At 43.3% G+C, this 144,179-nt stretch overlaps 1 protein-coding gene and 2 pseudogenes across 4 annotated transcripts; 2 read left to right on the top strand and 1 right to left on the bottom strand.

Moving 5' to 3' along the window:
- The first annotated feature begins 66,235 nt into the window (after positions 1-66,235).
- On the top strand, positions 66,236-66,935 carry LOC102121601 (small ribosomal subunit protein uS13-like; annotated as a pseudogene).
- An 11,018-nt stretch (positions 66,936-77,953) lies between these two features.
- On the bottom strand, positions 77,954-143,900 carry GPCPD1 (glycerophosphocholine phosphodiesterase 1). 4 transcript variants are annotated; one of them, XM_005568399.5, is made up of 20 exons: positions 143,641-143,825; positions 137,541-137,617; positions 133,728-133,824; positions 127,712-127,796; positions 120,847-120,922; positions 118,936-118,977; positions 114,789-114,912; positions 113,208-113,439; positions 110,277-110,439; positions 109,857-109,989; positions 108,365-108,419; positions 104,483-104,575; positions 100,306-100,383; positions 99,562-99,601; positions 97,876-97,937; positions 94,287-94,352; positions 92,763-92,899; positions 91,516-91,651; positions 90,800-90,960; positions 77,954-81,330 (listed from the first exon to the last, which is right to left on the bottom strand). In XM_005568399.5, exons 2-20 carry the CDS (start codon positions 137,587-137,589, stop codon positions 81,141-81,143), a joined length of 2,019 nt encoding a protein of 672 aa, XP_005568456.1. In that variant the 5' UTR covers positions 137,590-137,617; positions 143,641-143,825; the 3' UTR covers positions 77,954-81,140. The 4 variants fall into 4 exon arrangements, with proteins under 4 accessions (XP_005568456.1, XP_045218473.2, XP_073860920.1 ...); XM_045362538.3 differs by lacking the exon at positions 137,541-137,617 and having other exon boundaries at positions 143,641-143,900; XM_074004819.1 differs by lacking the exon at positions 120,847-120,922.
- On the top strand, positions 82,157-82,973 carry LOC102128915 (eukaryotic translation initiation factor 4E pseudogene; annotated as a pseudogene).
- Positions 143,901-144,179: the final 279 nt, after the last annotated feature.

Genomic DNA, 144,179 nt, shown 5'->3' with positions numbered 1-144,179 from the left:
ACCAGCATGGGCAACATAAGGAGACATCCTATCTACAAAATTAAAAAAAAAAAAATTAGCCAGGTGTGGTGGCACACGCCTGTGGTCCTAGCCACTTGGGGAGCTGAGGTAGAAGAATCTCTTGAGTCCTAGAGGCTGAGGCTAGAAGAACTGTGATCATGCCACTGCACTCCAGTCTGGGAGAAAGAGTGAGACCACAACTCAAAAAAAATTTTTTTTTCTCAAAATAACTCAAGTTTCCCAGGCTTGTTAGAAAGTGACATTCTTTACATACCATGGGTCAGGAACTTTGTAAAGGAATTGCATAGACAAGGTAATAGGCCAATCTTTCCAGTGGATTTTTATCAGTTCTGTAGAGTCAACCTCCATTCCTCAAAGCTTTCTGGTCATATCTGGATATATACCATTCCAATTAAAGCCTTGGAAAAATAACTAGTATCTCTAATTGTGTCCTGTTACACAAGAAAATAGATTCTTATTGAACTTATGCAAATAACCACATTGCCATAAATTAATAATACTCACAAATAGTTTCCAAATTCTGAAGAAATCAGCTAGAGGGAAAGAAATATGCTTTAAATATTGCTCAAAAGAGTATACTTTACTTAATTTGTTGTGTGCTAAATATAGTTCAAAAGAAAAAAGTTGACTGGGTGCAGTGGTTCACATCTGTAATCCTAGCACTTTGGGAGGCCGAGGCACGTGGATCACCTGAGTTCAGGAGTTCAAAACCAGCATGGCCAACATGGTGAAACCCCATCTCTACTAAAAAATACAAAAATTAGCTGGGAGTGGTGGCATGCTCTTGTAATCCCAGCTACTTTGGCAGCTGAGGCTAGAGAATCATTTGAACCTAGGAGGTGGAGATTGCAGTGAACTGAGATTGCACCACCACACTCCAGCCTGGGCAACACAGCAAGACTCTGTCTCAAAAAAAAAAAAAAGTTTTCTTGACTGGAAAACAAAAGAATCAGCAATGTTTCAAACACAAAAGTAAAAAAAAATATTTCAGTCCTCTATTAGTCCAGTCCCATGTAATTAACTCTTGTTCTGCTTGATATTGAGTTAGCAATCTTCATGAATGCATCAGCTTTTTTTGTTTGTTTGTTTTGATACAGGGTCTTACTGTTGCCCTGGCTGCAGTGCAGTGGCACGAACACAGCTCACTGCAGCCTTGAACTCTCAGGCTCAATAGATCCTTTCACCTCAGTCCCCCAAGTAGCTGGGACCACAGACATATGCCACCGTGCCTGACTAATTTTTGTATTTTTTATTAGAGACAGGATTTCACCATGTTACCTAGGCTGGTCTCGAACTCCTGTGACTCAAGCAATCCACCAATCTTGGTCTCCCAATGTGCTGGAATTATAAATGTTAGCCACTGCTCCCAGCCTTGGCTTTTTAATTACAGCCTTGGAAGTTTTTTCTAATCCAATGGTATGCTCTCTAAAGTTATTGGAAACCTGTATTTGTTTTTTTTAATTTTACTTTAAGTTCTAGGATACATGTACAGAATCTGCAGGTTTGTTACATAGGTATACATGTGCCATGGTGATTTGCTGCACTTATGAACCTGTCATCTAGGTTTTAAGCCTCACATGCTTTACATATTTGTTCTAAAGCTCTCCCTCCCCTTGTCCCCCACCCCCCGACAGGCCCCACCCGGTGTGATGTTCCCCTCCCTGTGTCCATGTGTTCTCACTGTTCAGTTCCCACCTATGAGTGAGAATATGTGGTGTTTGGTTTTCTGTCCTTGTGATAGTTTGCTGAGAATGATGGCTTCCAGCTTCATCCATGTCCCTGCAAAGGACATGAACTCATTCTTTTTTATGACTGCATAGTACTCCATGGTATATATGTGCCACATTTTCCTTATCCAATCTATCATTGATGGGCATTTGGGTTGGTTCCAAGTCTTTGCTATTGTAAATACTGCTGCAATAAACATACGTGTGCATGTGTCTTTCTAGTAGAATGATTTATAATCCTTTGGGTATATATCTACCCAGTAACAGAATTGCTGGATCAAATGGTATTTTTGGTCCTAGATCCTTGAGGAATTGCCAGATTGTCTTCTACAATGGTTGAACTAATTTACACTTCCACCAACAGTGTAAAAGCGTTCCTATTTCTCCACAGCCTCACTGGCATCTGTTGTTTCCTGACTTTTTATTAATTGCCATTCTGACTGGTATGAGATGGTATCTCATTGTGATTTTGATTTGCATTTCTGTAATGACCAGTGATGATAAACTTTTTTCATGTTTGTTGGCCACATAAATGTCTTATTTTGATAAGTGTCTGTTCATATCCTTTGCCCACCTTTTGATAGGGTTTTTTTTTTTTCTTGCAAATTTGTTTAAGTTCTTTGTAGATTCTGGATATTAGACCTTTATCAAATGGGTAGCTTGCAAAAATTTTCTGCCATTCTGTAGGTCACCTGTTCACTCTGATGATAGTTTATTTTGCTGTGCAGAAGCTCTTTAGTTTGATTAGATCCCATTTGTCAATTTTGGCTTTTGTTGCAATTACTTTTGGTGTTTTAGTCTTGCAGTCGTTGCCCATGTCTATGTCCTGAATGGTATTGCCTAGATTATTTTCTAGGGTTTTTTTTGTTTTGTTTTGTTTTGTTTTGTTTTTGAGACGGAGTTTCACTCTTGTTACCCAGGCTGGAGTGCAATAGTGCAATCTCAGCTCACTGCAACCTCCGCCTCCAGGGTTCAAGCAATTCTCATGCCTCAGCCTCCAAGTAGCTGGGACTACAGGTACATGCCACCACGCCCAGCTAATTTTTGTATTTTTAATAGAGATGGGGTTTCACCATGTTGGCCAGGCTGGTCTTGAACTCTTGACTTCAGGTGATCCAGCCACCTCAGCCTCCCAAAGTGCTAGGATTACAGGCGTGAACCACTGCACCTGGCATCTTCTAGGGATTTTATGGTTTGGAGTTTTACATTTAAGTCTTTAATCCATCTTGAGTTAATTTTTGTATAAGGTATAAGGAAGGGGTCCAGTTTCTGTTTTCTGCATATGGCTAGCCAGTTTCCCCAGCACTATTTATTAAATAGGGAATCCTTTCCCCATTGCTTGTTTTTGTCAGGTTTGTCAAAGATCAGATGGTTGTAGATGTGTGGCATTATTTCTGAGGTCTCTGTTCTGTTCCGTTGGTCTGTTTATCTGTTTTAGTACCAGTACCATGCTGTTTTGGTTACTGTAGGCTTGTAGTATAGTTTGAAGTCAGGTAGCGTGATGCCTCCAGCTTTGTTCTTTTTGCTTAGGATTGTCTTGGCTATGTGGGTTCTTTTTTGGTTGCATATGAAGTTTAAAGTAGTTTTTTCAAGCTCTGCAAAGAAAGTCAATGATAGCTCGATGGGAATAGCATTGAATCTATAAATTATTTGGGGCAGTATGGCCATTTTCACTATATTGATTCTTCCTATCCACGAGCGTAGAATGTTTTTCTATTTGTTTGTGTCCTCTCTTATTTCCTTAAGCAGTTGTTTGTAGCTCTCCTTGAAGAGGTCCTTCATATCCTTTGTAAGTTGTATTCCTAGGTATTTTATTTTCTTTGTAGCAATTGTGAATGGGAGTTCACTCATGATTTGTCTCTCTGCTTGTCTATTATTGGTGTGTAGGAATGCTTGTGATTTTTGCACATTGATTTTGTATCTTGAGACTTCGCTGAAGTTGGTTATCAGCTTAAGGAGTTTTTGAGCTGAGACGATGGGGTTTTCTAAATACACAAACATGTCATCTGCAAACAGAGACAATTTAACTTCCTCTCTTCCTATTTGAATACCCATTATTTCTTTCTCTTGCCTGACTGCCCTTGCCAGAACTTCCAATACTATGTTGAATAGGAGTGGTGAGAGAGGGCATCCTTATCTTGTGCCGGTTTTCAAACAGAATGCTTCCAGCTTTTGCCCATTCAGTATGATATTGACTATGGGTTTGCCATAAATAGCTCTTATTATTTTGAGATATGTTCCATCAAAATCCTAGTTTATTGAGTTTTTAGCATGAAGGGATGATGAATTTTATTGAAGGTCTTTTCTTCATCTATTTAGATAATCACGTGGTTTTTTGTCATTGGTTCTATTTATATGATGAATTACGTTTATTGATTTGTGTATGTTGAACCAGTCTTGCATCCCAGGGATGAAGCTGACTTGATCATGGTGGATAGGCTTTTTGATGTGCTGCTGGATTCGGTTTGCCAGTATTTTATTGAGGATTTTTGCATCGATGTTCATCAGGAATATTGGCCTAAAATTTTCTTTTTTTGTTGTGTCTCTGCCAGGTTTTGGTATAAGGATGATGCTGGCCTCATAAAGTGAGCTAGGGAGGAGTCCCTCTTTTTCTATTGTTTGGAATAGTTTCAGAAGTAATAGTACCAGCTCCTCTTTATACCTCTGGTAGAATTCAGCTGTGAATCCATCTGGTCCTGGGCTTTTTTTGGTTGGTAGGCTATTAATTACTGCCTCAATTTCAGAACTTGTTATTAGTCTATTCAGGGATTCGAATTCTTGCTGGTTTAGCATTGGGAGGGTGTATGTGTCCAGGAATTTATCCATGTCTTCTAGATTTTCTAGTTTACTGGCTTAGAGGTGTTTATAGTATTCTCTGATGGTAGTTTGTATTTCTGTGGGGTCAGTGGTGATATCCCCTTTATCAATTTTTATTGTGTCTATTTGATTTTCTCTCTTTTCTTCTTTATTAGTCTAGCTAGTGGTTCATCTATTTTGTTAATCTAAAAAAAACAGCTCCTGGATTCATTGATTTTTTGAAGAGTTTTTCGTGTCTCTCTCCTTCAGTTCTGCTCTGATCTGAGTTATTTCTTGTCTTCTGCTAGCTTTTGAATTTGTTTGCTCTTACTTCTCTAGTTCTTTTAATTGTGATGTTAGGGTGTCAATTCTAGATCTTTCCAGCTTTCTGATGTGGGCATTTAGGGCTATAATTTTCTCTCTTAACACTGCTTTAGCTATGTCCCAGAGATTCTGGTATGTTGTCTCTTCGTTCTCATTGGTTTCAATAACTTCTTTATTTTTGCCTTCATTTTGTTATTTACCCAGTATTCATTCAGCAGCCGTTGTTCAATTTCCATGTAGTTGTGCAGTTTTGAATGTATTTCTTAATCCTGAGTTCTAATTTGATTGCACTGTGGTCTGAGAGACCGTTATGATTTCTGTTCTTTTGCATTTGCTGAGGAGTCTCTTACTTCCAATTATGTGGTTGGTTTTAGAATAAATGCTATGTGGTGCTGAGAAGAATGTATATTCTGTTGATTTGGGGTGGAGAGTTCTGTAGATGTCTATTAGGTCCACTTGGTCCAGAGTTGAGTTCAAGTCCTGAATATCCTTGTCACTTTTCTGTCTTGTTGATCTGTCTAACATATTGGCAGTGGGATGTTAAAGTCTCCCACTATTATTGTGCGGAAGTCTAAGTTTCTTAGTAGGTCTCTGAAAACTTGTTTTATGAATCTGGATGCATATATATTTAGGATAGTTAGCTCTTGTTGCATTGATCCCTTTACCATTATGTAATGCCCTTCTTTGTCTTTTTTGAACTTTGTTGGTTTAAAGTCTGTTTTATCAGAGACTAGGATTGCAACTCCTGCTTTTTTTCTTTTTCTTTCCATTTGCTTGGTAAATATTCTCCATCCCTTTATTTTGAGCTTATGTGTGTCTTTGTATGTGAGACGGGTCTCCTAAATACAGCCCACCAATGGGTCTTGACGCTTTGTCCAATTTGACAGTCTGTGTCTTTTAATTGGGGCATTTAGCCCATTTACATTTAAGGTTAATATTGTTATGTGTGAATTTGATCCTGTCATCATGACACTAGTTGGTTATTTTGCACATTCGTTGATGCAGTTTCTTCATAGTGTCATTGGTCTTTATATTTTGGTATGTTTTTGCAGTGGCTGGCACCAGTTTTTTCTTTCCATATTTAGTGCTTCATTCAGGAGCTCTTGTAAGGCAGGCCTGGTGGTGACAAAATCCCTCAGCATTTGCTTGTCTGGAAAGGGTTTTAGTTCTCCCTTCACTTATAAAGCTTAGTTTGGCTGGATATGAAATTCTGGGTTGAAATTTCTTTTCTTTAAGAATGTTGAATATTGCCTCCCGCCCACTTTCTTCTGGCTTGTAGGGTTTCTGCAGAGAGAACCACTGTTAGTCTGATGGGCTTCCCTTTGTAGGTAACCTGACCTTTCTCTCTGGTTGCCCTTAATATTTTTTCCTTCATTTTAACCTTGGAGAATCTGACGATTATGTGTCTTGGGGTTGCTCTTCTTGAGGAGTGTCTTAGTGGTATTCTTTGTATATCCTGAATTTGAATGCTGGCCTGTCTTGCTAAGTTGGGGAAGTTCTCCTGGATAATATCCTGAAGTGTGTTTTCCAATTTGGTTCCATTCTCCCTGTCACTTTCAGGAACTCCAATCAAGCATAGGTTTGGTCTTTTCACATAGTCCCATATTTCTTGGAGGCTTTGTTTGTTCATTTTAGTTCCTTTTTCTCTAATCTTGTCTTCATGCCTTATTTCAGTAAGTTGATCTTTAATCTCTGATATCCTTTCTTCTGCTTGATTGATTCGGCTATTGATACTTGTGTATGCTTCACAAAGTTCTCGTGCAGTGTTTTTCAGCTCCATCAGTCATTAATGTTTATCTCTAAAGTAGTTATTATAGTTAGCAGTTCCTTTTACCAAGGTTCTTAGCTTCCTTGCATTGGGTTAGAACATGCTCCTTTAGCTCTGAGGAGTTTGTTATTACCCACCTTCTGAAGCCTGCTTCTGTCAATTCGTCAGTCTCATTCTCTGTCCAGTTTTGTGCCTTTGCTGGAGAGGAGTTGCAATCATTGGAAGGATAAGAGGCATTCTGGTTTTTGGAATTTTCAGCATTTTTCTGCTGGTTTTTCCTCATCTTCATAGATTTATTTACCTTTGATCTTTGAGACTGATGACCTTTTGATGGGGTTTTTGTGTGGGGGTCCTTTATGTTGATGTTGATCTTGTAGCTTTCTGTTTGTTAGTTTCTCTTATAGTCAGGACCCTCTGCTGCAGGTCTGCTGGAGTTTGCTAGAGGTCCACTCCAGACCCTGTTTGCCTGGGTATCACCAGTGGAGGCTGCAGAACAGCAAAGACAGCTGCCTGCTTCTTCCTCTGGAGGCTTTGTCCCAGAGGGGAACCAACCTGATACCAGCCGTAGCTCTTCTGTATGAGTTGTCTGTCAACCTCTGTTGGGAGGTCTCTCCAAGTCAGTAGGCACGGGGGTCAGGGACCCACTTGAGGAGGCAGTCTGTCCCCTAGCAGAGCTGGTGTGCTGTACTGGGAAAATCCCTCTTATCAGGTTCAGCTGCTCTCCTCAGAGCCAGCAGGCAGGAACGATTAAATCTGCTGAAGCTGCACCCACAGTCGCCCGTTCCCTCAGGTGCTGTGTCCCAGGGAGATGGGGGTTTTGTCTGTAACTCCTGGCTGGGGCTGTTACCTTTCCTCCTGAGATGACCTACCTAGTGAAGAGGAATCTAGAGAAACAGTCTGGCCACAGCTGCTTTGCTGCACCCAGCCCAGACCTCCCAGCCTCCTTAGCACTGTCAGGGGAAAACAGCCACTAAAGCCTCAGTAATGGCAGATGCCCCTCCCCCCAGCAAGCTCAATTGTCCCAGGTCGACTTCAGACTGCTGTGCTGGAGCGAGAATTTCAAGCAAGTGGTTCTTAGCTTGCTAGGCTCCGTGGGAGTAGGACCCACTGCGCGAGACCAGGGGCTCCCTGGCTTCAGCCCCCTTTTTAGAGCAGTGAGCAGTTCTGTCTTGCTGGGGTTCCAGGTGCCACTGGAATAGGGGAAAAAAAAAACTCCTGCAACTAGCTTAGTGTCTGCCCACACAGCCACTTGGGTTTTCTGCTTGAAACCCAAGGCCCTGGTGGTATAGGCATATGAAGGAATCTCCTGATATGCAGATTATAAAAACCATGGGAAAAGCATAGTAACTTGGCCGGGTAGCACAGTCCCTCATGGCTTCCCTTGGCTAGGGGAGGGAGGTCCCCCAGTTCCTTGCACTTCCTGGGTGAAGTGACACCCCACCCTGCTTCTGCTCGCCCTCTGTGGGTTGGACCCACTGCCTAACCAGTCCCAGTGAGATGAACTGGGTACCTCAGTTGGAAATGCAGAAATCACCTGCCTTCTGCATTGGTCTTTCTGGGAGCTGCAGACTAGAACTGTTCCTATTGGGCCATCTCGGCCCCCTTCAGAAACCTATATTTAAGAATACTTGTCAGTCTTTTCCGTTAATTTCCATATAGAAGGAAATTTTGGTCTATAGCTGATTATGAACCTCTTTTTGAGATGAATCAAAAAGTAAAACAATAATTGTCTGTGGATGGCAAAAGTCTTAGATCAGCCATGGTTAAAGAAAATTTGATTATTTCTGTAACACACAAAAATTTGACATAATTATAATTATTATGGATAACATGCATTAAGACATCAGAATTATATGTATCTCATACAATTTTGTAAGACACATTAATAACACCCATAAAATATAATCCAAGGAAAGGTAAACACTGTTTCATATTTGACAAGGCTTTCTCTAGGATTTTAACATACCAAAGAAACCCAATGTGTCTCTCTTGGACTTTCAGGGACATTAATATCTAAAAGGTTAGTTTAAGGTCAAAAAGACTAAATTTAGAATTTGAAGCTTTGATTTTGAAAAGTTTGTCGAATATCAAAGGTTTAAAACACTTGATATCATAAAATAGGATCACAGTGTAAACTAAGTCATTCACTTAGCCAAAGTGATAATTCACAAATTTACACTTCCCATTGCCCACCCCTCATGCCTTCCACCCTGAGATTTAACAATAGTGATGGTGGCAGGAGGCAGACAGGTTCCTAGGTGGGAAGGGGTGGGTCCCCGGTGAGGCCCAACCTTCAAACCAGGGATGGCCTGAAGCCTGGAGGCCACGCTGCCAGTTCCAGGTGGAGTCCATGACCAGGAGTAAGAACTTCCTTGATGCCTTTCAGCCAGTTGATGGTGACTGGTTTTTTGGACCCACCCATGGAGCAATCAGCATGCAGTTCCTCCCACTCATGGACCAATCAGCATGCACTTCCTCCATTCTGTGCCTATAAAAACCCCTAGACTCAGCTGGACTCAGACACACATTGGGACTACCTTCCTGCAGGTAGGAGCTACCTACTTTGGGTCTCCTCTCTGTTGAGAGCTGTTCTGTTGCTCAATAAAGCTATTCTGCATCCTCACCCTCCAGTTACCTGAGTAACCTCATTCTTCCTGGACGTGGGACAACAACTCAGGACCTGCGAACAGGGGGCACAAAAAGAGCTGTAACACTTTCCTGGCTGGCTTACTGAGCTGCAGATTGTGATATGCTTCCCTGTTCACGAAACTGGGAATGGAGAGTGGGGACCCTTCTGGGGACCCAGACCTCAGGATTCCCAAGCCAGAGCTGTAACCCTATATCCCTCTTGCCCTCCACCAGGGTTGGGTGACTGCCCCATGTGACAGGAAGCAGTGGTGGGGCAGGCCAGCCCAGGAGCTGTGGGCTGGAGTGCGGGTGATGGGACTAAACAAGCTGTAACACAAACGGGCTGAAACACATCGCCTCCCCCTGCCATTTGCCATGCTGCCATGCTGCAGGCAGTGGGAATGAGACAGCTGTAACATGCACCCCAAACCCGTAGAGGATCTGCAGTTGCTGGCATCTCCAGGTTTTCAGGAGCCACCACATTCCCTTCATCCAGATGCTGGCAACTGCAGAAGCCACTTGCATTATGCCAGGTCCAGCCGCAGCCTTGCATGGAGCCAGCACCTGTGCCGGTGCCTGGAGCTGCCTGCCCTGCTGTGGCAGCTGGCATTCCTGGCTGTGCGAAGTGGCCACACCCCACACTTGCTCACTCACACAGCCTTCGCCTTTCTGCATCTGGCTTGCCCCCGGCAGGCATGGGATCTGGGCTGGTAGTGCAAGCTGAGCACAGCCTTCCAGGCTGAATGGGTGGAATGGGTGGAATGAACCCAGTGCGTGTGAGCAATATTGAAGTAGAGGCACTGCTGGCCACGAGGTTTCCAGCTGGTGACGCAACACCCAAAGGATCCCATGACAATAGGATTTCTGAAATCTGCATTGGCTCGTGTACAACTTGAGCACTGTATGAGTCAATTGGGGGAAACAGTTTTTAAACAGGAGCTGCAGGGAATTAGAAAAATCTCAGACAGACTGACAGAAAAGTCTTCAAAGGGAGACAAAACCGGCTTTTCCTACTGATGCAGTGGGACCTACTGTGGATGACTGCTACAGAGTTACTCTAGAATAATTCAGAGGAAAATGTGAGGAGTTCACTCTGGAGCCACAGTGGCCAGTAGAGGGTGGAAAGAAGAGAGAATGGAACGTACCGTCATTGCAATGGCAATGACAATAAGATCTGAGCAAGAAGGACAGTAGGGAGAAGCTGGGAACAAAGACAGGAGGGCTGGGGATGTGCTTAAAGGAGAGTACTTGTTTTATTTTTCCTGGGTTGGAGGGCTTAGGTATATTTTTCTCTTATAAGGTCCACAGTTAGATTTTCTTAAGGCACAGGGGAGCCATTGAGGATTAGGGAGCTGGAGAGTGGTGTGATGAAAGGTATGTTTGCATAGCTTCTATAAGTAAATGTTTCTTTCCACTGGTTTCTGGGACAAGGCACCAGCTCTCCTGATACTGTGGTTCCTGCAGGAGTCCCCTGTGCCTATGTAGGCACCAGCCACTGTGACAGGAGATGCCCTTCCTGCCCACACTGCCTGCCTGCATTTTGAGACTTTCTGCTTCCCCAGGGTGAGTGAGGAAGCTGGCAACAAGCCTCACTCAACAAGAGGAAACCTGAGGCCAGCTGGGCACTTGAGGGAAGGAGACCAGCAGTGGAACACAAGTTGGGGTCCCAGGACCCCTGGGCTTTACCTGACACTTCCACTTTCCAACTGTGGGGTCCATAAGCAAGCCTGTTGCACCTTCTTAGCCTCAAGAGTCACTGACAGCCATGCAACCCTCTCCCTGTCACCAAAGCAATTTGGCCTTCCAGCTGGCCTCCAGATGCGAAGGCAGAGTCTGATGGAGACTTGGTGTCCTGAGAACTCCAGAATGGGCTGTTAGTGCTCTAATTTTTCAGGTAGGTCTATTCCCATAATTTAAAAACAATGCTAACAATAACATCTGTGGAGCATTTCTCCATGCAAGGCACTCCACTAAGCCCTTTAAGTACGCTATTTCAATCCTTATGATACACCTATGGTACAGGAACCATGATCCCAGTTTCGTGGCTGAGGAAGCTGAGAGTAATCAAAGTTAATGGACTTGTCCAAGAGAGTTCCTCAAACTCTAGAATTCAAACCCTCAATTCCTGTGACAGTCATTCTAAAGCGTCACCCACTGCATTTGCATGTCAGCCGCATCCTTTGAAAGTACAGATTCCCTCAGTTTCCCTGCAGACAGACTGAATTGGGTTGTCTAGGGCTGGGGCCGGAGAGAGCCTGCACTTTTAGCTACCTTACCACCACTTTCCACCTCCCCTATACTCCCAGGACAGATCGTATTTTCCTAAGATGGACACATCTCTACATTTGTTCCATGCCACCTGCTCTTCTTGCAATGTGATTAACATTCCTCTTCCTGAAAGGTGGGGTCTAGTTTCCCTCCCCATCAATCTGGATGAAAACTTGTGGCTTCTCCAGGCAGTGAAGTGCGATGGAAGTGATTCTAGGTGACTTCTAAGGTTAGCTCAAGAGGATACAGCTTCTGCCTGGTGTTTCCTCCCTCTTTCCCTCAATTTCTCCCTCCCTCCCTCCCTCCCTCCCATTTCTTATTTTTTAATGTATTATTTTAACTTTTATTGAAGTATTATATATGTGTGTTATATGTAATAGCATTATACACACACACAGAAAAATGTGCAAATGTCATAAGCGTCCATCTTGATAATTTTTCTTTTGTTTTCTTTCTTTCTTTTTTTTTTTTGAGACAGAGTTTTGCTCTTGTTACCCAGGCTGGAGTGCACTGGTGCATTCTTGGCTCATTGCAACCCTGGGTTCAAGTGATTGTCTTGCCTCAGCCTCCCGAGTAACTGGGATTACAGGTGCCTGCCACCATGCCTGGCTAATTTTTTGTATTTTTAGTAGAGGTATAGTTTCTCTATGTTGGCCAGGCTGGTCTCAAACTCCTGACCTCAGGTAATCCACCCACTTTGGCCTCCCAAAGTGCTGGAATTACAGGCATGAGCCACTGCTCCTGGCCCTTGAAAAATTTTCACAACCTCAACTCACTTGTGTAACCAGCACCAAATCAAGAAATATACAAAAAAGCCAGCATTCCAAACTCAACAACAAAAAACCTGATTTGAAAATGAGCAAAGGACTTTTGTAGACGTTTCTCCAAAGAAGATATACAAATGACCAATAAGCATTTGAAAAGATACTCTGCATCACTAACCATTAGGGAAATGCAAATCAAAACTGTAGGAAGATACGACTTCACACTCATTAGGATGGCTACTATTTAAAAAAACACACACACAGAAAATAACAAATCTTGTGAGGATGTGGAGAAATTGGAACCTTTGTGCACTGTTTGTGGGAATGTGAAATGGCATCGCTGTGGAGGAAAGCAGTATGGTGGTTCCTTAAAACATTAAAAATAGAATTACCATATAATCTAGTAATTATACTTCTGGGTATCTACTCAAAAGAATTGAAAGCAGGGTTTCAAAGAGATATTTGTACACTTTTGTTCATAGCAGTAGCTAAAACATGGAAAAATCCAATTATCCATCAGTGGATGAATGGATAAGCAAAATGTGGTGTATCCATACAATGGGATATTACTCACCCTTAGAAATTCTATAATATGCTATGCTAAAACTTGAAGATATTATGCTAAGTGAAATAAGCCAGTCACAAAAAGAAAAATATCATATGATTCCACTTATATGGAATCTACCTACTTAGTCAAAATAAAGACAAAAAATAGAATGCTGGTTGTTAGGGACTGAGGAAAGAAGGGAATGGAGAGTTAATGTGGTTGGCACAGAAGCCCGCCATCAGAAGCTCTGGGTTCTGGGACCTGCTCTGCTCAGAGTGTTTGAGACTTCAAGACCCTTCTGCAATCTGGACCTAGTTCCCTCAGGGGAATGCAGCCTCCCTCTTGGTTATTCCTCCTTGGCGACCCCACAGGGCTGTGTGTTTGACAGGCAGCTGGAAGACCCAGGTGGGCGGTTCAATTGGTCACGGGGACACGCGGCTCAGCCAATCAGAATCTCGCGGCAGTTGATTCCTAGAGATGGAATCCATTAAACTGACAAAGCCCCAGTCCCAGGGTCCCCTGTCTCGGGGAGTCGGGACTTTTAGGTTGCCCTGGGTACTCAGGACTCTAGACTGAGCTGTCTTGGTCACTCAGGGGCAGTTGGTAGAGTATTCATGGTCAGGGACGTGACCCGTGGTCCGCAGGATCAGGCCACCAAGGGATAAAGGGTGCTCCTGTGCTGGGCCCTGGAGGACAGACCGGTGGGGACTCGGGGTCAGCCGCGGAAGGGGAGTCACCACCTGTTGGGTAAGAGGGGACTCATCACAGGGACCAGGGCAGGACGAGTGCCTCCTCCCAGCTCAGGCCGGGTCCCGGGCTGGACCCCTCCCTGTCCTCCAGGGCCGGCCTATTTCAGAGCTGGCTAGGGGCAAGCCTGGGATGGAAAGGGGAAGGAGGAGGAGCTCCGGGCACAGGGATTGGGGGCCATCCTGGGGTCTGAGCTGTGGGGTGAGGAGGGGATTGCCTGTCCCCTGGGGAATGAGGATGTCACCCAGCCGTGGCCGATGCTGGTGGTCATGATCTGAACCTTGACAGGTTACCCCAGGGCTGCCTTCCTGTTCTCCTGGGCTGTCAGGGAGACTCCCTGCTCTGTTTTGTTTTTAAGTGACCAGAGACAGACATGTAACATAGAAAACGCTATCACTTTGATCATTTGTTTCAAATGGAAGAAAAACCGATACAATTGGGTTTCTGGTGGGAAGCGCTTCCCTCCAACTCCAGGAACTCCATTAAGGAGTTAAGAAAGCAGAGTCCTGTCAGCAGACAGAGACATGCTGGGCAGTGGTGACCTGGGAGCCACCTCAGGACATGGAGATCTCCAGCTCTACCCTCCGTAGAGAGAGATTCCTTTCAGAAAAAAATCTCAGGGCAGAGTGGGAGAGTGTAGGGGCCAGTCACAAACAGGCTTGCTGCTAGGACCCCTTAGCCATGGGCAGGATGGGCACAGTGACCAGGAAACTTACAGGCCTACGAAAGAGTGTCAATATCTTTCAAAGTCAAGAGAAAAAAAAGTTGAACTATATGATATTAATGTTTATCATTATACCAGTAATTCAATAAAATCAAACATTTTAATGGAACAAGGACACACAGGCATTAATCCCCAGTGTCCATCAAGGTGGCAATGCAGCCCTAATGGCCTGGCATCCTTGAAAGGGACGTGCGTTTGGTAATGAGATATGCTCAGCAGCGTAGTCAGCTGTGTGGTGCATTCTTGGCGATGCCTCAGCAGCTCTGATGCAGACATCCAGAAGGAGCACAGCCGCTTTATCCAGAGGTGAAGTTTTGCAGCAAGACAGCATTCACAGAGACAGTTCTCAGCAAAGGTCAGTCCCCAAAAAGGGAACTGATTTTATTGTGGTCATTAGGATATTCACTTGTAGAGAACAGGACCTGACAGACAAGGCAAAGAGTAAATACTAAGATTAGACTAGATGTATTTGGCACATTTGGGATGAGAGAGAGGCACAATGGGAAAGTGTTGAGTTGAAAGCAAACTTGGGTTAAATGTGCTCAGTCTTGCCCAGGATCATTCTTGGCCACAGGACAAAGTGATCCTGGGAAATTGGACCCCCCAAGGCAAAAAGAGAAGGCCATCTCCTGCACTTCCTCCAGGGCCGTACCTGATCAGAAGAATCACTTGGGCACTCAGTTAACTGGAGGCGTTTGCTGAGCAGGTACACAACACAAGGATACAAGCAGCCATTGCACACAGACACACCCACATCGGACACGACCTGCTCTCTTCCCCTCCCTGCACCAAGAGGCGCGTGTGGCAGGGGTCCTGGTGGAGCACTTCCAGGAGGAGTGTTCTGGGACCCTCATGTGAAGGGAACTCCATGTCAAGGCACCCCCCTTCCTCAGCCACAATGAGCTCTTGGGAGCTGGGCAATGGTGTGGGAGAGGTTGTGGGGATAGCAAAGCAGGGGAACCAGCCTGGAATTGTCTCGGAGAAAGACCAGGCCACTAAGAGTGCAGATGGAGCCATGAGCCATCCGAGGAGGGAGGAGAGAAGACCCGCTGGTGAAACTGGGGCTCACGTAAACCTGCATCAAGCGCTGTGGCTCTGTTCAATCAGAAATGCTGCCCACACCCAAGTGAGGCACATGTATGCTCAACACCTGAAAAATATCTGTTCTGATTTGGGCCTCAGGAGAAGAGTTAATGTCTCCTTCATCTTTCCCTCTAGCAATCAGCCATGACTGCCTTTGCATTGTCCGTGCTCTCAGCCTACCGCTTCCTCCCCCTGCCATTGCAGTGGCTAACACTGGGGAAGAAGACCAAGACACCGCAGCCTTCCTCCAATCCCTCTCAAATCAGCACGGACAAGGACACAGCTCTCAATCCACAACTGCTGCAGATGGACCCTGGCCACATGGGATGGTCAGACACGCCCGCCCAGCTCTCTGCAGGCAAAGGGGCTCAGAAGAGGTTTGGGGGCCTGAAGGACATCTTGCTCCCATGTCCCTATGGGCGGGCTATTTCATGAGTCAATTTTGCCACATAAAGGACTTAATTTCAGCCATTCCAGGGTGCTACAGGATGCACAGCTTCCCATCAGCCCACCTGAACTCCAGCCATTCCATTTTGATACCAGGAATAAGGTCACTTGCTTTCCTGCCCCTTAGGGGGTCAGAGCCATGGAAGCAAAATGGCACTTCTATTTACCTGTTATGTTATTTTTTTGTAATCCTCATATGTTTGAAGAATGCAATTATATGAAAAAAGTTTAGTAATTACAGACATAACAGCAGAAAGACCTCGGAACCAAGCTTATTCTCATGGCCGATCTGCTCCACCTGGGACTCTGGGCGCTGCAGGCATCCTGTGGTCAAAATCACAGAGGGACCATCAGGGAGGGCCTTCCCATGGGAAGTAGACAGGGTAGGGGTGACTGGTGGTGCAGAAGAAACCTCCTGAGAGGGGGACCCCAACACAGGCAGGGCACAGACAGGGCCTCCACCCATCTCAGTGGATGAAGACTCTGTCCCTCTGTCCCTCCCATCCCTGCATTCTCTCTCTGGTCTCAGAGGCCGTCCTGGCTCTCCAGTTGTCCTCTCTCCCTCCTCCACACTTTCTTGTTACAGTCCTGCTCTTGGATTTCTTTAATAATTTTCCTACCTCCAAGGTCCCCTGATGATCAGTTTCTGCCTGGGGACACCAGGCAACTGGCCATGGTGGGGATGGTGACCTGAGACTCCTGGACCACAATGCAGGTGAGATATGCAACTTACAGAGTGAAAAGGAACAATGTCACTGCTGGGTCATTTTGAAGATGAGGCTTAGGCGATGGATTAAAGGCTTAAATGTTAGACCTAAAACCATAAAAACCCTAGAAGAAAACCTAGGCAATACCATTCAGGCCATAGGCATGGGCAAGGACTTCATGTCTAAAACACCAAAAGCAATGGCAACAAAAGCCAAAATTGACAAATGAGATCTAATTAAACTAAAGAGCTTCTGCACAGCAAAAGAAACTACCATCAGAGTGAACAGGCAACCTACAGAATGGGAGAAAATTTTTACAATGTACCCACCAGACAAAGGGCTAATATCTGAATCTACAAAGAACTCAAACAAATGTACAGGAAAAAATCAACCATATCAAAAAGTGGGCAAAAGATATGAACAGACAATTCTCAAAAGAAGACATTTATGCAGCCTACAGACACATGAAAAAAATGCTCATCATCACTGGCCATCAGAGAAATGCAAATCAAAACCACAATGAGATACCATCTCACGCTAGTAAGAATGGAGATCATTAAAAAGTCAGGAAACAACAGGTGCTGGAGAGGATGTGGAGAAATAGGAACACTTTTACACTGTTGGTGGACTGTGAACTAGTTCAACCATTGTAGAAGACAGTGTGGCGATTCCTCAAGGATTTAGAACTAGAAATACCATTTCACCCAGCGATCCCATTACTGGGTATACACCCAAAGGATTATAAATCATGCTGCTATAAAGACACATGCACACGTATGTTTATTGTGTCTCTATTCACAATAGCCAAGACTTGGAACCAACCCAAATGCCCATCAATGATAGACTGGATTAAGAAAATGTGGCACATATACACCATGAAATACTATGCAGCCATAAAAAAGGGTAAGTTCATGTTCTTTGTAGGGACATGGATGAAGCTGGAAACCATCATTCTCAGAAAACGATCACAAGGGCAGAAAACCAAACACTGCATATTCTCACTCATAGGTGGGAATTGAACAATGAGAATACTTGGACACAGGAAGTCACACACCAGGGCCTGTCGTGGGGTGAGGGGAGGGGGGAGGGATAGCATTAGGAGATATGCCTGATGTAAATGACGAGTTAACAGGTGCAGCACACCAACATGGCGCATGTATACATATGTAACAAACCTGCACGTTGTGCACATGTACCCTAGAACTTAAAGTATAATAATAATAATAAGAAGAAGATGAGGCTTAGGCAACACATATCCCTTAAATCCAGTCTATGAGGGAACCACAAAGTCCTTATCCTTTGCAAATTCTAGCAGAGAGGTTGTCCTAGCTTTGGAGAGAGACCTCAAAACCAAGATCCTGTTTCTTGACACAGCTTATCCTGGTGAAGCTCCCTGGCCAAGCGCAAACTCCCAGGTTGAGCACAAACAGCCTTCACCAATGGTACCATCAGCCCTCAAAGAGGAGGTGACACTAACACTGTAAGTGGGCAGCTTGTCTATGGTCTGCTGCCTGGAGAACTTTGCCTCAATCACTGGTGACCACCTGGGGAATTCCCAGGAACTACTCTTCAAAGGTACACTCGGATGCCCCCTCTGCAAAGCCATTTTGTTCCCTTACTGTACCTCTGAAATAATTTGTTATCCAAGCATTTGCAAATCCACCTGTCTTCTGTGTGTGGCTTTCTATGTGGCATATCTATAGATATTGAGGGTGAAAAACAAGGGTAAGACTATTGCTTTTCCTAGGGAGCTCACAGTTCACTGGATGAGACAGAAGGAAGCCACTGACTCTGAAAGGGAACAGGATGTGGCAAAGGTGGGGCAGAGGGGTAAGCACAGAGGGGATCAAGAGAAGGGAGAGAAAGGCCATTGTCATGAGTGCAGCCTTTCTGGGGAGCAATGTGTGAGCTGAGCTTTGGAGAAGAAATGAGGGTTTAAAGAGTGTGGGAGAAGAACCTTCCAAGATGTATGGGGAGACAAATGCCCCTCCTCCCTGCCGCTCACCCTCCTGCAGCTGTTCCCTTCTTCCCTCTGTCCTAGCTCAGCAGTCACAACAACTCTCCAAATCATGACACTCAAAATGCCACTTCTGAAAAGAACATCATGGCTGGGCGCAGTGGCTCAAACCTGTAATCCCAGTACTTTAGGAGGCCAAGGTGGGTGGATCATCTGAGGTCAGGAGTTCGAGACCAGCTTGACCAACATAGGGAAACCCTGTCTCTACTAGATTAAAAAAAAAATTAGCTGGGCATGGTGGTGCATACCTGTAATCCCAGCTACTTGGGAGGCTGAGGCAGGAGAATCACTTGAACCTGGGGAGAGGAGCTTGCAGTGAGCTGAGATCGCACCAACGCACTCCAGCCTGGGTGACAGAGCAAGGCTCCATCAAAAAAAAAAAAAAAAAAAAAAAAAAAAAGTCCGAGTTCCAGGTAGGTGCCTCTGCTTCTTCTGACTTGATCTACCTCCCCTGCCCTCTTTGTGTCTCTCTCATATAGTTCTTTCCACTCACTCAACCTCCACACTCCCTTGACAGCAGATGAAAAAATTTGCAGCTCTGAATCCCCATCTGCTTGTGTGTGATTTGTATCCTCTGTGAGTCAACAAGGTGAACATATTCCTCATTTGGTTATGGGATTTTTTTTAAAAAACGTCTCACACAGGCTTTGCTCCATGAGAAAGTAAATCCATTCAGCTACAAAGAGAAAGGAAAGGGACAGCCATCCACCATTTGACTCCTGAGTTTCCATCAGCACCCTTCAACACTTATTAGGACTTACATGAAACTATGTGACAACTTTCTATTTCTATCAAACTACAGCCTTTTCCTTGTATCTGAAGAAGTTGGCACCCTCTACACAGAATAGGAGAGCACAGTTCCAATAGTTATTGTATACATCACTGACCGTTCTTACTACTCCTCAAAATTCCTCGCAGGTCCACCAAATGTTCTGTTTCTTGAAGATTAAATTATAAAATTAAATTTCAATGATATGCATATATAATTAATGAACCCAGAGAAAAGATCATAGTGGTGAGCATATAATATAAATGTGTACATATAACAAAAAATATGGAAAGCTACTGTCATACTTGTTTCTCTAATCTCTCATAAGGTTATTTTATTTATTTTTTTTAGACAAGGTTTCACTCTGTCATCCAGACTAGAGTGGAGTGGCCCCGTCATGGCTCACTCCAGCCTGGGCTTCCTGGGCTCAACTGATCCTCCCACCTTAGTCTCCAGAGAAGCTGGGACTCACAGCATACATAAAAATTAATTTCAAAATGGATCAAAGACCTAAATATAACAACTAAACTATAAAACATTTTGAAAAAAAGCACATAAGGATAAATGTTTGTAACTTTGGATCAGAAAAATAATTTTTTAAATATGACACCAAAAGTAAAAGTGGCCAAGCATGGTGGCTCACACCTGTAATCCCAGCACTTTGGGAGGCCAAAGCGGGAGGATCTCTTGATCCCAGGAATTTGAAATGAGTCTGGGCAACATAAAGAGACCCCATCTCTACAAAACAAAATAAAAAAAATTACTTGGGTATGGTGGCATGTGCTTGTAGTTCTACTCTAGCTACTCAGGAGGCCAAGGCAGGAAGGTCACTTAAGCCGAGGAGTTTGAGGCTGAAATAAGCCATGATTGTACCACCATGCTCCAGCCTGGGTGGCAGAGTGAGACCCTGTCTCAAAAAAAAAAAAAAGTACAAGTGACAAAAACAAAATTGGAGTTAATCAAATTAAAAACTTATGACTTCAAAGTCCACCACCAAGAAACTAAAAAGACAACCCATAAGATGGGAGAAAAACTTGGCAACTTGTTTATGTGTTAAGGGACTTGTACCAGAATACATAGGGAACTCTTAACAGCGCAATAAAAGGCAAGTAACCCAGGTGAAAAAATGAGTAAAGGATTTGCACATTTCTCCAAGATGATACACAAATTGCCAATAATCACATAATTAGATGCTCAACCCCATTAGTCACTAGGGAAAGGCAATCAAAAGCAGAATGAGATGCCACTTTATACCCCTTAGAATGGCTATGATAAAATCTACAGACAAGAAGAACAAGTGTTGGCGAGGATCGGGGAGAAATGAAACCCTCATACACTGCTATTGGGAATGGGAAATGGTACAGTCATTTTAGAAAACATGTTGGTGACCAGGTGTGATGGCCCACGCCTGTAATCCCAGCACTTTGGAAAGCCAAGGTGGACGGATTGCCTGAGCTCAGGAGTTTGAGACCAGCCTGGGCAATATGGTGACACCTCATCTTTACAAACAAATAAAAAATTACCTGGGTGCGGTGGCATGCGCCTGTAGTCCTAGCTACTTGAGGGGCTGAGACTGAAGGACTGCTTGAGCCCAGGAGGTCAAGGCTGCAGTGAGTCATGTTCGTGCCACTGCACTCCAGCCTGGGTGGCAGAGCAAGACCTTGTCTTAGAACAACAACAACAAAACAAAATAAACCATAAAATAGGTTGGAAATTCCCCTAAACAATTAAACATAGAGTTATACTTTGACCCAAAAATTAGAGGCCGGGTGTGGTGGCTCATGCCTGTAATCCCAGCACTTTGGGAGACTGAGGCAGGTGGATCACCTGAGGTCAGGAGTTCGAGACAAGCCTGGCCAACATGGTGAAACCGCATCTCTACTAAAAATACAAAAAATTAGCCAGGTGCAGTGGTGTGCACCTGTAATCCCAGCTACTTGGGAGGCTGAGCAGGAGAATCACTTGAACACAGGAGGCGGAGGTTGCAGTGAGCTGAGATCACGCCATTGCACTCCAACCTGGGCAACAAGAGTGAAACTCTGTCTCAAAAAAAAAAAAAAGAAAAATTATACTCTTACATATGTACACAGAAATGAAAACATATGTCTATGTAAACCTTTACACAAGTGTTCATAGCAGCTTTATTCATAATAAACAAAAGTGGAAACAGTCCAAATGTCCACCAGCTGATGAATGGCTCAATGTAATAGATGCATACAAGGGAATAATTTTCAGCAAAAAAAGAATGAAGTTCCAGGCCAGGCAGGGCAGCTCACGCCCATAATACCAACATTTTAACAGGCTGAGGAAAGAGGATGATGTCACCCTGTTGCCGGAGAGGGTGTCCTAAATGTGAGTTGTCCAGCCAGGATGTGGCCTGTATGCTACACCCGCTATTCTTGGCATATTGGGCAAGGGATTGAACAAAATGCCAGAGTGGGCACAGATTTATTGAAGAAAATTCAGAGTGGGATTGGGCTTGAGCAAGCGGCTGCTCAAGAGCCCCCTCAATTACAGTTTTTATTAAAGAAAAAACCCGGCAACACCCCTCGGTGCCCTTCAGAGGCCTCCAGTTGACCACACCTCATAAAGGATTGGCCGGAGACCAATCAGAGGCTGAAGTGGCTTGTTGCCATGGGAGCAAGGATGTGGCCTAGATGCTGCACCTGCTGTTCTTCTGCTCCTTTGAACTGGCTGCACCTGCTGTTCTTCCAACCCTGCGGCACTGGCTGTGCCAGCTGAAACCCTGGTTACCCGAATTCCCTATTCTCCTGCCTCATTTCCCCCTGAGAGATATGATCCCCATAAATCTTTATGGGAGGCAGAAGGGCTGAAGATCAGCTTTCTGTAGCTACTTTCTGCTGGCCATGGGCATTGCCCCTGCCTATTGAGGATCGTGGCTCTCTGTCCCTAGGTAGTTAGGTGGGTATCCATAGGTTGTGGCGAGCCTTGTACGTGGTTGTAAAAGGTGCAGCTGGCTTGATCCAGTCATGACAGGTGGGTATTTTGGCCTGATTTTGGATTTTGTTCCAACATTGGCTGAAACCCTTATACAAGCATCTGTAAGTGAGAGAGCAAAAATCAGTTAACATTTTACACCAGGGAAAATCGTTAGGTATTTACTCATCTTCTGTCTTTTAAATAGGTAGTTCAGGTCTTCTATGGGTTCACAGGTATAGTAGCTGGTGGGAGCCTCTGGTTGCAGGTTCAGGACTTCAGATATTGCAGGCTTAAACCTGGAAAGAGGTATCCAACTATCTAATGCTAGTACTTTGACCGTGGAAGGCATGGCCAACACCAGTGAAAACGGTCCCTTCCATTAGGGTTGTAGTTGTTGAGTGGGTGACTCCTCATTCCATGTTTTAACAAGTACCTTATCTCCTGGCCTGATCTTGGTTTGCTGGTTAGTTCCTGGTGCGGGGAGCCTTTGAGTTCCAAACTCTCGCAAAACCTGCTGAAATCGTCCAAGGTTAACTAGGTATTTTATTAACCCAGCCGTTTCTGGATCAGTAATTAGATCATTAGTTAAAATGACCTCACATATAACATTTTATATGGGCTCATATTAATTTTTGTTCCTGGAGAATAACGGTTTTTAAGAGGGCTATGGGCAGTAAGTTGATCCAAGTTTCTGATGTTTCCTGACATAGCTTAGCTAATGCCCATTTTGAAGTTTGATTAGCCCTTTCTACTTTCCCTGAGGATTAAGGCCTCCATGCTGAGTGTAAATAGTATTTGATTCTGAGAGCCTTAGCAATGCTTTGAGTTGTTTGCGAGGTGGAAGACGAGCGATTATTACTTTGGAGGCTTTGGGGCAACCCAAACCAGGGGATTATTTCCTTCAAGAGAACCTTGATAACCTCATTAGCCTTCGCCGTTCTGGTAGGGTAGGCTTCAACCCAGCCAGTAAAGTTGCTTCATTCTCTCCTTGACTCCAGCTGTCTTTCTGGAATCAGGTGCAGGTTGCTAACCGGGTCTTAGAGTAATTGTCTTCCCAAATCTCACCCTCCTTTGTGATGTATTCCTCCCAGTCTTTTTTTTATTATTATTATTATTATTATTATTATTATTATTATTGGAATCTACTTCTTTGGATGATGCCTGCTGGTGTTCTCAAAGGTTCCTGACTAGTTGTGTCCTTTATAAAATAATCCAATAATATTTTAGCTTCTTCCTGAATTTTGTAGCATATTTTTGAGCTTCTGCTAAACCCATTTTTGAGTTTCATGACATTTTACATGTATGGAATTGTGCCAATAGAAACAAAATGTGGTCATATAGCCTCTCCCAATGCTTCAACCAAATCGGTTTACATCAGACCCTGGCAGCTTCTGCTGTCATTGGATCTCAGTGAGGCCTTTGCACCCATTCCCTCCCTTTGTGATTCATCCACAGACACCTCCCTCCATTGATTTGAGAACCATCTCAGCAATATTCCTGGCCTTATTCTAGTCCTCACTCCATCTCACTGCGTGCTGTTTCCTGTGAAATAAAGAAATGCCCCACACTTTAGAGGGTAAAAACAAAAATTAGAGCTTAGAGAGGGTGGACTTGTCAAGAAGACACAGAGCTGGGAGTGTGGTAAGCCCTTAAAACGGGGGCTCAATGATACCGCTGCCTCCCAGGGATCCCCAATATCTGAGAGTCCCAGTGAACTGGGATGAACTCAGGGCCCAAGAAGGGCTGTCTGACCCTCCCACCTTCAAAACTACACCCAGTGCACATGGCGTGAGGGGCTTCTATGGTGATGGTAATGAAACCTCACCTGCCATCTCTCCCATTACTGCTGTGCCCCATTACTGCTGAGTCCCCTCTCATCCCATTCTATGCTGAGTGTCCAGATGTGATCAATAGAATCAAGGGGAAATGTTCTGAGAGGAAAGGGGTTAGAGTCAGATGATGGGCTTTGAGCTGTGAACTCAGAGCCTTCAAACCTGGGGAACTCAACAGCAGTGCCAAGAAGAATGGGGGACATTGGGGTTTGAGTTTATGTTTGGAAGAATATAAGCATGACTTGGAGACTGCTATGTTCTTGTGTCCCCAGCAAGCAGAGCTAGGAGCCGCTGGAGGGAAGGTTGGTGCTAGAAGTTCATGTGAGAACAGGGCAGACACCTGCATAAATGTGTGTGGTGTAGGGGCGGGGGTTGGGGGGGGGGGTCTCCCAGGCACTGCAGGTGTTTGAATCAAGGCCCAAACACTGTGGCAGGAGTACTCCCAGGGAACTCAATCATTTATTTTACTAGGGCTTTAACATAAAATATCAGTTCTTAAGAAAATCGGCAACAAATGAGTGAAAATCTCATTTAATTGGCTATGAGATGTTGTGCAGGTGGAAATCTGGGTTAAGTGTGAAATCATTATCACCAAATTGTTGCAACAGATTACCAATGCAGCAATCATGCATAGCTGTGAGGGCTCAAGTAACGGAGTGGGTGGCCAGCACCCTGGCAGAGGGAGGCAGCACAGGAAAAGGTCTTTGTGACTCAGGTCATAGAGAGGAAATGGTTTTGTGGGCAGGCAACGAGGAAAGGGGGACAGAGTAGCTGAATCCTGAAATAAAGCCTCTTAGGGATTATTTGACCATTTGTTTCTCCATGTGAATGCATAACTTTGTTTGTAAAAATAGAAAAGCGCCTCTTTCCTGACAACACCCAGTCCCTGAGCCCCACAGATGGCGTTCTGGTTTCTTGCAGGAGTTTCTCATCCCACCTGCCTGCTCCCTTTTAGGACAAACCTACCAGCAAGGAGGTCTTCTAGCTCTTCCTGTGTGTGCTCTCCTTCTGGTCCTGGCTTTGGCCCCAGGGACCTCTGGGTTCTCTCAGCTGCACTTCCATCCAACCTCAGTGCCTAGGACTCTGTGCCTGACCTCCTCCAGGCAGGGCTGCTGCCCCCAGGTGTCCACCTGGTACGGGGCTCCCATGGCAGCCCTCCTCCGATGACCAAGTGTGCTGGGGATGCTAAGGCTGACTTGTTGCTGGCACAGCCAAACCTTCTTTGCTGGCTGTTTCCAAGACTCCCTAAAGGCTCCACGGATTTTCCTTAGAACACAGTCCTGAGCAGTCCCACCCATCCTCTTCCCCTCTCTCCCCCACACTGGGGGTCACACTTGCTTCATGGTCTAGTGGCTTACCCAGTTTTTTCTCGTTCTTTTCATGTATGTCTGTTCCCTCCTAAAACCCTTGCAATTTAGTCTTGGTGTCTGTTTCTCAGAGGAGCTCGGTAACAGACCCCACACTCTCTTCTCCCAGTCCCTGCTGCCCCTGTTGCAAGGTGGGGACCACAGAGCCAGCTTCCCTTGTCCAAACCATAAGCTAGCCCTTAGCAAAGTGGAGCCCCTCACTAAGGGTTGCGTTTCTCCTTGTTCCTGCTAGTCACATCCAGCACATCTGGGCTACCACCCTTGATGGCAACATTAGATTGGGGGTCACTGTGGTCATAACAGGGGTGGACCAGGTGGCAGAGTCTTCAGTCACCATGGTAACCCCAGCATCCAGTGCTAGCAGATGTTTTAGAATAGAGGCTCAGATGCTCACGGATGCAGCCCCACTCCTCCGCCCCTCCCTGCAGCTGCTGGGCAGGCCTCCTGGGCTCATCACTGCCTTCTGGCAGGGCCTCAGTGGCAGCCAGCTCTGGAAGGCATCCTCACTCTGGGTTCAGGAGCTTGCTGAGCTTCTACTTGAAAGTTTGAAGTTAGAATGTCCCTTTTCTGAGTTATATTTTTCTGCTGCAGATTTTGGACATTTCCTGAGGGACACTGAATACATGGGGGTCGATGGAGGGGAGGAAGGAGGGGCTAGAAGGAAGGAAAGGGCTATCACTGGGTGGGCCCTCTGGGACAGGGCAGGGACAGCTCTAGGGGACTTCACAGGGAGGAATGAGGAGTGGGATGCAGTGACATCACAAGGGTCCCATTGTGACCCCTCCACTATCAGCTAAGGCGGGATTGGCTGAGCCTGAACAGAGGCAGACGGGAGTAAATAAGGGGCTGTTGCCAGAGCCTGAGCCCACCAGAGAAAGTCTGTGCAGAGGGCGGGCCTCGGTTCCTGCTGCTCCTTCATCCTGACCCCTTCACACCCTCCTCTAACAAGGACCTTGACCTCCCTTCTCCACTCTCCTGGATCCTGCTCAGTGTGGCGCCGGCCTTCTCTGGGGCCCTGGAGTTCCCACTGACCTTCAGCCCCGCCAGTTGCATCTGCTGTTCCCACTGCAGGTTAGTGGACAGAGTGAAGGTGACTAATGGTGTAGAGGATACTTCGTGAGAGGGGGACCCCAACGCAGGGACAGAGCACTGATGGAGCCTTTACCAAAATGCTGGGAAAGGTCTCCCCACGATCCCATACTCTCTCCCAGGCCTCAAAGGGCCCTCCCCAGTCTCCAGGTGTCAGCTTTCCCACCCCCACCTTCTCTCCTCCTTTTGGTTCTGCTCCTGAATTTCTTTAAAAATTCTCCTGCATCAAGATTCCCCTGCTAGTCAGTTCCTGCCTGGGGTCACCAGGCTGCTTCAAAGTCAGGAAGAACATGGTGGGGATGGTGACCTGAGTTTCCCAGACCACAGTGCAGGTGAGAAGTGTACCCTACAGAGTGAAACGGCACAGTGTCATCACAGGGTCATTTTAAAGTTGGAACTTAGACAACAGATGTCCCTTAAATCCAGTCTATGAGGACACCACAAAGACCATATCCTTTGCAAATTCTAGCAGAGAGGTTGTACTAGATTGGGAGAAAGTCCTAAAGAACAAGATCCTGTGTCTTGACACAGTTTACCCTGGAGATGCTCACTGGCCTAGCACAAACTCCCAGGTCAAGCACAAATAGCCCTCAGAGAGGAGGTGGCACTAACACTCTAGGCGGTGGCTGCTCTATGGTCTGCTGCTGCCTGAAGAGCTTTGCCTCCATCACTGGTGACCACCTGGGGAATTCCTCAGTGTACTCAGGGGAATTCCTGAGTGTACACCTCAAAGGTACACTTGGATGCCCCCTCTGCAAAGCCATTTTGTTCCCTTGCTGTACCTCTGAAATCATCTGTTATCCAAGTATTTGCAAATCCACCTGTCTTCTGTGTGTGGCTTTCTATGTGGCATATCTATAGACATTGAGGATAAACAGCAAGAGTAAGACTCTGTTCCTTTTCCTAGGGAGCTCACAGTTCACTGGATGAGACAGAAGGAAGCCACTGACTCTGAAAGGGAGCAGGATGTGGCAAAGGTGGGGCAGAGGGGTGAGCACAGAGGAGATCAAGAGAAGGGGGAGAAAGACCATTGTCATGAGTGCAGCCTTTCTGGGGAGCAATGTGTGAGCTGAGCTTTGGAGAAGAAATGAGGTTCTAAAGAGTGTGGGAGAAGAGCCTTCCAAGATGTATGGGGAGACCAATGTCCCCTCTTCCCGCTGTTCCCTTCTTCCCTCTGTCCTTGCTCAGCACAGTCACAACAACTCTCCAAATCATGACACTCAAAATGCCACATCTAAAAAGAACATCCCAGTAGGTGCCTCTGCTTCTTCTGACTTGGCCTCCCTTCCCTGCCCTCTTTGGGTCTCATGCAGTTATTTTCCCTCATCCAACCTCCACAGTCCCTCGACAGCAGATGAAAAAATTTGCATTTCCAAATCCCTGTCTGCTTGTGTATGATTTGTATCCTCTGTGAGTCAACAAGGTGAACATATTCCTCAATTGGTTGTGATTTTTTTTTTTTTTTTTTTTTGAGATGGAGTCTTGCTCTGTCACCCAGGCTGGAGTACAACGGCATAGTCTAGGCTCACTGCAACCTCCGCCTCCTGGGTTCAAGCAATTCTCCTGCCTCAGCCTCCTGAGTAGCTGGGACTACTGGTGCATGTCACTACACTCAGCTAATTTTTGTATTTTTAGTAGATACAGGGTTTCACCATGTTGGCCACGCTGGTCTCAAACTCTTGACCACATGATCCACCCACCTCGGCCTCCCAAAGTGCTGGGATTACAGGCGTAAGCCACCGTGCCTAGCCAGTTGTGAAATTTTAAAAAATGTCTGCAACAGACTCTGCCCCTAAGAAAGCAAATTCATGCACCTACGAAGAGAAAGGAAAGGGAGAGTCACCCACCATTTGACTACTGAGTTTCCATCTGCACCCTTAAACATTTACTAGGACTTACATGAAACTCTGTGACAAAATACACCTTTCTTTTTATTTCTATCAAACAAAATACACCTTTCTTCCCTGTATCTGAAGAAGTTGGCACCCTCTGTACAGAATAGGAGATGCACAGTTCCAACAGTTATTGTATACATCACTGACCATATTAATGACTCCACAAAATCAATCATGGGTCCACCATATATTCTGTTACCTGAAGACTAACTTACAAAATTAAACTCCAACAACATGAATATACAACAAATGAACAGAGAGAAAAGATCAAATTGGTGAGCATATAATATAAACATGTACATATTACAAAGAAAAATATAGAAAGCTACTACCATATCTGTTTCTGTAATTTGTCGTAAGGCCATAATACCATTAAAATGTTTTAATTAATTAATTTTTCACCACACTTCTCTTGCTTTGTGGATTCAGGCCATCATGGATACAATGACTTCTTCCTTTCATCATCCACTCCATATTTCTCCTGCCCTCACCAAGAACCTCAATTCGTCTCAGGTCGTTGTGTTTTAGAGTGACCTAAACCTCCATTCCCAAAGGACTAAGTCCTCAATCATCCTGCCGTCTTTTAGTCGGAGTGCATCCCACTCCTCATTCCTCCCTGTGAAGTCCCCTAGAGCTGTCCCTGCCCAATGCCCTGTCCCAGAGGGCCCACCCAGTGATAGCCCTTTCCTTCCTTCTAGCCCCTCCTTCCTCCCCTCCATCGACCCCCATGTATTCAGTGTCCCTCAGGAAATGTCCAAAATCTGCAGCAGAAAGTGCAACTCAGAAAAGGTGACATTCTAACTTCAAACTTTCAAGTAGAAGCTCAGCAAGCTCCTGAACCCAGAGTGAGGATGCCTTCCAGAGCTGGCTGCCACTGAGGCCCTGCCAGAAGGCAGTGATGAGCCCAGGAGGCCTGCGTACCTTCATGATGAGTATGCTCCACTTGGTGCATAGCCTTCATTGTTAGTTACCTTTATCCGTTTCTCCTTAAGGGCAGCCCATTCCATCTTGTAATGGCTCCTGGCACCAGGGCAGTACAGGTCTCCTGATCAGCTTGTGGATTTCAGTGATGTCCATTATTGAAGGGTCTGTTTTCTTGGCATCCACATGAGTCACAAACCGGGGGTTGAAATCTTGTGCAATGTGCACCACAACGTTTGTCCTCATAGAAGCTACAACTTGATCGTCCAGTCATCTCATCACCAGCACCACACCACACTGCCAATTCCACTGTTGATTGCCCACAAGTCAGTGAACTGTAACAAGGTGCCTTCTGGGGGCAGGGGGGTGTTTCTAGGGCAAGTGTTGGCCTGCAACTCCACCCACTGAGCAGAGTTCCCTTTTCCATGCAGTTTTGAGCAATTTCCTTTGGGACCCCACAGCAGCAGCAGCCCAATATCTCCCACTGGCCTTGAACTTAGCTGACCCATCTGTGAACCAAGCCCAGGTATCCTCAAGAACTTCAGTGCCCTGAAGTCCCCAAGAAGCCCAAGGTGCTGGCACAGATCCTGTGTCTGAGACAGCCACAACTACAGGGTGACTAGGTACTATTTCATGTAACTGTGAGATGCCATTAATGTCTAGTTTACTTCTTTCCTGGATGTAACACCTCCATTAGTAATGGATGCTTGCTGGGCACTACCCACTTTGTTAGTGTTCTCCTTTCTGACCCACCCCAGGATAGGGATGTCGGCATGTAACAACATGTGCTGTTACTCTCGCTTATGTACTTGTGCCTCTCCATTGTTCTACTTGGTATTTTCTTACAGAGAATGTCCTTTACAGTTAAACATAGTATTACATACACACTCTACATCTATTCCCACAATACGTTCGGCATTATTAATTATAGTCACTCCAGTGTGTATTGGCACAAAAGGTCCCACCCACAAAGATATATCAGCCAATTGTTCAGAGTTACTTCCAAATTCAGTTAATTTTTCAAAATGGGCATGGACATTTCTTGGCACCTCCATGACTTGTGCCCCTGTGTCCAGAAGAATTGACATGTTTGGCAACCTTGGTTGCCATCAAGTCCCTAACACACCGTGCAGGGCATAAGGCCTCGGGTTTTATTATGGACAGAAGTTCCTCAGCCTCTGCCCTGATGCAGTTTATTCTTGAAGATTTTGAAGTCAGGGTAGAAAGTAGAGTTAGATGCATTAGATACACCCCTGTCCTCACAGCATAGACCTCAGCATGGAGATTCAGGTCTTTCTGGTCATCCTCCAGTTTCTTCACAGTCAGCACCAAAGCTGCTCAGGCATCTTCTCCAGATACTGCTCAGAGCTTTAAGTGTGTTTGCCCTCTCATGGCCTGATAACAAAAGAGAATTTCCCTCATGGGAAGTTCACCAGTATCTCCTCTTTGGGAATCACCTGGCATTATAGCCATGTCCATATGGTCCCATAGTTTGGATCTTTGGTTAGATTTTTCTTCCTCCTTATCCTGAAGGCATTTCCCTTGGTGCCTGGAAAGGGCTCACTCAGTGGGCCTCGGTTGCTCAAACCCTGCATATTCCCCAGAAAAGCCTGTCTTCAGGATTGGACTTTGGTGATTTAGGTCACTCATGTTAGACAAAGACCTGAGACAAACTGAGGTTTTCAGTGAGGACAGGGAAAATGTGGAATGGGTAGTGAAACAAGAAAACCAATGTACCATCATGGCCTGATTCCACAAAATAAAAATAAGCATAGTGAAAAGAATAAAATTTTTTAAATCAATTTTTATATTTAAAAAGTTTTTAAATACATATTTTAAAAGGTGTCATGGCCTCATGATAAATTACAGAAACAAGTATGGTAGTAGCTTTGCATATTTTTCTAATATGTATACATTAATATTACATGCTCACCACTTTTTTCTCTCCATTCATTTGTTGTATATACATGTTGTTGGAGTTTAATCTTATAATGTAGTCTTCAGGTAACAGAATATTTGGTGGACCTGTGATAGATTTTGAGGAGTGACTAATATGGTCAGTGATGTATACAATAACTGTTGGAACTGTGCATCTCCTTATTTGGTGTAGAGGGTGCAAACTTCTTTACATACAAGGAAGAAAGTTCTACTTTGTTTGATAGGAATAAGAGTTGTCACATTGTTTCATGTAAGTTCTGATAAGTGTCGAAGGGTGCAGGTGGAAACTCAGTAGTCAAATGCTGGATGGCTGTCCTATCCTTTCTCTTTGTAGGTGCATGAATTTACATTCTCAGCAGCAGTGTCTGTTTTAGACTTTTTAAATATTCCATAACAAAATATAAGGAATATGTTCACCTTGTTGACTCAAAAAGTATTTGGATCATACACAAGCAGATATAGGATTCAGAGATGCAAGTTTTTCATCAGAACATGATGATGTAAAATTCAAGGGAGTGTGGAGGCTGGATGGGTGGAAAGAACTACATCCAAAACAGAAGGGAGGTCAAGTCAGAAGAGGGCAGAGAAGGGAGGTCAAGTCAGAAGAAGCAGAGGCACCAACTCTGATGTTCTTTTTATAAGTGGCATTTTGAGTGTCATGATTTGGAGAGTCTCTGTGGCTGTTCCAAGCAAGAAGAGAGGGGAGAAGGAAACAGCTACAGGAGGAGGAGCAGCAGGGAAGAGGGGCATTGGCCATTCCATACTGCTGTGGAAGGCTCTTCTCTCGTATGTATGTATGTATGTATGTATGTATGTATGTATGTATGTATATATGTATGTATTTTTTGAGACAAGGTCTCACTCCAGTTGCCCAGTCTGGAGTGCACTGGTGTGATCTCAGCTCACTGCAGCCTTGACCTCCCAGGCTCAGGTGATTCTCCCACCTCAGCCTCCTGAGTAGCTGTAACCACACATACGTGCCACGACTCTTGGCTAATTTATTGTATTTTCAGTACAGACAGGGTTTCACCTTGTTGCCCAGGCTAGTGTCAAACTCCTGTATTCAAGCTGTCCACCTGCCTTGGCCTCCCAAAGTGCTGAAATTACAGGAGTGAGCCACCACACTCAGCTTCCTCATTTCTTCTCCAAAGCTCAGCTCACACATTGCTCCGGAGAAAGGTTGCACTGATGACAATGGTTTGTCTCCCCTCTCTCTTGATCCTGTTTGTGCTCACTCCTCTGCCCCATCTTTGGCCCACTCTGTTTCCTTTCAGAGTCAGTGGCTTCCTTCTGTCTCATCCAGTGAACTGTGAGCTCATTAAGGAACAGAGTCTTACCCTTGTGTTTCACCTTCAATGTCTATAGTTATGCCACATAGAAAGCCACACACAGAAGACAGATGGATTTGCAAGTGCTTGGATAACAAACTGTTACGAGGTAAAAAGTCTTGACTCTGAGTTGTCCAGGCTCATGGGGCATTGAACAAATAATGAATAAAACACTCAAAGCAACAAAAGAGCAAAGCAATGAAAGAAGCAACAAAAGCACAGATTTATTGTGCACAAACAAAGCGATGAAAGAATGAAGCAATGAAAGCACAGATTTACTGAAGCAAAAGTACACTCCACAGAGTGGAAGCAGGCTCAAGTAAAGGGCTCAAGGGTGCTGATTACAATGTTCTTTAGGGTTTGTATTAAGCTATTGATAAAATAATTTAGTAACACCTCTAGGTGCCCTTTAGAGGCCTCCAACTGGTTATACCCTATGAAGGACTTACTCCGGATGAAACAAGAGGCTGAAGTGGAAACTTCTGTCTTGTAACAGGAGGGAGGATGTGACTTCCATGCTGTCTAGTACTGGCTGCACCTGCTGTTTTTTTGCTTATGCCTTAACTGTTGGTTACCCTAATTCCCTATTCTCCTGTCTCAATGATTTCAGAGGTACAGTAAGGAAAAAATGGCTTTGCAGAGTGGGCATCTAAGCATACCTTTGAAGAGTAGTTCCTGGGAATTCCCAAGGTGGGCTCCAGTGATGGAGGCAAAGCTCTCCAGGCAGCAGAAGACCATAAGGCAGCCACCCCCTTAGGGCGTCAGTGCCACTTCCTCTCAATGCCATTGGTACCAATGATGGTGCTGCCATTGTTGAAGGTTGTTCTTACTCCACCTGGAAGTTTATGCTCGGCTAGGGAACTTCACCAGTGTAAAGTATGGCAGGAGACAGGGACTTAATTCTGAGGCCTCTCTCCCAACCTGGTAAAACCTCTCCACTAGAATTTGAAAAAAAAAAAAAAAAAAGGGCGGTATTTGTGGTGCCCTCATAAACAGGATCCCAAAGATTCTCCCCTCCTCATCCATCAGATGCCCTAGGCTGGAAGGTGGCCCCAGGAGAACACCTTCTAGCCCCTGCCTCCTTCCCCATCTACCCCTATCTATTCAGCGCCCCTCAGAAAACATCCCAAGTTTGTGGCAGAAAACAAAAGTGTAAATCAGAAGAGGTGACATTCAACTTCACACCTTCATGTAGAAGCCCAGCAAGCTCTTGAACCCAGAGTCAGGATGCCTTCCAGAGCCAGCTGCTGCCACGACCCTGAGAGAAGGCAGTAAAGGGAGGAGGCCTGCTCAGAAGCTCAAGCATCTGATCCTCCATTCTAGAACACCTGCTAGTGCTGCATAGCTGGGGTTTCTATGATGACTGAAGACAAGACTGACACCTGGTCCACTCCTGCCATGGCCACAGTGGTCCTCAAAGTAATGTTGCCATCCGAGTGGTAGCCCAGATGTGCTGGATGTGACTAGCAGAAACGTGTGCAAAACATAGCCCTTAGCAGGGCCCAGCCTTACTAAGAGGTCATGTATGCTCTAGGCAAGGCCAGGCTGGCTCTATGGTCTGCAACTGTCAACCTCACCACAGGGGCAGCAGGGACTGAGAGAAGAAGGGTTGGAGTCTCTGTTATTCAGCTCCTCTGAGCAGCAGATGCCAAGAGCACACTAAACTGCAAGGGTTTTAGGAAGGAACATAACATTGTGAAAATTATGAAGGACAGGGTGAGCCATCAGACCTTAAAGCAAGTATCAGCCCTAGTGGGAAATAGAAGGGAAGAGGATGGGTGGGACTGCTCAGAACTATATTCTAAGGAAAATCCATGGAGCCTTTAGGGAGTCTTTGAAACAGCCAGCAAAAAAGTTCCGGGCGTGCCAGCAGCAAGTTGGCCTTAGCACCCCCACCACACTTGGTCATCAGAGGAGAGCTGCCAGGGGAGGCCCATACCAGGTGGACACCTGGAAGGAGCAGCCCCACCTGGAGGAGGTCAGGCACACAGAGTCCTAGGTACTGAGGCTGGGCACCATGGATGGAAGTGCAGCTGAGAGAACCCAGAGGTTCCTGGGCTCCCTGGGGCCCAAGCCAGGACCAGCAGGCGAACACACATAAAGAACTAAAAGACCTACTTGCTGGTGGGGTTGTCCTAGAAGGGGGCAGGCGGGTGGGACCAAAACCTCCTGCAAGAAAGCAGAATACCATCTGTGGGGCTCAGAGATTGGTTGGTGTTAGGAAAGAGGCTCTTTTCTATTTATTTTAAAAATCAAAGTTATACATTCGCAGGTAACAAATGGTCAAATAACACCTAAGAGGCTTTACTTCAGAAAACAGCAACTGTCCCCTTCTTTGCCATTTGCTGTCTCATTTGCCGGTGTATCTCCTTCTCCCAGAGTGATGGCCACCTACTCTGTTACCTGACCTTTGTATGATTGCTTCATTGGCAATTTTTTGCAACAATTTGGTAATAATTTGACAGTTAACCTATTCTTCCAGGTGTATAGCATCTCAGACTAAATTAGATTCTCATATGTTGCCGATTTTCTTAAGAATATTCCTTATGTTAAAGCCCTGATAAAATACATGTTTGAGTTCCTTGGGAGTGTCCCTGCCACAGTGTTTGGGCTTTGATTCAAACAGGGAGATCCCACATTTATGCAGGGTCTGCCCTGTTCTCACATGAACTTCTAGCACCATTCTCTCTTCTGGTGACTCCTAGCTATGCTTGATGGGGACATATGAACATCAGGAGCCTCCAAATCATGCTTACATTCTTCGAACATAAACTTAGACCCAAATCCCCCCCATTCCCCTTGGCATTGCTGCCAAGCGCTCAACATTTAAAGTCCCTGGACTCTTTGCTGAACAGCCCCTAGTCTGACTTCAATCCACTCTCTACTCCCAGAGTCTGGCCCCTCCCCTCAGGCCTCAATTTTCTCCTGATTCTATTGATCGCATCTGGACATTTAGCACAGAATAAGATGAAAGGAGACACGGCAGTAATGGGAGAGATGGCAGGTGAGGTTTCTTTACCATCACCATGGACGCCTCAGGCCATGCGCACTGGGTGGGGCTTCAGAGGTGACGAGGTCAGACAGTGCTTCTTAGGCCCTGGGTTCATCTCAGCTCACTGGAACCCTCAGACATTAGGAATCCCTGGGAGGTAGCGGTGTCACTGAGCCCCATTTCAAGGACTTACCACACTCCCCGCTGTGTGTGATATTGACAAGTCCACCCTCTCTGAGCTCCAATTTTTGTTTTCACTCTTTAAAGTGTGGGACATTTCTTTATTCCCGAGTGAACAGCAGGAAATGAGATGGAGTGAGAGCCGAAAGAAGGCAAGGAATATTCCTGAGATTGTTCTCAAAGAGATGGAGATGTCTGTGGATGAATCACAAAGGGAGGAAATGGGTGCAAAGGTCTCACTGAGGTCCAATGACAGCAGAACCTGTCAGAGTCTAAGATCTGGACCAGATTTGGCTGAAGTTTTCGGGGAGCCTATATGACAATATTTTGTTTCTATTGGCACCATGTCATACATGAACAATGTCATACATAAACAATGTCATACATGAACAATGTCATAGCACTCAAAAATGGGTTTAGCCGAAGCCTAAAAATATGCCACAAAATTCAAGAAGAAGCTAAAATATTATCGGATTATTTGTTAAAGACATAATCAGGAAACTTTAGAAAACACCAGCATGCATCATCCCAAGTGGTAGATTCCAGTTCAAAAAAAAAAAGACAGCGAGAGAGAAAGAGGAATACAGCAGAAGCTCAGAGGTGGGTGAGATTTGGGAAGACAGTTACTTTGTAGGACCCTGTGAGCAACCTGCCCCTGAGTCCAAAAAGACAGCTGGAGTTAAAGAGAGAATGAAGCAGAAGTTGCACCCCAGAAAAATAAATATTTGGTGAGAAACGCTTATAATATCATCTCCAGGAAGATCTGGTCATAAAATCCTTCCAGAGAGAGGTCCTCAAACCCAAATTCACTTCTTGAGGCCAACACTGAAATTGGCTGAACACCTGTCTACTGTCTACCCACACCATGTTCCACCTGCAAGGCTTGTCTCTCCTTTAAATGAGATGAGCTAAGAACAGAACCTGTGTTTGAGGATGGGTCTTCATCTTCACTTGACCATAACTTGCCTACAACTTTAGGGTAAATGTAATAGTTTCAATACTTTTGTTCTCTATAATTAAAAACCAAAGCAAAACCCCACACCAATAACTTCATCAAGAGATTCTCACTTGGGCATTGGACCCATTGGCCATATCAAACTCTGATCTGTACACTCTTGGGGGATTAGAATATGCCCAGTTGGTAGAGCACCTGACCAGCTGGGAAAGCACTTGCCCTTCACCTCATTCCACCCTCAAAACAGAGGGTCCAGGAGGACAAGGACTGCCAAGGCTCTGAGAAGTTCTCTCACCCAATGTTACTTCTGACAGCAAATTGTAAGGAGGAGTAGCACTCACCAAGAGGCCTAGGGCCTGCCTTGGATCTTTGCATATAGAACTTAATAGCAGCCCTCAGTGTATTAGTGAAGACACTGATCTTACTAAGGAGAGAAAAGAGGCACAAAGAAGCTGGTCGAACTTGCCCAAGATCACACAGCCAGTCTGTGGCCCAGCTTGCCTTTGAGCTCAGGCACTCGACTCCACATTCTCTGACACCTTCTGGTTCCTCTGACTTCTTCCCATCTGAGGCTCCCTGCTCTGCGCTCAGATGCCCCCTCTGACTCGCTGCTCAGGAACATAGGCTTCCACAGATAGAGGTAAGGATATGAAACCAGCCAGGCCGGCAAGGACTGAATCCAAATCCCAGGTTTCTCTCCAAGTCCAGGCCTTTCCTGGCAGATATGAGCAGCAAGACCAGGGTAGCCACAGAGGTGAGCTTGGCTGGGCGGAAACTCCCTGAACAGCCAAGTGTGCATGGGATTCTTCCAGGGGTCAGCCCAGTCCTGTCCTGTTCCAGTTAGGAGGCACTGGGCATCTGGGCACTCAAAACCTCCCACTGTGAAGAAGACTGAACCAGTAAGGCCACACGCCGGGCACGGGTCCCCATTTTCAGAGGATGGAGTCAGCCTTGTCAGGGCCGCTCATGTGTCCACCTCCTGCAGGCTCCCTCTATGCAAACGGCAATTCCATACCTGGGAATTTGCAAAAGGAGAGATTGAAAGGCCCAGGGCATTTCTGTGGTCCCGACTAACCCTCAAAGATACTCTTGGTCTGTGTGTTCCTCATTTTCAAATTAGAGGCTAAACATGGACAAGGCTGGTAGCAGAGTGTGCAGGTCTCCTGGCCAGCCCTGTATTTACTCCTCTCTCCAGGCAGAGTGGCCAGTGCCACTCGCTCAGGCAGCAGTCACATGAGGTCCATCCTCTGGGAAGGCCCTCCCTGATGATCCCTCTGTGATTCTGACCACAGGATGCCTGCAGCGCCCAGAGTCCCAGGTGGAGCAGATTCGGCCATGAGAAGCTTGGTTCCGAGGTCTTTCTGCTGTTATGTCTGTAATTACTAAACTTTTTTTCATATAATTGCATTTTTCAAACATATGAAGGTTACAAAAAAATTATATAACAGGTAAACAGAAGTGCCATTTTGCTTCCATTTGCTCTGGTCCCCTAAGGGGCAGGAAAGCAAGTGACCTTACTCCTGGTATCAAATTGGCATGGCTGGAGTTCAGGTGGGCTGATGGGAAGCTGTGCATCCTGTAGCACCCTGGAATGGCTGAAATTAAGTCCTTTAGGTGGCAAAATTGGCTCATGGAGCAGAAATAGCCCGCCCATAGGCACGTGGGAGCAAGATGTCCTTCAGGCCCCCAAACCTCTTCTGAGCCTCTTTGCCTGCAGACAGCTGGGCGGGCGTGTCTGACCATCCCATGTGGCCAGGGTCCATCTGCAGCAGTTGTGGATTGAGACCTGTGTCCTTGTCCGTGCTGATTTGAGAGGGATTGGAGGAAGGCTGCGGTGTCTTGGTCTTCTTCCCCAGTGTTAGCCACTGCAATGGCAGGGGGAGGAGGCGGTAGGCTGAGAGCACGGACAATGCAAAGGCAGTCATGGCTGATTGCTAGAGGGAAAGATGAAGGAGACATTAACTCTTCTCCTGAGGCCCAAGTCAGAACAGATATTTTTCAGGTGTTGAGCATGCATGTGCCTCACTTGGGTGTGGGCAGCATTTCTGATTGAACAGAGCCACAGCGCTTGATGCAGGTTTACGTGAGCCCCAGTTTCACCAGCGGGTCTTCTCTCCTCCCTCCTCGGATGTCTCATGGCTCCATCTGTACTCTTAGTGGCCTGGTCTTTCTCTGAGACAATTCCAGGCTGGTTCCCCTGCTTTGCTATCCCCCACAACCTCTCCCACACCATTGCCCAGCTCCCAAGAGCTCATTGTGGCTGAGGAAGGGGGTGCCTTGACATGGAGTTCCCTTCACATGAGGGTCCCAGAACACTCCTCCTGGAAGTGCTCCACCAGGACCCCTGCCACACGTGCCTCTTGGTGCAGGGAGGGGAAGAGAGCAGGTCGTGTCCGATGTGGGTGTGTCTGTGTGCAATGGCTGCTTGTATCCTTGTGTGTTGTGTACCTGCTCAGCAAACACCTCCAGTTAACTGAGTGCCCAAGTGATTCTTCTGATCAGGTACGGCCCTGGAGGAAGTGCAGGAGATGGCCTTCTCTTTTTGCCTTGGGGGGTCCAATTTCCCAGGATCACTTTGACCTGTGGCCAAGAATGATCCTGGGCAAAACAGCACATTTAACCCAAGTTTGATTTCAACTCAACACTTTTCCATTGTGCCTCCCTCTCGTCCCAAATGTGCCAAATACATCTAGTCTCATCTTAGTATTTACTCTTTGCCTTGTCTGTCAGGTCCTGTTCTCTATGAGTGAATATCCTAATGACCATAATATAATCAGTTCCCTTTTTGGGGACTGATGTTTGCTGAGAACTGTCTCTGTGAATGCTGTCTTGCCGCAAAACTTCACCTCTGGATAAAGCGGCTGTGCTCCTTCTGGGTGTCTGCATCGGAGCTGCTGAGGCATCGCCAAGAATGCACCACACAGCTGACTACGCTGCTGAGCATATCTCATTACCAAACGCACGTCCCTTTCAAGGATGCCAGGCCATTAGGGCTGCATTGCCACCTTGATGGACACTGGGGATTAATGCCTGTGTGTCCTAGTTTCATTAAAAAGTTTGAAGTTTTCTGGGTGCGGTGGCTCACGCCTGTAATCCCAGCACTTTGGGAGGCCAAGGTGGGCAGATTACGAGGTCAGGAGATCGAGACCATCTTGACCAACATGGTGAAACCCCATTTCTACTAAAATACAGAAAAGTAGCCAGGCGTGGTGGTGGCGGCTGTCATCCCAGCTACTGGGGAGGCTGAGGCAGAAGAATGGCTTGAACCCAGGAGGAGGAGGTTGCAGTGAGCTGAAATGGTGCCACTGCACTCCAGTCTGGTGACAGAGCAAGACTCCGTCCCCCGCCCCCAAAAAGTTTGAAGTTTGATTTTATGACTTACTGGAATAATGGTTAAGTATATTAATTTCATATAGTTAAATTTTTTTTTCTCCTGACTTTGAAAGAAATTGACACTCTTTCGTGGGCCTCTAAGTTTCCTGGCCCTGGTCACTGTACCCACCCTGCCCATGGCTTAGGGGTCCTAGCAGCAAGCCTGTTTGTGACTGGCCCCTACACTCTCCCACTCTGCCCTGAGATTTTTTCCGAAAGGAATCTCCCTGCACAGAGGGTAGAGCTGGAGATCTCCATGTCCTGGGGTGGCTCCCAGGTCACCACTGCCCAGTATGTCTCTGTCTGCTGACAGGACTCTGCTTTCTTTTTTTTTTTTTTTTTTTTTTTTTTTTTTTTTTTTGAGACGGAGTCTCGCTCTGTCACCCAGGCTGGAGTGCAGTGGCCGGATCTCAGCTCACTGCAAGCTCCGCCTCCCGGGTTCACGCCATTCTCCTGCCTCAGCCTCCCAAGTAGCTGGGACTACAGGCGCCCGCCACCAGGACTCTGCTTTCTTAACTCCTTAATGGAGTTCCTGGAGTTGGAGGGAAGCGCTTCCCATCAGAAACCCAATTGTGTCGGTTTTTCTTCCATTTGAAACAAATGATCAAAGTGATAGCGTTTTCTATGTTACATGTCTGTCTCTGGTCACTTAAAAACAAAACAGAGCAGGGAGTCTCTCTGACAGCCCAGGAGAACAGGAAGGCAGTCCTGGGGTAACCTGTCAAGGTTCAGATCATGACCCCCAGCATCGGCCACGGCTGGGTGACATCCTCATTCCCCAGGGGACAGGTGATCCTTTCCTCACCCCACAGCTCAGACCCCAGGATCGGCCCCAATCCCCGTGTTCTGAGTTCCTCCTACTTCCCCTTTCCATCCTGGTCTATCCCCAGCCAGCTCCGAAGGAGGCCAGCCCTGTGGGACAGGGAGGGGTCCAGCCTGAGACCCGGCCTGAGCCGGGAGGAAGCGCTTGTCCTGCTCTGGCCCCTGTGTCGAGTCCCCTCTTACCCGGCAGGTGGTGACTCCCCATCCGCGGAGGCTCCCCCGCCAACACCGAGTCCGCACCGGTCTGTCCTCCAGGGCCCGGTGCAGGAGCACCTTTTGCCCCTGGGTGGCCTGACCCTGCTGACCACGGGTCACCTCCCTGACCACCAACTGCCCCCTAAGTGACTAAGACAGCCCAGTCTAAATTCCCGACTACACACGGTGACCCAATAGTCCCGACTCCCCAAGACAGGGACCCTGAGACAAAAGCTTCGTCAGTTCCTCCGGGAACCAACTGCCGGGAGATTCTGATTGGCTGAGCCACGTGTCCACGTGACCGACCAAAACCGGCCACCGGGGTCTCCCAACTGCCTGTCAAACGCACAGCCCTGTGGGGTCCCCAGAGAGGAAGAGCCGAGAAGGAGGCTGGGCCGGGGGCCAGGCGGCTTCCTCCATGGACCCTTTAATCTACCTCACTTTTTTATCTTTTTTTTTTTCAGCAGCTTTACTAAGTTATAATTAACACACTATGTAATTCACCCATTTAAAATGTGCACTGGGCCCGGCGCGGTGGCTCACGCCTGTAATCCCAGCACTTTGGGAGGCCGAGGGGGTGGGGTGGGGGGTGTGGGTCACCTGAGGTCATGAGTTCAAGACCAGCCTGGCCAACATGGCGAAACTCTGTCTCTATTAAAGATACAAAAAATATCCAGGTAGTGGTGCGTGCTTGTGATCCCAGGTACTCGGGAGGCTGAGGCAGGAGAATCGCTTGAGCCTAGGAGATAGAAGTTGCCATGAACCAAAATTGCACCACTTCACTCCAGCCTGGGTGACAGTGAGACCCTGTCTCTAAAATAAAATGAAATAAAATAAAGAGAATATACACTGGTTCTTAGTATATTCACAGAATTGTGCAATCATCGGCACCATCTAATATGAGAACATTTTCTATATATATATATGTAGAGAAAGGGGTCTTGCTATGTTGTCCAGTCTGGCCTTGAACTCTTGAGGTGAAACCATCCTCCTCCTTCAGCCTGTGCAATACCTAAGCACAGGTGCAAGCATCCATATTACAGGCATGAGATGCCTCACCTGGCCCAGAACTTAGTTTTTTTTACTGAAAAATATTCCCTTGTATGCATATACGATATTTATCCAGTCATCAGCTGATGGACTTTTGAACTGTTTCCACTTTTGTTTATTATGAATAAAGCTGCTATGAGCATTTTTGTACAAGATTGTGTAGATTTATGTTTTCATTTCTGCTTATACATGTAGGAGTATAATTTCTCGGTCAAAGTATAACTCTGTTTAATTTTTGAGAGGAATTACCAACCTGTTTTCCCTCTTCTTTTTTCAGAGACGGGGTCTCACTCTGTCAACGAGGCTGGAGTGCAGTGGCACAACCACCACTCACTGCAGCATCGACCTCCTGGACTCAAGTGACCCTCCAGTCTCAGCTCCCTAAGTAGCTGAGACTACAGGAACACGCCACCATGCCTGCAGAACTTTTTGTTTGTTTATTTGTTTTGTTTTTATAGAGACAGGGTTTCATCATGTTGCCCAGGCTGCTCTCGAACTCCTGACCTCAGGCAATCTGCCCATCTTGGCCTCCCAATTGCTGGGATTCCAGGCATGAGACACCGCACCTGGCTGCCAACCTGTTTTCTAAAGTGGCTGCACCATTCCACATTCCCACCACCAGTGATGAGGGTTTTTTCCTCCATCCTTGCCAACACCTGTTCTTGTCTGTAGATTTTTATCACATAAGGGTATAAGGTGGCATCTCATTGTGCGTTTGATTTGCCTTTCCCTAATGACTAATGGTATTGAGCATCATGTCATGTGATTATTAGCAATTTGTATATTATCTTTGGAGAAATGTCCGTGCAAATTTTTCACTCATTTTTCACTTGGGTTATTTTCCTTTTGTTGAGTTGTAAGAGTTACCTGTGTATTCTGATACAAGTCCCTTATGAGATAAACAAGTTGCCAGGTTTTTCTCCCATCCTATGGCTTGTCTTTTTACTTTCTGGGTGGTGGTCTTTGAAGTCAAATTTTTTAAATTTTGGTGAAGTCCAATTTTGTTTTTGTCACTTGTACTTTTTTTCTTTTTTTCTTTTTCTTTTTTTTTTTTTTTGAGACAGGGTCTCATTCTGTCACACAGGCTGGAGTGCAGTGGTGCAATCATGGCTTACTGCAGCTTAGAACTCCTCAGCTTAAGTGATCCTCCCTCGTCAGCCTCCAGAGTAGCTGGAGTAGCAGGGACTGAAGGCACACGCCACCACACCTAAATTTTTTATTTTGTTTTGTAGACACAGGGTCCCCTTATGTTGCCCAGACTGGTCCAAACTCCTGGGATCCTCCCGCTTTGGCCTCCCAAATTGCTGGGATTACAGGTGTGACCCACCATGCTCAGCCACTTTTACTTTTGGTGTCATATTTAAGAAATCGTGGCCGGGTGCGGTGGCTCACGCCTGTAATCCTAGCACTTTGGGAGGCCAAGGTGGACACATCACCTGAGGTCGGGAATTGGAGACCAGCCTGACCAACGTGGAGAAACCTCGTCTCGACTAAAAATACAAAATTAGCCAGGCATGGTGGCACATGCCTATAATCCCAGTTACTTGGGAGGCTGAGGCAGGAGAATTGCTTGAACCCGTAAGGCAGAGCTTGTGGTGAGCCGAGATCGTGCCATTGCACTCCAGCCTGGGCAACAAGAGCAAAACTCCATCTAAAAAAAAAAAAAAAATTGCTTCCTAATCCAAAGTCACAAAGACTTATCTACGTTTATCTATGTTTTCTTCAAAAAGCTTTATAGTTAGTTCTTATATTTAAGTTTTTGATGCATTTTGAATTAATTTTTGTGTACAGTGTGAACACTAGTACCAGCTAGTCTGGAGACTAAGGTGGGAGGATCACTTGAGCCCAGGAAGTCCAGTCTAGATTGAGCCATGATTGAGCCACTGTACTCCAGCCTGGATGACACAGTGGGACCCTGTCTCAAGGAAAAAAAAAAAAAAAAAAGCTGGGTCTGATGGCTCATTCTCCTGCGATCCCAGCACTTTGTTAGGCCAAGGCAGGTAGATCACTTAAGGCCAGGAGTCAAGACCAGCCTGGCCAACATGGGGTTTAGTAGAAACCCCGTCTCTACTAAAAATACAAAAATTAACCAGGAATGGTGGCAGGCACTTGTCCCAGCTATGCAGGAGGCTGAGGCAGGAGAATTGCTTGAACCCCAGAGGTGGAGACTGCAGTGAGCAGAGATCACACCACTGCACTCCAGCCTCAGCAAGCATGAGAAACAGAATAAATAAAAAGTTTTAAAATTTTCATATAGGTCCCATTTTGATCTTTTCCCTGGGTTTATTAACTGCGTATGCACGTTGCTGGAGTTCAATCTTATAATTTAATCTTCAACAGAATATTTGGTGGACCCGTGATTGATTTTGTGGAGTCATTAACATGGTCAGTGATGTATACAATAACTGTTGGAACTGTGCGTCTCCTATTCTGCGTAGAGGATGCCAACTTCTTCAGATACAAGGAAGAAAGTTGTATTTTGTTTAATAGAAATAAAAAGTTGTCACATAGTTTCATATAAGTCCTAATAAGTGTTGAAGGGTGCAGATGGAAACTCAGGAGTCAAAAGGTGGATGGCTGTCCCTTTCCTTTCTCTTTGTAGGCACATGAATTTACTTTCTTAGGGGCAGAACCTGTTGGAGACGTTTTTTAAAAATCCCGCAACCAAATGAGGAATATGTTCACCTTGTTGACTCACAGAGGATACAAATCACACACAAGCAGACGGGGATTCAGAGACCAAATGTTTTCATCTGCTGTCGAGGGAGTGTGGAGATTGAGTGAATGGAAAGAACTATATGAGACCAAGAGGGCAGGGAAGGGAGGCCAAGTCAGAAGAAGCAGAGGCACCTACCCAGATGTTCTTTTTAGATGTGGCATTTTGAGCATCATGATTTGGAGAGTTGCTGTGACTGCTGAGCAGGGACAGAAGGAAGAAGGGAACAGCTGCAGGAGGGGGAGCGGCAGGGAAGAGGGGCGTTGGTCTCTCCATACATCTCAGGAGGGCTCTCCTCCCACACGCATTAAAACCTCATTTCTTTACAAAGCTCAGCTCACACATTGCTCCCCAGAAAGGCTGCACCGACGACAGTGGTCTTTCTCCCCCTTCTCTTGATCCCCTCTGTGCTCACCCCTCTGCCCCATCTTTACCACACCCTGTTTCCTTTCAGAATCAGCTTCCTTCTCTCATCCAGTGAACTGTGAGCTCCCTAAGAAAAGGCGCAGTGGCTCACACCAGTAATTCCAGCACTTTGGGAGGCTGAAGCAGCTGGATCACCTGAGGTCAGGAGTTCGAGACCAGCCTGACCAATACGATGAAACCCCGTCTCTACTAAAAATACAAAAATTAGCCAGACATGGTGGCATGAGCCTGTAATCCCAGTTACTTGGGGGGCCGAAACAGGAGAACTGGTTGAACCCTGGAGGCGGAGGTTGCAGTGAGCCGAGATTGCACCATTGCACTCCAGCCTGGGCAACAAGAGCAAAACTCTGTCTCAAAAAAAAAAAAAAAAAAAAAAAAAAAAAAAAAAAAAAAAAGAAAGAAAGAAAGCAAGAAAGCAAACGAGAAAGAAAAGGAATCGAGTCTTGCCCTTGTTTTTCACTCTGTCTATAGATATGCCACATACAGAAAACAGGTGGAATTACAAACGCTTTGTTAACAAATGATTTCAGAGGTACATTAAGGAAACAAAATGGCTTTGCAGAGTGGGCATCTGAGTGTACCTTTGAAGAGTAGTTACTGAGTATTCCTCAGGTGGGCACCAGTGATGGAGGCAACCTCTCCAGGCAGCAGAAGACTACAGAGCAGCCGCCTGCTTAGAGCGTTAGTGCCATCTCCTCTCTGACGGCTGAAGGCTGTTTGTGTTCGACCTGGAAGTTTGTGCTTGGCCTGGGAGCTTCACCAGGGTAAACGGTGGCAGGAGACAAGGTCTTGATTCTGAGACCTCTCTCTCAACCCAGTACAACCTCTCTGCTAGAATTTGAAAAAAATGTGGTATTTGTGGTACCCTCATGGACTGGATTTAAGGGACGTGTGTTGCCTAAGTCCCATCTTCAAAATGACCCAGCAGTGACACTGTTCCTTTTCACTCTTAGGGTACATTTCTCACCTGCATTATGGCCCAGGAATCTCAAGTCACCATCCCTACCATGGTCACCCCAATTTGAAGCAACCTGGCGACCCCAGGCAGGAACTGATCATCAGGGGAGACTGGAGGCAGGCGGATTTTTACAGAAACCCAACAGCAGGACCAAAACAAGGAAAAAGGTGGAAGCAGGAGGGTGGTCAACTGGAGACCCAGGAGAGGATTCCAGGATGGTGGGAAGTCCTCATCCAGCAAGATTGGTGGAGGCCCCATCTGTGCCCTGCCCCTTTCAAGAGGTTTCCTCTGCACCCCCACCCACCCCAACCCTGGCCATTGACCTGCAGGAACAGCAGATATAACTGTGGGGCCCCGAGGCCTGCAGGAACCCAGGGACTCAGGAAAGGCAGATGTTGCGTTGAGCAGGATCCAAGTTAGCCGGGGAGGGATGTGGGAGTCCTTGTTAGAGGAGGATGTGAAGGGATTGGGATGAAGGAGTCCAGGAGGAGCAGCAGGACCCGAGGCCCTCCCTCTGCACACAGCCTTTCTCTGCTGGGCTCAGGCCCTAGCAACAGTGCCTTATTTATTTCCCCCACCCTTGCTCAGGCTTAGCCAGTCCTAGCTCCAATGATGGGGGAGGGGTCATAATGGGACTCTTGTGACATCACTACGTCCCACCCCTCATTCTCTCCTGTGAAATCCTCCTGGAGCTGTCTCTGTCCTATGCCCTGTCCCAGAGAGCCTGCCTGCTACAATCCTTCCTTCCTTCTAGCCCCTGCCTCCCTCACCCCACCCACCCCCAACTATTCAGTGTCCCTCAGTAAACGTCCCAAGTTTGCAGCAGAAAACGAAACCATAGCTCAGAAAAGGTGGCATTTGCATTGCATACCTTCATGCGGAAATCTAAGCAAAGCTCTTGACCCCACCATCAGGATGCCTTCCAGAGCCGGCTGTTTCAAGACGCTGCTAGAGGCGATGAAAAACGCAGGAGGCCTTCCCGGCAGCTGCAGGGAGGGGCAGAGGATTGGGGTCGCCCTCTCAAGCATCTGACCCTTCATTCTAAAACACCTGCTAGCGCTGGAGGCCGGGGTTTCCATGGTACTGAAGACAAGACTCTGCTGTCTGGTCCACCACTGTTATGACCACAGAGGCCCCCCAATCTAATGTTGCCATCAAGATTGGTAGTTCAGGCTGGGTGTGGTGGCTCACATCTGTAATCTCAGCACTTTGGGGGGCCAAGGTGGGAGGACCGCTTGAGCTCAGGAGTTCCAGAACAGCCTGGGCAACATGGCAAAACCCTGTCTCTACTTAAAAAAGAAAAAAAAAAAAATGGGCCAGGCATGGTGGCTCACGCCTGTAATCCCAGCACTTTGGGAGGCCAAGGCGGGTGGATCACCTGAGGTCAGGAGTTTGAGACCAGCCTGACCAACATGGAGAAACACTGTCTCTACTAAAAATACAAAATTAGCCAGACATGGTGGCACATGACTGTAATTCCAACTACTCGAGAGACTGAGATAGGAGAATTGCTTGAACCTGGGAGGCAGAATTTGCAGTGAGCTGAGATCACGCTATTGCACTCCAGTCTGGGCAACAAGAGCGAATCTCCATCTCAAAAAAAAAAAAAAAAAAAGAAAGAAAGAAAAAAGTAACCTAGATGCACTGGATATGACCAGCAGAAACATGGAGAAACACAGTTCTTAGTGGGGTCAGGCCTTCTGAAGCAGCAGCCTGTGGTTTGGACAAGGTCAGGCTGGTTCTGTGGTCACCCACAGTCAACCCCACCACAGGGGCTGCAGGGACCGGGAGAAGAAGGTTTGGAGTCTGTTTGCCAGCTACTCTGAGAAGCAGACACCAAGGCAGGATTAAATTGCAAGGGTTTTAGCAGGGGACATACCTTTGTGAAAAGAGTTACAAAAGACTGGGAGAACCACCAGACCATGAAGCTAGTCTCACTCCCAATGTGAGGGAGAGAGGGGAAGAGGAGAGGTGGGAGCGCTCCGGACCACATTTCTGAGGAAAATCCACAGAGCCTTCGCTGAGTCTTTGAAACAGGCAAAAAAGAAGGTCCGGGCAACCGGCCTGGCCTTAGCATCCCCACCATACTCGGTCATTAGAGGAGAGCTGCCGCAGGAGACCTGGCCTGATGTACTACACAGTGGATACCTGTGAGGAGCCGCACTCCCTCCAGGAGGTCAGCCACAGCGTCCTGGGCACTGAGGTTGGGGACCATGGATGGAAGTATAGCTGAGAGAACCCAGAGGTTCCTGGGCCCCAGGGGCCCAAATCAGGACCAGCAACAGAACACTTACAGAAAGAACTAGAAGACCTCCTTGCTGGTGGGGTTGTCTTAGAAGGGAGCAGGCGGGTGGGACCAGAACCTCCTGCAAGAAACCAGAACATCGTCTGTGGGGCTCAGAGATTGGGTGGTGTCAGGAAAGAGGCTCTTTTCTATTTATTTTTAAAATCGAAGTTATACATTCACAGGGAACAATCAAGTAGTCAAAAAACACCTCAGAGGCTTTATCTCAGGAAACAGCAACTCTGTCCCCCTTTCCTCATTGCCTGCCCACAAAACCATTTTCCTGTCTTTGAGCTGAGTCACAGACCTTCTTCTGTGCTGTCTCCTTCTCCCAGGGTGACGATGACCGCCTCTGTTCCCTGAACCCTTATAGCTATGTAGGATTGCTGCATTGGTAATTTGTTGCAGCAATTTGGTGCAAACTAATTTGACACTTCACTTAGTTTTCCACATGTATAGCATCTTACAGAAGATTACATGAGATTTTAACTCATGGTGCCGATTTTCTCCATAACTGATATTTATGTTAAAACCCTGATAAAATACATGCTGGAGTTCTTTGGCGCTGTCCCCACCACAGTGTTAGGGCCTCTACTGAAACACCTGCGGTGCCTGGGAGACCCCCACATGTATCCAAGGGTCTGCCCTGTTCCCACATGAACTTCTAGCACCAATCCAGTGGCTCCCAGCTCTACTTTTGGGGGACGCATGAACATCAGGAGTCTCCAAATCATGCTTATATTCTTCCCAACATAAACTTGGACCTCATTCCCCCCGATTCCATTTCACACTGCTGTCGAGCTCTTAAGGTTTGAAGCGCCTGCACTCAGAGCTGCAGAGCCCCCGGTTTGACTCCAACCCTTCTCCTCCAAGAGTCTGGCCCTCCCCTCAGGGCTCCATTTCCCTTTGATTCTATTGATCACATCTGCACATTGAGCATGAATAAGATGAGAGGGGACTCGGCAGGATTGGGAGAGGCAGCAGGGGAGGTTTCTTTAACATCACCATGGAAGCCTCAGGCCATGTGCACTGGGTGTGATTTTGGAAGTGGTAGAGCCAGACAGCCATTCTTGGGCCCTGGGTTCAGCCCAGCTCTTTGGGACTCTCAGACATTAGGAATCTCTGGAAGGGAGCCTTGTTGTTGAGACCCATTTTCAAGGGTTTACCACATGCCCAGCTCTGTGTGATCTTGACAAGTCCACCCTCTCTGAGCTCCAGTTTTTTTTAAATCTCTAAAGTGTGGGACATTTCTTTATTCCATAAGGAAGAACAACAGGCAGGTGGGATGGAGTGAGAGATTGGCTGGAGGTGGAAGAAGGCGAGGAATATTGCTGAGATAGTTTTCAAATCAATGGAGGGGATGTCCATGGATGAATCACAAGGGGAGGGAATGGGTGCAAAGGCCTCACTGAGATCCAGTGACAGCAGGAGTTGCCAGGGTCTGATCTGGACCAGATTTGACTGAAGTTTTAGGGGGGACCTATATGACAGCGTTTGTTTCTATTGGCACAACTCAATACATGGACAATGTCATGGGACTCAAAATGAGTTTGGCAGAAGTTCAAAATTATGCCACAAAACTCAAGAAGTAGCTAAAATATCAGATTTTTATTTTTATCTTTTTTTTTTTTTTTTTTGAGACAGAGTCTTGCTTTTTTGCTCAGGCTGAAGTGAAATGGTACAATCTTGGCTCACTGCAACCTCTGCCTCCCAGTTTCAAGCAATTTTCCTGCCTCAGCCTCCCGAGTAGCTGGAATTACAGGCACCCACCACCGCACCTGGCTAATTTTTGTATTTTTAGTAGAGATGCGCTTTCATGATGTTGGCCAGGCTGGTCTCATGCCCAGCCAATATCGATTTTTTTTGTTGTTAAGACCAAGTTTCACTCTGTTGCCCAGGTTGGAGTGCAATGACGCAATCTCAGCTTACTGCAACCTCCGCCTCCCGGGTTCAAGTGATTCTTCTGCCTCAGCTTCCTGAGTAGCTGGGATTTTAGGTGCTCACCACCACATCCAGCTAATATTTTGTATTTTTTTTTTCTAGTAGAGACAGGGTTTCACCGTGCTGGCCAGGCTGGTCTCGAACTCCCGACCTTAGGTGATCCACCCACTTCGGCCTCCCAAAGTGCTGGGATTACAGGCATGAACCACTGCGCCTGGCCTCAAATTTTTAAAAGGACAAAACCAATGAGAAACCTTTTGAAAATATAATTCTAGAAAATAAAGGATGGGAGGAGTAGCAAAGAAGCTCTGAGGAGAGGTGAACCCTGAAGACTCTGTGAGCAACCAGCACCTGAGCCAAAAAAGACAGTATTGATTCTCCAGACCTGAGACAAGGCAGGAGGAAATCTGAGCATAGACGGATAGTTCTCCAGGCCCTGTGCTACTTCTGATCCCTTTCTGCCCCAAATCCTACAAATAGGACTCTAGTATTGAGTATACTTGGGGCCACCAGGGGACTGTGAGGCCTAGGGAGCTAGGGTAGAAATGGCTGCTTCAAAAGATGAGAAACTGTGGGGATAAGGAAAGTGGAAGGATAATGCCTCAGTGTAAAGTCCAAAATCATGTACAAGTCCTTTTCTGCGATGTTAATGTCCACTGGCCGCTCCTTGGTCCTTTGATGATAATTACTTAGTGACTCAACATGACATCAAAAGAAAGGAATGTAAACATCAGTAACCAAAATGAGGCCCACTACCCTAGAGGCAAATATGAGAAAATCAGAAAACAAGCCTTCAAGTGGAAGTGCCTCAGTGAATTTACACTTGTTTGAGCCCAAAGCTTCACATAGAAAACCTCTTATGTCTTAAAGTTATAAGACAGGATAGAATTGGATTGGTATACACTATACCACATGAGGGTCTAAGACCTGGACCAGGTTTCACTGAAGTTTTAGGGGAGCCTTTTATGGTAGCATTTTTTTCTTTTGGCACATTCCATAAATAGAAAATACCAAGTAGCTCAAAAATGGGTTTAACAGGCAGGCATTGTGGCTCACGCTTGTAATCCCAGCACTTTGGGAGGTAAAGGCAGGCAGACCACCTGAGGTCGGGAGTTCAAGATCAGCCTGACCAATATGGAGAAACCCTGTCTCTACTAAAAATACAAAAATTAACCAGGTGTGGTGCCACATGCCTCTAATCCCAGCTACTTGGGAGGCTGAAGCAGGAGAATTACTTGAACCCAGGAGGTGGAGGTTGCAGTGAGCCAAGATTATGCCATTGCACTCCAGACTGGGCAACAGGAGTGAAACTCCATCTCAAATAAATAAGTAAATAAATAAATAAAAGGTAGTTTTATAATCAGCTATAGGACTCTAACATGTGCTCTTAAATACGGGTTTCCAATAACTTTGGAGATTGTGACATTAGAATAGAAGAAAAAAACTTTCAGGACTCTCATGGAGAGCTGAAATGTTCATGAATATGAAGCAGAACAGGAGTTAACTACATGAACTGAACTAATGGAAGACTAAAACAATCCTTTTATGACTTTTTGCTTAAAGAATTGCTAACCCTTTGTTTTGTTTTTCAAAGCCAAAAACAAGTTTTTTGAGCTATTTACAGCTTTTAAAAATTGAGTATAGAATTCTCCTATAAACAAAATTCGGAGCATATTTCTCTCTACTGAATTTCTCCAAAATTTGGAAACCATTTGTAGAGTATTCTTAATTTATAGCAATATAGTTTTTTGCACAAGTGCAATATGAATCTGTTTTCTAACAGGACACAATTGGAAACACTGGTTATTTTACCAAGGCTTTAACTGAAATGGCTTGCTTTGAGATACAGACTCCTTTAAGGAATCAAAGTTGACTTATAGAGACAATAAAATCCCCTTGAGAAAACTGGCCTCATACCTAGTCTATACAGTTCCTGTACGGGGTTCCTGACCTGTGGTAAGTAAAGAATATCAGTTCCTAGCAGGCCCAGGATCCCCAAGTTATATTAAGACCTCAAGAGGAGAGAAATTTACTCAACTCATTCAGATATGGTTGGCAGAAAACCATGGCTGGGCTCAAGGCTTTAAAGTCTTATCTGAGATTCCTCATGGAACAATGTTCCATCAAAGCCAATATAAAAAGGAGCCTATATGGCAAATAATTATTCTTGCTGTGCTTTGTGCAAATAATCAGGCCAAGTATATAATAAGACTAAAGTTTATTTTGCAAACAAATCAGTCCTATCATGGTCTGTTTTTAATAAAAATGAGGACTGGAGAGAGAAAAAGTATGTTTTAAGAACTATGAGGCTGGGTGCAGTGGCTCATGTCTGTAATCCCAGCACTTTGGGAGGCTAAGGCGGGCAGATCACCTGAGGTCGGGAGTTGGAGACTAGCCTGACCAACATGGAGAAACCCCATCTCTACTAAAAATGCAAAAAATTAGCCAGGCATGGTGGCATGTGCCTGTAATCCCGGCTACTTGGAAGGCTGAGACAGGAGAATCGCTTGAACCCGGGAGGCAGAGGTTCCAGTGAGCTGAGATCATGCCTTGTACTCCAGCCTGGGCAACAAGAGTGAAACTCCATCTCAAAACAAAACAAAACAAAACAAAACTATGACTATGGTATACCTGTTATTAGATTCTAGTCTCATCCATTGTTTTTGAGGTTTTTTTCTGCAATTTAGACTGATCCTGCTTATTTCTGTAAACCAACCAGTGATCTCTGGCTACAGCTCAGATGAAATAAGAGGCATGGGTAATGTAAAAATCTGGATCAATGTTCTATTTCTGGGCACATATTAGAATCAGCTAGCAACCCCATGCGCCCGTCTTACCAGGTATGACAATAGCCATGAGCTACCTGGGCATGATGGCAGCCTCAGGAGTTTTTGAAGCTGTCCTCACCCACTTATTTCATTTGGACACCTCTACTTAAAACCCAAGGAGCCATCTATATTTGTGGCCAATCAGTTCACCAATGCTTCCCCACTAACTGGAATGAAACTTGTACCATAGGCTATGTATCCCCAGACATCTTCATAGTCCCTGGCAATCTCTTTCTTCCAGCACCAATCTACAGGCATCCTATCTTGCCCAAGGTGAAGAGGGCTATCCAATTAATTCCACTTTTTGTGGAACATGGTATTATACCCTGTGTGGAAACCAGAATTGCTGGAATCACAAAAGTCTCCTTGATCTATAGCCAACTCTCAAAGGAAATAGCCAACAACATTGAGGCCATGACTAAAATTTTAACAATGGTGTGAGAACAAATTGACTCTTTAGGAGCTGTAGTCCTCCAAAATCTCCAAGGACTAGATATGTTAATGGAAGCACAGGGAGGTATTTGCTTAGCCTTAGATAACAAATGTTGCTTTGGGGTAAATGGATTGGCAAAAGTACAAGACAACATTAGACAACTCCTAAATTGAGCCTCTAATTGATGGGAACAAGCTTCTCAGGGTTAGATTAGGAAGCAACATGGAAATGGTTCTCTGGGTTTTTCCCTTTTTAGGTCCACTTTTACTCTCCTACTTTTGCTCCTTTTTGTCCATGTCTTCTAAATCTAATCACCTGATTTGTCTCCTCTCACTTTTGGGCTGACAAGCTCCAGGTGATCCTCAGTGAGGGATACCATCCTCTCAATGATCAAGAGTCACCCTTCTACAGGAGACCAGTAGACTGCCCAACAGTGGGACACAACAGAGGTGAATTCCCTGTCTCTGTTAGATCTGGCTGGATACCGTTTTCATTAACCTATGGAGCCACCCTGCCCTGACAGCTAGCAAGAGGCCAAAACCCACAGAATAGACACCACCACCCCTCTGTCAGCAGGAAGCAGCTACAGAAGACTGACCTTCATCCATTTTTTCCAGAATTGGGTCTAGAATCTTGAGGGGGGAAATGTTAGAGTAGGTAGTTAGACAGACATGAGCAGGGAAGGAGAGGCCCCCACCACCACCAGGACGGTCAATCATCTGGTGATGGTTAGGTGGTTGTTAAACTGTCTCTCTAAAATACTAATTGGTCACAGCTGGCACAAGGGAACGGCAGTCTCCCACTAGATACAAAACACCTGAAGCTGGTGATTAGCCGCTTTAGCAGCTTCCTGATGAGATTTTAGGACTTGGTGAATGAGCTCAAGCATGCCCACTAAGAGGCAAAATGGCAGTTTAACTAGCATATGACCTTCCTCTAGGAACATTCCGCTGCTAAGTGAAAAACACTTCAAGTGAGCATACATACAACTTCAGTTAACACGCTGTGCATGCAGACCCTCCCAAGTGCTGGTAGGCCACTCTGCGAGGGGACAGCCCACCCCAAGGGAAGAATAAGGGGAAGAGAGACACAACCCTCCCGAATCATGCCAATGTAAAAAAACCCAAGTCAAAGGGCAATCTCTCAAGTTTCCTGCTTGGCCCTTTTCCAAGTGTACTTTACTTCCTTTCATTCCCGCTCTAAAACTTTTTAATAAACTTTCACTCCTGCTCTAAAACTTGCCTTGGTTGCTCACTCCACCTTCTGCCACTCAGATGAATTCCTTCCATCAAGGAGGCAAGAATTGAGTTGCTGGAGACCCATATGGATTCACTGCTGGTAATAGTATCATGAAAGATAGTCATTTTGAAGGAGGAGGAATGAGAGATGTATTCCTATGAATAACCTTACAGTTACCTGTCACTGAGTAAAAAGTGAAGCGTTAATATTAATGCAAGCATCCAAAGTATTTGCAAGGAAGTAGAATAGGAGGAACCTGTTTTCACTGGGATGGGGGTGGGGGGGCAAATGTCTAAATCAGTATGACCACTTTGGAAAACAGTTTGGCCTTATCCAATAAAGTTGAACATGCAACTCTGGCCCTGCAATTCCCCTACTACACAGCACTTTGCACATGTGTCCTGGAAGACAGGTAAATATTGATCAAGGCAGCAAAACTGAAAACAATCCAAATGTACATTAACAGAAGAATGGAGAAATTATATGCGCTACAGTCATTACAGTGGAATACTGCACAGGTTTCGTGCCCCAACATGCAGGAAAGTCACAAACAAGGTGTGGAGATCCAGAAGAACAGTAGGGCATAAAAAGCTTGCAAAACTATTCCATGTAATCTATGCAAATACAAAGAATTGAGGCAGACTACAACGAAGGGCAATTGATTGAAGAACATAAAATTCTGAATAGTGGTTGCCAAGGTGGGTACAGAGAGTTCTGCAAAAATAATCATAGAAGTTCGTTTCTGGAGCCGAGCAATGGCTACACTGGGATGAGTTCTGGAATTAGTTCTTTTTCTGCATAACATATATGTTTATATGTTCTTTCATGTTGACTACTGTATTTCTTTAAAGTTTTTCTCTCCATCACCCAGGCTGGAGTGCAGTGGTGCTATCACAATTCACTGCAGCCTTGACCTTCCAGACCAAGTGATCCTTCCACCTCAACCTCCCAAGTAGCTGGTACCACAGGCATGCATACGCTACTCATTTCAATTTTTTTTTTTGAATCAGAGTCTCACTCTGTTGCCCAGGCTGGAGTGCAATGGTGTGATCTTGGCTCACTGCAACCTCCACCTCCCAGGTTCAAGCGATTCTCCTGCCTCAGCCTCCTGAGTAGCTGAGATTATAGGCACATGCCACCACATCCGGCTAATTTTTGTATTTTTTAGTAGAGACGGGGTTTCACCATATTGGTCATGCTGGTCTTGAACTCCTGACCTCGTGATCTGCCTGCCTCAGCCTCCCAAAGTGCTGGGAATACAGATGTGAGCCACCGCGCCTGGCCACAATTTTTTTTTTGAGACAGAGTCTTGCTATTTTTGCTATTTCACCCAGGCTGTAGTGCAGTGGCACAAACTCAGTTCACTGCAACCTCTGCCTCTCAGGTTCAAGCAATTCTCATGCAACATACTCGGTGAGCGTACTCGGTGGTGAATGTACTCCATAAACCTCGCTTTGCCTTTTCAATTCTTCTTTTCGTATGATTTTTGTACTTCTCTCCAGGTCATTCTTTCATTCTAGGCAACATACTTGGAGGCTGTGGGAGGAGAATCGCTTGAACCTGGGAGGCGGAGGTTGCAGTGAGCCAAGATCGCGCCATCGCACTCCAGCCTGGGCAACAAGAGTGAAACTCTGTCTCAAAAAAAAAAAAAAAAAGGAAAAGAAAAGGAAAGAAAATGGCATCCTGCGGGGCAGGTACAGGGGACAGCCCAGGGAAGGAGGCTGCCATTTCCTGAAATAGAACCTCCTAGAAACTGACTGTTCAATTCATGCAAAATCTGAATAAGAAATCAAAATGATAGAAAGTAACCTCTTTCCTGACCATCACCCAGTGCCTGTCACACAGCGCCAGGGACTGAGAGACCCTCCTCCCCATTGTCCTGCTCCCTTCTAGGACACCCCACCAGCACAAAGTTTTCCATTGACAGGTACCACGTGTGTCTTCCTGGGGTTGATCCTAGTGCTAGAATCAAGGATACAGGAATGTTCTCAGGTCCCTTAGCCATGCTGTCCTCCCAGTGTCCTATACTCCTCAGGTTCAGAGCCCCAGGCCTCAGCACCTCACCTTTCCTTGTTGAAGTCCCCAAGGCCTGACCATTCACCTGGGGACTCTGCTCTCTCTGTTCCTGCTCATCACATCTGGGCTATCAACCTGTGGCCGTGTTACCCAATCTGAGCCTTAGGTTTTTTTCTTGTGCAAACTTAGGACAGGGAATAGAATAGGCTCATGATAGACAGGCGGAGGTGAGATGGTGTGAGAGAAATGCAGGAGCTAGAAGGAGGAAAAGACTCAGCGAAGGGGTTCCTCTGAGACTGAGAGGTAGGCAAAGGCAGGTTGAGAGTCAGTTTCCGGAATCAAGTACCTGAGGGAAGGGCAGCGATAGCACCACTGCACTCCAACCTGGGCAGAAAAAAAAGAAAAGCTAAACATGCAACTACCATGTGACTTAGTACTTACTGTTCTTGGAATTAGCCAACAGAAATGAGAACTTAGTTCACACGAAAGCCTGTGCACAAGTGTTTATAGCCGATTTATGCAGAGTAGCCCCAAACTGGACACAACCCCAATGCCCTTCAGTGTGTGAATGTCCAGAGCAGCCTGGGGACTGCACTGCACGCTCTTACTTGGAATGTGTGTAGCTTTCCAGAGAATGAGTTAAGGTATATGTTGAGGGGCTGGGGGCGAGCAGTGCTGGCACACCAGCAGAACTGAGGAGTTCAGCCTAGAGTTGGGTACATCTTGAGCTGAATCTCTAAGGCCTTCAGTTTCCCAGATCTGCTTCCCTTGGAAGCACTTAGGAAACAGGGCCTCCCTCCACAGGACAGCCTCCTGGGCCTGCAAAGGGGCATGTGTTTCCTCCTTAGACATGGATGTGCCTTGTCATCCCTTCTCCTACACTTAGAGCAACCTGTAAATAATTTGATAGGTGAAATAACCCATTGTCTGGAACACCATTTTTGGTGTAGATTTATGGGTGCCTACGTACCATGTGTATGTATGTAACATGTAACATGTAATCCTGCTCAAAAAGGTTAGAAGTCACCCAGTCAGCTAGCGACTCCAGAATAATCAGACACATGTTCCCCCAAGATACCACAAGATGGCAGCACACGCACACAGCATTTCAAACTCCTGCCCACTGAGATGACAGCAATTAATCTGCTCTCTAGTAACGCCCCTGCCACCCGGGACAGCCCTACACTTAAAAGGTTATGATGCCTGTTTCTATGATAGTGTGTTGCAAACACACACAGCATTTCTGAGGTAGATGAAGAGATCCAAAGGGTAACAGGAAATTATGTAGTTCAGAATTCTTCACCTTTTTAAAAAAAACTTTGTTTGTTTTTATGTATGTATGTATGTATGTATGTAGTTATAATAGAGACAGGGTCTTACTATGTTGCCCAGGCTATTCTTGAATTGCTGGGCTCAAGCGATCCTCCCACTTCAGCCTCCCAAAGGTCCAGGATTACAGGCATGAGCCACTGAGCGTGGCCAGAATTCTTCACCTTTTGGTAAAGAGTGTATATGTTGCACGTGAAGCCAGAAGTCAATGATACTTGATGAAAGGGTTTGTTCAGCGCAGATGACTGACTTGGGTTCATGGCTTGCATGTGTCATAATTGTTGCTGTTTATTTCCTGAAACTTTAGACGACATTGGGCACAATATCAATGCCTTACATGCATGGTCGCATTAAACTTTACTGTAGCCATCTGACATAGTGATTATTATCCTCATTTTACAGATGGGGAAAGAAAGGATTAGAACTTCAGGAATCTTGGCAATGGAACGCACAGTGAGTAGAGGCAGAGAGAACCCGCTTTCCTGGTGGCTCACACTCCTCCGGCACACAAGGCTCCCTCTAGCCCGTGCATGTGTCTCAGCTTTTACTGCTGAAGTCTCAGTTATATGATTATGTATATGCTCAATCCTACATCAATTGAGAATGGCCCTTAGCTTGGAATTAGTGAGAACAGTAATTAGAAATTTATTATCAGAAAAAAGGTCATAAGATTATCAGCCGCAGTCTCTTTGCTGTGCATCTTTCTCATCTAGACAGAACAGCCACAGGGAATCCAGGTCCTCCCCACCACTCCAGGCTCAGCAGTTCACGCTTACCCACCCAGCCCAGGCTCAGCAGTTCACGCTTACCCACCCAGCTCAGGCTCAGCAGTTCACGCTTACCCACCACCCCGGGCTCAGCAGTTCACGCTTACCCACCCAGCTCGGGCTCAGCAGTTCACGCTTACCCGCCAAGCATGGGCACAGCAGTTCACGCTTACCCACCACCCTGGGCTCAGCAGTTCACGCTTACCCACCCAGCCCGGGCTCAACAGTTCATGCTTACCCACCCAGCTCAGTCTCAGCAGTTCACGCTTACCCACCCAGCTCAGGCACAGCAGTTCACGCTTACCCACCCAGCCCGGGCTCAGCAGTTCACGCTTACCCACCCAGCCCGGGCTCAGCAGTTCACGCTTACCCGTCCAGCTCAGGCACAGCAGTTCACGCTTACCCGCCCAGCCCGGGCTCAGCAGTTCACGCTACCCGCCCAGCTCAGGCACAGCAGTTCACGCTTACCCACCCAGCTCAGACACAGCTGTTCATGCTTACCCAGCACCCCAGGCTCAGCAGTTCACGCTTACCCACCCAGCTCAGGCTCAGCAGTTCATGCTTACCCACCACCCCAGGCGCAGCAGTTCACGTTTACCCACCCAGCTCGGGCTCAGCAGTTCACGCTTACCCACCACCCCAGGCTCAGCAGTTCACGCTTACCCACCCAGCTCAGTCTCAGCAGTTCACGCTTACCCGCCCAGCTCAGGCACAGCAGTTCACGTTTACCCACCCAGCTCAGGCACAGCAGTTCATGCTTACCCACCCAGCTCAGGCTCAGCAGTTCACGCTTACCCACCCAGCTCAGGCTCAGCAGTTCACGCTTACCCACCCAGCTCAGTCTCAGCAGTTCACGCTTATCCGCCCAGCCCGGGCTCAGCAGTTCACGCTTACCCACCCAGCTCAGTCTCAGCAGTTCACGCTTACCCGCCCAGCTCAGTCTCAGCAGTTCACGCTTACCCGCCCAGCTCAGGCTCAACAGTTCACGCTTATCCGCCCAGCCCGGGCTCAGCAGTTCACGCTTACCCACCCTGCCCGGGCTCAGCAGTTCACGCTTACCCACCCAGCTCGGGCTCAGCAGTTCACGTTTACCCACCACCCCGGGCTCAGCAGTTCACGCTTACCCACCCAGCTCGGGCTCAGCAGTTCACGCTTACCCACCACCCCGGGCTCAGCAGTTCACGCTTACCCACCCACCCCGGGCTCAGCAGTTCACGCTTACCCACCCAGCTCGGGCTCAGCAGTTCACGCTTACCCGCCCAGCTCAGGCACAGCAGTTCACGCTTACCCGCCCAGCTCAGGCTCAGCAGTTCACGCTTACCCGCCCAGCTCAGGCTCAGCAGTTCACGCTTACCCACCCTGCCCGGGCTCAGCAGTTCACGCTTACCCACCCAGCTCGGGCTCAGCAGTTCACGTTTACCCACCACCCCGGGCTCAGCAGTTCACGCTTACCCACCCAGCTCGGGCTCAGCAGTTCACGCTTACCCACCACCCCGGGCTCAACAGTTCACGCTTACCCACCCAGCCCGGGCTCAGCAGTTCACGCTTACCCACCCAGCTCGGGCTCAGCAGTTCACGCTTACCCGCCAAGCATGGGCACAGCAGTTCACGCTTACCCACCACCCTGGGCTCAGCAGTTCACGCTTACCCGCCAAGCATGGGCACAGCAGTTCACGTTTACCCACCACCCCGGGCTCAGCAGTTCACACTTACCCACCACCCCGGGCTCAGCAGTTCATGCTTACCCCCCAGCTCAGTCTCAGCAGTTCACGCTTACCCACCCAGCTCAGGCACAGCAGTTCACGCTTACCCGCCCAGCTCAGGCTCAGCAGTTCACGCTTACCCGCCCAGCTCAGGCACAGCAGTTCACGCTTACCCGCCCAGCCCGGGCTCAGCCGTTCACACTTACCCACCCAGCCTGGGCTCAGCAGTTCACGCTTACCCGCCCAGCTCAGGCACAGCAGTTCACGCTTACCCGCCCAGCTCAGGCACAGCAGTTCACGCTTACCCGCCCAGCTCAGGCTCAGCAGTTCACGCTTACCCACCCTGCCCGGGCTCAGCAGTTCACGCTTACCCACCCAGCTCGGGCTCAGCAGTTCACGTTTACCCACCACCCCGGGCTCAGCAGTTCACGCTTACCCACCCAGCTCGGGCTCAGCAGTTCACGCTTACCCACCACCCCGGGCTCAACAGTTCACGCTTACCCACCCAGCCCGGGCTCAGCAGTTCACGCTTACCCACCCAGCTCGGGCTCAGCAGTTCACGCTTACCCGCCAAGCATGGGCACAGCAGTTCACGCTTACCCACCACCCTGGGCTCAGCAGTTCACGCTTACCCGCCAAGCATGGGCACAGCAGTTCACGTTTACCCACCACCCCGGGCTCAGCAGTTCACACTTACCCACCACCCCGGGCTCAGCAGTTCATGCTTACCCCCCAGCTCAGTCTCAGCAGTTCACGCTTACCCACCCAGCTCAGGCACAGCAGTTCACGCTTACCCGCCCAGCTCAGGCTCAGCAGTTCACGCTTACCCGCCCAGCTCAGGCACAGCAGTTCACGCTTACCCGCCCAGCCCCAGCCGTTCACACTTACCCACCCAGCCTGGGCTCAGCAGTTCACGCTTACCCGCCCAGCTCAGGCACAGCAGTTCACGCTTACCCGCCCAGCTCAGGCACAGCAGTTCACGCTTACCCGCCCAGCTCAGGCACAGCAGTTCACGCTTACCCGCCCAGCTCAGGCACAGCAGTTCCCGCTTACCCGCCCAGCTCAGGCACAGCAGTTCCCGCTTACCCGCCCAGCTCAGGCTCAGCAGTTCACGCTTGCCCACCCTGCCCGGGCTCAGCAGTTCACGCTTACCCACCCAGCTCGGGCTCAGCAGTTCACGTTTACCCACCACCCCGGGCTCAGCAGTTCACGCTTACCCACCCAGCTCGGGCTCAGCAGTTCACGCTTACCCACCACCCCGGGCTCAGCAGTTCACGCTTACCCACCCAGCCCGGGCTCAGCAGTTCACGCTTACCCACCCAGCTCGGGCTCAGCAGTTCACGCTTACCCACCACCCTGGGCTCAGCAGTTCACGCTTACCCGCCAAGCATGGGCACAGCAGTTCACGTTTACCCACCACCCCGGGCTCAGCAGTTCACACTTACCCACCACCCCGGGCTCAGCAGTTCATGCTTACCCCCCAGCTCAGTCTCAGCAGTTCACGCTTACCCACCCAGCTCAGGCACAGCAGTTCACGCTTACCCGCCCAGCTCAGGCTCAGCAGTTCACGCTTACCCGTCCAGCTCAGGCACAGCAGTTCACGCTTACCCACCCAGCCCGGGCTCAGCAGTTCACACTTACCCACCCAGCTCGGGCTCAGCAGTTCACGCTTACCCACCCAGCCTGGGCTCAGCAGTTCACGCTTACCCACCCAGCCTGGGCTCAGCAGTTCACGCTTACCCGCCCAGCTCAGGCACAGCAGTTCACGCTTACCCGCCCAGCTCAGGCACAGCAGTTCACGCTTACCCGCCCAGCTCAGGCTCAGCAGTTCACGCTTACCCACCCAGCTCAGCCACAGCTGTTCATGCTTACCCAGCACCCCAGGCTCAGCAGTTCACGCTTACCCACCACCCCAGGCTCAGCAGTTCACGTTTACCCACCCAGCCCGGGCTCAGCAGTTCACGCTTACCCACCACCCCAGGCTCAGCAGTTCACGCTTACCCACCCAGCTCAGTCTCAGCAGTTCACGCTTACCCGCCCAGCTCAGGCACAGCAGTTCACGTTTACCCACCCAGCTCAGGCACAGCAGTTCACGCTTACCCGCCCAGCTCAGGCTCAACAGTTCACGCTTATCCGCCCAGCCCGGGCTCAGCAGTTCACGCTTACCCACCCAGCCCAGGCACAGCTGTTCACGCTTACCCAGCACCCCAGGCTCAGCAGTTCATGCTTACCCACTCAGCTCAGGCTCAGCAGTTCATGCTTACCCGCTCAGCTCAGGCTCAGCAGTTCATGCTTACCCAGCACCCCAGGCTCAGCAGTTCATGCTTACCCACCCAGCTCAGGCACAGCAGTTCACGCTTACCCAGCACCTCAGGCTCAACAGTTCATGCTTACCCACCACCCGAGGCTCAGTAGTTCATGCTTACCCACCCAGCTCAGGCTCAGCAATTCACGTTTACCCAGCACCCCAGGCTCAGCAGTTCATGCTTACCCACCCAGCTCAGGCACAGCAGTTCACGCTTACCCAGCACCTCAGGCTCAACAGTTCATGCTTACCCACCCCGCTCAGGCTCAGCAGTTCATGCTTACCCACCGAGCTCAGGCACAGCAGTTCACGCTTACCCACAACCCCAGCTCAGCAGTTCACGCTTACCCACCCAGCTCTGGCACAGATGCAACACTCAGCTTAGCAACATTCAGCTTAGGATCGGGTAAACAGGCAGAGCTTTCTCTCTTTTTTTTTTTTTTTTTTTTTTTTGAGACAGAGTCTCTCTCTTGTTGCCGAGGCTGGAGTGCAATGGTGCAATCTCGGTTCACCACAACCTCCACGTCCCGTGTTCAAGCGATTCTCCTGTCTCAGCCTCCCAAGTAGCTGTGATTACAGGTATGCACCACCACGCCTGGCTAATTTTGTATTTTTAGTAGAGATGGGGTTTCTCCATGGTCAGGCTGGTCTCGAACTCCAGACCTCAGGGGATCCGCCCTCCTTGGCCTCCCCAAGTGCTGGGATTACAAGCGTGAGCAACTGTGCCTGACCTTTTATTTTTTTTTCTTTTTCTTTTTGGTGGAAAAACCCAACTCCTATCAGAGCATATTCGGCATGTGATTTTTTTTTTTTTTTTTTTTTTTGAAACAGGGTCTCTGTCGCCCAGGCAGGAATGTAGTGGCGCAATCATGGATCACTGCAGTGTCAAACTTCTGGGCTCAAGCGATCCTTCCACCTCAGCGTCCCGGGTACCTAAGTCTATAGGCAAGCACCTATAGTTTTAAATTTTTTTTTTTGTAGAGACAGAATCTCGCTTTGTTGCCCAAACTGGTCTTGAACTTCTGGCCTCAGGTGACCCTCTGGGCCTCCCAAAGCACTGGGTTTACAAGCATGAGCCACCATGCCAGACCTAACATCTCTAATTTTTTAAATTGTTTTTAAATTAATGAGACCAGGTTTCACCATGTTGCCCAGACTATTCTCAAACTCCTGGGCTCAAATGATCCACCCACGTTGGCCTCCCAAAGTGCTAAGGTTACAGGTGTGAGCCGCCGTGCTCAGCCAGCATTTCTAATTTTTGACAAGCAGACTTTTGGTACGTGATTTACCTAAGTTATGTAAAGTTATATTCAACATTATCTCTCTCTTACAAATCAAGAAAACAGGGTATCGTTAACTTTCCTAAGTGATATATTTAGGAGAAAAATGAATTTAGCAAAGTGGAGGTCTTTTGTGTCCTTTTACGGATAGTAAAATAGCATCTAGGAGAATGCGAGGTTGAAGGGAACTGTCAAAGATTTGGGGCCAACTGAGACCAGTTAGTGGCCATGACCAGGAGGGGACCTTAGGTGCTGCTTGCTCTCCCCAGCCAGGTTCGGCTGTGTGGGTGCAGACTCAGACTTGGAGGTGAGATGAAAATAATAAGAGGGAAGTGATGGAGCCAAGACAGGGCAAGGGCCTTGAGCACACACAAGGAAGAGATTCCAGCAGCTGACAGTCTCATTACAGCTGGCAGGGTAGTCAGTGAGAGCATGAGATGTGGTGGACCATGGGCAGAGAAGCTGGGAAGGATGCACTGGTGGTCTCAGCGCAGGGAGGGTGCCAGAGGGAGTGAACAGTGGAATGGAACATTCCATTTCTGTTACGGAAAGGGTGTCGCTATTTGACAGGACAGCTCTGGGATATGACCATGGGAACAAAAGACTGGGGAGATGACAGGATCACTGGCAGGAAACTGAGAGGTCAGTATTTTGGAAATATTATTTACAAAGATACTGACATCACCAAGGACAGGAAAGTGTTAGAGAAAGTGGCAATGATTCAGAAAGTGAAATCTCTAAGGAAGAATGTTTGTACCCAGGCTTTGGTAGATGAAGGTAACCACAGGGTGGTGGGAGAAACCGTTTTTCACGGGAAGGAGGGAGAATGTTCCAGGAAAGCATCAACGACCGGCAGAAAAGACACTCACCCCACCCACCCCTCCTCAAGCCCATGGACATTCAAAAAGCACAGGGAAGAAAACATTCCCATTTTGAGAGAGCCATAGGGGAAAGTGTGGTTTCACGCAGAGCTGCAAAGTCCAGTGTGGCAGCCACCAACCACATGTGGCTACCGAGCACTTGAAATGTGGCTCCTGGGATGAGGGACTGAATTTTTAATTGAATTTCATTCAAAGTAACTAAAAACTGAGGCAGCAGAAAATATTTTTCTGTTAATCACAGCTTTATTGGTTTGGTAGGACTTCATTTCACTTTAACCATTGAAAAGCCAAACTGGCCAGGTGCAGTGGCTCATGCCTATAATCGCAACACTTTGGGAAGCCAGGGCAGGAGGATCACTTGAGGCCAGGAGTTCAAGACCAGCCTGGGCAACATAGCAAGCCCCCAAACCAAAAAAAAAAAAAATTAGGCTAGGCGCGGTGGCTCACACCTGTAATGCCAGCACTTGGGGAGGCCAAGTCGGGCGGATCAGAGTTTGAGACCAGCCTGGCCAACATGGTGAAACCCCATCTCTACTAAAAATACAAAAATTAGCCAGGCACAGTGGCACATGCCTGTAATCCCAGCTACCCGGGAGGTGGAGGTTGTGGTGAGCCAGGATGGTGCCACTGCAGTCCAGCCTGGGCTACAGAGTGAGACTCCATCTCAAAAGTAAATAAATAAATAAAATAAATAAATAAATAAATAAAGAATTAGTTGGGCATGGTGGCATGCTTCTGTAGTCCCAGCTACTCAGGAGGCTGAGGCAGAAGGATCCCTTGAGCCCAGTAGATCGAGGCTACAGTGAGCTATGACCACGCTACTGCACTCTTGCCTTGGTGACAGAGCAGACGCTGTCTCTAACAAAAAAAAAAAAAGAAGGGGTCATTTCCATTCTCTCTTCCACCAGAGACCTACATGCCACCACTTGTGCTGCCACCATGTCTAGTGATCCCTGAGAAGTCCAAGCATATTTTGTGAGTACTCAACACCAACACTGATGGGCGTCGGAAAACAGCCTTTGCCATCATTGCCATCAAGGGCGTGTATTGAAGATATGCTCCTGTGGTGTGGAGGAAAGCTGACATTGACCTCACTGAGAAGCCAGGAGAGCTCACTGAGGATACGGTGGATGTGTGATCACCACTATGCAGAAAACATGCCAGCCCAAGATCCCAGACTGGTTCTCAAACAGACAGAAACATGTAAAGGATGGAAAATATAGCCAGGACCTGGTCAATGGTCTGGATAACAGCCTCTGTGAGAACCTGGAGCAACTGAAGAAGATTTGAGCCCATAGAGGGCTGTGCCACTTCTGGGGCCTTCATGTCCCAGGACAGCACAGCAATACCACTGGCCGCTGTGGCCATAACATGGGTGTATCCAAGAAGAAGTAAGTCTGTAGGCCTTGTCTGTTAATAGTTTATATGCCTAAACAAAATAAAAAAAAAATTTAAAAATCATAAAAAAGAAAAGTCAAACTAACATGTGCTCTATACATAAAATACACACCAGATTTTAAGGACAGTATGGAAGAAAATAGATGTAAAATATCTTCTAACATTTCTATACTTTTTGCATGTTGCAGTGTTTTGGGTTATACAAAATATGTTTTTCATGTTGGATTTATTGGGCTACATAAAATATATAGTTGAAATTAATTTCACCTGGTTCTTTTTACTTATTTTTAATAGGGCTACTAGAAAATTTAGCTGACCAAGGTGGTTCACACCTGTAATCCCAGCACTTTGGGAGGCCAAGGTGAGTGGATTGCTTGAATGAATTGGAGTTTGGGAATGAAAGTAAAAGAATCAAGGGTGGGCCGGGCGCAGTGGCTCACACCTGTAATCCCAGCACTTTGGGAGGCCGAGGCAGGCAGATCACCTGAGGTCAGGAATTTGAGGCCAGCCTGGCCAACATGACGAAACTCCATCTTTACTAATAATACACAAATTAGCCAGGCATGGTGGCACTCGCCTGTAATCCCAGGTACTTGGGAGGCTGAGGCAGGAGAATCGCTTGAATCCGGGAGGCGTAGGTTGCCATGAGCCAAGATCATGCCACTGCACTCCAGACTGGGTGACAGAGCAAGACTCTGTCTCAAAAAAAAAAAAAAAAGAATCAAAGGTAACTAAAATTTGACCTGAGCAACTGGAAGGACGGAGCTGCCTGTTATTCAGAAGACTGCAAGTAGAATGTTTGAGAGGAAGGGTTTGCACGTGAGTTCATACTGGGATATGTTAAGTTTGAGAGACTTGCTAGACCACCTGCCAGATTTTGAGTGGGCAGTTGTCTAATAGGGATCTGCAGCTCACGGGAGAGATGAGGCTGCAGGTATAAATCTGAGGGTCTCTACCACATAGATGGTATTTAAAGCTCTGCAACTTGACTTCCGAATTTAAAAGAATTATAGATCAATCCACAGTCATCTCCCTGTGGCTTGCTGCATAACAATGGTATAACTAACTCCCAATTCATTCTTAAGGGTCCGTTTTTTTGCAGATGTGTATTCCTATAGACATTTGGCTCAATCTAATATTACAGTCAATGTGTATGCCCTAGACAAATACTAGCTGACAGAGTATAAGAATTCAGACTGGGGTTTCTACATTTCATGATGTAGAAATCCTATAGATGCTCACCAAGAGCTTTCTACCCTCTGCTCACAAGATGCTCTTGCCTCATTGCAGACATTTCCCCACATACCTAGAATTTTGTTTACAGTGAACAAAATGTTGGGTAAGAGTCTCCTGAGCTGAAACAGTTACACCCCCGCAGCTGAGGAAAGCTGTTCCCTCTGCATTAGGCCAATGGGTGAGCAAGCAATTCTCCCACCTAGACCCACAGCATAGAGAACCCTGTACAGAAATTACCCAACAACATACGCTGAAAAACTAAAAAGGGGGTGGGGAGAAATTGCGTCAGATGAATCCTTCTTCCCCTTTGTAGTTCCTTGGTTAGCTAAGAAAACGCAAATAAACTCTTCATTGTCACCGTTTAACCCTGGACTTGTTCTGCATTCCACTTCCCTCAGGAAGCCCACACCTCCTGATACAACCCACACCACGGTTGCCTTCCCCTCCCGGAGGTCACAGAGAAGGCATTTAAAAATGGCTCCTGGCCGGCATGGTGGCTCACGCTCAGCACATTGGGAAGCCTAGACGGGAAGATTGCTTGAGAGTAGCAGTTCAAGATAAGCCTGAGCAACACAGGGAGACCCTGTCCCTATTTTTTTTTAATGTTAAAAAAATTAATTTAATTAAATAAAAATGGTTCCCACGTCAAAGAGAATAAAGAACTACAGAAGTCAAGTGTTAGATGGTCATCACTGCATTACTGATTTTACTGATAAGGACATTGAGACCCAGAGAATTGAACTAACTTGCTCAAGCTCAAAACTGGTTAGGAGCAGATTCAGAACCAGTGCCCTGGCGCTCCCCTACTTTTTTTTTTTTTTTTTTTTTTTTGGCTTTCTCTTTTAACTTTTTGTTATGGAAAATTTCAAACACATACAAAGGTAGGCAGAATATATACTCATCACTCAGCAACAATGATAACAATTACCAACAAGTTGCCAGAATCGTTTTATCTATCCTCTCGTATTTGTACTGGATTGTTTTAAAGCAAATCCAAGATACTTGAACTTCTGTTAAATGGGATGGAAACAAATAAAAGACAAAACATTTTTTTTAAAATCCAAGATACTATCATTTCTCTTGTAAATACTTAAGCATGCTTCTCTAACTGATAAGAAAATTTTAAAAAGAAAAACACATGCCACCAAACACTCAATAAAGCTAACAATAAAGCTAACAACAATCCCTTTGATATCACCTACTATCTGCATATATATATATATATTTGAGATGGAGTCTCACTCTGTTGCTCAGGCTGGAGTGCCATGGTGCGATCTTGGCTAACTGCAACCTCTGCCTCCCAGGTTCAAGCGATTCTCCTGCCTCAGCCTCCCAAGCAGCTGGAACTACAGGCGCGTGCCACCATGCCCGGCTAATTTTTGTATTTTTAGTAGAAATGGGGTTTCACCGTGTTAGCCAGGATGCATATTTATTTATCTGATTATCTCAAGGGTATCTTTTTACAACTGGCTTGTTTGAATCAGGATTAGAAAGGTTCATACATTGCATTTGGTTATTATTATCTCTTAAGTCTCTTTTATTCCATACCACTCTTACATCTCTTTTTGTTTTAATGCCATTGGTTTTTTGGAGAGGATGAATCAATTGGCTTCTAGAATGTTCCGTGTTCTGAGTTTGGGTTTTTGCTCCCTATGGTGTCATCTGCATCCTGTAGTACTCTGTCCCCTGTATTCCCCGTACATTGGAAATTCAGGTCTAAAGGCTTGTTCGGATTCAGCTTTTTAGGGAAGAAGACTTAATAAGAGATACTGTGTTTTTGCTATAGCTACCCATCTGGAGGGCTCCTTGCTGCGTTTGGTGATGCTAAGGCCAAATGCTCAGTAGGTTCAGGTGATGTGAGCCTGATCTCTTCATCATAAAGTTCCCTGTAAACCTTTCACGTCGTGGTTCTAGCATCTCCTGATGATCATTATCTACATTCACTGTTTCATTCATGCCTGCAAGATGATTTTTTAAAAATTCTATCATTCTTTTTGCTTCTCTTAATTAGAATTATTCTACAAAGGAAAACTTTTCCTTATCACCGACTTGGTGTTTTTGAAATACAGCTGATGCTGGGCACAGTGGCTCTTGCTTGTAATCCCAGTACTTTGGGATGTCAAGATGGGTGGATTGCTTTGAGCCCAGGAGTTCGAGATCAGCCTGGGCAACATGTCAAAACCTCATCTCTACAAAAAAATACAAAAGGTAGCCAGGCCTGGTGGCACATGCCTGTAGTCCCAGTCAGTCAGGAGGCTGCAGTGGGAGGATCAGCTGAGCCTGTGAAGTCGAGGCTACAGTGAGCTTTGATTGCACCACTGCACTCCAGATTGGTCAACAGAGTGAACCCCTGAAGAAAGGAAAGAAAGGGAAGCAAGATGAAAGATGAAAGAGGGGAAGGGAAGGGAGAAGGAAGGAAGGAAGGAAAAAAAGGAAGGAAGGGAGGGAGAGAGAGAGGAAAGAAGCAAGGGAACTAATATAGAGAGGTAGGATAAATGCTTGATTCTGTCCCTTTATTTCTCAATTGTAAAAGAACTGGCCTATTCCCTAGAAAATTCTAGTGGTGACAAATGCAGGGGGTCTTGTTTTTGTTTCATTTTGTAATTTGGTCATTATGATATGTTTCAGTCTATTGTAAACATCTGTTTTGGTGCTAAAACTTGTCCCATTTTAAGTGAGTCAGTTCTGGGTTCCTTTGACTTCATCTGTTAGTGTTTGATACCTTCCTTGCTTTCAACATGATAAGCAGTCCAGTGCTCACCTCATTCATGCCCTGCCCTAGACCTGTGAAAATCTGTTTTCCTGCTGGTCCGGAGTGACTCATGGGCCGTTCCACAGCCTCCCTATTCCTTGGGCTTATTTGGGTCACTTTCGCTGGCTAAGAGCTGTGGTCATTAGAATTTGGTTTTATTTGGCCAGGCACAGTGACTCACACCTGTAATCCCAGCACTTTGGGAGGCCGAGGCAGGTGGATCACGAGGTGAGGAGTTTGAGATCAGCCTGGCCAACATGATGAAACCCCGTCTCTACCAAAAAATACAAATATTAGCCGGGCATGGTGGCATGCATCTATAATCCCAGCTACTCAGGAGGCTGAGGCAGGAGAACTGCTTGAACCCTAGAGGCGGAGGTTGCAGTAAGCCGAGATCGCACCATTGCACTCCAGCCTGGGCAACAAGAGCAAGAGCAAGAGCAAGACTCCATTAAAAAAAAAAAAAGTTGGTTTTATTGGCCGAGCACGGTGGCGCACACCTGTAATTCTAGCACTTTGGGAGGCTGAGGCAGGTGTATCGCTTGAGTCTAGGAATTTGAGACCAGCCTGGGCAATGTGGCAAAACCCCATCTCTACAAAAAAATATGAAAATTAGCCAGGCATGGTGGCATGTGCCTGTAGTCCCAGCTACTCGTGGGTTTGAGGTGGTAGGATTGCTTGAGTCCAGGAGGTCGAGGCTGCAGTGAGCCGTGATCATGCCACTGCACTCCAGTCTGGGTGACAAAGTGAGACCTGGTCTCTGAAAAAAAAAAAAAAAGAAAAAGACAAACCCCAACTCTCCTGCAGTCTCTTCAGTGCTCTGGGGCAGGAACATAACTGACTTGGCAAGGATAGGCTGTGGTTCAGGGAAGGCCACTCAGAAACTAGGTGGTCAGAATCCTGAGTGGGGTACAGGGGTGGAAGGGGAGAGAGCTTTTGTTTGTAAGAGTCTGATCAAACTATAACACTGATCATTCTTGGCACCAGCTACATTTTCATCTGCATAGAGGCAATCAGGCTGAGCGAATAGGTTAGTTTGGCTCAAGGAAGAAACTGGTCTGGGTAATGTAAGGATGAGAGTAATTCAAGGCTATTGTAATTCAAGGCTATTGTTCGTTTTTGTTTTGTTTTGTTTTGTTTTTTTTGGCGGGGGGGGGGGTGGTGGGGGGGATGGAGTTTCACTCTTATTGCCCAGGCTGGAGTGCAGTGATGAGATCTTGGCTCACTGCAACCTCCGCCTCTCAGGTTCAAGCAATTCTCCTGCCTCAGCCTTCCGAGTAGCTGGGGTAGCCTGCCACCACGCCTGGCTAATTTTCTTTATATATTTAGTAGAGATAGAGTTTTGCCATATTGGCCAGGCTGGTCTTGAACTCCTGACCTCAAGTGATCCACCCGCCTCAGCCTCCCAAAGTGCTAGGATTACAGGCGTGAGCCATCGTGCCTGGCCTAAGGCTATTGTTCTTAGAGGTAAAGAAGGGGACCTCCCCTTTCTCTTGGGGTGTGCTGGCCCCAGGTATGGACCTGGCACCAGCAGAAACAGTGATTGGGGTTTGAGCAGCAACACGGCCTCATGCTTACTCCTGGGGTTCTCTATGGCAGGGTATCACCAGGGGTTCAAGAGAGTTTCCTAAGTATCAGTATCATACACTTCCAACCACTAAGTGACACAATGATGACCTCTAAAGACCAACCACCCATCTAGCATCAGGCTAGGTGCTATATACCCATCTCTAACCCACACCATAACTCTGCCAATTTGAGACTATTACTGCATTTTCCAGAAAAAGAGACTTAGGCCAGGCATGGTGGTTCATGCCAGTAATCCCAGCACTTTGGGAGGCTAAGGCAGGAGGATCACTTGAGCCCAGGAGTTCCAGACCAGACTGGGTAACCTGGGAAAACTCCATCACTACAAAAATTTTTCTAAAATTAGCTGGGCATGGTAGCATGCACCTGCAGTTGCAGCTACTTGGGAGGCTGAGGCAGGAGGATGGCTTGAGCCCCGGGCGTCAAAGCTGCAATGAACTGTGATCATGCCACTGCAGTCCAGCCTGGGTGATAGAGTGAGATCCTGTCTCAGAGAGAGAGAGAGAGGGAGATTGAGAGACTGACGCTCAAACCGATAGAGTCACACAGGTGGAGGCAGGATTCCAATGTATTGCATGCTGCAGCCGTTGAGCATGGACCCACCTATCAATTCCCAGAAGAAACCAGCTGGGAATTTATGTGCCATGTGCATCTCTGGGATACTTCCTAAGAGAACAGAGGCTGAGGCAAGGTGCACAAATTCTGTATCTCTGGCAGAGCCCTCCACATGAAACTGCCTTTGCAAAATTAGACAGTCAGAGAAATCTGACATAGCTGATTTCATGTTTCCTCTAACCTCCAAGCTGTTCTTGGTCATCTCTGGGCATAAGCCAAACTAACTTTGGGAGACATTTAGTTTATAGTTTAACCTTAGCCTACCATAGCCCTTCCCAAAACTAAATCACCTTTGTAAAACTAATGGAAGTCCACAAGGTTAAGAGAATGAGAAGGGCCTGAATTCTGCTAAGATGTAGGCATAAAGGATAAACAGCCATTGTTCCGGAGGTCACAAGATTTGCAACTTCCCCAATTTATCTTGTATATAACATTGCTATTGTAGAACCTAAGATTGGTCTTTTGAGACTTCTGCATTTCTGACAATTGGCTAATCCACCCAGACTCATGACTAATGACTAACCAGTCCTCTGGCACCCTCACCCAGAGGCAAACCGTTTTCCATGCCCCTGTGATGGCATCCCCAACCAATCAGTAGCATTCCCTGGTCCCTTGTCCATTCCCTAGTTCCCTGCCCACCAAATTATCCTTGAAAACCCCTAAACTCAAAGCCTTCAGGGAGATCAGTTTGAGTAATAACTCCATCTCCTGTGTGGTGGTAGGTCTTGCATCAATTAAACTCTTCACTGCAATGCCGCGGTCTCATTGAATTGATTTTGTCTGTGCAGTGGGGAGGACGAACCCATCAGGCAATTACAAAAATATACTGGGAGTCTGGGCACCTCTGCCTCCGCTATCCACATGGCCACTTCCTTCTAATATCAAGCCTGGGACATCATCATGCTCATTCCTCAAATCTTGGCCCTTTCCTCAGAACAACCTTGCTGAAAGTCAATGGAGACAGACTCTCACGCCTGTCTCAACTAGAGACACTTGTTGACACAAGAAACTGTGCTTCTAAAGATCACTTATAAAGTTGGTTCCTAGAAATGTGGAGACCATTTACCCATTGGGTTTTTTTGTTTTGTTTTTTTTTTTTTTTCCTGAGATGGAGTCTCACTCTATTGCTCAGGACGGAGTGCAGTCGCATGATCTTGGCTCATTACAAACTCTGCCTCCCAGGTTCAAGAGACTCTCCTGCCTTAGCATCCCGAGTAACTGGGATTATAGGCGTGTGCCACCACACCCAGCTAATTTTGTATTTTAGTAGAGACGGGGTTTCACCATGTTGACCAGGCTAGTCTTAAACTCTTGACCTCAAGTGATCCACCCACCTCGGCCTCCCGAAGTGCTGGGATTACAGGTGTGAGCCACTGTACCCAGCCTACATCATGCTTTTAATTTGCATTTCCTTAATGGCTAGTGATGTTGAGTATCTTATGTGTTTATTGATATTCTTATATCATCTTCAATGTGATGTATCCTCCTACCTTTTGCTCATTTTTAAACTGAATTTTCTTTTTTCGTTGTTGTTTTATGACAAGGTCTTGCTCTGCCACCCAGGCTGGAGTGCAGTGGCACAATCACAGCTCACTACAGCCTTAAATCCTGGGCTCAAGTGATCCTCCCACTTCAACCTCAGCAGTAGTTGGAACCACGGGCATCACTGCACCTGGCTATTAATGTCAAATTTTCAGAGTTCTTTGTCAGACATTTGTTTTGCAAATATTGTATCCCACTTTGTAAACTTGTCTTATTTATTTAGAGACAGGGTGTTGCTCTGTTGCCCAGACTGGAGCGCATGGGCACAATCTCAGCTCATTGTAGCCTCAGCCTCCAGGGCTCAAATGATCCTCCCACCTCAGCCTCCAGAGTAGCTGGGACTACAGGCATGTGCCATCACACCTAGCTAATTTTTGTATTTTTTTGTAGAGATGAAATTTCACCCTGTTGCCCAGACTGGTCTTGAACTCCTGGACTCAAACAATCTGCCCACCTCAGCCTCCCAAAGTGCTGGGATTACAGGCATGAGCCACTATGTCTGGCCCTTTTTGTCCTTTTAACAGGTCTTTCATGGAGCAACAGTTTTACATTTTTACAAAGTCCAGTTTATTGATCTTTTAATTTTATGAATGGTACTTTTGCTGTCATGTCTGAGAATTCTTTACCAAGCCCTGGGTCCTGAAGATATTCTCCTGTGTTATCTTCTCTTGTTTTTGAGGACGGGGTCTTGCTCTGTTACCCAGGCTGGAGTGCAGTGGCACAATCATGGCTCACTGCAGCCTTGAGCACCTGGGTTCAAGCAATCCTCCTGCCTCAGCCTCCAGAGTAGCTGGGACCACAGGTGTACGCCACCACATTCGGCTAATTTTTAAAATTTTTGCAGTGACGGGATCTTGCTGTGTTGCTCGGGGTGGTCTTCATCTCGAAGTTCTGGGGATTAGAAGTGTGAGCCACCAAACCCGGCCTGTTATCTGCTAAGATTTGGGGTTTTATATTTTAATCTATGATTCGAGTTATGTCTTGTATAAGGTGTAAAATTTAGGCCAATGTTTGCTCTTGTGGCATTGGATGTCCCATTGCTCCAGCATATTTTTTTTTTTTTTTTTTTTTGAGACTGGGTCTCGCTCTGTCGTCCAGGCTGGAGTGCAGTGGCACAATCTTGGCTCACGACCTCCGCCTCCCAGGTTCAAGCGATTCTTGTGCCTCAGTCTCCTGAGTAGCTAGGACTACAGGCGCATGCCACCACACTCGGCTAACTTTTGTATTTAGTAGAGATGGGATTTCACTATGCTGGCCAGGCTGGTCTTGAACTCCTGACCTCAAGTGATCCACCCACCTTGGCCTCCCAAAGTACTAGGATTACAGGTGTGAGCCACCAGGCCTGGTCGCTCCAGCATAATTTCTTGAAAGAAAAGACCATCCTTCATTGAATTGCCTTTGCATGTTTGTCAGAAAGCAGTTGACTGTGCTTGTGGAGATTTTCCTATTCTGGGCCACTGATCTATATATCTATCCTTCTGCCAGTACCAAAGTTTTGATTCCTATAGTTACATAAGTTTTAAAATCAGGTAGCGTGATTCCTCCCACTTGCTTCTTGTTCAAAACTGTTTTTAGCTATTCTAGTTCTTTTGCCTCTCCAAATAAATTTTAGTTTTTCCACCCAGGCTGGAGTGCAGTTGCATGATCTCAGCTCACTGCAACCTCCACCTCCCAGATTCAAGTGATTCTCCTGCCTCAACCTCCAGAGTAGCTGGGATTACAGACACCCACCACCATGCCCGGCTAACTTTGTATATTTAGTAGAGACAGGGTTTCACCATGTTGGCCAGGCTGGTCTCGAACTCCTGACCTCAGCTGATCCGCCAGCCTTGGCCTCCCAAAGTGCTGGGATTATGGGTGTGAGCCACGGCGCCCAGCCCCTGCTATATTCTTAATATAGCAAATTAGTCCAACACTGATCAGACTCTCAAGAGTACTCTTCTGGCATTTGATAAAGTATCAAGTTATTTAAGAACATTTGGACAAATTTTTAAAAATTGAAGAAAACAATTGAGCAACTACCCTATCACACGTAACATAAAGCTATACTAATCGCATGGATGACTCCCAGGTACCACACACTGAGACAGAACTTGGGAGGAGGTGGGATGGCAGCAGGTTTGGTAGAAGGAAGAAGGAAGTGCTTTGTTGAGATACATCAAGTGTGAGATGCTTATTAGACCTTAAACTGGAGATGGGGACACAGCGGGATGTATGAATCTAGAACTTATGGAAACGGTCTGGTCTCTTCCATAAGAGAGATACATTTAAAACCGTGGAATGCCACTGAACTTTTGCTGAGCTTTTATTGCTTTCTTCCTGTTAAATCAAATAGTTTGGCTTTGCAAGTAAGCTTCAGAAGTTCACCCATCCTATCCACATTTCTGTTTTCATGTTTAGGTAAATTTAGTAGAGGACTAAATAAACTCTAGTATTCCTCTTATTATTCCTATACTATTATTACTTTCCTCATTACTTTTGAACACTTGCCTTTCGTGTCATTTCCCTTCTTAAAGATCATTTAACTTTGATCTCCTATACGATGCTAAGCTTCTCTCTGGCATTCATAATACATTCTCCATTGTCCAAATGGCTCCTTCATTCCCCCTGAACACACCACACGTATGACCCCGGCCTCTGACTTTATGTAGACTGCGACCCAAACTGGTTTCACAACTCCCTTGACCTGTACCTCTATCTGTAAGAGCTTGAGAGCTCTATGAAGTCTCCAACTGTTCCAGCCCATCATCTCCCCTCCTCATCTCCACACACATTTATATGGTAGTCTTCATCATATGGTCTCTTGCATTTTAAAAACCTCAAACCTACTTCTCAAATTGTACAAGCCCACTAAGAGGTCATATTGGAATGAGTTTCCAATCATGAATGCCAAAATCATGCAGTATTTCTAATACAAATACTTTGCTTTCTACCCCAAAAATACACAATCCAAAACTAAAATGCAAAGGAATAAATCAATTGCATCCAAATCTAAATTAACAGGACTCCATTATCAACCTAGAGTACTAAGCCAGTAATAATGTGAAAGGCAGAATTCGGTCAGAGGTATAGAGTGAGCATAGGCAGAAATGGCAATGAGTGTCCACCAGGACTAATGAGGCGATCTGCCCCCAGGCCACACAATTCCTATCCAAGGCAGCGCCTTTTTCACTACCAGTCCACCAACTGCAGGATTTAGGTATGCTGTCCCAGGAAGAGGCAATCAGGCCTGGGGGAAAAACTGTACCTTATTCTTCCACTTAAATGGAATAACTATCCCTGTATTTCTCCGCAGTCTGCATGGAGCAAAAAATTGGTTTTAGCATAATCCATCAAATACATGACTCCAAGTAACCAGGACAGAGAACTCCATGTGTAAACATACAAACACATGCAAACACACACACGCACATGTGAGCGCACACATACTCCAGACATTATGGCCAAGCATGCCATACAAAACTGTATGTTTATCGTGAAACAATCTGAGTTAGGAAACTAGGATTGTTGCCACCACCATTTATTTATCTAGTTCATAACTAAGAACACTATAGCAGTGCTGGAGATGCAAAGACGTCCCTGCCCTTAAGGGGCTTACAATCTTACTGGAGAATATAACAGGCACATAAGAAGCTGGACTACAAGGAAGCATGAGCTAACAAATGCCAGACTTTGGAAGGCAGCGTAGTTTGAGAACATGGGATTCAGAGTCACAAAACCCACATCCTAGTCCCAACCCAGTACATCAGTGAACCTCTCTGGGTTTTTTCCCAGCTACAACATTAAATAGTTAAGACTGAGAGGCTGTCTGCATGTTTCCATGGCGATTCAGATCAAAAGCTGAGATGAGCTTTATGGAGTAGGTGGCACCTGAGCGGGACACTGAAGGAAGGCAAAGGAGGTGTTTCAGACAAGGAAAGCAGTACTGAGGTAGCTGTAAGCTTGGAGTTTGGAGGGGAGATGACAGACAAGTGTCACAAGGAGTAATGGCAGAGAGGTGGGTGGGTGGCAGGAAGTACCACCACACTTCCCACACAGGGGTGAGCGGCGTGCCTCACATTTACATCCGATCATTTACAGTACATAATTCCAGAGAGTAGAAAATACCAGAGGACAATGGCGGCATTTTATCAAACATTTCACTTGATTTCCATAAAGTATAAAATAATTTAACATTATACCTCTACATTTCAAAATTCACATCAATAAACCATCCTGTCAAAATGTAAACCAATTCAAAGTTTACATTCTTAGTAAACATAACTAAATCTCTTAATTCAAAAGGACATTTGATACAAATTATATTACTCCAATAATTCCAACATTCATTTTCCACCATGTTCCAAGCACTGTGAAAATAAAAATGACTATGACAAGGTCCCTGCCCTTGAAGGGCCCGCAACCTGGCAGATGAGCAAAGATCAACTCTGCCTGCCCAGAATGACTGTGATGCACAGCCTGATCAAGGTACGAGCCATGGAGCACAAAGATGGATTCATCCTTTCCGGAGTTTCCACGAGGGCTCAGGACAGACATCTTGGGCACAAGAAGCAATGAGTTTGGCAGAGAGAAAGTGACTACGGGAGGAGAGGGCTCCCAGGCAGCGGACACACGGGCACAGAGAGGAAGTCCAGGGCCAGTGACAGGGACAGTGTGGCTGAAGCAGGGTGCAAAAGGCAACAGCTAGTGATATGAAGGCCCAGACTTAGTCCTGTGAAAATAAGGAGCCACTGCTTGTCATGTTTTAATCATCAGCTAACACTGGTTCATAAGGTCAGGAACAGATAGGACAGAAAGCGAGCAGGAAGGTTCTGTCTGTATTGTAGACAGTGACTGTCCGCTCTCCCCAGCAACTAAACTGCTCAGAAGCCACACTCCCCATGACCTCCTTCCTTCATCCTTTCTTCTGTCTCCTTTTTCTCTTTATGATCTGCTTCCCCTCTGTCCTCGAGTCTTCAAAATGGAGCCAGCATTGGGAAGGCAAAGGAGAGGAGCAAAGGAGCAGGACTAGAAACAAACACAAACGGCTAATCGAGTTACCATAAAGAAATGGTAACCGTATTGGACAAAGGTCTGCAGATGAAGGAAACTAATTCTTTTTCAGGAGTTTTCCAAAAGTGCCCAATCCACACCAAAATGTTGGAAAATCTCATACAATGTGGGAAAGGTATAGAGAACCCTTGCAGAAGACTCCATTTCCTAAACTATTTTCCATTAATATCAATGTTACAAATGCAATACCATAGGATTTCAGAGCCTATCTTCACACAAATAAGATCTGACCAAAATTGCATTGCTTAGCTTAAAAAATAATACACAATGTGTAATTTCAAGTCTTAGGTTCTCAGCTACTACCAAAATATGTCAATATATGAATAAACTGCCTCATGAAAAACATGCAGTAAAAGGTAGATGCAAATAAGCCATCCCTTTGGGGTAGACACTATATTAAAATTTCTTGTCATATTATAAAACCATTCTACAAAAGTAACACCTTCTTGAAATTTCATTTTGTAATGAAGAAAATAAATCTGTATCATTTTATTTAACATTCATTCTTTAAGTTACAGTTAACACAACCTGCTTCAATCCAAGAAATCCTAGTATAATCTGAAACACATGCATATACATTTAGTAAGACCTTCTACATTTCTAAATAAATTACATGCATGATATACAATAAAGAATACTAATATGAGAATTCAGGACATTTATTTTTCTGCATTGAAATTTAACTACTGTACAACACACACATATACAAAACAAACCCACAAAGCAACAGTGTGTAATAGGTAGTGACAGACACACAAAATTACAGCCTTTTTTTTTTTTTAGGCAACAAAATACGTCCAGTCCTTGACATCTTCTCATACTCACCTAGCACCACAGATGCAAGGACCTAACAGTAAACATGTACAATCCCATGCTTAACACCTAAAGCATGCACTGAATTGAATTTGTATGTTGTGATCTATTCTACTAAGTATGCAATACATACTTTAACTTACTAATATTTTATACATTAAATTACCCTGCAGCATTTTGAAATTTTAACATTGATGTAAAACAACTTTTGAAAGATTTATGAAACAAGTTTCAAGGTTTAACTTCAGGCTGGTTTGGTTAAGTGGAAAAATGGCAACAGCCTCAAGGTTCATACTGAATGAAAATGGTGTTGTGTGCATGTCAACCCATGTAAAAAATACCTATATACAAGATGGCACAAAAATTTGTGCAGTTGGAATCACCAGTGCAAATGCATGCATTTGAGGTACTTATTTTTTCCATGGTCAGGTATAATTATGCATAGTCATTTTCCTTAAGTGCTAAAGATTTCAGACCTGATCAAATGAAAAGCTGTAAGTGTAAATATGAGCTATTTATATAATTTCAAAGTGCTACGCTTTTAATGAACATTTGCTTAACATTATAGATTTATATATTTAGTTTAAAATATTTATGTTACCAACCAATAAATTTTCTCACTATAAAGAGACTGACTGGCAATTATACCTGGCCAAGTAATTTAAAGAGCATACTTGCAAGAACTGTAGTGAAAGAGTTAAATACTTCATTATTGCTTCATTGAACTGAGAAGCCCAAAAGGCATAGATCAACAATGCTCAATGATGAAAAATGAATACCCAGAACAGCGGTGCATGCCCCCAAAATGACCTCTGTGCAATAAAAACTAAGCATTCTCCACGTTATCAATGCCGTTGGCATCCACGTGGATATCAGGATCCCCACACAAAGATGAGGGGACAAAGCGGCTAACAGTGGGACACAAACAGCTCTTAAGCTCTGGCAATTCTTGCTTCAGGCGTTCCAATTGCTCCACTTGGAATATATTTGGTTGTTCAGGCATCCAATCATATATCCTATGATGAAACAAATACAAAATACATAAAATACTGTAATTTTATGGTTTACCTAAGACCTGCCTGACTCAACCTTTTCATAAGATTTACAGAATGCCTGGAACATCCACATCAGAGTTTTTGTTTTGTCTTAAAGATGAAAGTATCCATTCTATTTTTTTAAATTTCTCTTCTTCCCAGTCTTTCCAATAATCCAGAATAGCAGCACTGCCCTTTTGTATCCCGGATGCAATGGAGCTCAACATAAAGCAACTGAATCAGAAAATGAAACGTCTAGTTTACTTGTGATCTAGCTTAAAGTATTTGCCCTCCAACTCGCTTTTTTTGTTTTTAAACAAATGGAAATCTAAAAAAAACTGACTGTTCTGACTTCAAAGTCACTAAAGATCAAGATAAGAAGACTGCTCACCAGCGTGGGAACTGCTCTAAAGCTGCTCCATAACGCCAGATGCATCCAGAGTGGAGAACTCTGAAAGAGCCTCCGGTGATCTGACACTGGCACTGCCCATCTGCAGAGAAAGGATGGCCTCCTGTGCCTGAATGTGACAGCCAGGTCACTATGTAAGCCAGGCAACTATGTAGTATCAGAGAATCTTTATGACATCACAGTAGGAAAGAATTATTTAAACATGATAAAAAATATGACTCTATTAAATATCTGACTGTTTTAGAACAGAGTTTCTACTAATTAAAGACATATCTAAGAGAATGAAAAATGACCTCTGCATCAAGGTATCGAGACAGAACAGAAGCATCTAACTTCGCTCTCTCCCTACATTCCACTGAAAATAAAACAAAGAGATTCTTTTTAATAAAATACGTAAGTATGAGAAAAATCCAAGAGACAAAGCTACAACATTTTGAAAGTTGGAAAACAGATGGATAAATAAGAACTAAAAGTTTGTCAGTGAGATAACTGAAAAGGCTGGCTCACAGGCCAGTGGTAGGAAACACGAAGAGCGGAGTTAAAAGCAGGAGCAGATCGATCTAAGACGGCGACTGTCAAACCAGAAACCACCCCTACTCCTAATCCCCCCGTGGAAGAGGAGAAAACAGAATCTAATCAGGAGGTTGCTAACCCAGAACACTACATCAAACATCCTCTACAGAACAGACGGGCACTCTGGTTTTTTTAAAAATGATAAAAGCAAAACTTGGCAAGCACACTTGCCGCTGATCTCTAAGTTTGATCTTGTTGAAGACTTTCGGGCTCTATACAACCATATCTAGTTGTCTAGTAATTTAATGCCTGGCTGTGACTACTCACTTTTTAAGGATGGTATTGAGCCTACGTGGGAAGATAAGAAAAACAAACGGAGTGGATGATGGCTAATCTACATTGAACAAACAGCAGAGACAAAGGGACCTCGATCACTTTTGGCTAGAGACTCTACTGGGCCTTATTGGAGAATCTTTTAATGACTAGAGTGATGATGTATGTAAAGCTGTTGTTAATGTTAGAGCTAAAGGTGATAAGACAGCAGTATGGACTACTGAATGTGAAAACAGAGAAGCCCTTACACATTTGGGAGGGTATACAAGGAAAGGTTAGGACTTCCTCCAAACATAGTGACTGGTTATCAGTCCCACGCAGACATAGCTACTAAAACAGTTCTGCCACTAAAAATAGGTTTGTTGTTTAAGAAGACACCTTCTGAGTATTCTCATAAGAGACCAAGTCAAGCAATCGAGATTTTGGAGCTGAATCAAAGCCTCTTCAAAAACTACTAGAGTGGACTGGATTTAAACGTGATTTCCATCCAAATGTTGCTAAGATGTAAGAGAAGTCTCATTCACTGAGGTGGGAGGACTAGAACTCAGGAAGTCAAGGGAGCAGTGAGCTGAGATTGTGCCACTGCACTCCAACCTGGGCAGCAGAGCGAGAGACCCCGTCTCAAAAAAAAAAAAAAAAAAATCCTTAATGACTTCAGGGAAATAGCATGTTCATTAAATGAGAATAGGATGCTAAACATACGGAAAAAACTACATTCAGAGAAAAAAAGACAGTCATTGGAAATTAAACACACAATAGTAGACATGAAAAACTCAACAGAGGCCAGAGAGGGTGGCTCACTCCGGTAATCCCAGCACTTTGGGAGGACAAGGCAGGAAAATTGCCTGAGCTCAAGAGTTCAAGACTAGCCTGGGCAACATGGCAAAACCCTGTCTCTACTAAAATACGAAAAATCAGCCAGGCATGGCGGTGTGCGCCTGTAGGCCCAGCTACTCGGGAGGCTGAGGCATGAGAATTTGCTTGAACCCAGGAGACAGAGGTTGCAGTGAGCTCAGATCGCATCACTGCACCCCAGCCTGAATGATAGAGACTGTCTCAAAACAACAAAACAAAACAAAACAAACAAAAAACAGAAAAGCTCAACAGAATGAGTAGAAAGTAAGACTGACAAAATCTTTCAAATGAAGCAAAAAAAAAAAAAAAAAAAAGACAAAAATGAAAAATCTGGTCCAAGAGCTATTTGATTCAAACAAAAAGACTTCTATAAAGGAAAAAAAAAAAAAAAAAAAAAAAAATCCAGAAAATTGAAGGGGACAAGAATCAAAAGAAATATTTTTGAAAAAATTTTCCCATGTTTAAGAACATGTATTGACAGACTAAAAGGGTTACCAAGTGTCCAGCAAAGTGGGCAAAACCAGACCCACAAGAAAACGCATCTCTATAGAATTTCAGAACACTGGTAATAAAAGGAAGACCCTCAAAGCTTCTAAACAGGAAACACAAATTACATGTGAGAACATAATCAAGATGGCTTCACACTCAACAGCAACACTGGAATGGTAAGATGATGGAGAATGTTTCTAAAATTCTAAAGTATTTCTAACACAGAGTTTTATACACAGCCACGACATTTCTGGACACATAAGACCTCAAAAACATTTACCTCCTGTGTCCACCTTTCTTAAGATGCTGAAAGACATGTTCCGTAAAACTCATTGAACCAAGAGAGAAAAAAATATGAGCTACAGGAAACGGGAGATCTAACACAGAGAATGGCAGCGCTCAGGATGACAGCTGTGCACAATCAACCTACTGGAGCAGCCCAGTGGACAGGCAGATGTGTTGAGGGCTATTACTCCGAGAGAGACACTGTCACTCTAGCAGCTATGTTAACCTAAGAACAGAGTGCCCTCATGAGCCTGAACTGGCATATTACCTAAATATGGTCTAACCGTGTGCTGATTAAGTTTCCACGTTACCTGTAGGATTAAAATGCTTTGGCCTACTCCTGAGAACTGGTAACAGGCTACAATGAGTGAAGAACCAGGAAATACAGGATAGCCCACTCCTGCTATACTTCCAATGCCTGACCCACAGGCAGATGTGCTGAGCTAGAGACCTAGCAGGTCACACAATCAGTTCAGAAAGTTAAGACTGGCATTTAAGTGCACACATATAAAGAGGTACATGCATGAACAGGAAGTATCTAAAGGATACTTGGAATTGTTTCAGGTACATACTCGTAAATATACCTTATCTGTGTACTGGGTTGCCACATAAAATAGGTTGGGTGCAAAAAGGTTTAAAAGTCACTGTACTATCAATAATGTTCACAGCAACACTATAAAATAGCAATTACTTGGCAGCAACCTAAATGTTCCTAAAAGACAGTATAAGTTGTGGTAAAGACAACAATGGAATATTAATACGACCATGAAAAGCAAGTAAGGTATAGCTACATGCAACAATATAGGTTAACTTTAAAAACATAATTACAAGTTTTATAAAGTATAATTAAAGCTTGAAACTATATAAAACTACAGCTGGGGCAGGAGAATCACTTGAACTCAGGTTGCAGTTAGCCAAGATAGTGCCACTGCACTCCAACCTGGGTGACAGAGCAAGACACTGTCTCAAAAAAATGAAAAGAATGGCCTCTTACTCATCATCGTAAGTGCAAATTTCCCAAACAAAATACCAGAAAATGATATGTAGCAGTTTAGTGTTTGACAACTGAAAATACACACTCACACACTCTCACCACACCTCTCTCCAATCCAAAATGCCTCAAAGGCTCCAAGTCACTAATCATTCAAAACCTTCTATATGACGTCTAAATTTGATAATGGAAAAAATAGCATAAGCAGATTATTTAGAAATAGAGGTAAATGCCAGAAAAGCCAGATAATAAAGATACGAGGGGACAGGGTCTCGGCCAGAGACAATGGAAGAAATAGGTACAAGAAATTTTTTTTTTATTATAAGACTTATCAAACTATTTGAATTTTAAAACTATATACACATACTTTTTTGAATAAAAAAAAAAAAAACTTTTTGAGGGTAAAAACCAACTCAACACAACCCACCTTACCCCTCCCTCAGACCCTATTAGGAATCCAGTGCCTGGCCACCTCCCTGAAACCCTCAACAGAGTCGTGCCTTGATTTACACTCTTGCCTCTGCCTAGAATACAAATGTTGTCAAAGTAAACATAACCACTCCCCAAATTCCAACTCAATTCTTCTTCTTTAAAGCTCCAAGCCAGGAAGAACTTTCTGGAGCACTTGTTATATCATATATCATCCTCTTCTCCATTACATGTCAACATTTGATTTCAACCAAGTAAAGCCCCTAAGATGAAGGATCTGCCTGAAATTTGTATACTCTACAAAACCATAAATGGTATAACCTCATAATACACTTCCTTGCCAGAAAATATTTGTAATCATTCCTTGTAACAAAAATACACATATAACCATATACATTCAAAAATTTGCTAAAGCCAGTACTTGTTCCAAATTATTAATTTAAAATTTTAATTAAATTAGCTGGAAACGTTGAAGAGCACTATGAGTCACACATGCTATTTCATGCAAAATTAACCAAATAGTTTAAAAGGCAGGTAGGTAGGATTTACTGGGACTACAATTTTAAAACCAAACTATTTGAGACAAAATACTGGAAGGAAAACAAGCTTTATTAAGAAAGGAATACAACTTTATGGGAAGAAGAGTAATATGAACCAAATCCAAGGAAAGTATTGTTTAGAGCAGGCCTAGTAAGATTTTATCACTTACTCTTTGTGTAACACTTCTCAAGCACAGGCAATCTTCATTTTACTGCACTTCATCTTTTTTTTTTTTAATTTCTTATAATTTAATTTTATTTTATATGAGATGGGGTCTCCTCCCAAAGTGCTGGGATTACAGGCATGAACCACCGTGCCCCACATGCGCTTTTCAGATACTGTGTTTCTTACGAATTGAAGCTTTGTGACCACCCTGCACTCAGCAAATCTGTTGGTGCCATTTTCCCAACAGCATGTGCTCACTTCATGTCTGTGTCACATTTTGACAATTCCCACAATATTTCAAAGTTCCTCATTATGATTCTATCTGATATGGTGATCTGTGATTAGTAATCTTCAATGACACTATTGTAACTGTTTCGAGGTGCCACGAATCGTACCCATAAATCAGTGTGTTCTGACTGCTCCAATGACCAGCCTCTCCCCTATCTTTCTGCCTCTCCTCTGGCCTCCCTATGCCCAGAGACACATCCATATTGAAATCAGGCCAATTAACCTTACAATGGCATCTAAGAGTTCAGGTGAAAGGAAGAGTCTTAAATCTTTCCATTTAAATCAAAAACTAGAAATGATTAAGATTAGTGAGGAAGGCATGTTAAAAACTAAGATAGGCTGAAAGCTGGGCCTCTTGCACCAAACTGTTAACCAAGTTATGAATACAAAGGAAAAGTCCTTGAAGGAAATTGAAAGTGCTACTACAGTGAACACAACAATGAAAAGCAAGCAAAGCAGCCTTACTGCTGATGAGGAGAAAGTTTTAATGGCCTGGACAGAAGATCAAACCAGCCAAAACATTCCCTTAAGCCAAACCTAATTCAAAGGGCTTAACTCTCTTCAGTTCTATCAAGGCTGAGAGAGGTAAAGAAATTGCAGAAAAAAGTTGGAACCCAACAGTTAAATAACACTGAAAATTGTAGGGCCCTTCAGAATTACGCTAAATCTACTCTGTCTGTGCTCCAGAAATGCAACAAAGTCTGGATAACAACACATCTGTACACAGCATGGTTTACTGAATATTTTAAGCCCATGGTTGAGACCTACAGCTCAGGAAGAAAAAAGATACTTTTCAAAATATTACTGTTCATTGACAATGCACCTGGTCACCCAAGAGCTCTAACAAAGATTGTTGTTTTCATACCTGTTAACACAAAATCCATTCTGCAGCCCATGGATCAAGGAGTCACTTTGACTTTCAAGTATCATTACCTTAGAAATACATTTTAAAGACTGTAGCTGCCACAGACAGTGATTCTTCTGAAGGATCTTGGCAAGGTAAACTGAAAACTTTTCATCATTCCAGATACCATTAAGAACATTTCTGATTCATGGGGCAAGATCAAAATATCAACATTAACAGGCATTTGGTAGAAGCTGATGCCAATCCTCATACATGACAAAGGGTTTCAAGACTTCAGTGGAAGAAGTCATGGCAGATGTGGTGGAAATAGAAAGAGACCTAGAAATAGAAATGGAACCTAAAGATGCGACTGAATTGCTACAATTTCATGATAAAACTTTAACAGACGAGGAGTTGTTTCTTATGGATGAGGAAAGAAAATGGTTTTCTGAGATAAATCCACTCCCAACAAAGATGCTCTGAACATTGTTTCAATGACAAGATATTTAGAATATTACATAAACTCAGTTAATAAAGCAGCAGCAGGGTTTGAGAAGATGGACTCCAATTTAAAGATGTACTACTGTGGGGCCGGGAGTGGTGGCCACCTGTAATCCCAGCACTTTAGGAGGTAAAGGCAGGCAGATCACCTGAGGTCAGCAATTCGAGAATAGCCTGGCCAATATAGTGAAACCTGTCGCTACCAAAAATATAAAAATTAGCTGCATGTGGTTGTGCATGCCTGGAGTCCCAGCTACTCGGGAGGCTGAGGAAGGAGAATCACTTGAACCTGGGAGGCGGAGCTTGCAGTGAGCCGAGACTGTGCCATTGCACTGCAGCCTGGGTGACAGAGCAAGACTCCATCTCGAAAAAAAAATAATAATAATAAAATAAAAATAAATAAAAATGTTTTGGCAGGGCACGGTGGCTCATGCCTGTAATTTCAGCACTTTGGGAGTCCAAGGTGGGTGGATCACTTGGGATCAGGAGTTCAAGATCAGCCTGGCCAACATGGTGAAACCCCGTCTCTAGTAAAAATACAAAAATTAGCCGGGCATGGTGGCAGACGTGTGCCTGTAATCCCAACTACCAGGGAGGCTGAGGCAGAAGAATTGCTTCAACCCGGGAGGTGGGGGTTGCAGTGAGCTGAGATCATGCCACTGCACTCCAGCCGGGATGACAGAGTGAGACTCTGTCTCAAAAAAGCAAAAACAAACAAACAAAAAAGATGTTTTATTGTGGGTGAAAAATGCTCTTAAACACCATCACGTGCAACAGAGAAATACTGTGTAAAAGAAAGAGTCCATTGGTGCAGCAAACTTCATTTCTGTCTTATTTTAAGAAATTGCCACAGCCACCTCAACCTTCAGCAACCACCACCCTAATCAGTCAGCAGCCATCGACCTCAAGGCAAGACCCCCCAGCAGCAACACGATTATGATTTGCTGAAGGCAGACTGTCAGCATTTCTTAGTAATAACATATTTTAAAATTAAGATACATACTGTGTTTTCTCAGACACAACGCTACTGTACACTTGGTAAACTACAATGTAGTATAAACATAACTTTTGTTTAGAAAGAGTCTCACTCTGTCACCCAGACTGGAGTGCAGTGGCACCATCTCGGCTCACTGCAACCTCTGCCTCCTGGGTTCAAGCGATTCTCCTTCCTCCTGCCTCAGCCCCCTGAGTAGCTGGGATTACAGGCGTACACCACCACCATACCTGGCTAATTTTTGTGTTTTTAGTAGAGACAGGGTTTCACCATGTTGGTCAGGCTGGTCTCAAACTCCTGACCTCGTGATCTGCCCACCTCAGCCTCCCAAAGTGCTGGGATTATAGGCGTGAGCCACGGCGCCTGGCCTAAACATAACATTTATATGCACTGGGAAACCAAAAGATTTGGGACTTGCTTTGCTGTGGTGGTCTGGATCCCAGCCTTCACTATCGCTGAGGTACACCTGTATGAGCAAGTCTGCTAATCCCTCAGCTGAGTAAATGACATCCCTTCTGACCCCACATGTCTTTATACTAAAGAAACCTTTTTGTCTCTCAGATGAGTGGCTGCCAAGGAAGCTGATGGAAAAAAAAAGGATTTGTTCAATAAATTATTTGAATCCCTACTGGGTGCCCCACATTGTTCTAACCTCAATAGCAATGAACAAATCAGGCAAACAGCCTTGCCCTCCTCATGGAGCCTATATTCTCATTTGCATGTGTGCATTAGTACCAAGGAGGATGGAGGAAAGGGGCTAGGGAGAAAAAACAAGTAAAATATAACACAGCATATGTGGTGTGTCAGATGATGATAAATGATATGGAGACAAGTCAGGAAGTGCACTGTGAATAGAGGCTGTTATTTGAAATCGGTGATTCAAGAAAGTCCTCACTGAGGTGACATTTAAATTGTTACGGAAGTCTTTCTCCGAAGAATGGGAAAACAGCAGATGGGGGAATTTTGTGGAAGGTCAGAGAGGGAAAGAGGGTTAGAAGGTGGTGGGGTGGCAGATTGGCTCGTATAAGGCCCTCAGACTTCAGCTTTTCCTTTAGGTGACACAGAAAACCGTGGGAGACTTTTAAGTAGCAACATGATCAAATATAGGTCTTAAAAGCTTCCCTCTGGCTGCTGTACTAAGAACAAACAGCCTGACCCTTAAGGGAAGAGGCAGTCACCAGGGGGCAGACTACCTCAACAATCCACACCAAAGATGAGCTGCTTTACTTGAGTGACAACAGTTAACTTGGTGAGTAGATGATTCAGGATATATTTTGATGACAGAACAAAAAGATTTTCTATCTGACTGGATTTGGGGTATGAAATAAAGAAGAGAGTCATGGAAGACTAAGAATGTGGTCTGAATTGTTACTTATACTGAAATCAGGAAGACTGTAAGAGGAACAGGTGTCAATACCTGGATATAAAAGTCTACAGAGGTCTAAGGAATGGTCTGAGTTGGAGGTACATAAGTTTGGGAACATATAAAGTTACGAAAAGCCACAGAATTGGATGACAGCACTGAAAAAGTCGGTATAGACAGAAAAGAGGTCTAAGGGCTGGAAGTCCACCCTCACCCCCAGGATGATTTAGCATATATATCTGAGTTAGGGCCCAGTCATCTGAATCCTTAACAAGCTTCCCAAGTGATTCAGCTATCCTTCAAACTTTGAAAACACCCACAAGCAAATGTCAAGATAACCTCAGGCTGAACTGCAGAATTTTAACTTAACTAAGTTCAATTTTATTTATAATTTCATAAGATGAAATCTATACTTCTAAATTCCATGAAAATTGTTCATGAAAAACAAATACCTATCATAAATTAGACCATTAACTCCAAGTTCCTTCAATTTCCTTCTGTTTTCAGGATCATTGGTGTCATCACCCCAGCAGAATATGACTAGTCCCTTAGCTTTTGCCTCTTGAATATAGGACGGGTTTCTGAGCAAGTCTTCAGTATGTGCATTTATCCCCTAGAAGAAGAAAAATTAGTTGTGCATGAAAAAGAAACATTAACTGCAAAGCTAAATGCTCACACTCCAAAGTACAGTAGGCAGGAAAAGAAAATGTTTTTTCTTTCAATTATTTTATCTTATTCTTTTTAACGGACACTTCATATATAAATATATTCACAATATATTAATATATACATAATTTATAAACATACATATTGAATGTGCAGTCAAAAAAATTTACTAATGGAATGCTCTATCAAAACAAGTTTACATTCATCTGTAAAATGGGAATAATATTTTTTAAAAGGCATACAGTCTAACCATTTTTAGATTATTCATAAAATCTATTCAGAAAGTTAAACGAAAAAATGTAATGTATGCCTGTAACAAATTTTGCACTTAATTTGTTTTTCATTCTGAGATCTAATATCCTCGCTTTTAAGTAGAGCCACTTGTTTGCTACAGTTTAGTCAAAACGTTAACCATTAGATGTGTAAAGTAATATGAAATCTTTACTACTCCTCTACAATAAAAATAGAAAATTAAAAAGATAAAAATTCAAATATAACTTACCAGTAGATTTTCGAACTGTGCAAAGCTCATTGCAATGGGGGTTGTCCGAGATCTGAGGTCCATGAGTTCGGGATAAATCTCAGATTTTCCTTGAGTTAAAAATAGTATGGGATATTTGTTCTGCTTTTGCCGAACCCTGAAAAGAAACAATTTAAAAAATACCTTTCAATGGGGAGTAACTGTAATATTCCTTTTTGAAATTTTAGAAAACACTAAAAGTAAAAAGAAAACAAACGAGGTTGGGCGCGGTGGCTCACACCTGTAATCCCAACACTTTGGGAGGCCAAGGTGGGCAGAGCACTTGCGGTCAGGAGTTCAAGACCAGCCTGAACGACATGGTGAAACCCTGTCTCTACTAAAAATACAAAAATTAGCCAAGTATCATGCACAGGCCTGTAATCCCAGCTACTGAGGAGGCTGGGGCACAAGATCGCTTGAACCCTGAAGGCAGAAGTTGCAGTGAGCCAAGATCACGCCACTGCACTCCAACCTGGGCAACAGAACAAGATTCTGTCTCAAATAAATAGATTTTTTTTTTAAGAAAGAAAACAAAGGAGCATAGTCCCATTACTCAGATAAAACCACCATTAACATGTGTTGCCTTTCAGGCCAGGTACAGTGCAATGGCTCATGCCTATAATCCAAACACTTTGGAAAGCCAAGGCAGGAAGGTCACTTGAGCCTAAGAGTTTGACACTAGCCTGGGAAACATGAAGAGACCTCATTTCTACAAAAAATACAAAATTAGCCAGTCTTAATGGCATGCACATGCAGTCCAGCTACTCAAGAGGCCAAGGCAGGAGGACTGCTTGCGTGCAAGAGGTCAGGGCTGCAGTGAGTCATCGTTGCACCACTGCAGCCTCGGTGACAGAGTGAGATCCTATCTCAAAAACAATTTTTTTTAAAATAAAAGATAAATACAAATTTAAATTTTTTCTATACAAGAGCTAAAATATTCTCAGAAATTGTCAGTGATAAATCCCTTGGGAGCTTACAATATGGTAAGAAGTATATGACCTGCCTGTAAAATAAAAGGGTGTAAGGTTCTAGGACCCAGGAGGTGTGGACTTCACAGGAGTAGTAGGCACCCTAGCAAGCAGTCAGAAAACAACATGAGGACACACAACCTGACATGATTTGAGAGGACAGATCGAGGGAAAGCTGGACAACTACCCCAGCTCCAGACTGGTACCTTAAGTCCTAGACACATTCTAAGAGTATAGGAAAAAACACTGGGTATTACTCACATTGTGCAAATATCTGCATCAAATGAAGAAAACACTATTCTCCTCTTCCCAGAATTTTCTAAAACAGTTTTTAAAATTATATCCAAAAAAAGATTCATGTCAAAATATGTTGATAAGTTACCATCCCACATTCCATCCTATGTGAAACAGAAAGCAAAATAAAAGTCACTGCACACCCTAAAACCACAGTGCTAGAAACTCTGTTTTTATTCTGGCAAGCTATGATAGAAAGAAGCCCTGACAGCATCTAGTCCAACTATTATTTTACAGATGATGAAACCTGAAAAGATTAAGTGACTGGCCCAAGATCACAAAGCTATTTAGTGATGACACAGGTCATAATTCAGATACAGAGACTCTCATACAAAAAGCAAGTAACTATTAACTATATCATCAATACACTTTTGCATTATTAAAGTTAAAATAAAAGCTAAAACTCTAGAATATTGCAGTTCGCTATGATTTTATTTCCATAAATTATAGGACATGTCATCTGCTAACAAATAAATAAAATGTCCCTATTAATTATTACCAGTTTAAAAGTCTCATTCTTTGGGTCTTGGGCATATCAAGTAACCAAAAATTAATTAAAATAATTCAATAAACATAGCCAAGACACCAAGCCAGCTCTATTGACATTCAAATGTTAAATGTTTTAAGTGTTAGTCACTGAAATAATTCTGGAAGCTCAGAAAACTAAAAATCACATTATTAGGGTAACCTTAGTCGAGCATTCACTACATTAATAAGGACCAGCTTGTCATAAACAGCATGATTTGAGGGCAATTACAGATTATTCTGACTGAAACAAATTCAAGGGTATTGCTCAATGCCCAATCATGACATCTGAATTAACTACTTTCAACACCCCACACCCTACCCCAAGCCCCTTGACATGCATCCCATCAATTTGCACATATTCTCTCTGATATATTCAATAGTTAGCTAATTGTTTTCCACAACTGAAATGTAAGTCCCAGGAAGCCAAGGCCTTATTCTCTTTTGTGCACTGCTTGTCCCAAGCACTTGGAAAATGCCTGGCCCATAGCAGCTTTTTGAAAAACATTTGTTGAACAAAAAATTGACTAAATTTGGAAGTGATTTAAAACACAACTGCAAAAAAATTTTTTTTCTGAGTAATTATTACTAGCTACTGTTAACAACAGAAAACTGCTTAGAAAATTATTTAAAACATGTTATTAGATGGGAAATAAGAAAGTAAAAACTAAATCCAAGAGATGTGACTGTCCACTTTATAAGTATCTCCCCAAAACCATATTGTTCACACAAGACACATGTAAACTGAAATTTCTACAATCATCATCATTAATCTGAAGTACTCACATACTAGCATGAATGTAAGATATGTTTTATTTAAAGGATCCAAAAGCATTGTGCTTGATGGAGGAAGCCACAATGAGATTTCATTTTAGCTTATTCCATTAAAATACAAAGACAGGAATGAAAGAATTTTTTAGAAAGGGCATAGAGAGTACAGAATGTGCGGCACAGAGAATTACTTACCCTTTGTTGGCAGATCCATTTTATTTCAATGTTAAACCCTACATCTTCTGGCAAAGACTCTAAAACCTAGAGTTTTGTTTGTCGGTGGTAAATTTTGTTTTTGGTGAGATGGACAGCAGAATAAGAAAACAAAAAAAAATAGAATTATTACTAAAAATAAGAATTTATCATTAGTAGCAATAAAATGTTTTGTGCATAATGCACAAACATATTTTGTCATACTCAAAGCGACAGCCTGTTAGATGATTACATTAAATAAGGTCAAAAGAAATTAAGCAGCAAAAGCAGGGGTCTCAGGCACTGCCTGTGATAACTGACCAACACCAAGATGGTTCTTAACCTTAAATCCTTTCCGCCATTACTAGTGAACATCCAAAGTGAACTCTAACACAATAGGCAACATCATGAATTCAAGACATTTGTCATGTATTCTACATTGCATTTGGGGATGTCAATCCACTTGCCTAAAATCTATGAAAAACCATGATTTTTAGATTGTTTTGAAGGTGATGATGCTAAACAAATACCATAACTCCCTGAAAAGATGTATCCCCAAATGAAAAGATTAGGCTGAAGCTCACAAATCAAAAAAGTTATAATTTATATAAATGACAAATGCTATCAGTGTATCTAAACTAAATTATCTAGACACCTTGCCATCAGATTATTTTGGCAGTTGTAACTAGAAAATGATGTTGAAAATATGAAACTTGGTTAGTAACCTCCAAAGAACAGACTTGTCCAGTCTTAAACAAACATGAAGGCCAGACATCTACATAAATATGCTCAGGGCAAAATGAATTTGACAGAGATTATGTTTTATTATTATTACTACTATTTTTGAAGCATAGTCTCACTCTGTCACCCAGGATGGAGCAGAGTGGCACAATCTCAGTTCACTGCAACCTCTACCTCTGGGGTTCAAGCAATTCTCCTGCCTCAGCCTCCCAAGTAGCTGGGATTACAGGTGCCTGCCACCACACCTGGCTAATTTTTTGTATTTTAGTAGATGGGTTTCACCATGTTAACTAGGCCAGTCTGAAACTCCTGACCTCAGGTGATCCACCTGCCTTGGCCTCCCGAAGCGCTGGGATTACAGGTGTGAGCCACTGTGCCCGGCAGATTATTTTAGATACTTCAAAATTTTAGATATCAAAGAACATGTGTAGCATATATGGTATTTAATTTTTTAACAGCAAATAAATGCCTACAAACAGAATAACATAGTGGTAAGAACATAGCCTGGGAGTCTGGTGACCTGGCATCTAGCTGTGGGTCTACTCTAACCAGCTGCATGTGAAGTACAGCATCTAAAACAGTTTATATTCAATTTTGTGTGGGACTTTTTTTATTTTCTCCTGTATCTAAAAGACTTATTTAACACATCTGTCATATTTTTGCTGGACTAATGCAAAATCAGAAAGATTAAGACAATACATTAGTGTTGAGATTGCTCAACAGCAAATTTGCCAGAAAAGTGTCTATATAATGAGATTATTTTTGGTGTTAAAATTTTTTTTTTTTGAGACAGAGTCTCGCTCTGTTGTCTGGGCTGGAGTGCAGTGGCACAATCTCAGCTCACTGCAAGCTCCGCCACCCGGGTTCACACCATTCTCCTGCCTCAGCCTCCAGAGTAGCTAGGACTACAGATGCCCGCCACCATGCCCAGCTAATTTTTTGAATTTTTAGTAGAGACGGGGTTTCACATGTTAGCCAGGATGATCTCGATCTCCTGACCTCGTGATCCACCTGCCTCGGCCTCCTAAAGTGCTGGGATTACAGGCGTAAGCCACCATGCCTGGCCAAAATTTCTTTGTGATTGAATTATGATGGCAAAGTGAGTACATGAGTTTGCGTGTGTGTTTTAACTTATTTGACTAAAAGGTTGTCAAACCTGTATTACAATTTAAGATTTTTTTTTTCCGGGAATCATGAAATTTCTAAAAAACAAATGATTTTAGCAAATCAAATTAGAAGAAATTATCTTACTTAGATGGGCTTCATAAACACTTTAAAAATCATAAAAATTATATTTTATTTATTTATTTTTGAGACAGGATCTCTCCCTGTTGCCCAGGCTGGAGTGCAGTGGCACGATCACAGCTCACTGCAGCCTCAACCTCCTGGGCTCAAACTGTCTGCCTGCCCTGGCCTCCCAAAGTGCTGAGATTACAGGAATGAGCCACCATGCCCGGCTAAAAATGATGTTTTAAATGCATCAGGATAATGTTCATTGTAGGGGCTCTCTTTTAGCGTCCTTTTTGCAGAGTGAATAATCAATACTTAATTGACCTTTAACCACTGAGATTTTAATGATTTAGATTGTTTTATGAACCCCTCAAGAAACACATACCTAAATATTTTAACAAAATATTCACTGTAGTCACGTCTTTCCTTTCTAAATCATTTCTAAATCTTTCCTTTCTAAATCAAGTTTTAGCAAGTAGCTAATATACTAGATAAAAACCATTAAGCTAATAAGCTCCACTCCCCAAATAAGAATTTCCACATAATAGTTAACTAAAATTACCTATTTTTGCCTAAGAAATCTACTATACCTGACATGAACAGAAAGACCAGAATTTAGAAACTGGAGTCGACAGAACAAAAGCAGAGCCAGCATCTCTTTGGCATCTGTGTGGGCTTTCCTGATGCTGTCAAGGATATTCCTGTATTAAATTGTATCTAGTTTTTAAATCTTCATGCTAGTTTTTGCGTGAAGATCTATTTTTTCAGAGTGAATTTCTGAAATTTCAATATCATCTTAAGTAAGAGGGGCACTTATTTTCTTTGGTTGAAGAAACTCACTTCTCTCCCAAAACTAAGGAATAATTTAAAATATTGTTAAAAACAAACAAAGAAACAAAAACCTGCCTCTCCCACCATCATCTTTCTCTCACCCCATACCTGTGCCCTCTCCTTTCCATTTATAAACAGAAATAAATGGATTTGCTACTCTTACCAAATTAACATACTGAGATGGGAATTTTTATTTATTTGAGTAGAAGTTACTCTTGGGGAAAGAAACAAAAGTAGCACAAGTATACCACACAAGAATGTATCTTGTTGGCTAGGTGTGTTGGCTCATGCCTGTATTCTCAACCCTTTGGGAGGCTGAGGCTGGGGGACAGCATAAGTCCAGGGGTTTGAATCCCCTTGAGACCAGCCTGGTCAACAAGGTGAGACTGTCTCTACAAAAAAATAAAAAAATTAGCCAGGCATGGTGGTGCACACCTGCCGTCCCAGCTACCTGAGAGACTGAGTGAGGTGGGAGGATCACTTGAGCCAAGGAAGTGGAGGCTGCAGTGAGCCCTGATCACACCACTGCACTCAGCCTGGATGACAAAGTGAGATTCCCTCTGTCTCTGTCTCTGTCTCTCTCTCTCTCTCTCTTACACACACACACACACACACACACACACACACACACACACAAAAGTATCTTCTCTAAAGGCACCAATGATGATAAGTTCATATTAACATTGTTTTTAACACAGTCTTTTAAGGATCCTTTTAAGAAACAAAAGTAAATTATTCATACATAACAAAGTTAATGATAGCCTTGCCTTGGTTTTCCTCAATAACTTACCATCTTAAGAGAAGGAAATGGCTGATTTTCTGAAAAGGAATTTTCCTCCTGGACCACAGATTCTGAAATTTTAAAACAAAAAATCTCAGTAAATAAAATACCACTATATCACTAAGAGCTTTCTTAAATCCTTAGCGCCAAAAAAAGAGGGAAAGAAAGAGTGTGAGAATTGCGAGAGCATAAGTAACTCTGAGATCCCCCTTTTTTTAAATAGAGATAGGGTCTCATTCTGTCATCTAGGCTGGAACACAGTGGCATGATCATCGCTCAATGCAGCCTCAAACTCAGGCAGGCTCAAGTATTGATCCTCCAGCCTCAGACTCCCGAGTAGCTATGCCCACAGACGTGCACTACCACATCCAGCTCATTTTTAACTTTTTTTGTAGAAATGAGGTCTACGTTGCTCAGGCTAATCTTGAACTCCTGGCCTCAAGCAATTCTCCCAACTTGGCCTCCAAAAGTGCTGGGATTACGGGAGTGAGCCACCATGCCCGGCCCCTATATACAGTATTTTTAAAGGCTCTTGTACTTATTAACCATCAAAAACCCATTTTCTAAATAAGTAACCTTCATGAAAACCAGTTTGCAATGATTAATAAGACAACAGTCTGTAGACCCAAGAGTGATTACTTTCTTATAAAATTTGTACTAAAGTACTGCTCTTTAAAAAGTAGTCAGAAGCTGTGATTTTGCTATTTTTCCAGAGAATTAAGAATTGTGTGATTTTGCTAAGACTAAATTTGAAATACTAAAATCAGCTCAGAAATTACAAATTAAGAGACTATATAGCTACTATTGTGCTTTAGTTATCATTATCAATTAATACAGACTAAAACAAATTATTTTCCAAAAGTGGAAAAAATTAACATATCAAGTTTTTCTTAAAAATACACACACAAAACTGTATTACAAATTCAAAGATAAAATCATGTAAAATTTTACAGTGGAATAAAGGTAGAATTCATTTTATTACTAAAATTATCATAAAATACCTATGAGCCTATATAGTTACATTTATGCTCTGGGTGGGGATAATCTTTAGTCTTAAGCACTTCACGATCTTTATAAAGATATTAAAACTGTATGGTTATCACAATGACAGATAAACACCTATATCTATAGTGCACCTACTATATGTACAGCACCATCAGTCTCTGGGAATAGAAAAACATTTTCCTACTCCTGAGGAGCTAACATTCTAGTTGAAAAGATGGGACATATATGAAAATAAAGGATTTAAAATGGATACAATAAGCCTCATATGAATGGCACAGCCATTAATTTCTATGGGAGTAGAAAAGCAAAGTGAAATTATAAAGGGATGTGGTAGGCAGGACAAAGCTTACCCACGGTCATAACAGGTAAATGACAGAGCTGGTTCAAATTGACCCTGAAGCTGGATTCTATAGCTGATTTACTTTCCACTTTGTAATGGTTAAGAATGTTTGGAAAGATTGATAGGTATTAATACTTTGATCATCAAGCTAAGAAAAGCAATGCAATGGTTACTATACACATGATACGTATTTAGTAGAAAATAAATGCAAATTTCCGAACTATAAAATTACATTTAGAAGGCCCAGTATTACATTCATAAAAATGACCAAGTATGTGCTAAAATGGATTTTAAAAATCCTATTAATGCTAACTACAAAAGGAAAACAGTGTTTCCATATTAGTACGTACCTTTCCGATCCTTAGATTTCAATGCAGTCACATGAGTGAGCTAGAAAGCACACAAACAAAATGAAATTGGAAAGGAAGCCTTAGCTTATGAAGAGATGGTTAACAGAACTATAACTTGAAAAACTAGCAAGATAAAAACGCCTATAAAATGTAGAACTATCAGTTTAATAAGAATAAGCACTAGCCACTGTATATATTTTATATGTGCATACATATATTTAAGATAATAATCAAATATTCAATTAGGGAAGAATATAAAAATTCTTCACTAGATAACTGTTAAGAGGGAATCATGCATTTATTTAGGTTCCTAATAGGGATAGGAAAAGGAACCATGTAAAATGATATGATACAAAATATTCAAATGTATTGGAAATTAACATTTATTTACCAACTATTGCATAAAAGGCCTACTGTAAAATAATGACCATTATATGAAGAAGGGCTACTGCAGAACAGAAGCAACCTAAAGATTATGAATGGGCTAGCCACTATGGCCTACAAAAACTTACGTCTAGTTTGTTCCTTCATATACAAAAACCAATGGGGTCCATGGAAATGGTTGGAGAAGATAGCTGGATCAATACAGAACCCTTCTCCCAAACAGAACAGAATACCAAAGCACACACTCTACACATTAAACATAACAGTCATCCCCATGTGCAAAGAAAACATAGCCATATACAACCAAGTACAATAGTCCTAAACTAAGGGATAATTTACATTTCATGTTGTTATTACTACCTTTAACAACTGGAGTTGGTCAAATGTTAATTCTTTTACTGGAATTTCAAATAATTCAACTGGATCAGCATCAAATTTCTAAAAAAAAAAAAGAAAATTAAGAGAAAAGTGAGCCCTAAATTATCACTGAATGCTCACACTAGACAGGCCTAGCAACTCTATTTACTCAACCATGAGAATAACAGTGAGTAGCCACACTGAGCCCATGCGGGGGACCCCTTCTAATCTAACATCACCTCCCAGCCCTTATATTCTGGCTTTCGTTTTTACTGCAGTGTAGAATACCTGGAAGGAAAAAGGAGCTGGGAGAAAGCTGTAGCGCTGAAGACAACTGAGATAGAACCAGAAGTCAGTCATCTCCCCTACTTCTTGTTATGCTGTCTATACATTTTCTTTGATACTTATCCATGCTACATGACTAGAAATCAATATGAAAGTACTATATAGAATTTATTTCTGTAAGTTTCTAATCTTTTCAAATACTTTTAAATATTTGATTAAAAACAGCAGACACATCAAACGTCATGAAAAAATTGTCTGATTAGCTATAAACCGTAATACTTAACAAGCACTCTGAGCTATCATGTTTCCCCCAGAAGCAAATCTGTTGTATTAGGTTTTAATGTCTATCAAATGATCAATGTCACTCTGTTGAAGGCACTTCTACAGGAAATGAATTAAGGTATCACCAATAAATCATCTGTCCAACAAATATACTAAAATCCACCACATATATATTCATTCATGTACATTGGTATGAAACTGTACATACATAAGGTTTTTCTGGAACACATAAGAAACTATTAAGAGTAAGGCAGTGAGAACAAGGAAAAACAGGAAAGATTTATTTTTCATTTCATAATCTTCTGAAATACATTTTTTCTAATGAACATGAAATGTTTTTATAAGAAAAATACCAGCTTAAAAATAAAAATTCAATATAAAAGTTCATTGCTTTCATTTCTCAACTCATTCAGGTTCAACTTCAGATCAAGATATAGCCTGGTGAAAATGGGGCATTAGTAATATTTGAACTCTCATTGATTTTCAGAAGTAAATTGTAGCTCGGCCAGGTGCAGTGGCTCACGTCTGTAAATCCCGGCACTTTGGGAGGCTGAGGTGGGCGGATCACCTGAGGTCAAGAATTTGAGACCAGTCTGGCCAACATGGTGAAGCCCTGTCTCTACTAAAAAATACAAAAATTAGCTGGGCGTGGTCCAGCTACTTAGCAGTCTGCAGTCCTAGCTACTTAGGAGGCTGAGGCAGGAGAATTGCTTGAACCCAGGAGGTGGAGGCTGAGCCAAGATCATGCCACTGCACTCCAGCCTAGGTGACAGAGCAAGACTCAGTCTCAAATAAATAAATAAATAAATTGCAGCTAGATCAATTAATCTCAATCTTGGCTAATAAGATCATTTATTACTTTACTCTTTCTCATTTATCTTTTCATTAATGTTCTTCCATGGCTAAAACCACCTGTTCCATGTGTTTGGTCACTCTACTCATGTAATCTAAATAGATGCATCTCCTTCCTTCCCCCTCCCTTTCTCCCTCCCCTCCCTCCCTCCCTCCTCCCTCCCTCCCTTCCTTCCTTCCTTCCTTCTAATACCATTTCGCAGAAACAAAAGGGTCCTTTCCTATACATCATAATAATCCAACCCCTAGGAACTCTTTTTTTTTTTTTCTTTCCTTGTTTTTTATTGAATTTTTATTTACATTTCCTACACATGTAATATATTTTTTGCTAGAATTTTTAAAAAGATAACCTTTTTATATTTTTTCAACAAAATATGTATATAAGTTGAAATTAAACATTTTAAGAATTTCAGTGACCATAAGTCTTAAAGTTTTGAAAAATATCTATTGGATTGAGTTTAATTGTAATAATTATTAATACACAATTGTTTAAAATAAGTGCAAATTTTCATTACAAGTAATTAAATATAAGACACAAAATTTTACTATTCACTTCTTTTTTTTTAATTTATTTTTTATTATTATTATACTTTAAGTTCTAGGGTACATGTGCATAACGTGCAGGTTTGTTACATATGTATACTTGTGCCATGTTGCTGTGCTGCACCCATCAACTCGTCAACACCCATCGACTCGTCATTTACATCAGGTATAACTCCCAATGCAATCCCTCCCCCCTCCCCCCTCCCCATGATAGGCCCTGGTGTGTGATGTTCCCCTTCCCGAGTCCAAGTGATCTCATTGTTCAGTTCCCACCTATGAGTGAGAACATGCGGTGTTTGGTTTTCTGTTCTTGTGACAGTTTGCTAAGAATGATGGTTTCCAGCTGCATCCATGTCCCTACAAAGGACACAAACTCATCCTTTTTTATGGCTGCATAGTATTCCATGGTGTATATGTGCCACATTTTCTTAATCCAGTCTGTCACTGATGGACATTTGGGTTGATTCATAGTGCTGCAATAAACATACATGTGCATGTGTCTTTATAGCAGCATGATTTATAATCCTTTGGGTATATACCCAGTAATGGGATGGCTGGGTCATATGGTACATCTAGTTCTAGATCCTTGAGGAATCGCCATACTGTTTTCCATAATGGTTGAACTAGTTTACAATCCCACCAACAGTGTAAAAGTGTTCCTATTTCTCCACATCCTCTCCAGCACCTGTTGTTTCCTGACTTTTTAATGATCGCCATTCTAACTGGTGTGAGATGGTATCTCATTGTGGTTTTGATTTGCATTTCTCTGATGGCCAGTGATGATGAGCATTTTTTCATGTGTCTGTTGGCTGTATGAATGTCTTCTTTTGAGAAATGTCTGTTCATATCCTTTGCCCACTTTTTGATGGAGTTGTTTGTTTTTTCTTGTAAATTTGTTTGAGTTCTTTGTAGGTTCTGGATATTAGCCCTTTGTCAGATGAGTAGATTGCAAAAATTTTCTCCCATTCTGTAGGTTGCCTGTTCACTCTGATGGTAGTTTCTTTTGCTGTGCAGAAGCTCTTTAGTTTAATGAGATCCCATTTGTCAATTTTGGCTTTTGCTGCCGTTGCTTTTGGTGTTTTAGACATGAAGTCTTTGCCCATGCCTATGTCCTGAATGGTACTACCTAGGTTTTCCTCTAGGGTTTTTATGGTATTAGGTCTAACATTTAAGTCTCTAATCCATCTTGAATTAATTTTCGTATAAGGAGTAAGGAAAGGATCCAGTTTCAGCTTTCTACTTATGGCTAGCCAATTTTCCCAGCACCATTTATTAAATAGGGAATCAAATTCACCAGCAGGTGGTGCCAGGTTCCTTGTCACACTCTTTCATATAACAGGCAGTATCTGGTACAGTGATGTTAGCAAACTAGACTAACTTGAAATCAACTCAGTTGGAAATTAATACCCAACACAGTTTTAGCGTCCACGTCCCTGAGAAATCACTTGGTTACATAGTATACTGATGTTTAGGGACTATATCATTGTCACGATTATGTTTGTACAAAAACAATTACAGTTTTTTTAAAGCTACATAAATTTTTAAATCTCATGCTGGAATCCCCCCCCCGCCGCCCCCATTATGCCCTCTTCTCCATTCTTCTGGTCCCCTACTCCAATTCAGGCTTACCTTTCCTGTAGCCCACATTGCTGCTCGCCCTGCCTGCAGTCTCTGTCCTCTGACATTCCTATTTCATCAGCTACCAAAACATTAGTCGTGAACATTTCCCTTTTCAGCTAAAAAGTATTCCCTACCTCCCTAGCTCTTGAGTCTAAACCTCTTCACTGAGGCCCTCCGCCATCTAACTCCAAACCACTTTTTGAATTTTTCACTGTGGCTCACTAGCTTTATTAATTGAAGAAGCTTGAAGCAGAAACAGCTGGAATTCCAGAAAACAAACACTATGATATCTTCCTCTCTTGCCTCAATATAGTAGCACAGACAGTCACACCACCACAGAAATCACCTGGAATGTCCCTTTTCTATAACATAATAAAGTGTATTCAGCAACAGAGACCCTACTCTAGGAAGGCAGTATCCCATCTCATCACTGTCTCAATGTTGCAAGAGCATGAGAGGGAAGGACTGGCAGGAATACACCAAAAAAATGAATTAACCAATTCTATTTAATAAGTAATTTAAAATATTTTTAAAACTTCCTAGTTTTTAAACCTTTTACCTAACATTAAGAGTTTGAAATGAAGAAATTTCAACGTACCTTTTTCATAGTCAAACAACAGGTAAGATCATGATATACCACGGGCACAAAGTCCTTTGAAAGGTGTACATCAAATTCTACAAAGGCTGCACCCTGATAGAAGGAAGCAAGTATTTGAAAAACATTGCCTGGTACACAGTACATCTCAAACTGCAAGAACATAAGAAATTTTTGTTCACTATAAAATTATGGACCTGTACAAACTTTTTCTAAAAAGTAATGTATTCTCTTAAAACAATGGCTTTTCTCTTTTGCAAAAGCACAGCTACTTTTTCCTGGGCAAAAAAAAAAAAAAAAAAAAAGGACACAGATTCACTTTAAAACATCCAGAGGCACCTCAGTGGCAGTGAGACAGCCTTCGGGCTGTCACTTCTACAACTGCTATCGGCAGAAACGGAACCCGACAAGTGCCTCGAGCTCAGGGATCCCTCACATTGCTGCCCACTGTCCCTGCAAACCTTAGCTGCACAGCTAACATGAAAGATTTGGTGAGGAAAGGAATAAGCTGCAAAGCGCCTTAGCTCTGCTCCTTAGTGCACCTGAGCAGTCCACTGTACAGCCTTTCTCAGCAAAATGTCAGTACTGAATGAAAGAGGAAGCCATAACTGCTGATGAACAGACAGAGAAAACAGAAACAGGAAAAAGATGATGCTCATGTCCAGTTTCCTAATGAGAGCCAAACAAATGAGGAAGACATGAATTATAGTTAAAGCCAAATTTCTAAAAACCAGATCCACACAGAAGGAGCAGGACTGAAATTAATTTAAAGAAAAAAAAAGAAAGAAAGAAAAAGGCAGATCCACTCACCCCCATGAATTAATTCAGTTAAAGTCTGTATGTCATAAACTGACATACAAATATGCACCTTTCCTGAAAGAAGGCCAGCTGCGATAGAAGGAAGGTTTGAAAATTCTGTAACACTACTTTGCTGTGACCCACAGAGGTGCTGTACTAGAAAAGGTGGGTGCATTTCTACCCCTTACACCGGCTCTAAGTTGTCAAGGGGTAGAACTCAACGTGTGAATACACATGGATCACAGACTAGAGTCAAAGGAGTTCAAGAGTATGGCGAGGGAGCCTACTTCCTTGCAGACTTCTGAAGCGGGAAACTTAGCACCTCTTATTTGAAACAAGACAAAACCAAAAACCCATTCTACCAAAGAGGACAAACCCTACCATTCCCAAGTAGTTCTATGAAACATTTTAAGTTGTAGCTTTCTAATTTGTTTGGTTTTAGACAACCATAATCCTTATAGAAAACAATTTTAGTAGGAGACAAAACTTAATCCCAAAATTCATTGTAAGGTTTAAGTAATAAGCCAATAACAGACCAAAACATCTTCACAGATACGTATTTAACATTAAAATAATTCAATAACAATTAAAATAACACTTCTGAAAATGTGATCCCTGTGAGTTACAAAGGATTTCATTAGAATATGGAAGAAAAAGGCTTAATGAAATCCTCTCTCAAAAAGCACATATCTAAAAATTCTTGGCGGGGTGCGGTGGCTCACGCCTATAATGCCAGCACTTTGAGAGGCTGAGGCAGTCAGATCACTTGAGGTCGGAAGTTCAAGACCAGTCTGGCCAACATGGGGAAACCCCATCTCTACCAAAATTACAAAAATTAGCTGGGCATGGTGGCACACGCCTACAATCTCAGCTACTCGGGAGGCTAAAACAGGAGAATCGCTTGAACCTAGGAGGTGAGGTTGCAGTGAGCCGAGATCACGCCACTGTACTCCAGCCTGAGAGACAGAACAAAACTCCATCTCAAAAAAAACAAAAAACAAAAAACAAAAAACAAAAAAAACCCGGCTCATCACACCGGGCAAGATGGCTCATGCCTGTAATCCCAGTACTTAGGGAGGCCAAGTGAGGGGATAGCTTGAGCCCACAAGTTCGAAACCCACCTGAGCAACATAGTGAGATCCTGTCTCTACAAAAAAAACAACAATTAGCCAGGTGTGATGACACATGCCTGTGGTCCCAGCTACTTGAGAAGCCAAAGCAGGAGGATCACTTGAGCCCAGGAGGTTGAGGCTGCAGTGAGCTATGATCCTGCCACTGCACTCCAGCCTGGGCGACCAGGCCATCATGTTTATAGCTAATGAAATGATGTTTAGACTAGCCATGACAGTAAAACTGGTTCCAAATTAATTATAAAGTATAGCCCAATACTACTAATAAATATATTTTCAACAAAGATAAAACAATATACTATTATTTTAAATATTAAAATTATAATCAATTCAAGATGTCATGAATTTTAAAATGCATTATTTTACATACCACTAAGAGGGGGAAATATGCTGCCAATTAAATTATGACTCAAAGCTAAGTTGTAAACCCATTCCAGTTTCAGAGAGGTTAAAATATTTTAAAAGTACACCTCAGAATAGATGTAAGTAATGAGGTTAAACACTGACTAGCCAAGTTTACTTCCCGAACTATTTTTTACAAGGCAAAGTTGAGGGCATATGGAGTACATTGTGGAAAAAGTGGAAATTAAAAAATGAGATGTTCCTCCATTTTTCCCCTAGTTTCACTTTGGAATGTGAGGCGGTCCAGACAAGTACAGAGGAAGAGGGGAGAAAAATCTCAGGTTATTGATTAAAAATGTCCAAGTTGCAGTTGCTGAAAATCCTAAAAGCTAAAAAACAGACTATAATCCTTTATAACTGGATTAAAAAAAAAAACAAAAACAAGGAGTTAAGGAAGACAATCAAGTTGCTATGCAAGGGTAGAAACTGATACTTTTTTTTGTTATTTTTTAAAGAGATAGAGTCTCATTCTGTCATCCAGGCTGGAGTGCACTGGCCGGATCATAGCTCACCGCAGCCTCAAACTCCTGGGCTCCAGCAAAGCTCCTGCCTCAGACTCCCAAGTAGGTGAGACTACAGGCATGAGACACCACACCCAGCTGATACACTTTTTTCAAGTGTTACATAAAATCACCATCAAATCTTTCCTTCTTTTTTTTCTTTTTTGAGACTGAGTCTTACTCTGTCATCCAGGCTGGAAAACAGTGGCGTGATCTCAGCTCACAGCAACCTCCACCTCCCAGATTCAAGCAATTCTCCCACCTCAGTCTCGCAAGTAGCTGGGATTACAGGCGCAGGCTACCATGCCCGGTTAATTTTTTGTATTTTTAGTACAGACGGGGTTTCACCATGTTGGCCAGGCTGGTCTTGAACTCCCAACCTCAGGTGATCTGCCCATCTCGGCCTCCCAAAGTGCTGGGATTACAGGTGTGAGCCACTGTGCCTGTCCCATCAAATCTTTCTAAAGGCATTTTTTCCAAAGTGAGTATCTGAATAAGCACATTATTCAGGTAGTGAAAACCAATGCTTAGTGGGAACTTTTTTTTTGGTCTCAATTACTCAAAATTTATTATCTCAAAAAAGGATGCTGGCTGGACACAGTGGCTGATACCCATAATCCCAGTACTTAGGAAGGCTGAGGCGGGAGGATCGCTTGAGCCCAGGAGTTTGAAACCAGCCTGGGCAACATAGTGAGACCCTGTCTCCACAAAAGAAAAAAAAATTTAAAAATTAGCCAGACATGGCGGCACATGTCTCTATTCCCACTACTACGGAGGCTGAGGTGGGAGGACTGCCTGAGCCCAGGAGGTTGAGGCTGCAGTGAGCCATGTTCGCAGCACTGTATTCCATGCCTGGGTGACAGAACGAGACCTTGTCTCAAAAAAAAAGAAAAGATGCTTATGGTTCTATTGTCTTTATCCCAATCTTCACCATGGATCTGAATATAAATGCCAAGAGATATTTCCCCTTTCTAACTATTAATAAAAACTGGAAGAGACTCCCTGATCCATATTTCTCTACCTCAGCAGTCTAAAGTTATTTAAAGGTTACTTACATGACTAGCAGCATTTCTTAAAGAAGCAATAGTATTTTCTTGAACTTTAGCCAGCCTGAAAAGAAGAAATACAGTTATCATAAACTATAGGGAAGATAAAGAAACAAATGTAATAAAGAGGCAAAGTGTATTTTCAACAATGGGAAACGGTACTTATTCTGTATTTTGAGGCCAATTTTGACATCCCCCAAATATGACTATGGCTGTCACTAGGAATTTATTCCTTAAATGCAAGCTCTAACAATGATAGATATTTACAAGCTGTATACCAACATAGCCAACACAACATACACTTGCCCTGTACTATGGACTTTTTTCTTGGAGCCATGCAAAGTGATCAGTAAAAATAATCCTTTTCAATGGCAGAAGAAATAGAGACATAGAAACCTGCTCCTTGCAATACAGCCTCCAAAGGACTTACTACTGGCAGACTGTGGGGGAATGAGAAACAACCGACACACACGCAGGATAGAAGTGTGGAAAATCTATTAATAATAAGAACAGAGAGGGGGAAAATGCATTGTTTAAGATGGGGCCTGAGAGGTTAGGTGCGGTGGCTCACACCTGTAACCCCAGCACTTTGGGAGGCTGAGGCAGGCAGATCACTTGAGCTCAGGAGTTCGAGACTGGCCTGGGCAACAAGGTGAGACCTGGTATCTATAGAAAAATACCAAAAATATAGCTGGGCATGGTACCACGTGCCTGTGGTTCCAGCCACTGGGGAGACTGAGGTGGAAGAATGGCTTGAGCTCCGGAAATTGAGGCTGCAGTGAGACAAGAATGTGCCACTGCACTCCGGCCTGAGCGACAGAGACCCTGTCTCAAAAACAAACCAACCAAAAAGGTGGGGGCGGGTGAGGGTCCTTCTTCCTTAAATGGTTTTTTATAGACTTTAAAATTAAAAAATCCTAATCGTCTCCACAGCATCACTTTAAAACAAAATGGAGAGGGATTAAAATTTACAGTAGAAAATCTGAGGCATGAGCTATAGCACTGGTAATTAAACAAACTTACAAAAGTAGAAGGGGAAGACAACTATTCCAGGCTACAATCTGTTGAGAAGAGAGAGCATCTTTTGGTTGAGGTTCAAGTTAACTAATATTCCTTGAGTTTAATCACACTTTTCTAAACTTGGGATAATGCTGTCCAAACCCTTCCATTTTATAGATGCGGAAACTCAGACTGAGAGAGGGCAACACGTCAAAAGTAAGGACCACAATACAGACACACACACTGATGCTACCAAAGCTTTCTGCATCAAGCTTTCCTTCCTGTCTTTCAATTTTTAATGTCTTCCTCCTTATCAATTCAGTAGATATATTACAAAATTGACCAGAATCTTAAGGTTGGTCTCTAACTTCAATTACCAAATTACATTAAATTCCCTTGGTAAAAAATAAAAATATCATTTCACCTTTGCTGAGAAAACCAGTAGAACTCTATCAAACATGAGCTACACCAAATGCTAATCCTACTCAAATATTCAACTTACTGGGCAGTTGTTGTAGAGTTTCCTGCACCTCGATGGCCAACATCCAATGGTATTCTTGGCTTCCAATACTTGGAAAATGAAGATTTCATGTCACAAGTGTATCCTGGTAATGGCTTGATAATTATATAGTCAACTTTCATAGGAAAAAAGAGGGAGGAACAAAAACAAAAATGATTAAAAGGGCCATTATGAGCTGAATTATATTTAAATACCACTCAAGCCAGCTTTATCAGTTTCTATCAAACAACAACAAAAAAAATCAAGATTCAAAACTTTTAGAAAATGTAACAGACATGCTCCTTAAATTGATACCAAAGCAAATTATTAATTTCATCTTTATCATTATCAAATACTTAATTTGAAACTAATTAAAATTCCAACTTAACCCCTTGGGTTATTTGGCAGTGTCTTCAAACTTACCTCTCACTTTGCCTATTGTTTTCCTGGAATTTCTGCTCATGATGGGAAGAGTAAGAATTCCAGCACTCTTTCCACTCTCAGCAATGGTGGATGATAAGAGACAAGCTGTACCCACATGTCCAGGAAGGGCATCACCCTGAACTACGTGCTCACTGAGATCTTCCTGAAAAAATGAGATTTAAAATAATCTTAATTTTTAAACTTCTGTATTACATACATACATAATTTACACATACATATATATATATCACCTATATATGAAATATGTATATGTATTTTTTTTTCATAAAAACTTCAATATTTTCGGCCAGGTGCAGTGGCTCACGTTGGTAATCCCAGCACTTTGGGATGCCAATGCAGGCGGATCACGAGGTCAGGAGTTCGAGACTAGCCTGGCTAACATAGTGAAACCTCATTTCTATTAAAAATACAAAAAATTAGCCGGGCATAGTGGCACATGCCAGCAGTACCAGCTACTCAGGAGGCTGATGCAGGAGAAATGCTTGAAACCTGGAGGTGGAGGCTGCAGTGAGCTGAGATCGTGCCACTGCACTCCAGCCTGGACAACAGAGCAAGACTCCATCTCAAAAAAAAAAAAATTCAATATTTTCAATTTAAAGATCAAAAACCTCACTTAAAGTCAACTGAGAATCTCTGGGCAGAACTGATAAGAAAGAGATACAATCAAATTTATATTCAAGTGACTTGATGTCTTCTCTATAATTAAATACATTTTCTTGTACAGTTTAAACATGTATGTATTTTCGAGACGGAGTCTCATTCAGTTTAAATTTAAAGCACTGCTCGAAAATTTCTAATCACTTTTATGTTGTTTTAGGACTAAGATATATTTGTAGTGAATTTTTAACATATTCTCTAAAAACGTGTCTACACGGCCAGGCATGGTGGCTCACGCCTGTAATCCCAGCACTTTGGGAGGCCGAGGTGGGCGGATCACAAGGTCAGGAGATCGAGACCATCTTGGCTAACATGGTGAAACCCCGTCTCTACTAAAAATACAAAAAAATTAGCCGGGCATGGTGGCGGGCGCCTGTAGTCCCAGCTACTCGGGAGGTTGACGCAGGAGAATGGCGTGAACCCAGGAGGAGGAGCTTATAGTGAGCTGAGATCACGCCACTACACTCCAGCCTTGGCCACAGAATAAGACTCCGTCTCAAAAAAAAAAAAAATATGTGTCTACACAAGAGTCATATAGGGATAGCAACTCTCTAGGAAAGCAAATACTATACTCACTTTGAGATTACACTGGATATTTTATCAGCCTAGTCTATGAATAAAACACTATTACAAAAAATGCTAACCAAATTAAAGGGAAGGTAGGACATTCAAGAGTTTATTAAAAGGCAGGTTTATTAAAAGGAAGCAACAAGAAAACGTTCAGGCCAGGAGCGGAGACTCACACCTGTAATCCCAGCACTCCGAGGGGCCAAGGCAGGAGGATCGCTTGAGCCCAGGAGTTCAAGACCAGCCTGGGCAACAAAGACCCCGTCTCAACAACAAAAAAGTTGTTGTTGTTTTTTTTATTTCTGAGACGAAGTCTTGCTCTGTCGCTCAGGCTGGAGCGCAGTGGCATGATCTTGGCTCACTGCAACCTCCGCCTCCTGGGTTTAAGCAATTCTCCTGCCTTAGCCTCTTGAGTAGCTGGGATTACAGGCAAGTGCCACCACACCTGGCTAATTTTTGTATTCTTACTCTTGACCTCATGATCCGCCTGCCTTGGCCTCCCAAAGTGCTGGGATTACAGGTGCGAGCCACCGCACCCAGCCAAAAAAGTTTTTTTTTAATTAGCTGGGTGTGGTGGTACACACCTGTAGTCCCAATTACTTGGGAGGCTGAGGTAGGAGGATCACTGGTGCCCAGGAGGTTGAGGCTGCAGTGAGCCATGATCATGTCACTGTACTCCAGCCTGGGCAACACAGCAAGACCCTCTCTCCAGGAAAAAAAAAAAAAGGGAAAAAAGAAAAAGAAAGAAGTCATCAAAACTTCATATTTTTATAATAGAGTCCCACAGATCTTACTGCTTAAGATTAGATTTTTAAAAATCCATCCTGAATTCTGTCCTTAAGAAATGGGCTGGGGGCTACTGGTGGTCAAGACGTATTCCCTACCCTCCAAGATTTAAACTCTAATCTAGTATAAATGGGTGTGGAGGTGGAGCTAGAGGCTAAGAAAACCACTACATATCACTACTAAGCCAGGCCGACAGCAGTTAGGACCTTAGGGGATGTACCAAGTATTATGTGTTGGGGAAATATGAACAGCCAGTGATCTGCAAGCACTAGTGTAAGTAGCACATGTAGCTCCAGAAAGTTAGCAGCACAGATTGTCAATAACCCGGCACAAACTTTATAATTTCATTACATATTTACAATATCAAGTTGCAAGTCAGTCCCATCAACAAATCCTAATAAAGTACCTCAATAAACGACAGGCTTCATCATAATGAGAACTCGATCACACTTCTTACACTGGTATGCTCGCCAAGAGGTAAAAATCCTGCCCTGGTCTCTATTTACTGCTCATGGTTCCTTTGGATATAATTCATTCACATTTAGATTTAGCAGACAGGCATCAAAGACGTCTGGTCTTCACGTGAAACAGCAATACTGCTGTTCTCTTAATTATATTTTTAATAGTACTTGAAGATGACAACTCTAAGTTTTTTAAGCTTAACTGTACAGAGGAGCATACCTCTAAAAAGTTAGCTTTACACAAATTAGATTAAAATAAAAATCGAAACATACATTAAAATAAGCTCGTCCCCTAAGTCTTTTAAGCTTAACTGTACAGAAGCGTACCTCTAAAAAATTAGCTTTACACAAATTAGATTAAAATAAAAATCAAAACATATGTTAATATAAGCGTGTCCCTGCATTCTTTCTCAATGCCCTCACTGCAGTAACTACTCACTTCAAAAAAGTCAAAGATTAGTTCCAGGTTATCTGGTTCCATTGTCTGTATGCTGTACTCTGTCCAACGATCAGGCTGTAAGCCATAACCACACTCCGGCTGTGAATGCCTGCACTTGAACTCATTGTCGCTTATTAAGGATATCTCCAAGCTATTGGACATTTTGTGGAGTACAGTGGGAGATACCCTATCATCGTCATCTTCCTCCAGGCCTTCTAGTGTCAGCTTCACTCTATGTAATAAAAAAATAATAATAATGAGATGCAAGAAGTGGCAGAAACGAAAAACTCATACAAATGTTGCCTAAATTCTACATTTTAAAGTGCCCCCAAATATGCTAAATCTTCTAATAACAAAAATAACGCATTATGCAGAGACTACACATACTACAGGTTAAGGAATTAGGTGTGTTTTATAAAATATCGATGTTATCCACATATATTTTTGCAAAGTATTAAAATGGGATAAATGACCATTGTGCCTACTAAGGTTGTTGATTCTTTCATTAAAAAATAAATAAATCCAGGGCTGGGCCAATGGCTCACACCTGTAATCCCAGAACTTTGGGAGGCTGAGGCGGGAGGACTGCTTGAGCTCAGAAGTCTGAGACCAGCCTAGGCAACATGGTGAAACCCCACCTGCAAAAAATATAAAAATTATCCAGGCATGTGTCACATGACTGTAGTCCCAGCTACTCGGGAGGCTGAGGTGGGAGGATCAGTTGAGCTTGGGAGGTGGAGGTTGCAGTAAGCCAAGATTGCACCACTGTACTCCAACCTGGGTGATGCAGCCAGATCTTCTCTCAAAAGAATATATATATATAAAAAATTAAACATACATAATATTCAAAAATTTTCTGTTGTGTGGAAAATTTTTCATTTTCAAGACACAGTACAATTTAGAACACTGAAGAATATTTCCAAAAAATATTTTCTCTTTATGGCATTATGTAGCAGACAATCATTTCCATTATATCAATTTTTTCTTTTTTTCTGAGAGAGAGTCTCGCTCTGCCTGGAATGCAGGGCTGCGATCTCGGCTCACTGCAATTTCTGCCTCCTGGGTTCAAACAATTCTCCTGCCTCAGCCTCCCAAGCAGCTGGGATTACAGGCACCCGACACCATGCCCGGTTAATTTTTGTATTTTTAGTAGAGACGCGGTTTCACCATGTTGGCCAGTCTGGTCTCGAACTCCTGACCTCAGGTGATCTGCCCACCTCGGCCTCCCAAAGTGCTGGGATTACAGGCGTGAGCCACCACGCCCGGCACATTGTATCAATTTTAAAACAAACTGCTGCTACACTATGAAAATTTAAATAGAAACTATAAAAATACATAAGCTTAGAAAACCACTTATCTATATAAACAAATTTTTTCTGGTTCTAAATGTAGAGATTAAGACTAACTGCAACAGTAGCAACCTGAGCGGGGATAAGTAGTTCACTGTTACAAAGCCCTGTAGTTACTAGAATATGTAACATTATCCCAAACTGTGTAAACTTAAAGACTAAAACCAATTGAGTCTGAAATCTACAGCACTAGTTTAAAAAAATGGCCTAATAAACATATACATGGTCATACCTAAATCTAGATTTTTTTAGTTTTTTCTTGGTTATTGACACAGGAGGTTTTTCAGAATAATGCAAACGTAATCTTATTTCAGTCTGACACGTCAGCCATCCAGAATCCAGAGTTTCAACACCATCTGACAGAATAAATATGAAGAACAGTAATTATTATATATATTTTTAAACAACACAATAAGTACCTATATGCATTGATAATTCTAGTTCACACTCACGGTTTTTTTTTTTTTTTTTTTTTACCTCCAAAGGAAATACATTTTTTAATGAGATCTAATCCATGATTTGTTTCCTAGACCCCTGCCTAAACCGTTGTTCATATGCAACCCAAAGGTTCCAAAGGTAAAAATCTGACGGAAAAGATCCTTTCAGTAAATAAGTATTTTTAGAATAACAATAAAAAAAGAATTAAATTCTTTCCTTTCTAAATATGAAAACAGGCCAGGCGTGGTGGCTCACGCCTGTAATCCCAGCACTTTGGGAGGTCAAGGCAGGCAGATTACGAAGTCAGGAGATCGAGACCATCCCGGCTAACACGGTGAAACCCTGTCTCTACTAAAAACACAAAAAAATTAGCCAGGCGTGGTGGCGGGCGCCTGTAGTACCAGCTGCTTGGGAGGCTGAGGCAGGAGAATGGCATGAACCCAGGAGGCGGAGCTTGCAGTGAGCCAAGATCATGCCACTGCACTCCAGCCTGGGCAACAGAGCGAGACTCCGTCTCACAAAAAAAAAAAAGAAAGAAAAGAAAAGAAAAGAATCCCAAAATAATGAATCATTGTGAACAGACAGATTTAGAATACATATTCCAAAGGCCTTCAGAAAAGATCCTGGTTCTATCAATACCATCTTTGAAAAAAATCTAAAAGGAATAAATTCATTTTTTTTTGAAACAGAGTCCTGCTCTGTTGCTTAGGCTAGAGTACAGTGGTGTGATCTCAACTCACTGAGGACTCCATCTCCCAGGTTCAAGTGATTCTCACGCCTCAGGCTCCAAAGTAGCTGGGATTATAGGCATACACCATGCCCAGCTAACTTTTGTATTTTTAGTAGAGACAGGGTGTCACCATGCTGGCCAAGCTGGTCTCAAACTCCTGAACTTCTGACGTCAAGTGATCCGCCTTCCTCAGGCCTACCAAAGTGCTGGTATTACAGGCATGAGCCACCTCACCCTGCCCACATTCACACTGTAATAATACACTGAGGTTACCTAACACTGGTACTCTTCTCCCCAAAGCAAATACACAGGTAGTCTTAAATTCTTTATTCAAATATAACTTTTATATAAAATAGGGAGGGAAATTAAATGAATATTAATAATTAGCTATGCTGTCACAGCACAAATAAATTAAAATATTCATATTGAATCCATGACTGAAATAATACAAATCTATTTCAGAAAGAGCACATGGTCCAAGATAGCATCTAACCTAGCAACTGTTCTACTAGGGATCACTGTTACACTTCCAAAGCGTCATTTTAGATATTTAGCTGCAACTAGTTATGCCACTAGTCCTGGGGGTCTGAGATATCAGAAGGTAAGAACAGAACTGTGAGTCAATTCCATATTCTCAAATTTATATATTCTGCCATAAATAAACTGCATGATCGTGACAACACTGTTAGCATTAACTTGAAGCTACTCACCTACTTAATATAGGTAACAAAATTTTCATAAATACCAGAGAAACTGTCAGCTGTTTTGGACCTAAGCTTTTTCATAAACAGGGTTAAAATAAATAATTACCAAGAAACTTCTCTCCTTAGAAATTCTCTCCTAACTTAAGAATGCTTAATAACTGTGGGACTTTAACCTTGTCTTTTCCAGAAAAGACAAAGTGAGACCATGCATCACAGCTCAAGCAAAAACTACTACTCCATAAAGCACTCCAAAACATGTAGTGTAAATACTACTTATGAAAGTAATAAAGACTCTAAAACACTTAACACTAAAGCTATTCAAGTATTGTACACTATTTTCTGATGTAATATAAACAATCTCAAACAAAATCAAGGAAAAGATGTCAAATTCCTATTTAAATACTGCCAGAGCGTGTTCATTTCTACCATACATAAACACATATACCTAATAAAAACCACAACCAAAACATTCAGGCCTGTTCTTTCCTGTGCTCAGCAGGAAAGCAAACTGGTTATCAGCAATTTATCTCTGATTCAGAGTCAGTACAAACACAATTCCGCCCACCCTCTTTCCACCTTTTGACTCCTACAGTACAGCATCCAAAATGAGGATGCAGGCCGGGCATGGTGGCTTACGCCTGTAATCCCAACACTTTGGGAGGCCAAGGCAGGCAGATCACTTGAGGTCAGGAGTTTGAGACCAGCCTAACCAACACAGCAAAGCCCCATCTCTACTAAAAATACAAAAATTAGCCAGGTGTGATGGCACTCACCTGTAGTCCCAGCTACTCAGCAGGCTGAGGCAGGAGAATTGCTTGAACCCAGCTGGTGGAGGCTGCAGTGAGTGGAGATTGCGCCACTGCATTCCAGCCTGGGTGACAGAGCAAGACTCCATCTCAAAAAAAAAAAAAAGAGAATGCAGTTTAATATAACAGCCCTGATACACTGTAAGAATTCCAGCTGGGTGCGGTGGCTCATGCCTGTAATCCCAGCACTTTGGGAGGCTGAGGCAGGAGGATCACCTCAGGTTGGCAGTTCAAGACCAGCCTGACCAACATGGAGAAACCCCGTCTCTACTAAAAATACAAAATTAGCTGGGCATGGTGGCACATGCCTGTAATCTCAACTACTCAGGAGGCTGAGGCAGGAGAATCGCTTGAACCTGGGAGGCGGAGAGTGCGGTCAGCCAAGATTGTGCCATTGCACTCCAGCCTGGGCAACAAGGGCGAAAACTCCATCTCAAAAAAAAAAAAGAAAAAAAAGAAGAAGAAGAAGAATTCCAGTCACTCAGCTGGGCATGGTGGCTCACACCTGTAATCCTAGCACTTTGGGAGGCTGAGGCGGGTGGATCACTTGAGGTCAGGAGTTTCAGACCAGTGTGGCCAACATGGCAAAACCTTGTCTCTATTAAAAAAAAAAATACAAAACTTAGCTGGGCATGGTGGCAGGAGCCTATAATCCCAGCTACTCAGGAGCCCGAGGCAAGAGAATCTCTTGAACCTCAGGGTCGGAGGCTGCAGTGAGCCAAGATTGCGCCACTGCACTCCAGCCTGGGTGGGCGGGGGTAAGAATTCCAGTCACTGAAGATAATTAGAATTCTTAGGATATGGTATTTGCTAAAACAGAAAATACACAAATAACACTTTCAACATATTCAGAAGTTAAAGCATTTTCTACTCTACCTCAAATTAACTTAAACATTCAGCCAGAATTACTAGAACACTCTGGTTAGTCTGAATTTTACAGTATATGCCGATATACAAACACACAAAATTCACAAACTTAGTCTTAAGTGTAACATTTCACACTTTAGATATTTAGAAACATTAATGTAATTTCAAATATAAAAGAGGTAAAAGGCTACATTAGCAGTTCAGTATACTACACACTTTAAATTATATAACATTATACACCTGAAATTGCTAGTCAAATGAAAACCAAAAGGATAACATTTTAAAGCGCAAGAATTATATTAGAAACTACTTACTATTTAACAGAAGGGATTTGTTTTTTGGATCTAGTCTCTATTTTCAAAATCATGCTACAGTCATGCATTGCTTAACAATGAAGGTAAGTTCTGAGAAATGCGTCATTAGACGATTTCATTGTTGTGGGAACATCAGGGAAGGTACTTACACAAACCTAGATCGTGTGGCCTGTTGCTCCTAGATTCCAACACCATACGGCATACTGAATGCTATAAGCAACTACATAACACAATGGTAAGCATTTGTGTATCTAAACACATCTACACATAGAAAACATAATGCGCTGTACTATAACGTGCGCTACGTTATGACAGCCATGTCACTGGGCGACAGGCATTTTTCAGCTCCATTATACTCGTATGAGACCGCTGCTGTATGTGTGGGTCTGTCTTTGACCAAAACATCGTTATGCAGCACATGACTGTATGTTCTATTTTCCTGTGCTATATACTTCCAATGAAACGTAAAGTAACATCTCAATCATTTCAGTAAACATTTAAATAAGTCAGTCTCACTTACTGTGGATTCCAAATTGTCCATCGTCAATAATAATTTCGCTTTCTAGAATTTAAGGAAAATAGAAAATTTAGTTAAAACTCTTGATGCATACTCAATGAACAAGAGAAATTACCCACCTTAAAGATCATTTATAATATTAAATCTACAGCTTAAAAGCAGCCCAAGGTGAATAAGCATATTTATTGTAGCCCTCAATAAAGAATTCCCTTTAAAGGAGGCTAGCAAACGGTAATAGTTCTTATACACTTTGTTGATTATCCATTATGTTAAAAGGAAGAAAAAGAAAACTCTTCAGAAAGGTGCTCTAGAGGCACTGGGATTAACTTCTACACTAACCAATGTACAAGACTCACAGGTTGCTGGACCATGATAACTCCTTGATTTTCAAACCAAAGGTCTTGGCACAATTAAAATGCTTATTCTTATGTAGTGCATATTCTGAACTTGTCTCAAATGTAATTCTCCTCATATCCCAACTATTCGCTACTGCCAGTTAAAAGCTTTACTTTACAAACAGTGTGAACTTACCTGTATGTACAGAGCTGTGAGGAACTACCAAAAGAATAAATGCTAGCACATCCCCTTCTCCTAACAGAAATTTCAACTCAATGAGAAAAGCTGTAAAGCCCCACCCCTCTGAGTAAAATACAATTTATCTTCCTTGCCTACTTCCCTTCCCAGTTTACTTTAAACATTAGTCTGAAATACTTGCAAAATGGATGTGACAATTCCTAATAATGATTCTCTGGTAACGTTCACACAGCTTTTAAGTTCAAAAGTTATATTTCTCAAAGTATACATTCCTTTCTAAAAGACAAACAAAATCATCCCACTTCTCATAATAAAATATATTTAACTGCAAGATGCTTTAAAATACAATTTTTTTAAAACATTCAATACCTAGTAAGTTCCAACCTCAGTATGGGAATATTATAATTTTAAGTATACTGTCATAAAAATCCTAAATACAGTATCGAAAATGTATTAAAACATACAAAAAGAAAATCCAATAAAGAGGATGGAATGAGATACTGTTTAAATGAGACGTGTCCTTACTCCGGGGTAAAGCAGAAACTCCCACTGCTTTCTAATTTAAACCAGAAAACTAGCATCCAGTTATCTTTCAATTTTAACTTTACCTAGAAACTAAAAGATATGTTTCTCAGCACTGAGTCAATTTATAGATGAATACATGTGGGTAATTTAATGTATGTGAAATGAACTTCAAATTCTATTTTCAATATGGACAAGGAAATTCAAAAATACTTGTATGAAGAGAAATGCCATATTAAAGAATAAGAAAAGTGGATAATGTGTTTAAAAGAAAACAACTTTCAAAAAAAAGAAAACAACTTTCTGAGTAGCAATTCTAGCATAGCCAGCAGGGAATTTAAGAAATTCAAATTCATTCATACAAGTTTATTCAAGTATTTACCAGTTTCTTAAAAAAAAAAAAAAAAAAAATTAAGAAGAAAAGAAAAAATAGAATAACTTACTCTATTAATATTCAAAGTTAAAAATTTAAGAATCTTTGTTTTGGATTAATTTTTTCTTCAAATGTTCTCTAAGCCTGAGCAAGTAAACAAACAGAGCCATGGATGCTCAGTCAAGAAGAATGCTATCTTATAAACTTTCTAACCATTCCAAATGAAAGTAAATATTTCATAAACTAATCTAACCCAAGAAAACAAAAATATCTAGATAAACATTTCTAATAAAGTTTATTTTAAAAGGCAATTAAAAACTGTTCAGTTTTGAAAGATCCATGAAATGCTCAGTGAAATTTGTAGCACTGACAATGCATTGACCTTAAACTTTAGAATAAAAATTTATTAAATCCCACTAAGCCATTGTGCAGCATATTAGTAACTTTATGCATATGCCTCAAACAGATGCAGTTAATGCCCATACCTAAAGGGGTTATTGATCGTGGTTGTAGATGAGTCTCCCACTTGTGAACTATCACTTGACATGGACCACCGATAGTCTGCAATTTAAAAGTTAAACGTCTGCAATAATTTCTTATATCTTATTTTCTACCCATGACTCCATTAGATGTTTGTGGCCTAAATCTTATACTAAATATGAGACCAAAAGATTCATCTTATTATCAATATTATATGCCAAAAGTCAGGAATGTACCAGATCACAAAACACGATGAAATGCTGGAAGAAAATTAGAGGCAGTAAACAAAGAAAAATGAGATGAACTGGCACACAGAACTGTCTCAAACCCATTTCTACATCTGCCTACAATATTCAATTGTTTCAAAGAAATTTTCATTTTTAACTGACATTAATTCTTAAGATAAATATCAAATATACTTTCTTTGGTATGTCAGACATCAATGAGGTATTGCTAGGTAAGTATGTACCTCCTGCTCTATGCATTTAGAAAAAGCCTACGATAGTAAAAATAGTAGGAACAAGTATTGCAAGAGCAACTATCACAGGCTACTCAAGGAACTAACAAGCATAATAAAGTTCTTTATTACATTTATTTAAGAATACTAAGTGAAAAACAGGAAGATTTCTCATATCATAGGAACCAGTGTTTCTAAAGAACACAGGAAATTCTAGAAGGGACACGTGGCCAGGTAAACTTGAAGAGCAAGTGTGATAAAAGAGGAACTAACATCCAGTTCCATTCTTATGCCTTAGTCTAAAATCTCATACAGTGTGACAATTCCTCATACTGTTTTCCATTATCAAGTTCCCCTACTAAAGAAGAACATAAAATTATGTGTTGATAACACATGCAATAGTGAATAACCATGCAAGGTTCCCTGAGTATACCTAAAAGACTAAAATTTAAGTGTTCTAATTTTCCTTTTATTTTTAAAAAGAAACTCACTAGTTGTAATTACATGCTGAAATAAAACTCTAAAATACAGATTTTGGAAGCACATTTTCAAACTATAATCTTACAAGGTATTTTATTCGTTATATGTTCTGTGAAGAAATTTAATTAAATACAGAGAAGGAAAAAGAAAATACAAAACTCACCCATATCATACCATTTAGGGATAATCACCATCAACATTTTCACATATAATCTTTGAGCCTTTTCCTAGGCATTATATTACACATACTTTTTTTTTTTTTTTTTTTTTTTTTGAGACAGAGTCTTGCTCTGTTGCCCAGGCTGGTGTGCAATGGCATGATCTTGGCTCACTGCAACCTTGCCTTCTGAGTTCAAGCGATTTCTCCTGCCTCGGCCTCCTGAGTAGCTGGGATTAAAGGCACGTGCCACCACACCCAGCTAATTTTGGTATTTTTAGTAGAGACAGGGCTTCACCATGTTGGCCAGGCTGGCCTGGAACTCCTAACCTCATGATCCGCCCACCTCAGCCTCCCAATGTGCTGGGATTACATGTGTGAGCCACTGTGCCCAGCCTATATATACTCTTAAAAAGCCTAGACATAAAAGCTTCTCTATTATCTTTAGAAGGCATTAATAATGGACTAAAATATTCTCCTATACTTTCCACAGGATTTTAATATTGATTAAATTTGATAATATGCCAAACAATAACAAATATGTAACAAATTAGGCAAATTATTAAGTATTAAATGCAAGAAATAGTCCTGTCACTTAAAATAACCAGGCTAAATTCTTTTCTGAAACCCTCAAACTTCTGAAGTTTAAAAACTAAAATAGTACTATGTATTTCTTCAAATCATTAATTCTGGGATACTGAATAAAATTATCTTTTTCTCTAGCTAAATACTTCCCTGCTATAACAGTTCACCTTAATTGGTAGACTGCGTAGATTTTTAAAAAATGTAATGTGAAATTGCTCTTTTAAAAATATGGTGACTTTCATATCCATTATACTAAAATCAATTTAATTCTAGATGATGTTTACTATAACATTTTTCCTGAAACATTTTTTAAATGTGTTTTTTAGACATCAAACTTTCTAAACCTCAAAAGTTGCAAATATAGGCCAGGCGTGGTGGCTCATGCCTGTAATCCCAGCACTTTGGGAGGCCGAGGCAGGCAGATCACTTGAGGTCAGGAGTTCGAGACCAGCCTGGCCAACATGGTGAAACCCCATCTCTACTAAAAATATAAAAATTAGCCGGGCATGGTGGCACATGCCTGTAATCCTAGGTACTTGGGCGGCCAAGGCAGGAAAATCCCATGAATCTGGGAGGCGGAGGCTGCAGTGAGCTGAGATCGCGCCACCGCACTCCAGCCTGGGCGATAGAGCGAGACTGTGTCTCAAAAAAGAAAAAGAGAAAGAAAAAGAAAAGGGTGCTATGAATATAATATTAAATGTCAAAAAGAGATACAGTTGGCATAGCAGAGAGTTTGCTTTAATTCAGATGTCAGGGGAACTTTATAGACTGTTGACAGCAGTATCTTTAATCAGGTAAGAACAGTCCTTTGGATTAAATTTGATAGGGAACATATTTTAGTAGCAATTTTAACAACTCCACTCTCATCTACCCACTACCCGACTGCATAAAACTACCTAGACTTGAATAGAATACCATATTTGAAGAACAGTCCAAAGGGCCAGGTAAACAGATGACAGAATTATGTCTATCATCATTCAGACTACAAACACACATTGGTTGGTAAACTGTTACAATATAGAAAAAAAAGAACCTAGTTTTAAAATACACTGAATTTCCAAAGTTGTTAAACCTACTTTATTAAACTTTAGAAGGCAATCTTAAATTTTCAGCTTTACTTCCTTAAAAAAAATTAACAGGCCGGGCGTGGTGGCTCATTCCTCTAATCCTAGCACTTTGGGAGGTCAAAGCGGGTGGCTCACCTGAGGTCTGGAGTTAAAGAACAGCCTGACCAATATGGAGAAACCCTGTCTCTACTAAAAATACAAAAATTAGCTGGGCAGTGATGCCTGTAATCCCAGCTACTCGGAGGGCTAAGGCAGGAGACTCACTTGAACCCAGGAGGTGGTTTGCAATGAGCCGAGATCACACCACTGTACTCCGGCCTGGGCAACAAAAGTAAAACTCCACTTCAAAAAAATAAATAAATAAAAACTAACAACTGAGCATTGGGAAATTCAGAATCTCAGCGATAACTCCAAAACATGCAATCCTTTTATTTATTTATTTTTTAATCCTGGTCTCATTGTACATGCAATACTTTCTAATATATTATCTGTAATAACTTATTCTTCAAGATCTACGACAAGAAAACAGTTCTGAAAGAAAACATTCTGACAAAGTCTGCCAAAATTTTAAGCTTTTTGGAGTAACATGGGAGAGAGATCTTTGGAGAAAAAAGTAATGATGTCAATCTAAGACAATATTCCATTAACAGTACTGGCAGAGTTATTCCACAATTTAGTATACATAATGTCAGATGACTGCAGAAATGTTTCCAAACATGCATATTAACAAAAATATTTTAAAAAATTTCTTCCCACAAGAATAAGTCTTCATGATTGTTTTCTTAAACAGTTACTGACATCACTCAGTTATACCAAGCACTGAGAGAAATAAATAAGACTATCCAATATGTAGATTGGAAGTTTGTTTTTTAACAAATCACCAAACAAAATTATTAGCTAGCCATGTAATATCACTGCTTGCATATATCACAAATTTTTAAAACTTTTACTGATTGTTATCCTTCCATAACTTTGAAAACAAACTGAATGTAAAGGGGGGGGTCTGAGGAATCAACGCTGCGTGTGGTGGCTCCTGCCTTTAGTAATCCCAGCACTCCGGGAGGCTGAAGCAGGTGGATCACCTGAGGTCAGGAGTTCGAGACCAGCCTGGCTAACATGGCGAAACCCTGTCTCTACTAAAACAATACAAAAATTAGCCAGGCATGGTGGTTGCATGCCTGTAATCCCAGCTACAGATTGGGAGGCTGAGCCTCCCAAGATTGATTCTTCCAGAGGCTGAGCCAGAAGAATCACTTGAACCCAGAAGGCGGAGGTTGCAGTGAGCCGAGATCGCGCCATTGCACTTCGGCCTGGGCGACACAGCAAGAGTCCATCTCAAAAAAAAAAAGAAAAAAAAAATTCTCTATTTTTAGTACAACCAGTAAAAGAAATAGTCATCTAGGCATGAGTAAAGCAAAGGAAGCTAGGCCAACAGACTCTCTGAGAATGTTCAAATCTCAAGTTAACAGCTGACAGTATTTACCATTCAGAAGAATTTTAGATACTAATAAACTATTGTACAAAATGACAAACTAGACTGTTCTGAAAATAAACAATTATCTATCGCAGGTGACTGATTATCTTGTTAAAGGACTTAAAACTCAAGGGAGATAGAGGTCAAAATAAGACAGTTTGTAATGAATCTAAGTGAATGTTAGCAACTATGAAAGTCAGAAACATAGACACGTGCTGAAAAAGAAAGATGTATTTCTACAAAAATGAAGGAAAAATTTCAAAGGATATAATGATAAACTGGCTAACATTTCACTATGAGGAAACATCCCTAATTCTACCCACAAGCAAAGAGGGGTTGACATGGAAAAAAAAAATGTTGAAATTACATGTTAATTCAAAAAGTATCTTTGGTGAAGATGTGACATCAGGACTATCTGCAGATTCATACCAATGTTTTCATTCCAGGAATACTCACTACTTTTGTGTGCTATGTTCAAATAAGATAGTATTTTGTTTTGTCATCTGCAAAATTATTTTAAAATGTAACATATTAACACCTTATCCTAATTCACAAAGAGAATATGTAGCTGTGAAAAAGTAAGAAAAAGGATTTCAGGACTCTTCTAAACTAAAAGGAATATGCCAGAAAAAGCAATGCATGGGAGAAAAATATGAATGATAAAATTTCATTTACTCAATAAAATTTTGCAATGAAAGGATCTAAAAATCTATAGTTCAAACCTTTTGTTTTATAGATGAGGAGGCTAAAGCCTAAAGGTCAACTGGCTTGTCCATAATCGCAAAACTTTTAGCTTTAGTTCCAAAACTGCCTGGGTAGATTACCTCCTAAAACTTTCGACCCAGTAACATTAACCTTTCTCCCATTTCAGCTTTTTAATGCTTTCGTTATTTATTTTCCTATCATTTTTTATATTCGTAACATTATGTATTCCAATAATTTACATCATTTCACAATTTAAACTGCCTTGCACATTATTTCTATTATTTGACAATGTACAACTAGACAAAGTTTCATAATACTTCTATTAAAAATGCTTTATTTAAAAAGCGCCACCGACTTTTTTAAAGTGTCACATTAAGCTGGCATGTGGAGAAAAAAACTGTAGCCATATGCATGGGATTTTATGTAGCTATTTACTCGATTCCATGAAAAACATACTTACCGTGGCAGCCCCTGCATCACACGGTACATGTGTACACGATACAGAGCACCTACTTAAAGAAACACACTCACCAACACATACTGTAAACTTTTGCAAGTATTACAAGGGGAAAAACTTGTTTTTACTGTTAAGCAGACTTCTTGCCAATTTTTTCAAAAGGTATTTTGGACTGATCTGCTGCTTTTGGTTACATTTTCAATGAAGAGGATAAATACTTAGGTTGGCTTAATTTGACCTGTGTTGACAATAGTCTTACTTTAGAAAACTATGCCCAAATAACTCATTATCATCTTTCTCGTCCATACTCCCCTTTCTAAGTAAAATTTAGTTGCTTTCACATATTACAAAGCTAAATTTCATACACCAGGATCCTCAGGTAAGCCTGCTGTGTCTATGACCTACGTATTTACACATAATTGCTTAAGTTATACTAAAGAACTTTACCATGATGCATAACCCCATGCCAAATCAATGAGATGCCCTTTTCTTAAGTTAAAGTGAAACCATTGTCAAGAAAAGCCAACACAATGATCAACCACAATGTAATTTAAGTTCAATTACTGGGTATTCACAAAATATTCTTGGAATAAGAAACGTAATAGGTGCAAAAGACAGCTAAAGTGGGTTTGTCATTTTTTTCTCTTTTCTTTGTATAATGGTGGCTAAGAGAACGAGGTAACAGTGGCTGCTTGCATTTTTCACATGTAACAAAAACACTTAATGACTCCCAAAGGAAATACATTTTTTAACAAGATCTAATCCATGATTTGTTTCCTAGACCCCTGCCTAAACCCTTGTTCATATGCAGCCCAAGGGTGTCAAAGGTAAAAATCTGAAGGAAAAGAATCCTTTCAGCAAATAAGTATCTTTAGAATAAATGGAAAAGGATTAACTTTTTTTTCTTTTCTGAATATGAAAGCAATCCCAAAATAATGAATTGTGAACAGGCAGATTTAGAATAGATAATCCCAAAGGCCTCCAGAAAAGATAGGGGTCTATCAATAACATCTTTGAAAAAATCTAAAAAGAATCAATTAAATTTTGATCAGAGTTAATACAGCCACTAAGAGATGGCTGCTGTGAAATAATTTTTTTAATTACTCACTTAAAACAGGCTATATACTTCTCTAAATGTATTTACACCACACAAGGATTAAAAAACAAAACCAAAAGTAAAACCTCTGCAAGTGGTCCCTAACTAGTTTACAAAAGTTACTGAAAATGTACACTTATAGAGAACACATTAAAACCAATTTCATAAGAATATTGCAGAACATACTTACTACGTCTTTTTAAAATTCCATAGCAGACATCATCTGCCTCTGAAGTGGCTACTTCCTTGGTTTTGGTAAATTTTATTAATCAAGAGTTCTATTCCTTATTTGACCAAAGCAAATGCATTTTAATTTGAACGTTTTCAAACTTAAGTGAGTTGCTTTTGAAGGAAGTGCTAAAGAAATTGGAAACTAGATAAAGCAAACATACCTTTGGTTCTAGAAAGTACCCTTTGAAGTAGCGATACTGAACTGATACTCCTCTACTGAGTACAATGGTTGCTTTCCATAACATGCTGTGAAGAAAGAAAATTAAAAGCAGCAGCATCAATATCAAACTACAGTGCATAAAGACTTCTTAATTCACAAAAACCCTCAAATAAAACATGTGACCAATATCATTCATTTATTCCTACACAAAATTTTACAGGCCTACTCTGTAGCAGGCAATGGGAACACAGGAGTATATATTGCAGAAACAGCCTCATCTTCAAAGAGCTTCCTTTGCTGTGTGGGTAGATAGAAAAATAACCAAAAAAGATAGATACAAGGAAGTTTTGGAGGAGGCTTTTAAAAGGAAGGAAGGTTTTAATGAGGAAGCGCTGTCTGAGCTGCGATCTACATGATGAGAAGGAACCAGCCATATAAAGAGCCAGGATAAGTTTCCAAACAGAAAATTCAAGTCATACAAAAGTGGAAGCCACAGTCAGAATCTTCTCTGACTTCCCATTTAGTGAGGGATGTTACATGGCTGATAAGAGACTTTGGGTCACAGATTTTGTGTTACAAATGAGAGATAAACATGAATTACACTCCTGTTCTTGACTATCCCTTATTCTAAACTGTTCTACCCAGGCTCTGGCTATTCCTTAGACAAGCAGTCAGAACCTGTACCTTGTTTCAGGCCAATGTCTTTCTCTGAACTATGTTATTCTAACAGAAACTAAAGATTTGACTCAACAGCTGCCTTAAGGTCAAGAATTCACTACAATTCATTACTGTAACTCATTTTTAGCTTCAAATAATAAACCAGTGGTATCCAAAGCATGGTCCCAGATCATCATTAGCAGCTGGGAGCGTCTTAGAAATGCAAATTCTCAGGCCCCACTCAGACCTACTAAATTAGGAACTCTGGGGGTGGGGGCCCAGTAATCTGTATTTTAACAAGCCTCCAGGTAACTTTATTTTTTTATTTTTTTTTTTTGAGATGAGTCTCGCTCTGTCTCCGAGACTGGAGTGCAGTGGCGCGATCTCGGTTCACTGCAAGCTCCGCCTCCCGGGTTCATGCTGTTCTCCTGCCTCAGCCTCCCCAGTAGCTGGGACTACGGGCACCCGCCACTATGCCTGGCTAATTTTGTTTTTGTATTTTTAGTAGAGATGGGGTTTCACTGCATTAGCCAGGATGGTTTCAATCTCCTGACCTCATGATCCGCCCGCCTCAGCCTCCCAAAGTGCTGGGATTACAGGCGTGAGCCACCATGCCCGGCCACCTCCAGGTAACTTTTATGAACACTTTGAGAATCCCTGTCATAGACCATTAACCAAACCTTAATTCAGTATGAGTAGTTTAACCCTACCTGGTTCTGCTAAGACAGGTTTTAGGGCATTGTCCTCACTCTGATACAATCTTAGCTCCTAAATTAAATACAGATATAGCTCACTGTATTTGCACTTTATTATACTTCACAGATACTGTGTTTTTTACAAATTGAAGGTTTGTGGCAAACCTGAGTCCAGCAAGTCTATCAGTGCCATTTTCCCAACAACATGTGCTTACTTCGTGTCTATGTTACAGTTTGGCAAATCTCATGTTTCAAACTTTTTTGTTATTATTATATCTGTTACGGTGATTACATGCTACAGAAAAATCTTTCAATGAAAGGAACAGTTAATCAATGTGGTAAACCTCATTTTTTTTTTTTTTTTTTTTGAGATGGAGTCTCGTTCTGTCACCCAGGCTGGGGTGCAGTGCCATAATCTCGGCTCACTGCAAGCTCCAGCTCCCGGGTTCACGCCATTCTCCTGCCTCAGCCTCCTGAGTAGTTGGGACTACAGGCGCCCGCCACCATGCCCGGCTAATTTTTTGTATTTTTAGTAGAGACAGGGTTTCACCATGTTAGCCAGGATGGTCTCGATCTCCTGACCTCATGATGCGCCCGCCTGGGCCTCCCAAAGTGCTGGGATTACAGGCGTGAGCCACCGCGCCCAGCCCATTGTCTTATTTTAAGAAATTGACACTGTCCTTCAACCTTCAGCAACCACGACTCTGATCAGTTAGCAGCCATCAACATCGAGACAAAACTCTCTACCAGCAAAAAGATTGCAATTCACTAAAGGCTCAAATGATTGTATCAGTTTTTAGCAATAAAGTATTTTTTAATTAAGGTATGTACATTTTTAAAAATCACTGCTTTAAAGAAACCAACATGGCACATGTATACATATGTAACAAACCTGCACATTGTGCACATGTACCCTAGAACTTAAAGTACAATAAAAAATAAATAAATAAATAAATAAATAAATAAATATCACTGCTTTAAAGCAAGAATAGCAAATGCTGCCAGGCATGGTGGCTCACAACTGTAACCCAGCACTTTAGGAGGCTGAGGTGGGCGGATCACAAGGTTGGGAGTTCAAGACCAGCCTGACCAACATGATGAAACCACATCTCTACTAAAAATACAAAAATTCGCCGGGTGTGGTGGCATGCGCCTATAATCCCAGCTACTCAGGAGGCTGAGGCAGGAGAATCGCTTGAACCCGTGAGGCCGAGGTTGCAGTGAGCCCAGATCACACCACTGCACTCCAGCCTGGGCGACAGAGTGAGACTCCATCTCAAAACAAAAACAAAAAAAAATAGCAAATGCTTGGCACATGTTCCCTAATTTTCCCCAACAAGCCTCAGAATTCTTTTCAACAGAGGTTTCCAGGCAGACTCTTTCAATTCAGAATAGAAAGTTGCCATTTCTGCTACCCCAAAAGGAAAAAAAAAAGGGGGGGGCAAATTCCCAGTACTACCTCATCTATAAAACAGTTGGAGCATGTGAAACTAGCCCCAGATGTGCAGAGTAGAATTAGTAATAAGCTTTGAAAACTGTGCTGCAGCCACTCTCTCAGCCATTATTTCTCAATCTCCAGGATCTAGGTATGTGTATTTTTTTTCAAGTCCTCCCAAGTGATTCTAATGTGATCCCTGGTAAAGAACCACTAAATGAAAATAAGAGATAAAGAAGGCAAAGCAGCGAGTCTTTTTACTCCACTTGTCTAAGCAAACGTGGCAAATTTAAGAATGAACCAGAACCCAGGCTTACACCCAGAACGTTGGGAGGCCAAGGCAGGAGGGAAGCTTGAGCCCAGGAGTTCAGGAACAGCCTGGGTCTCAACATAGTGAAACCTCATCTCTATAAAAAAAATTTTAATTAGCTGGGCATGATGGTGTGCATCTAGCTGAGGCAGGAAGATCACTGGAGGCTGAGGCAGGAAGATCACTGGAGCCCAGGAGTTTGAGGTTAGAGTGAACTGAAATCACGCCACTGCACTCCAGCCTGTGTGACAGAGTGAGACCCTGTCTAAAAATTTTTTTAAAAGGCTGGGCACAGTGGCTCAAGCCTGTAATCCCAGCACTTTGGGAGGCTGAGGTGGGTAGATAACGAGGTCAGGAGATCGAGACCATCCTGGCTAACACGGTGAAACCCCGTCTCTATTAAAAAAATACAAAAAAAATTAGCCGGGCATGGTGGCGGGCGCCTGTAGTCCCAGCCACTCGGGAGGCTGAGGCAGGAGAATGGCGTGAACCCGGGAGCGGAGCTTGCAGTGAGCCAAGATCGCGCCACTGCACTCCAGCCTGGGCGACAGAGCAAGACTCTGTCTCAAAAACAACAACAACAACAACAACAACAACAACAAAAAATTCAAAGAAAGAATCAGCACTGTTTGGTGAAGACAAAATTATCTGATGAAATTAAATCAAAACCAGGAAAGACGGATAGTCATGTAGTAGTTTAGTGCAACTGCCTAATTCTGAATTGCCCTTATATCTTTTCCCAAAATACCATAAAATCTACAAGGAGGGCAAATGAAACCACAAGTGACCCACATCTTCAGCAGTATTAGGAAATGATACCATGACCTTCAAGTTATCTCTAAGTAGAAAAAAATTCCAGGAAAGCTCTAGCTGCTATGAGCCTGTGGGTAGGGAGAGCTGGTAAGAGAAAGCTTAAGACGCTCCCTGAAAGAGAGGGGCACAGCAGACTTAGATGTAGAGTATATTAAAATTCCAAAGAAACACAATTCTAAAACTCATGAATATTGTCTAAAGGCACATGGATTCCTGTGTCATCTACTCCCTTCTCCCTGTAAAACACTGTTTATCTGCCACCTGTGAATCAGCTCTATTTCACTGTACATGCACAACATATGAACAACTGGTCCTCTTAAAGTTGTTAAGTGTCTTATCCTGTTCATAACTTTTTGACCAAGTTGGCTGAAACTGACTTAGGACAGGCAAGGGTGTGTTTTAGAGACAAGTTCAGAAAGATAAGAGGTTTCACTTCAGACCAGAGTGGCTGATCAGAAAATCAAAGAAAAAACAGCCACTTGAAGGAAATACTAGTCTTTGAAAGACTAGTAAAGAATATATACTACTGAAATAATACAATTTACCAATAGAACTCTTATAAGAAGAGCTGAGAATTGGCTGAGAAAATGTGTGATACTAGTGACAAACTAGAAAAAAGGGAGTTCTGTGTTTTTTAATTTTCTTTCCCTTAGCTTCCATTACTGTTGTTTTACCTTCCTTTGTTATTTTCCTCTGCTTTACCACCAGTGCTCCTCAAACTATTTGCTGTCAATGACCAGCAGTTTTTGTTTCCTTTACTCAACCTGTTTGGTGACCAATATTCTCATCTACATACCCAGTTCAATGAGATGTGCCCACAGTGACATGCATGGAGTCAAACTGCTATACCCATTTCTAAATGCTTGCTCTCAATTTTTGTATTTCTCACATCATGGATTGACTTTTTTTAAAGTCTTTTGGACTGCTACTGGTGCACAGGCCACATTTTAAGTCATGCTGCTCTACAGGAAAATAGAGCCTTAGCAATCACCTAATCTGGCACTGGATATACTTGTACGCTATTTAGGAAAACCTATAACACTTCCAACTATCCACAGTGGGGTAAGTGCCACCTCTGCTGACATCCACTCATTTATGCTAACGCCTTTACTGTGTAGATGAGGTAACTGAGGCCTACAGACATCAGTTGCCTGAGCTCACACTTAACTGCAGAAGAGTGGCTGACACCTAGATTTACCTTTCTCCATCCGCTGGGCCCATACTAAGTTTACTGATGGATTCAATGCCACTAGTGAATACATTTCTTTATTTTAGCTAAGATATCTAAGTATGTGTTCCACTCTCAGCTCCTTTTAACACTAATACTTCAAGGAAATACTTTTATAAGCAAATACAAAAATTAGATCTCTTATTAAGAATATGTACTGACAATTAAAAAAATAAATCAGAAAAAATGAAAAAAAAGAAAAGAATATATATTGACAAGACAAATGATAATGCCTCAAAATGTTTCTTTAAATAAGAAAGCAAGGTGGGAGGATCTCAGGTCCAGGAATTTCAGATCAGCCTGGGCAACATAGCCAGACACCACCTTTGCGCCAAAAAAAAAAAAAAAAACCCCAAAAAACAAACAAAAAATGCCATCTCCACACCAAAAATAAAACACACAAAAAAACCCACAATTAACTAGGCATGGTGATGGGTGACTATAGTCACAGCTACTCAGGAGGCTGAGGTGCAAGGATGGCTTCAGCCCAAGAGTTCAAGGCTGCACTGAACTAGGATCACACCACTCTACTCCAGCCTGGGTGACAGAGCGAGACCCTGTCTAACTAATTATGGTGGTAAGTACCTAAAGAACCAGTCAAGAAGTAAAAGTGTATTCAATTATCCTGAGTTGTAAAAATAAAAAATAAATTACAAAAAAAAGAAATGAAAGTGGTTGAGAGGCGGGGATTACCGGTAAGAACGGAACCTGTTTTTACCACACACATTTTGTAAAATTATTTCACTCATAAAACTATGCAACGTGGTAACGATGATAAAAATTAAAACTAAAAGAAAAAATACCAAGATATCTTAAAAGCCCCTAAAATCCTAAGGTTAATGTCACAGTTATTCTGTAACCTCACATTTCCATACTCACCTTTCACCTGTGTCATTCTCTGGAAGAAGAGCCACAGCATTTTGAGGATTCCAGTTTCCCAAAGCATCACAGCTTCCACATATTGCAAAAACTTCTCCTAAAGAAACAGAACAATCAGTCACAGAGAAACAGAACAATCAGTCATAGTGGGACAAGTAGGGAAGTTTGCATTAGTTCAACCAGATGTGCTGCCTCCTTTAGCAGAGATGAAGGAGCCTCACTAGATATAGGTTTGGGCCCAGGTACCTACCACTCACTAACACCTGCCTATTAACTCGACTCACCCTTCTAGAACCAAAGCCAGAGAAAAGGCGGAAGGCATACGGATGTTTTCTTCATCTGTTCAACTACTCATTGAGCCAGTAACAAGCATCCAAGAATACACATGGGATAAAACCACAGTCTCTGCTTTCAAGACAGCTTCCAATTTTAACAGGCAAACACTATATGTCTATCAGTACTCTAAAGGGTCATTAATATTTTCTAGAAAGTCAAACAGTAGCTATTAATAAGTTTCACATCAAGAACATTATCAAGGCCAGGCGTGGTGGCTCACACCTGTAATCCCAGCACTCTGGGAGGCTGAGGTGGGCGTGTGGGGGCAGGTGTCTGTAATCCCAGCTACTCGGGAGGCTGAGGCAGGAGAATTCACTTGAACCCAGGAGGCAGAGGTTGCAGTGAGCCGAGATCGCACCACTACACTCCACCCTGGGCAACAGAGCAAGACTCCATCTCAAAAACAACAAAAACAAAACTTCAATGAGAGAGCAGAAATGTAATTAAAAACCCATCAAAACAAAGACTTACATAGTTGGAAAATCTAGTACTTCTTTTTTGGTTTTTGGAGATGGAGTTTTGCTCTGTTGCCCGGGCTGGAGTGCAGTGGCATGATCTGGGCTCACTGCAACCTCCACTTCCCGGGTCCAAGCAATTCTCCTGCCTCAGCCTCCCTAGTAGCTGGGATTACAGGTACACACCATCACGACTGTGTAATTTTTGTATTTTTAATAAAGATGGGATCACCATGTTAGCTAGGTTGGTCTTGAACTCCTGACCTCAGGTGATCTGCCTGCCTTGGCCTTCCAAAGTGCTGGGATTACAGGCATGAGCCACCCCACCTGGCCAAAATCTAGTACTTCTTAACTAAAGTAATGACTATCATTTCTTTTGAACACTTATCAATAGACTTTAAAAGCCAACATATAGCTACCACCTCTTCTTGCTAAATTTTATATATTTAGCAGAACACACTTGGATAAAAGTACGTAGAAGTCTCTGACTTAAATATCAACACATTCTGAATACAATTAAAATTCATAAAGAAAAAGATAATGAACTGAGTCCAACTGCCAATTTGGCTCAAGACAGACTCCTCCACATTCTGAGAACAGCTGGGATTCCAAGCTTGAGGCACCGCTCTAGTAAGACTAGAATTGTACTCAGCTTTAGCCACCTGCATGAGCATTTTGTTAGCTTGGACTGCCTAAAACTTAACTAAAATTCCAAGTGTGACAGTCATTCAGATTTCAGGGCTCTAAATACATGTGGGCCAGGCACAGTGGCCCATGCCTGTAATCCCAGCACTTTGGGAGGCCAAGGCAGGGAGATCACTTAAAGCCAGAAGTTCGAGAACAGCCTGGCCAACATAGCGAAACCCTGTCTCTACTAAAAATACAAAAACGCCAGGTGTGATTTGCTGATGCCTATAATGCCAGCACTTTGGGAGGCTAAGGTGGGCAGGTCACTTTAGGTCAGGAGTTCAAGATCAGCCTGGCCAACATGGTGAAACCTTGTCTCTACTGAAAATAAAAAATTAGCCGGGTACAGGCCGGGTGCGGTGGCTCACGCCTATAATCCCAGCACTTCGGGAGGCCAAAGCTGGCGGATCACTTTAGGTCAGGAGTTCAAGACCAGCCTGGCCAACATGGTAAAACCTTGTCTCTACTGAAAATAAAAAATTAGCAGGCACAGGCCGGGTGTGGTGGCTCATGCCTATAATCCCAGCACTTTGGGAGGCCAAAGTTGGCGGATCACTAGGTCAGAAGTTCAAGACCAGCCTGGCCAACATGGTGAAGCCCTATCTCTACTAAAAATACAAAAATTAGCTGGGTGTGGTGGCAGGCACCTGTAATCCCAGCTACTCGGGAGGCTAAGGCAGAAGAATCGCTTGAACCCGGGAGGCCGAGGCTGCAGTGAGCTGAGATCGTGCCACTGCACTCCAGCCCGGGCAACAGAGCAAGACTCTGTCTAAAAAAAAAAAAATTAGCTGGGTGTAGTGGTGGGTGCCTGTAATCGCAGCTACTCAGGAGTCTGAAGCAGGAGAATTGCTTAAACCCGGCAGGCCGAGGTTGCAGTGAGCCGAGATCACGTCACTGCACTCCAGCCTGGGCAATAAAGTGAGACTCCATCTCAAAAAAAAAAAGGCTGGGCACAGTGGCTCCCACCTGTAATCCAGCACTTTGGGAGGCCCAGGCGGGTGGATCACGAGGTCAGGAGTTCCAGACCAGCCTGGACAAGACAGTGAAACCCTGTCTCCACTAAAAATACAAAAATTAGCCGGGCGCCATGATAGGTACCTGTAATCCCAGCTACTCAGGAGGCTGAGGCAGGAGAATTGCTTAAACACAGGAGGCGGAGATAGCAGTGAGCTGAGATCGTGCCACTGCACTCTAGGCTGGGCGCAGAGCAAGACTCCGTCTCAAAAAAAAAAAGTCACGTTTTCAACAGAGTTTACAATCTGTCACTCAAATAATTCTAGAAAATATCCAAGAGATGCTATAAAATAGGGCCAGAACCTAGTGGAATCAGGAGGCTGGCCCTAACCTAGTGGAATCTGGAGGCTAGCAGTGGGGACAGGGGAGAGAAGGAACAGGGGGAGTATGAGAGTGGGCAAAGATCTAGGCAGAGGAAACAGCATTTGAGAAAGTCCTAAAAGAGGATAGAAAGGAGGAAGGAATGCAGCACATTTAAGGAACTGAAAGGCCTGTATAGCCAGAGTACGTAAAACTGAGAGGTACCTCAGTTTTATGAGAGCCCAGGTGTGATACGGCTTTGACATGCTATCTTACACTAAAATTATCTCACAGCACTTTAAGGGACTGCAAAAAATACAATGAGGCTAAAAACATATTCACACATAGGAACAAGGTTATCCCAGCCAATTGTTTCACCAACTTATTCTTTCTTTCTTTCTTTCTTTTTTTTTTTTTTTTTTTTGAGACAGAGTCTGGCTGTCACCCAGGCTGGAGTGCAATGGCATGATCTCAGGTCACTGCAACCTCTGCCTACTGGGTTCAAGCAATTCTCCTGCCTCAGCCTCCCAAGTAGCTGGGATTACAGGCACGTGCCACCACGTCCAGATGATTTTTGTATTTTTAGTAGAGACGGGGTTTCACCATGTTGGCCAGGCTGGTCTTGAATTCCTGACCTCAAGTGATCTGCCCACCTTGGCCTCCCAAAGTGCTGGGATTACAGGCATGAGCCATTGCGCCTGGCCTACCAACTTCTTGCACTAGCAAAGTTTCCTTCATTTTAATGCTGCCTAGAAACCACAGCCCAACCATCTCTGTCCTGTGCAAAGTTAAGTATAAATTCACAGCTTTTTTGGGAAAACATGAGAACAAGACAGTGTTTGAGGAGGTTTTTGGTGTGCTTACTATGCTCCAAGTACATTTCTGATATCAGGCAGGACCTACAGATATTTTCATCTAAAAAATCAGGTGCACTCTAATAGCAACTCCATATTTAAGGTAATCCAGATAAGAAACATGCTAATTTAATTTTAATTGTTTTAAAGTAAAACTTTTAAAATACCTGGTAAAAGAGTTCCTCTTATTTCAAAGGCAACCTGAGAAGGTGTCATTCTGATGGATTTCTTTTATGATGTTGTGCTAGAAAAAAAAAAAAGTAACTTACAGTATAAAAATATTAGCATTAGATAGCCACCATCAAGAAACAATTTCAACCATTTATATTTTTAAAAGCAATATTTAATGTCTTTGCAGTTTTATGGTGGGGTTTTGTTTGTTTGTTTGTTTTAAAGTAACTTTAGTGCAGGGTGGGAGTAGGGGGAAGAAACAAGTGAAAAAGCAAAAAATAAACCAGGCACAGTGCCTCATGCCTGTAATACAAACACTTAAGGAGGCTGAGGCAGGAGGATGACTTGAGCTCAGGAGTTTGAGACCAATCTGGGAAACACAGTGAGGTCCTATAACTACAAAAAAAATATATATATATACACACATACACACACACACACACACACACACATATACATATACACACACACGCACATTAGCCGGGCATGGGGAACACGCCTGTACTTCCAGCTACAGATTGACACTGAGGTGGCAGGATCACTTTAGCACAGGAGGTTGAGGCTGTAGTGAGCTGTGATTGTGCCACTGTACTCTAGTCTGAGTGACAGAGCAAGACCCTGTTTCAAAAAAACAAAACACAGTCTGAATAAAGCTTTTTTTTATTAAAGCAAAAAATGAAAATGAATCTCAATTATGAGCATAAAAAAAAAAAAAGATTAATTTCAGAGTCCTTATATATACAGTGACTCAATTACTTGGGAAGTATCTAGCAAGTTTGAAGCCTAGTGCTACAAAGCTATTCTTTAAGAATGTATGCCCAAAAAGAAAACAAGACAGAATGCACGCCTGAAATACACATTGTAAAACAAAGTATCCAAACTTGTTATTTTTTAAGTTGTCAAGATTCTCTTGCTACATACTGTCTCTTCTGATAAGCAGCTGTTCTGAATTCAACCCTATCTTTCCTGACCCGGGTAATACTGTGGTAGAGAAGAAAAACAACTATCGCTAATTTTTTCATTTCTTCCTTGTCAAAGGAATCTGTTTCCCATCCACTAACTTAAATACCTAAAGGAATATAAAAAATAGATTAATACACACATACATATAATATACTTTGAGATACTTACTTAATTTAAGTGGACAGAAAACATACTCCATCCAAAGACACACCATATTCTACATAACTTCTCCAACACCCCCCAAAAAAACCTTTGCCCCCAACCCACCAATGTTCCTACAAGAATTCCAATCACATCTTTATTCTGCATCATGAACACTACCAGCTTAAATTTCATTTGCATTTATATATTACCTTACAAAACAATTCTAAAGTACCTTGCCTAGCTACCTTTCATAGTCACTTTTCCAGTTCTGCTTTGCTCCCTCCCCTCCCCCCGAGTCATTTAATGAACACTGCTACGCAAAATTAACCACACTTCCCAGTCAAGGTAGATAGATTTATACCAGCAGTTCTCACCAAAGGCAATTCTGCCCTCCAGGGGATTATCTGGTAATGTCAGGAGGCATTTCTGGTTGTCACAACTGGGAGTGGCACTCCTAGCATCTAGCGGGTAAAGGCCAAAGAGTGCTGCTGAACACCATACAATACACAGAACAGCCCTCCACAAATAATTAATTGTCCAGCTCCAAACATCAATGGGCTCAGGTTGAGATGTGGGCCAAGAGTCCAGGCTCCATGTTAGCTATAAACTATGTATCATCACATTTACATCAATTATAAAATGTAACACTGATATATATATATATATATATATTTATAAATGTACATTGTCAAATATTCATCTCACAGAGCGCAAGACCACTAGTGTGGAGTCATGTCATATTTGGATACGAAATTCCCTATCTGGCAACTCTACCATTTTGGTTAGAACACACAATACTACACTAGTGAAAACCTTCCCTTTGGTCAGGCACAGTGGCTCATGCCTGTAATCCCAGCACTTTGGGAAGCCAAGGCGGGTGGGTCACCTAAGGTCGACCAGCCTGGCCAACATGGTGAAACCCTGTCTCTACTAAAAATACAAAAATTAGCTGGGCATGGTCGTGGGCACCCATAATCCCAGCTACGCAGGAGGTTGAGGTGGAAGAATCGCTTGAACCTGGGAGGCAGAGGTTGCGGTGAGCAAAATTCGCGCTACTGCACTCCAACCTGGGCAACACAGCGAGACTCTGTCTCAAAAAAAAAAAAAAAAGAAAGAAACAAAAAAGGCCGGGCGTGGTGGCTTCATTCCTTATAATCTCAGCACTTTGGGAGGCCCGGGCGGGCGGATCATGAGGTCAGGAATTCAAGACCAGCCTGGCCAACACAGTGAAACCCCATCTCTACTAAAAATACAAAAATTAGCTGGGCATGGTAGCACGTGCCTACAGTCCCAGCTACTCGGTAAGCTGAGGCAGAAGAATCACTTGAACCCGGGAGGCAGAGATTGTGGTGAACCGAGATCACGCCACTGCGCCACTGCACTCTGCAACAGAGGGAGACGCCATCTCAAAAAAAAAAAAGAAAGAAAAGAAAAGAAAAGAAAAGAAAAGAAAAGACTTCCCTTCATCAAAATAATTTCTTTTTTTTTTTTTTTTTTTTTTGAGACGGAGTCTCGCGCTGTGTCACCCAGGCTGGAGTGCAGTGGCGCGATCTCGGCTCACTGCAAGCTCCGCCTCCCAGGTTCACGCCATTCTCCTGCCTCAGCCTCCGAGCAGCTGGACTACAGGCGCCCGCCACCACGCCCGGCTAGTTTTTTGTATTTTTAGTAGAGACGGGGTTTCACCATGTTAGCCAGGATGGTCTCCATCTCCTGACCTCGTGATCCACCCGCCTCGGCCTCCCAAAGTGCTGGGATTACAGGCTTGAGCCACCGCGCCCGGCCTCTAATAATTTCTTATACTATCTTCTGCATCTAAGAGTAAACATGGTGGCCAGGCATGGTGACTCACGCCTATAATCCCAGCACTTTGGGAGGCTGAGGCATGAGAATCACTTGAACCCAGAAGGCAGAGGTTGCAGTGAGCTGAGATTGTGCCACTGTACTCCTGCCTGGGTGATGGAGTGAGACTCTGTCTCGATTTAAAAAAAAAAAAAAAAAAAAAAAAAAAAGGCCTGACATTTAAGTTACTGAATTACATTTAAGAGAGCAAATAGTCCATCACCCATCAAAACGGCTGAATGACCAACTTCAATCTTAACCTATAAGGTGCGCTTTCATTTGGTGTTTACTGTTGCGGTTCTCAACTAAGGACAACCTCATATACATGATTAAATAGTTGGTATTTTGCTATTTGTTGACTAATTTTAACTAACTATTTTAATCAACCGAATGGAAATCAGATATTATTCCTATGCACCAAAATCAACAGCTAGTACAAAATTATCTCTAGATTTCTACTGCATTAAGGCAAATGGAAAACTTAAGTAAATTTAATAAAAGGGAAATGAACTGATTATAAAAACTGAGTCTTATTCTCAAAGTTGTTTAGAAGAGTGACTACAGTAACTTAGCAGTAAACAGCTGCAGTAAGTGTACTATACAAAGCTATATACACAAGCACAAAAACACCTCCCAGAAAACCTCTCCAAAAGTCAACAAAGCATCATCTTCCACTTGATTTACCAAAGTCAAGCAATCTGATTTGATTTCCACCCTGAACGCCCTCCCTCTCCAAATTTGATACCATACCAAATAAAAGCCTTGGGAGCTGTTCCAAATGCAATTTACTTGATTATGGACAGAGGCCAAAAGTCTGGTGCTGTGTTGAAGTATACAATTTTGGCATCCAGTTACCACCAAAACAGCAGTGACCAAGTAAAAGAAACGACTGTGTTGTGGAACAAAAAATGTATGCACCCACCCATACATCTTCTTCTAAACAAGGAAAAAAAAATCCCAACTTGGAAAGGGAAGGTCAGTTCTGGATATACATAAAAACAAGAGTAAGATGAAAAATGTTAGTCATTGTATGCACATGAGCTGACCAGAGAATGTAACCAACTCACCTATTACCTCACATATAGACTACACTTTCTGAGATAGGCCTCTGCTTTTTGGTTTTTGAAACCATAACATCTATTTTGTAATCTTTGAAGAGAAAGACTAAACAGCATTCTCATCTGAGATTCTGAGTAGTATTTAAATAACCCTTTTTAAAAGACTCAAGCAATTAGCAAAATATGACATGGTAATCTACATTTTTAAAAATTTCAGAGTTCACACTACCTGACAAAATAAATTTTACTCTGTTCTTTTCCTCAAACTTTCCCCACACGTGACACTACTGATTTACCAGCCTGGGAAACAAAAGGGGTATGAAGTAAACCAAGGTACAGGGACATTTACTTTAGAGCTAAATTGAAGTCAGATATTTTTAGCTAAAGTGTTTTGCTGGCTAAAAGGAATATCTCTGTTTTCCTTTGAATTTTTTCAAGGAAAAAAGCTGTTTCCAATTATCCTTGCCCTTTCCTAGGCCTTGGCAGCTTTGATCCTCCTAACTAGCTAAATAAAGTAATATATAAAATGCCTACCTTTCCCTGAGTTAATTTTCGCTCATCTTGGTGAAGGATCACTACAACCCTTGCTACATTTCTGATAAGTTGTGACTGTCATTCTGATTCCCGTATACTTGAAGCCAATATCTTAATCAAACATGTTAAGACATTAATGGGTCTTTATTAAAAAAGTGTTTCTGGAATAGGTTTAATTAAGCCAAGTTAATTCCTTGATCAACTTTCTAAACAATGCAGTAACATTTTCCCAAATGTTTTCCATTCATTTTATCGTGATATTATTCTCATGTGTATGTTTCATACATTTTTTTCCTGTTTTAACTCATACATAAAGATTCGATTCATCGACGTACTTTATGTACGTATCAAATTTTACTCACTTTGCTACGATGAGTTTTCTTTTGTGGTCATTATTTCTCAGAGTCCAGCTTTCCCATGTCATTATTATGCAGATTTAAATGTTGTCTAGAATACTGGTTTTCTCTAGCTCTTGGTTCTTCCTAGTTCTTAAATCAGGAATGGATTGCACCATGTGCAGTTTTCTTGTTTGCTTGGTGTTATTTGTATCCATGACATTAGGAATTTTGAGGAAAAAAAAAAAAAGGACTAATACCTTGTGTTTATTTCTTAGTTAAGTCACAACTCGTCAGAAACGTAGCAAGGGGAAGCATGACGGGGTAGAGTAGTGGGTGAGAGCTGTGCAGAAATGGGGGGAGGCGACAGAAGAGTGTGAAGAAAAAACATCGGGTTCAAACATCCTGCTCGGTTCCATCAGTTTCCTCTATGCAGGTCTACATCAGACTAAGACTAACAGCTGCCTTAAGGTGGAAGATCCTCTACAATTCATGCCCGATTTCTTTTCCAGCGGGCCAGTGGAGTCTGGGTAGAGGGCTGATAAGACACTTAAGTGATTGAGGCTCTCTCTCCTACCTCAGCAAGGCAGTCTGAAGAGCTTTGGGAAAAGTAGAGCTTTGGAGAGAAGGGGCAGCCGACCTAAAAAATTGTATCGAGGGCACTCATGACTATTCCTGGAATCTTTTCCTAGGAAAGGCACTTTGGTTTCTTGGAATAACTGAATTATACAAGCATGTCCTAGACTACGTGTCCAGGCAATTTCAGAAAATAAGCAGTTGTCAAAACACGATGAGTAACTTAGGGACAGAGAGCGGCGGTGAGCCAGGGGGCCGCTGTGGGGCAGGGGATGTCCCCAGAGGACCTCACCTGCATTTCTGGTGTCTTTGTTCCCGGACTCAGTACTCTGCATATTTGCGGTGGTCCTATGCTCCACTTACCCTGCTACGCCTCAAATGCTCCACGTATTTTTTAGAAGGGAACTAAGCCCCAGGCAGCCTAGCGGAAGCGCGGCAGTGAACAATAAAAGTCGAGTGCGTCCCAGCCACCGGTTTAGCGCAGCGAACGCCCGACCGCCGTTCCCCCGCTGGCAGTGCCCGGCCCGAGGACCCCGCCTGCGCCTTGGCCCCGACGCCCCCAGCCCCGCCGCGTCCCGGGACGCCCTGACAGCTCGGCCCGCCACGTGAGCGGCCGCCCGGCCCCCGCACCCGGCTCGCCGCCTCACCTGCCGGGTTCGCTAGTCCGCAGGTCCGCGTCGCCGCCGCCCCGCCCGAGAGCGAGGACCACAGGCAGAGGTACCGTGCGCCCGCCGTACGCGCCTCGCCAGCGCTCCCCCAGGCGGCCTGCCGCGGCGCCGAGCGGCAGGAAGCGGCTACGCTCAAACCGGTTTCAGCTGCTCCAGACCAAACTGCCAGGCCACCCCAAGGGGCGGGGCCGGAGGGCGGTGGGGCGGGCCCTGACGTCACGCCCGGCGCCATCCCAGCCAATCGGCAGCCGCGCGCGGGGGGTGCGGGCCCGCGCGTTCCTGGAAAGGGCTGACGTCTGCGGCCGAGGGCGACCGGGCATCCCCCGTGTCCCCGCAGCCCTTCTCAGCCGACCCCAGCGCCAGCACCTTGACACCTGCCCTGGGGTCATAGGTGTGTACTGTGGTCCATCAAAGCCGCCTCAGAAATAACCCACGTGGGCCGGGCGCACGCCTGTAATCCCAGGACTTCGGGAGGCCGAGGCGGGCGGATCACGTAAGATCAGAGTTGGAGACCAGCC

The sequence above is a fragment of the Macaca fascicularis genome, chromosome 10 (assembly GCF_037993035.2).
Source record: "Macaca fascicularis isolate 582-1 chromosome 10, T2T-MFA8v1.1".
Lineage (NCBI taxonomy): Eukaryota > Metazoa > Chordata > Mammalia > Primates > Cercopithecidae > Macaca > Macaca fascicularis.
This window is presented reverse-complemented; position numbering and strand designations above follow the sequence as displayed.

Excerpts from the sequence above, each read along its gene's own strand:
- GPCPD1 (XM_045362538.3), bottom strand. The coding sequence starts at position 143,893 with ATGGCGCCGGGCGTGACGTCAGGGCCCGCCCCACCGCCCTCCGGCCCC. Across the intron at positions 120,923-127,711 it reads GGTACTTTCTAGAACCAAAG|ACTATCGGTGGTCCATGTCA; the intron begins GTATGTTTGCTT and ends TTTAAATTGCAG. Across the intron at positions 100,384-104,482 it reads GTTGTTTGACTATGAAAAAG|AAATTTGATGCTGATCCAGT; the intron begins GTACGTTGAAAT and ends TTTTTTTTTTAG.